The sequence below is a fragment of the Onychostoma macrolepis genome, chromosome 05 (assembly GCF_012432095.1).
Source record: "Onychostoma macrolepis isolate SWU-2019 chromosome 05, ASM1243209v1, whole genome shotgun sequence".
Taxonomy (NCBI): domain Eukaryota; kingdom Metazoa; phylum Chordata; class Actinopteri; order Cypriniformes; family Cyprinidae; genus Onychostoma; species Onychostoma macrolepis.
In genome coordinates this window covers 42,324,655-42,433,789 of record NC_081159.1, presented here as the reverse complement: position 1 = coordinate 42,433,789, position 109,135 = coordinate 42,324,655, and the positions used below count along the sequence as shown (strand labels likewise).

At 36.6% G+C, this 109,135-nt stretch overlaps 2 protein-coding genes across 3 annotated transcripts; both read right to left on the bottom strand.

Annotated features, from left to right (window-relative positions):
• Positions 1-4,304: 4,304 nt before the first annotated feature.
• On the bottom strand, positions 4,305-8,996 carry hspb1 (heat shock protein, alpha-crystallin-related, 1). The gene is made up of 3 exons (XM_058777529.1): positions 8,534-8,996; positions 6,456-6,519; positions 4,305-5,582 (listed from the first exon to the last, which is right to left on the bottom strand). Exons 1-3 carry the CDS (start codon positions 8,934-8,936, stop codon positions 5,417-5,419), a joined length of 633 nt encoding a protein of 210 aa, XP_058633512.1. The 5' UTR covers positions 8,937-8,996; the 3' UTR covers positions 4,305-5,416.
• Positions 8,997-13,090: 4,094 nt separating this feature from the next.
• srrm3 (serine/arginine repetitive matrix 3) lies at positions 13,091-105,964 on the bottom strand. Of its 2 annotated transcripts, none has more exons than XM_058776501.1 (14): positions 105,826-105,964; positions 59,931-60,178; positions 47,075-47,176; positions 44,370-44,498; positions 43,361-43,438; positions 42,814-42,882; positions 40,117-40,152; positions 39,370-39,420; positions 37,534-37,641; positions 35,957-36,137; positions 26,558-26,838; positions 24,653-24,895; positions 23,786-23,908; positions 13,091-16,471 (listed from the first exon to the last, which is right to left on the bottom strand). In XM_058776501.1, exons 2-14 carry the CDS (start codon positions 60,164-60,166, stop codon positions 16,267-16,269), a joined length of 1,842 nt encoding a protein of 613 aa, XP_058632484.1. In that variant the 5' UTR covers positions 60,167-60,178; positions 105,826-105,964; the 3' UTR covers positions 13,091-16,266. The 2 variants fall into 2 exon arrangements, with proteins under 2 accessions (XP_058632484.1, XP_058632485.1); XM_058776502.1 differs by having other exon boundaries at positions 26,558-26,835.
• Between the last annotated feature and the right edge of the window lie 3,171 nt (positions 105,965-109,135).

Sequence of the window (109,135 nt, the reverse complement as noted above, 5' to 3'; positions counted from 1 at the left end):
CTTGCAAAACAGTATGAATTTCTTTCTTTTGCTGAACACAAAAGAGGATATTTTGAAGTTTCTGGTCCCCATTGACTTCCATAGTATGTTTGTTTTTTTCCACACTAGAGAAGTCAATGGTGCCAACAACCATTTGTTTATCTACAATCTTTAAAATATCTTTTGAAAACAATTACAGAATTTTCATTTTTGAATGAAGTATAGCTTAATCTTTTCCAAAGGTATTGATAAGATGGGTATAGAGAGTGAGATAATCACTTTTGTAATATTAATAGGATTGCAAAGGGGCTGAAAGAGTTTTGGAAACTTCCGGAACATTTCCAGAAATATTCAACCCCTTATTAATATTCATTATGCGTGCTAATGACAGCTATGACTCTATCCAAGGAAGCGTTCATACGACGCCATTTTCAACTAGAAACAAAACACTTTTTATGCGTTTTGATCGTTTATTAACAAAACAATGGTGTGTTGGGGGCCCAAAAATGCAAACTATTGAAAAAGTGCACATTGTTGGAAACAACATCATTAGCAACTGTGTGTAAATTATAAAAATGTGAATTAGTGAAAACAGTGATGTTACACGCATGCGTATTTCGTGTTCAGTGTATAGGCATGCGCTAATTTATTTACAACGTGACATCGCCAGCTACTGGCCTGGCATGCATAATACAGGGTTTTTAGTAGTATTTGAGGATCTGTAGGAACTGGGATCGTGTCATCTGTACTCAAAACTTTTCAAAAAACGCAAAGGAAAAACATTACGTAGTACGATTTGTAGTACATTGTTGTCATGTAACCTTACCCTTAGCTCTATAACTATAACAAGGTCTTCTGTACTGATGAGACTTACCTACTTTATAAAAAGCATCAATATGGATGGTACACCAATTAAATGCTTTCTTTTTTAAACTGTGACATTTAATCAATGCATTTGCGAGAACATCACTGAAAGGCAAAAATCACCAGTATTTACGTAAATACATAACGCATTATACTGCAACAAAGTACCAGTGTTTCATAGACAAATACTAATGAAACGGTGCCCTTGTGCTCCTGGAGAGCTGTATACACCACCAACTCCAGTCCAAAGTCAAGTAGGCAATCTGCCTGAGTAAGATGGAGCCAGTAGGGCAGGCGTAAGCACGTTGAACTAAATCCTACAACACAAGCAAATATTGATTCGGTGAGGGGTTGATGAGTTTGTGTGAACATTATACCATCAGGCAAAGACAGAGAATGGGAAATCAATGATTACGAACAAAAGAAGCAAGGCCAGCGAGTCCTGCCAGTAGCATGAGGATGCTGATCGCTTTCTTCCAAACCCCATTACAAATGATAATATGATCTTTTTGCATAGACCATTCACTTACAAAACAATTCCTTGCACACTTTATTCAAGGTAATTAGTGACTGAGGAATAAAATCATTACTAAATAACAAAAAGTTGCAGCTAATGATCAATTACTACTGTCCCTGCTTGCGCCTGAAAACAATTTCACCATTTTCTTTATGCAATTATTTATTTCTTTTCTTTTGATTTTGTGAGATTCGACTATTTCTGAAATGAGGATATTGGAGGGTATCTCTGTTTCAATCCATAATAATTTTATCTAAATTCCTAATCATTTTTTGTATGTTACAGAAGTACTAGTACTATCAATACCGATAGTGTAAAATAGTGTAAATCACCTTTAAATTCATTAAAAACTTTAAATTTATGAAGGATTTATTCAAAACTGATTCTTTCAAAAACGACGAGTCATTGAATCATTCATTCAACCGAATTATTCAAATGCTTCACTCTAATTAAGCATTATTTGTATTTAAAAACTTTGACACATCAGTCATTCTCCAAGTGGCATGTAATGTCCGATTTATAAGTAGGTCGGGGAAGCTAACTTAAAATCTTACAAATCATACAATAAATATTTTATGTAATACAGTTCTTCTTTATAAAACGAGTGACTTGCACACTAGTTCATCTAATAGTTCATAATATTTGTTTAATTTATTTATGCTGTCGAATCTTTAATGGAGATCCTAAAGCGGAAAAACGGCGCTGTATCCAGTCGTGTTAAACGTCTCATCACAGAGGCTTCGGGAAATCACAGAGGCTTAAACCCAATGAATCCCACCTGACGAACTCAGTGTTTTATAACTTATCATCGATTTCAGAGTGCTGTATCCCCAAAGAACACATTCAAAACGACCTCAGGGACAGGGAATGAATTAATGATGCGACCTACATCAAGAATATGGAATTTTATATTTCTGAGAAATCTCATACCCACAGCCATAGACATAATACATATTTATTTAAATATTTTATATGTCTATGCCCACAGCTCTAGACACAATTTGAAGGACCAATCAAAATGGCGCAGAGGCGAACGCGCCATCCAATAGGATCATAGTTGCCACGCGGTTGGGGAAAAAAAAACAATGTTTTTGTGTAATGCAAATGTTTTGTGGATGTACAGTATATAATGTATTCGCGGTTAACCTTTTTTTTTTTTTTTTTTAAGAAAAAAAAAGACTTTTACATTTTGCACTAGGCTACTATATAAATGATACATCTCATGTACCTTGAACGCAAAATTTGAAGTTGCTACGTTTAGGCTAAGTTTTTTTATAGGCTACATGGCAGAAACATCCATTGCAAATAGATTCAGCAATTTATGCCAAAATACAGTCTCATGGGCAATAGCTTCTCTTCTGTCTCTTGTGCGATTAAAAAAAAATTCTGAGTTTGTTGTAGAATAAAATGACATAATGTGAAAGAATTAAATTCTTTCAACCATTTTTTTTAAACCAAGAAAATCCTAAACATATGCTGGAGAATTCATACTTTTCATGTAATTATTAGAACTTTAGACAAATCTTGAAACATGTTCTGAAGTCAAGTCCTGTATTTGCTAATCTACACAGAACCAACTTGATGTACCATGTTGAAATAGGCCTATTGTTTCTAGGTTCCTTAGTGCGTCGTTTCCATAAAGCATCTCTCAAATGGGCAAATGCTGAAATATTGCCAGTTGTTAATCCATAAGGGTTAGAGTTTAATCAGATCTTGCACTCAGTCCTTTTAAATGTTCTGTTTTGGCCAGTTCACGGTGCTCTCTCTGTATTTAATATAATAGATCAATTGCACCCTATATTGCTTTTATAACAATTTGGCAGTCATATCAATATTATTGAAATGAGAGTTAGTGAGACAGAGTCTTAGGAGAGCTGGCCTACTTCTGCGCTTCTGACGGTGTGCATGCGCATGGATCTGTGGTTCCTCCAATCAAACCCTCGGCTCACTTCACTACACAAGGCTCAGAAAAGGACAGCTGGCAAAATAAGGAATGAATGGATGCAATAGATGGGAAAGAGGTAAAGCTTTTCAGAAGAACAGTGCAGTCAAACAGAGCAAATAATGACTTTGGTTTTGGTTTCTTGGACACTTCACCCATCTGGAGTTAGTTGGACAAACAATTTCCTTCAATCTCATGTCAGGCCACTAGGAATATTTTTACATTACACAAAGAATAGGTCACAGTTGCTTCTGCATATAAAGCTAGAATATAAGTATTTTAACATCAACTTACATTCCTAAAATTAATTAAGATACACCAATTTTTATGTATACTGTACATTTTTGTTTTGTGTGTCATCATTTTAATATACAAAATGAACATGAAATGCATGACAGTTGGTAAATCTAAAATTACATAATGATAACAGCACATTGCACTTTCAGTGGTCTGTTGGCTCATGTACTTAGGCAATCTTTGTTCAGAGCTGTCAGAATCAATACAGTTCATCAGTGCAGTTTCCTTTAGATCTGCATTATCTCCTAAAGCACCGTACAGGGTTAAAAATGTCTGTAATTTGTTCACCACAGAAGTGCAAGGGTAATATTAACACGAGGATTTTCCTGACAATGATGAAAACTGTGTGCAGTGAACATGAAAGATGCTACTTCAGTAGATGAAGCTTATGCATGCATGAAATGCATTATGCATAAAACATTTCAAACAATGTGCATTACTTATTAAAGGGGTTTCTACCAGTTTCTGTCCCATCACTGCTATTTTAAGGCACCTCTTACAGTTACAGTCAATAACCATATTGATTTCATGTTTAAATTCATGAAAGATGTGACTAAATAGTTCCCTGTTGTGTGAGAGAGATGACTTAGCAAGTACAGTCAGGATTTGTGTAATTCTTTAAACTGATTTAAATATGGTAAAAATGTAGCAACATATAATAATAAATAATTGTGATCAAAGAGATAAACATCAGATAATCCAGACTGCCTGAAGATGTTTATTCCCAACTCCACCATGAGGATATTCAGAAATAAAGCCTTTATTACAGTCATTTAAAACATTATGCAATGCCTCACAAAACCCAAAGAGACCAATCTGAAGACACTCCCTGCCGAGACGACTGATGTGAGGAAACTGTGTTGTTGCAGTTAAACAGCATGGCGATGTCTGGTGGAATCTATTTGTATGATCTTTTCATTTCAAAAGGAAACAGGCTATCCTTCATTTTCAGTTTCTTCAGCTTCATATGAGAAAAGAGTTAGATTGGATTTAAAAAAGCTACAATGTTGTAGCCTAAAACAGATGACTAAAAAGCCACAGTATTTACTTGTCAACATTAACTAATAGCTAACATGGACAAGGTGATATAGCAGGAAAAAAAAAGTTTCAGGCAGAGAAACGTATACATTTTGATGAATACATATTATAAAAACCAACATTTTGCCAGCATATGGTAAAACTGCAGTTTTGTGAAGCTCCTGAAGAAATGTCATGGACATAATTCACCATAATTCAAAAAAAGTTTTTTTCTTAAATACAATCCATATTTTAGGACCATTTGCATTGTAAATTTTTTTTTAAATTCTTACATTACTGTAGTGCAAAATCATCTCATTCACATAGAATAAAATCAATCCCTCCAGACAATATAAAAAAAAAAAATGTATATAAACAAATGCTACCAGGATCTATATGCACAATAATATTTTATTATGTTATTTAATATGCAAATAATACATATTTCAATAATGGGGTAAAATGTTTCATTGCAACATATAATTTGATATCAATCTTTTTGATTTAGGGGTAAAATATGAGCATGTTTTTTTAGAGATTGGTGCGTACACAGTCGTTATGATTTACTACAAGTAGAAGAGAGGACGATGATAAAAAGAAGAGACAATGAGGGAAAAAAGTGATGTACAAAATGAGATGGGAATGCAATATGACAATTCCTCCTCTCCTACCTGCAGTTTGCAAAGAATAGAAGTATCAAGACATTAATATGGAACATTTGCGTTCATGCTGAAGAAAACAAACTCAAGGTACCACAGTGATCTGCCTGTGTGTGTGTGTGTGTGTGTGTGTTGTAGTGCTCAGGGTTTCTTTGTACTGCTGGCAGTCACTGCGCTGCCTGTGTTGACAGGGATGTTGATTTCAGTGCCCTGGATGGCAGGTTTGGGCAGCAGAGCTTCAATGGTCAGGATGCCCTCAGGAGACAGAGAGGAGGTGATCTTCTCAGAGTCGACACCAGAGGGCAGACTGCAACACAAGACAATCACCTGACATTCAGGAAATCACAGCTCCAGAAAAAAGGCATCACATCAAGTTTTAAATGTATTTGACTCATCTAGACTTGAGGATATTTTATATTATATGTGTACTATATATTTCTTTAGGTCAAAAACTACTACACTAAAATGAAACAAAAACTATTGGAGTATGTTTTAAAAGAAAATACTATTCCAGTTTTTCCACTTTAAAATGTCACATTTAATAATATGTTTTACTTGCTGTTCTGCTGTAATTGCAAAATTTACTAGCAATTTCTGAGTGAAATTTGTTTCTAAACCTAATTTTGTCATTAAAGTATCTGTCATCTCTTGTAATGAATGCATACCTGGATATATTATTTCAGTTTTATTTAGGTTATATATAATTGAATTGTGATCAAAGAGATAAACATCAGATAATCCAGACTGCCTGAAGATGTTTATTCCCAACTCCACCATGAGGATATTCAGAAATAAAGCCTTTATTACAGTCATTTAACCTGTTAACCCGCATTTACCATTTCCTTACTTGTGACATTTACCAGCAATTGCTGAGTGAAAATTGTCTCTATACCAATTTTAGTGCACTTTTTTCATAGAAGTATCTGCCACACACACACACAAATTTTGCAGTTAATGTGAATTTTTTCTTTTTAAAGCATTGAAACTCGAGAGAAATTAACACAAAATATGAGCACATGTCCACAGAGAGTTTCAGCTCTTTCAAAAACAGATGTGAAATATTATGCAATGTGATGCATGAATCACTGTCATGAGCCATTCTCTCAAACATGTCCCACCCTCTTAGTATTCTCGGGACACTGTGACTCTTGATCCTCTCTATCAAGTGTGTAGTACTTACGTGTATTTCCTGGTGAAACATCTGGACACAAAGCCATGTTCATCCTTCCGCTCCTCATGTTTGCCTGCACGCAGATCATAGACACATGAAATATCTTCACAACAGCAAAGACTGGAGAGCAAATGAACATTTCTCATCAGCATCTCCCGGGTTCAAATGATCTAAGCTGCTGTCCACATACTCTTGCTGTATATCAGCTGTTTCAGTTGTGTCTATTTTTATTTATAAGAAACCACTATAAGATCTCATTAGCAACTGGATAGCAACAACTTGGCAACCAATCACCATTCACATTATTCAGAAAATGTACAAATCTGATTATATTTGTAGATCTGTGTTACGTTTCTGATGTAGTGTTGACTGTAGTTGATTGAGACAATTAGGAACCACATGCTGACTGAGCTTTGCCTCTAATGTGTCATGTTTAAGTTTCCTCAGTTTGGCGACGAGTATCTGCTCCTTCTCTTGAAAGCGTAACACAACATTGTGCGTTTGACCTCGCGACTGTTCCTCAAAGCCCTAAACTCTGGCTGACACCCGGCCGCGTAACCCAGCACCAGCTCTGTTTGTTTAGACAACACGACCCTCGCCATCTGACAGACGGTCACGGTGACGGATGAGATATGAGAGGATTCCAGTGTGTATTACTTCACAAGCTCAACATGAAACGCTCCCCATTTCACTTCTGAAATCTGATGCATTTCCAAATGAAATAAAAGTAAAAATGTAAGACTGCAAAAAAAGATGATGTTACATTGAAAAAGGTTTGTACTTGGATGACACAAGGATGAGAACTTGAGTCTGCAAGCTCTGGCCTCTGCATTCTGCACATGCTGTTTAACTGCATTGTGCTCTGCTTATGTAATATCTCAGGAATTTCCCAGGAAAATCAGCTCCCACCCTACAGAAGATAAAAGTTCTCCCAGCAATGCATGTTATTCAGCAGCCTTTTGTTTTCTTCACATTCGACCACCTCTCTTCCTCAGGGAAGCCCATTTCTTCCACAAAAAGAAAAAAAAGAAAAAAACACATGCTTTGGTACATCATAATGATGAGATAAAAAGTCACAATTATGACAAAATGTCAAAATTATGAGACGGCAAGTAAATTCTAAAAAAATTAAAGTCAAAATGACCACAGGCCAAAATTAGGAGGCAAAAAGTTGAGATTATGACCTACTAAGTCATAATTATGAGGTAAAACTCATTTATGACAAAAAAGTTTAAATTATAGAAATTATATTTTCTAAGTAAAGTCATAATTGACAAAAAAGTCAAAAGTCATAATTTTGTGATACAAACTCAATTATGACAAAATGATATGAGATACAAAGTCATAATTTTGAAAGTTGATTGATCAACATTATGAGATATTAAATCATGACAAAAAATATTACATAAAAACTTCTGACATGACATACTAAGTCGTAAGTATGACATAAAAGGTTTGTCATAATTATGAGTTTTATCTTGTAACTTTGACTTCGTTTGTCATTGATTTTATCATAATAATTTAGATTATTCATATCAAGTTTTATGTCAGAATTATGATTTATCAAAAGAGTTTTGTTTTTCTTATGTAGCAGAAAGGGGCTTCTATACTTCCTGGACATTTCCCTTGCAAAACAACTAAACAAATCAACTCTGCTTTCCTTCCTGAAAGTGAAATATGAACTTTTATAGTAGTTTTTATATGCTATAGCATCTGGACACACAAAACTTTGGACTACTATTCATTGTATCAAGAAGATCTTTTCCCTTCACTAAGTTCACTTTTCTGCATCATGTTTAAAGACTCATTGTGTTTGAATCAGCTGGTGTTTTGGTGATTTTTAGTGGATGTTCAATATGAAGTGTAAAGAATCACATTAACTAAATAATCAACACAATACCGGCATCTGTTGTTTTAGCACGTCACACGGAGAAGCCTATTTCTTTACAATAAACAACATTTGCTTTTATGCTCTGGAATCTAATGCAATGACATTCAGACATTTTTAAGAGCGACTTTAGTGTCCAAATACTTTATGAGACGCTCTACTTGGGCTAAAGGATGAAATTATGAAGCAAAGTGCTCACCGGTGATCTCCACCACCCCATCCTTGGTCTTCACCGTCAGCTCCTCCGGGGCGAAGTGATTGACATCCAGGCTGATCTTCCAGGCGTCTGGCGTCTGCTTTATCTCAGACATTCCCGAGCTCATCTGTCGGGACAGGGCCCGGCTGAAGTTTGGGGGCATCATGGTGGCGGAGGGCGACATGGGCATCTGAGCCACTGGGCTCTGCATTAAAGAGGCCATTTCCGGAAATCCAAAGGGCCGAATGTATCCGGGCCAGTGTGTGCTGGGAAAGGTGGGCATCTCCTCGGAGAAGTGTGGCATCCCGAAGGTCTGATCGAAGAGCCGGCTGCCCTGGTACCAGTCACGGAAAGGGTCCCAGGATGGGCCGTGCATGAAGGTGAAGGGAATGCGTCTCTCGGCCATGGCTGAAGTTTGTTCTTGCTCTGAAAGTTTTCTGGCAAGTGCTGTGTCCTGTTTGGGAGTGCTGAGATTTATAAGAACGTTCTTAACCGACACTCCCCTTTCCACACTAATGCAACACCCCCTCCCATCCAGATATTTATAGAAGTGACTAGAATGTCTATTCACGGACGGCCTCGCATGAGAGTGGAATCCAAGGCAAAGGCCTTCCCAAAGCCGGCTCCGTTCCTTTCCTGGATGGCTGAACCTCTCTCACAAACACATTCTCTTGCCCTGACACAGGAGCGGAGGAATCTGGAGGTCAGAGCGAGTCAGCAGAAACCGAGCCTTCTGATAACCCAACGATACAACAGGTGACCAAACACACATGCGCTAATTCACAGGAGGAATTCAGTGAAGCTGCAAACACACGGAACACAAAATACAGACAAACAGGGTCACACTGGAAAACAGTTAGCGTAGGATTTACTGAGAATTATCTAGTAAACTTCACAAATCATTACTAAGAAACATTAATGAACGCACTGAATTACAGGCACAATTTAAAGTAGAAAGACTGAAATAATAATAGTAAGAATAATAATAATAATGTTCATTAATATTAATAAATAAAATTATACATAACCCTTTAAAACATAAAAAAGCTAGAAATGATAAAAACCTACAAAAAATTATTAAAACTTTAATTAAAATTAAAATATAAAAATAAAAACTAAATTAAAATATTAATGAAAACTATAATGGTATAAAATAAAATAACACTGAAGACAAACAGGGAAACATAGACTGTAAAAATCAAACAAATGTAGAAAAGCTAGAAAAATTACTTCTTTTATGAGTCATTTCTACTTCTGAGGAAGTCTCGGAAGCTTGGCTATTATTGTTAATTAAAACATAAAACCATAAACATTTGTTTCTTGAAACAAAATAAATGTTAACTGAAATAAAAAAAGCTTAAAGTTATTTTATTTCAGCTAGTTGCCAAATGAAATTAGTAAAACTAAAAAATAAATAAAACTTGATCAATAGAAATTAAATTTTAAAAAACTATATAGACTTAAAAAAAAAAGTGACAAAACCACAAAATTACTAAAAGTGAAAACCAAAATATTAACAACAACTATAAAGGTATATCAATTATACTAAAATAACACTGATTCACTAATTCATATAAATATCTTATACGTGACCCTGGACAACAAAACCAGTCTTAAGTGTCAATTTTTTGAAATTCAGATTTGTACATCATCTAAAATCTGAATAAATAATCTTTCCATTGATGTATGGTTTGTTATGATCGGACAATATTTGGCTGAGATACAACTATTTGAAAATCTGGAATCCGAGGGAGCAAAAAAAATCAAAATATTCAGAAAAACGCCTTTAAATTTGTCCAAATGAAGTTCCTAGCAATGCATATTACTAATCAAAAATTAAGTTTTGATACACTTATGGTAAGAAATTTACTAAATATCTTCATGGAACATGATCTTTACTTAATATCCTAATGATTTTTGGCATAAAAGAAAAATCTATAATTTTGACCCATTCAATGTATTTTTGGCTATTGCTACAAATATACCCCAGCGACTTAAGACTGGTTTTGTGCTCCAGGGTCACATATTACAATGAAATATAGAGTAATGGTGCATGTGTATCTGTAAAGCAGCACTCAGATGTTTAATTAAACCCTCAAATAGTGTGTTAGCAGTTTGACTTCTGCATTAAACTCAAGACTGTAAATCTCCTGACTGCATGAACACATGCTTTAATTCCTGCATCGACGCCACGCAAGAAATGCATTCCTGGAGGTCAAACACGTCAGGGTCACGGGTTCGATTCCCAGCAAATGCATGAACTAGACTATTAAACATAAACCTCTAATGCAATGTAAGTCACTTTGGATGAAAGTGTCTGTCAAATGAATTAATGTAAGTACATCGATTGTACAGATGGTTTCAGACTGAAGTACTATGAAAACATAATGAAGGTGGACTGACTATACAATATCTGCAGCTATTTATAAAGATATCAAGACTAAAGTCCTTACCAGGTCAAGAAAATATGATCATATTACCCCAATTTTACAGTCTCTGCACTGGCTACCTATTAAGTTCCGGATCAATTACAAAATATTATTACTTGCCAATAAGGCACTAAATGGTTTATCTCCTGCGTACCTAACTAGTCTTCTACCACGCTACAATCCATCACACTCCCTAAGGTCGCAAAACTCTGGACTCTTGGTAGTACCTAGGATAGCAAAGTCCACTAAAGGAGGTAGAGCTTTTTCACATTTGGCACCCAAACTCTGGAATAGCCTTCCTGATAACGTTCAGGGTTCAGACACAGTCTCTGTTTAAATCTAGATTAAACACACATCTCTTTAGCCAAGCATTCACATAATGCATCTTATAAACTTGTACTGCATTTATATCTGATCAAATGTACATTATAATTCTTTAGATTGGGTTGAACAAATCATTTTTGCTTGAATAGAACAGCAGCTACGCTAATTACGTCTCTATCTGTTTCTCTGATTCTGCGGTAACTAGGAATTACTGAAGCGTCAGTCTGGATCCAACCCTTAAAAAGATCTGAGATGACCAAACACCTGAGAAGAGATGATGGCAACACCTCAGAGGACCACGGAGGATGCCAACCCTCAGACAACATACATAATTACCAAGTTAAGTCTGTCATAACTTAAATATATTGGGTTTCTTCTGTGTGTATGTGTATATGTGTGTATATATATATATATATGTGCATGTGTGCGTATGTGTATGCATATATATAGTAGAAATTAATTTCCTGTAAAGCTGCTTTGCAACGATTGTATCGTAAAAAGCGCTATACAAATAAACTTGAATTGAAAAATTGAATTGAACTAAAAAATAGTTACTAGTATAAAAAGAACGCAAATTTGCACTAAAATGAATTCATTTACACACTTTCATCCAAACTTACAAACTGATAAAAAAAAAAAAGTTAAAAAAAAGCTTTTTAGCTTTTATGGAGTTTGAAATGTTCAGTAAATAAAATTCTGGAAGAAACTAATGGAAGGCAGTAGAAATGGCTAGACAAGTCATTTGAGCTGCTGGTTTTGCTGTGCGCCACCGGACTAAAAATACAACTGCTCCGTTTTCTCAGGTGATCGGCTGGAGTTTGTGAAGGAGCAGGAAACTTCCAGACGCAAATCCAGACGACATGAGCATCTTCTACAGCATCAGTAACGCCATCTAGTGCTGAAGACACTCCAAAAAGCATACTGCCATATTATGACTGCAAATTCTGCAGCATGCCCTATAAAAATCAACACTGTACAATATGCCATGTGCTAGTACTCCATTCTAAGCTCTAGAAACGTGTTATTTATACATTATTATTTTTTAGTTTTTTGCTTTTGTCATTTTTATTGTTTTTTTTGTTTCTCTCTTTCTTTAAATATATTACTATTTAAGATTAATTTAGTTTTATTTCAGTTTTAGTTTTACTGATTGACTGATAATCTATTATAGTTTTGAATAATGTTTTGAATTAGCTTTTATTTTTATATTTTCCATTTTTGTTTTATTTGTTGCTTTTTGTTCTTTTTAAAATATTAATATTTAAGATTAATTTAGTTTTATTTCAATTCTATTTATTTATACATTATTATAGTTTTTATTAATATTTTTAATTCACGTTTATTTGTTTATCATCAGTTTTCATTTCAAGCTTTTTTTTTGTCATTTTGTTATGAGCTTTTATCAGTTTTATTCTTTTTAATATTACTATTTTGGATTAATTTATTTCATTTTTTTATTCACTATTAAAGCTTTCATTAATGTTTTGAATTAGCTTTTATTTTTATATTTTCAGTTTTCATTTTAAGATGATTTCTTAAGTCATTTTGTTTTGAGCTTTTGCCATTTTATTTATTTATTATTTTCAATATTACTAATTAGGATTCATTTATTTTTAATTTTAGTTTTTATTTCCAGTTAGTAATTTTAGTGCTTCAAGTTAGATAGTTGGCAAGGCAACATATTAAATTTCAAGTTTTTCATCTATTTTATTTCAACAAAAATATTTTAATAGTTGTAGTTTATGATAATAACCCTGACAAGAAACAAAGGGAAATTCAAAATCAAGAACAGCACATGAAAAGATGGTCCATTTGTAGATACTTTTATTATGTGTTTAATTAGGACTGGTCACTAAATCTACTGACTTTATACAGCTGGGAAGTGAGAGCCATGTCAACTCACATGAGTGTCTGTAAAATCATATAACACTGAAAAAGGAAGACTGAGGCCGATTCCTGCATCACGAGGTTAAAGTTCACTGTCATCCGGCTCCTTTATTAGCTCTTTCCAGAACTCACAGAAAGATTGAGAAAGAAAAAGAAATCACTGATAAAGGCCAGTTCAGTCTCCATGATGAGAGAATAAATAGTACAATAAATCATAATAAATATTTGCAAAATGCAAACTCATAAAACAACAATCTGTCTTCTGCTGGAAAAAAATCATTTCACAACAATTCATTTTGGTTCTGCATTTAAGGTCAACATGAAGCTCATTTTATTCTCAAAACACAACATACTTCAGACTGCACCAACTTTTTGAATTATAGAAAAATGCAAGATAGAAAATGCATCAGGAATTAATTGGACGATGAAGTTGGCAGATGCTTGAGAGGTAAAATGTATTTTTGAAGTTGTTTCAGAGATGAAAAATAATAAAGACCATTTTTTCATGAATCATATACGACCAGAGGCATTAAGAAAGTAAATTGAATCAATTCTGATTTCATGTTGACTTTAAAGAACGCAGAAGCTTGTCATTGCAAATGATCCAAAATGTGTTTCCAAAGTACTTTGCGAACAGAAAAGTCCTTATAAAAACAGTTTCTCAGAGCCAAAAATTCATAAATAACAAAAAAATATACAACAAATAATAAATAAATAGCATCACATGAATAAGTCACTGAATAAATAGAATAAATATGCTGAAAAAGACGTGTGCGTGTATATTTTTGCAGCCTGGTTTCAGGAAAGTGCACCTACACTAGAGACGCGAGTTTAAAAACAGCAGAGATCAGAACTGTACATGGTGTCTATATAACACAAAGCTCTATTTATATGCACTAAACACAGCCAAAATAGAAGTGGAATACTGTATATAATAAGAAATATCACATCTCCAAAATGGAATGGCATTATAGGTGCATCAGATATGGATTTTCCAAAGAGATCGGAGAGTAAAGGACTGACACCCAGAAACGCAGCCTCTCCTCTGCATCATGCCAAGCTTTTCCACATACAAAGCCTTTATATAATCCGCTATAGAACTTGGAATATACAGTGCATAGTTTACAGCCAAAACTTGCAGCGTAAATATTCAAACTGAAACATCCTGAAATACAATCATTATAATACAACTTCTTGAAAAAACATGAGTTTTTTTAAAATACTAATTGGGTGAATCTCACAAAAACTGTCAGTCAAAAAAAAAAAAAAAAAAAAAAATTGCATAAAAAAGATTTTTGTTTTTTATTTGTATTATTATATACATTTAAACCATCCAATCATCAATAAATAAATAAATTATTTAAAAATAGGAAAAAAGACAAATTCAATTTGCATAATAAAAGTAAACAAAGCATGTATTTTTAAAATCTTTTTAAACATAATTCAATAATAAATAATTAAAGATTATCAAACCACCAAACTGTCAGTAGCCTAAATAAAACATTGTATAAGTACTATTAATGTGTGTGTGTGTGTGTGTGTATTTCTTTACGATGTGGACATTTCTTTATGAGATTCACCCAAATCATAAGCTACAGTAAAACCGAATCATTTGTTCTTGCTTTCATTCATCAAGTTGAGTCTGAATCTTCACTGTAGGAATAAAGTCTCTTGATTTGGAGAACGTTTTAGACTCCATCACATTAGTCTCTCATTGTTAACCCAGTTTTTTGGTTATTTTTGCAGCGTGGAAGAATTTCAGGAAAAAGTGCTCATCTCATCTTTGTTCTTCAGGCCTTTTAGTCTTTAAATAGAGACACTGGATCTATTTGTAACATTGAATGCTGACAGCATCATAAGTGTGTGTGTGTGTGTCAGCATCTTACAGTATTTGACGTTAGTCAGCAACTCTTGGTGAGTAAAATGAGCGGCTGATTTTAATCTGTACAGACTGCCCGTGTTTTATTGTGTAACGTCAAATATATTGTTTGCAGTTATTTCCCAATTAACTTACTAAAATGCTTTTGTTCACACTGAACACTCAAATCCACTCTTCAAGTCTGCATGTCATTTCTCATCAGACGTGTTTGATCAGACAGTGTAGTTTATGCATTATATCTGGTGTATCTACATAATTTACCATACTGATATAACGTCTTTTTAAAAATTATTTTAAAAGTCACTGTGGAAGGAAAGTTCCTTCCTTTGTGGAAGGAAAGGATGGAAAAATCTGATATTACGCTTTTTTTTAAATGTTGTTTAAAGTATAAAAAATTGGACAGAGTGGATTTGAGTCAGATACACCAATAAATAAATAAATAAATTAAGAAATAAAAATAAAATTAATAATGATTTTTGCTTTCTGACTGAACAAAGCCTATGTTAAAGGTGAAGGGTGTGATTTCTGCATCATGAGGTCATAAAATAAGCATGTTTTGTCTTAAATATAATATTAAATATATTAAATATAATAAATATAGCCAAGTTTGAGTCAGACATACCAAAAAAATAAATAAATAAATAAAATAAACAAATAAACAGCAAAAAATGATTTTCTTAATCAGTATTTTTGTCTTATTTTTCAGTATAAATGTGTAAATATTTTTAAATTAAATGGATTTAATTTTAGCAAATTTAATTTTAAGAAGCAAAATGAAGTAAGATATAAGTCTTGTTTTCTTAGTTTTTTTTCAGACCCTAATGGCAGATATGTTTTCTGGTTTTTAACAATTTGACAATCTTTTTCATAAAACATTTTGCATTTTGTTCATTTTACCCTCAAGTAATTGTATTTTGATTTAATAATGTTTGTACTGGATATACATTTGTACTGTAATACAAGACAGAAATACTAAGTAAAAAAATCATTTTTTGCAGTGCAATTACCCACTTCACCTTTAACATATCTTATCATTTCTATTCAGTTTTTGCATGCTAACATGTATGTATGGAGCGTCCTGTCAGGTAACCCTCCGGAAACCCTGATACCCGCTGCACTACATCTGCACGTTATATAGTGTTTCCTCCAACACAGATCCTGCGGCATCCTGCGTGGCTGCGATGTTTGTTTCGTCTCCTCCGTACCTTCACTGGGTCTCAGAATCCGGGGCTGTCGTAGCTGCTTTGGCTGTAGTAACTGTGCGCGGGGCTCGGGCTGCGACTGTGGCTGTAGCTGCTGTAACTGCTGTAGCTGTAGTAGCTGCGGCTGCGGCTGCGACTGCGACTGGAGCTGCTGTAGCTGCTGGCCGAGCTGGAAGAGGACGGGCTCGGCCGATAGTACGGGATGGGACGCTTCCGTGCGCTGCGGAAAAGATGGCAGAGAGAGATCATATAATACAGACATGTAATAGAATAAAAAAAATTATAATTTATAAGCACTTTAATACCACTTTGACCACTCGATAACATAAAATATGTGCTGTGCCATCACTTTGTATAAAAACGACCATAGTTAATATTTCATTACAAAGAAGATATGAAACAAAACGTGTTTTTTTGAGTGTCGTTACAGGTATTTTGGTAGTAACTATGGTCACTTTAGTAAATTTACTCAAATTTTCTTACATGTTAGCTTGTTTCTTGATGGTCCAAGGTGGTCTAATACCGCTAACTAGCCTGACCAAGATGATTTAGCAATCAATTTATATATATACAATCTTATATAAAGAACCAACTTATACTGTGAAAAATTAAAACTATATATATGTCTAAAATGTTATTTGGAAAATATTTAGTTCCCTTTCAGTCTGTCACTCTTGACGTCCCGTTGATGAACGACGAATTGGGGATCTCGCTAGAAAGACCAATCTACTGTGTAAACGAAACAAGCCAATGCACATTGGCATGCGATGATTGCATCCAGCTGCTGCTGATCGCAGCGCGAGTATAAATAGGCAGCAGGGGCAACGCATACTCAGCTTTTCGCTTTTGAACCAAGCGGTGTCAATTGTTCTGCTCTTACCAAGCTTCGGTTGTGAACGAGACGAGTTCAGCACGCTCTAAGGGAGCTTCTTCCTGTTGGTGGAACGGCGCTACAGTGGTGGTCGTTTCCCGTGTTGAGTGGGTTTCACACATCAGGCTGCAATACCCCCTGTTTGTGTTGCAGGCGGTCATCTCCCCTGTGCGCTTCAGCACGCTAAAAGAGCCTTTTTCCCTAAAAGAGCATTCACGCGTGGCACGTCTTTTTAAAACGATGTGTCTGTAACAACTTGACGTTGCGTCTTTGTAAAGACGATGTTGCGTCTTGGTATAGATGTCGTTCCACCCATGCGTTTCTGGATGCAGTCGTTACCTGGTGCTTGGTGATAGTCACGATCGCTGCCTCGTGTGTCTGGGCATTAAGCACACTGAGGTGGCGTTTGTGGATGAGTCATGTTCTCATAGCGGGAATATGACCATCTCGGAGTTGCGGGCCAAGCTCCATTACCTCAAAAGAGGCAGAGTTCTGTTGCCTCTACCTTGATCTAGTTCTCATCCTTGCGGCAGTCAGGTGGGGGATACTTCAGGCAGTAGCATGGGCGGTGTGAGGGTAACAGTAATGGCAAACCCTCCAGGGAACCAAGCCTCAGGGAACCAACATTCCTCTTGCACTCCGTAACCAGTTGAGCTGCCAAAAGAACATGCTGGGCCCTCTACAAGGGGTATACCAGCAGTATCCTACGGTGCTCCTCCTGACAATCGGATGTCCTGCCCCGCCCTGGAGCCATTCTTCCCGGAGGTGCATGAAGAGCTTACCAGATTGTGGACGGCACCTTTTACTGCCAGAAACCAACCTGCCAGCTCCTCCTCCTTCACCACCCTCGATGTGGTGCAGCTAGGGTGTGTACTGGGGTCCCCCGGTGGAGCGGTTGGTAGCAATGCAGTTGTGTCCTAATACTGCCTCTACCTGGCAGGGAAAACCATGCCTACGGCATTACTGCAAGTCCATCAGGGTTAGGACTAACCCTAACCCTAATAACGGAGCACCCTGTGGCACCCCCGCAGCCAGACCTCTGTAAACTCCATGTGTGGTCCCTGGATGGGACGCGGAGATTCTAGGTGACCTACCCCAAGAGGTAGTGGAAACCATCACTTGGGCGTGAGCACCGTCTACGAGACACGCTTACGCCTTGAAGTGGAACCTGTTCGTCGAGTGGTGTTCTTCTCACCGGGAAGACCCCCGGAGATGCCCGATCAGAGTCGTGCTTTCCTTTCTGTAGCAAGGGCTGGAATGATGGCTGTCTCCCTCCACCCTTAAGTTTATGTCGCTGAAATTTCTGCTTATCACGACCCCGCGGAGGGGAAGTTGGTAGGGAAGCATGACCTGGTCATCAGGTTTCTTAGGGGGTGAGAAGGTTGAATCCTCCTCGTATACCCTCTTGGGACATGACTCTGGTGCTCAGAGCACTACAGCAGGGCCCATTTAAGCCTTTGCATTCAGTCAAGCTAAAGTTTTTTCAATAAAAACTCTTCTCCTGGTAGCACTGGCCTCCATCAAGAGTGTAGGGGACCTGCACACATTTTCGGTCGACGAATTGTGCCTAGAGTTTGGGCCAGCTGAATCCCAGGTAACCCTGAGGACCCGGCCCGGCTATGTGCCCAAGGTTCCTACTACTCCTTCAGGGATCAAGTAATGAACCAACCTGCAAGCGCTGCCCCCGGAGGACGCAGTCCCTGCCCTAGCTTTGCTCTGCCCCGTCCGCGCCTTAAGATGGTATGTGGTCCGGACACAAAGCTTCAGGACCTCAGATCAGATCTTTGTTTGTTTCAGAGGCTGTGGGCTGGGCGATCCCCAACATGTTCGCTAGATTCTATAGCCTTCGTGTTGAGCCGGTATCCTCCTGTGTTCTCACCTCAAACGGGTAGAAGCACTGAGAGGCCCTGGTTTAGTGCCAGCTTGCTAAACTACTCCAGAGTGCCTGTACTGTAGGCCCTGTCGAGCTCCTCCATCCCCTCGGCAGCAAGACATGGCGGAGCATCTGATGCCAGGCCCTCACTCGAGAACCGGTGAGAACCGGTAGAGGGCTGGGTGCCATATGTAGTGACCTGAGTGGATCCCATATGTGTATTTTCCACTGTATAGCTTCAAGCCTGAGTTTCCCCGACAGACTTCTCTGCCATTTCCCAAAAGGGTTAAAACCATCTCTAAATCTTCCATATGCACCTAAACAGTTGTCCATATGTGTGGTCCTTCGGGAAGGATGGGGCTTCCGCAGCGTTCCTGTTTCAAGTGGAACGGTTACGATTTCCCAGTGTTATCCAAACTTACTGAGTGGGTAGTGCTACAACAACAGTGACTGGTCTTCTGGTTGCAAGCCACGGCCTACACCAAAAAGGGGTGTAGGAGGCTCGCACAGGACACTTTTTTATTTAATTTTTTAAATCTGATATTTAAATATTTTAATCTGAATTTTATTATTTATTTATTTTTACATTTTGTACACTGTTTTTCAGTATATTTATTTATTTATTCTTTTATTTACTCATTTTAAACACATTTTTATTTATTTCAATCAAACATTTTTTTTTTCTAATTTATATACTTATTCAAATTTTCTATTTTAATTTTTTAATTTAATCAAATTCAAAATATATTTTTTTAACGTAAATTGTATTTTATAATATATTTATTTTTACATTTTGTACACTGTTTTTAAGTAAAATTTATTTATTAACTTGTTTATTTACTTACATTATTTAAAGAAATTGTTATTTATTTGAATGATTTTTATTTATTTTTAATTTTATTTTAATTCCATATTTATTTTTACATTATAATAATTTTTAATTATTTACATGTCTATTTTGTATTTATTTATTTTAATCTGATTTTTTTAAATTAAATTTTTATAATTTCTTTATTTTTAAATTTTTTTTCATTATACTTCCCGAGACGTCTCCCAGGCCCCAGTGTGACAACCCCTGATCTAGACCAGCTTATTGGACCAGCTAGAAACCATTCAGAACCATTGACCATCAACAGCAGGTTTCAGCCTTAACATATATCAACAAAACACTGTTGTGGTCAAAGCGGTGGAAGTGCCAGTATGCTGCAATGATGATTAGTTTCTGTAAGAGAAAATGTCTGGAAAAGGCTGAGCTTTGGTTAGTGAGTGTTAACCGCATCATCATCATGTAAACAGACTGTAAATACACACATGGGCTCTGTCTTCAAAGAGAAACATCAGTTCTTATAGTACGTTAGACACACATTCACACTCCAGTAGCGTTCAGTGTTTGCAGTGAGCGGCTGTTAGTTTGTGAGCACCGAGAGAGATCTGACTCTGATCTGTGCCGTACCCCACTACTGTAGTTAGCAGTGTTCTAAGGCTTCATAGATCACTCCAGGTTATTAAGACACTTAAGAACACTTTTACATCATGTTGTTTTAATAATCTTCAGTCAAAGAAGCTTTATAGAAGTACACTTATTTTGATGTGTTGACTAAGATACTAAAACACGTGTAAAGTACTTGATTATAATTTTAACTGTAGTGTGTTATTTGACATAACATTTGAAGTTAATATATTTTACATGTACTAAATTGCAAGTTTATCATTACAACTGTGTAATTTATAAATATATTTAAATACAAGTTTCAATAGAAATGTTATTAAAGTATATTTCAGTTCACCAAAAATTCTTGTCTAAAATATTTAGTTTCTATTAAGTTACATAATATTGTTTTTCTACTCATTACTGTAATGTAGTGTTATATTTATTGGTTATTTGTTTACTTACTTATTTTGATCAAATTTGTATTTATTTTATTCAGATTTGTACTCATTTTTAATATCTTATTTTTATAATAATATAAATATATATATATATATATATATATATATATATATTTATATATGAAATAATATATTAATTATAATAATGTTTTTAGAAAAGAAAGTTGATTTTATGATTTTTTAAATTAAATTAAATTTGTATAATATTGAAGTTATAATATAATTTCTTTTAATTAATCTTAATCTACACAGCAGTAAACTTTAACCATATTTATTTTATTTTATTTTTTATCTTATTTTTATAATATAATACATATATATTTTTATAATATTAGAGTTCATTTGTATCACTTTTATAATTAAAGTTAATTTTATAATATAAAGTTATAATATAATAATTTCTATATTAATCTTGTCAGTTCATTCGGCAGTACTATTTAACCATATTTTAAAGACAATAGAAGTAATTATGAAATTACATATAAAGATGTACTCAAGTCCTACTTAAATGGCTCAAAAACAATATTAAGCTCAACTTATTGCTTTTAATATAAATTGAAACTCTAATATATTTTAATTCAATTGTAAATAACACATAATTAAGTATCCAAAAAATTACACTCAGTTCATACTCAAGTATATTATTTTCATAATAATAATAATAATAATCATTTTTAAAGTATGCTGAAGTGTTCTTCTTTTTCACAACAGCCAGAACGCACTTCTAAAAGCTCAGGGGGAAAAAGCTGATTATAAATATTATTCTAAGTAAACATTGATAAAGTAGTTCAATCTAAGAATAAGATACATAGTTAGACTGAAATCGTGCTTATTTGAGTCAAAATCTGTAAATCAACAGTGAATCTATTCCCCTGTATGCTTCAAGTGAGTATCACTGTTTCTCAGTGTTATTCAGTAAACAGTGAAGTATATTTTCAGTCAACATTTATCTCTGAAAGCCGCATTGGATGGATGTTTTCACTGAGCTCATCGCAGTGCATTCTGGCTCTCAGTATCTCTGTGTCAGTGAACTGTGTGGGATCGTTAGTGTTAATCTGTGAAGAGAACTCATTTAGTGGTGAGAACGACAAAAGCAGAGAGAAAGGGAGTGAGACAGAAGCTAAAGAGACACAGATATAGTTGTACTCTTGAGACGCCGAGAGCTGCTTCAGGAGGAAACCAGGGGGTCCTGATGCATGGCAACAGTTACCATGGTAACCATGCCTGCAGTTTAGCATCATTCCGGTGTGAGGTCGTCGAGGAAACCTTGACATAGGACAGAATAAGTTCAAATCCTGACCAATCAGAGCAGAGGGAAATCATTTGAAGATGTTTCATAATTTGCACGAGTACAGAAAAATAATTTTATAATGCTTATGAACGTTCATTCCAGTACACAGTCCATACTGAAAACCTAAAAATTGTGATTAAAGCAAAGTGAGGACATGCCTTTTCACTCCAATTCTTATGCTGATAATATATGAAAAGAGTTTTGTGTTAGGAAAATCAAAATCAGACTTTTGCACTATAAGTCAAAGCCAGCTGTTTTTTGCTCTAGTGCTAAAATGAGTAGCTATTGGTGAAAACACTTGAAGAATGAGTGCAGAAATCATGCAGTACACAGACTGGCCTGTAGGTGTCAGTGTTTCTTTAATTTGCCTGTTAATGGAAATAAAATAGAAAACATCTTTTAACTTTTTCAGTAATTGAAATAAAGCTGATATTAATGAAAAGAAAATAGTGAAAACGTAAATTAGAAATGTTGCACTAAAATAAACTAATGTGGCAACTAAAATAAGTTAAAGTACTAAAATGACTAAAACCGAAATATAAATATTTTTAAGAAACAAATACAAATTTAAAAAGCACATAACAAAATGACTAAAACTTAAACTAAAATATAAAAACAAACATACATTCAAAATATAAATAAAAAATATGCAAAACTGATCTGATGTAACATTTATTTGCTATGGATTACACACACACACACTAAAGAGAAAATTTCCATATTTCTTAACCCCTATTCGAGTTGATATAGATTATACGGGTTATACCTATACAAATGCTTTCATTATAATAAACTGCATAATATTATTAATTAAAACTAAAACTAAAACCATATATTTTTTATTTGAAATAAAATGAATGTTAACTAAAATAAAAAAACTTAAATAACTAAAACTAAATAAACTAATAAATAAAAATTAATAAAAACTATAAAGATGAATTACTCCAAGGCACTCGTAGTAACAATAAAAAGCCTTTAATTATAATTAATTTCGGCTTTAAAGCCTTCTTCAAGATAAAATAAAATAAAATAATAAACACTACAGACATATATAAAAATCTAATAAAAATGACAAAAACACAAAATTAATCAAACTTTAACTGAAATTAACGTGAAAACAGAAAATATCAAAATATAATCTAATTCAAAATATTAACAAAAACTCTAATAGTATTAATGACACTAAAATAGCACTGATTCAGGTGTAAATGATTTATTGGGACTGAAAGAGTTCTGATCAAGGCGTCTATTCATTTTCACCAATCACCAAAGCAGTAAATGTCATGTGACTAATTACTGGAGAAAAACCCAACAACAACACTGACTGGCCTTCAAAAAAAAAAACAGACAGGGAAAATATAAATCCATTTCATGCTAGGAACTTTTGATCTACTGTAGTAAAATGTAATATTTGCTTGAAATATGCTTGAAACATTTGCCTCTAGATGGTGCAGTTATGACATCTACCAGCAGAGGCAACCTGCAGTCAGACCTGAAAACAGCCTGGAAATGAAGAAATGACCATGCATTCCCACACAAAACCATTACTGCACTTTACACAGAAGGAGAAACGCCCACAGACTCCTGAGGCAGCGTGAGATGTCTTTACCTGGTGATCCTGCGAGCCTCCATAAAGCTGGGCGAGTCTCTCCGTCTCTTGCGGATGGGAGAATAGCTACGCGAGCGGCGGCGAGCTCGTTCTGCATCCGAGTGATGAGGACTGTCTCTCTCCCTGCAGACAGACAGACACAAAGCATGCTGGGACTGAGAGGATTTGAGAACGGTCTGCTCAGATGACTGGATTTATTTGCCAGAGACTGCAGGAAGATCGCTTGAGGTGCATCTGGCTTTCACTTATTTTAGGGGCTTTTCAGGGATTGTTTTGTTCTTGTTTTAAGCATAAAATGTATTGAGGTTTATGAGTGTGTCACTTGGCTCATTGGCACATTTTCTTTCTTATTTCTGACAAAAACTCATTTACTTTTCAACATTTTTGTCTTCAAATTTTTTGGTTTGTTTGTTTTTTTGTGTAAAACAAGAGATCAGAAAAAAATAAAATAAATTAAAAGAGAAAACAATAATTTTTCTGATCTCTTTGGCAGATATTGTTTCTTATTTTAGACAAAAACATAATTTTTTAACATTTTTCTTTTCTAAAAAAAATCATTAAAATTAAACAATTTTATGTGTAAAATGAGAAAAAAATCCGCCATTGGGGTCTTAATTCAAAGGGAAAACAAGATTACTTTTCTGATCCTACTGACTAAAATCTTTCTAGTTTTAAGCATTTTTCTCGTGTCTGATATATATATATATATTATATATATATGTATCTTGATTTGAGAATGTTTAGATATTTGTACTGGAAAACAAGACAAAAATACTAATTTGCAAAATCACACTTCCTCCATGAATATTAATGAGTTTGTTTTATAAAAATCTATTTTTCTAAACAATATTAACCCTTTGTGTGTACCTGGAGTTGTTCTGACGGACGTGTGGTGATTTGTTCTTGCTGGATCCGCGTTCTCTAGAATGGGCTCGTGACGACGACCTCCCGCTGCTCCAGGAGCTGCTCCTCTGCCGGGCCGTCCCGTGACTCTTGCTCTTCTTCTTTTTGGACGTGTGTTTGTGCCGACCCGGCGACACAGAGGAACTCCGGTGGCGATTCTGACCGCGTCCGCGATGGTGCCGCTTAGACGAATGAGATCCTTTCGTTCTGTGTGAGAATACAGTGATAGGCTTGAGAAATGGTGCTCGATATGCTTGCTTTTCATCATCAAGAGACTTAAAAGAGATCTCAGTTTTGGTTTATTTAGGGATCTACTGTAGATGTTTTTCTTAAACTTACTCAAATTGACATACAGTAAGAGTACAGAGTTATGAAATGAATTTGAAGCATGAAAAATGTTTGAGTTCGTATTGAGATCTCTGACTTTTGATAGCAGATTTTGTTTGTTAAATATTTTGGCAAATCTTTGAACAGCTACATTCAAGCTGAAGCTGAATGTGATCCCGGATGTGGAAAATCACATTTAATCAGACATTTTTCATTATGATCTGGGAAACTTTCTGATATGGAAATATATGTATCTGATTTCTCTGACTTCAGTGTCAACTTAGCATTTGTCACTGCTTGCTTAATTTGCCCTTGGCATACATAATAAAATAATTATTAATTGCATTTTAAAATTGTGAAATATTATTAGTAGTTAAAAAAAAATCTATTATAATATATATTTTAAAATGTAATTTATTCCTGTGATGAAAAGCTGAATTTTCAGCATCATTACTCCTTCAGAAATAATTCTAATATACTGATTTGCTGCTCAGCTATTATCAATTATTATTGGTGATCAATTATTAATAATGGTTCTTATTATTCTCAATTTTGAAAACATTAAGTATTACGTTTTTGCTTAATATTTTAGTGGAAACTGTGACACGTTTTTAGGATTCTTTGATGAATAGAAAGTTAAAAAGGATCAGCATTTATTTGAAATATAAATATGAACATCTTTACTGTCACTTTTGATCAATTTAATCTATCCTTTTCAATAAAACTATTAATTTCTTTAAAAAAAAATACTCACCTCAAACTTTTGAATGATGGTCTATATAAGTTTCTCAATATCAAATCAGCATATTAGAATGATTTCTGAAGGATTATGAGACGCTGAAGACTGGAGCAATGATGCTGAAAATTCAGCTTTGATCACAGAAATAAATTACATTTTAAAATACAGTATATTCGCATTAAAAAAAACTGTTAATGCAAAGGGTTATAATAAAATGTGCCTCACACGGCTCCGGGAGGTGAATAAAGGCCTCCTGTAGCGAATTCATATCCATATTTCAAACCAAATAAACACTTTTCTCTCACTTCTGCTGACTGTCGTACACATGACCGGCATTTTGTTTTGTTCTCTCTCCGCGTTCATCAATAATCACGCAACGCCGACGTCCTGCGTCATCCACCAGAAGGGCTTACGCGTACCACAGTCAGCAGAAGTGATAGAAAAGTGTTTATTACATTTTAAATATGGATATTTTTCTTACAAAAGCGTATGGAATCTCTACAGAGGCTTTTATTATCATGTGAATAAAGGCCTCCTTTATTCACACGTGTGAGGCACATTTTATTATGGATGCACGAAGAAAGTCACACACCTAGGATGGCTTAAGTGTGAGTAAATAACAGGCTAATTTTCATTTTTGGGTGAACTAACCGTTTAAATTTTTATAATATTTCACAATTTTTAATGTATTTTAGATCAAAACCCTTAGGATTAGCCTTGGTGAGAAGAAGAGAAGTCTTCCTGTATAACTTCTGACCAGTAATGCATACATCTGAATAAATGATAAATGTTAATGTTCTTACTTCTTCTGATTCTTGGTTTTGGTGTGTGGCTCAGTGTCACTGCTGTGTGCCGGCGAGTGCGACGTCTTCTCTCGAACCCTCGGCCTACCGCCGCGTCTCCCCGATGACTCTGAGAGCGGTTTGCCCATCGCTGGCCTGTCGTCTGCGCAGCCGTCCTCTCCCGTCTGCACCGCTGGTCCTCCGGGGCTCTTGAGACGGTCGGCGTGGTGTTTAGCACCTCTTAGATGAGGCGACGCATGCGTCTGCGTGCTCGAGGGAGATGGAGCCAGAGATCGAAGCTTCTGTAGATGAATTATAACCAACAAACCAAAGGGAAAAAAGAAATAAATGTGAAAAAAAAACAAACAGAAAGAGAACAGTGAAATTAGAGTCTTTTTCCTCCTGGGTGGAAGAGCGTTATCGTGTACTTGGCAAAAAAATATCTAAAAGAAAGTGCTAGGATTGTTCTCTGGCTTATAGACAGTCCTCTATTGTGCAGCGCATGCAATACTCGGCATGCAAAACCATAATGATTTGAAAAGAATAGTCCCGAAAGAAAATCGAAACAAAAAAGGGATAGAGGGAAAATATGCGAAACTCTGAAAGAAAAAAGTTTAGAGAGAATATAAAGAGCGACAGAGACTGGAGAATATACAGTAGAAGAGAAAGAGGACTTTTTCAATTTCAGAAAGAGCTACAAACAAAAAAGGTGAAAAATAAAACTAGAAAATAAAAAAAAGACAACTTGACGGAACATCACAGAAATGGAAGGAACGAAATAAAGAGTCACAAGAATAGATTCAATCGAATTAGAAAACAATTGGTCTTCTACTCAATAGAACTTGCTTGTAGATTTGTTTTGTCCTGCAGACAATTGCTGAGATGTGAACAGCGACCCATTTCCTGTTTTAATAGCTTTTTTAAAAGGTTATTCTGTTTTTCAACTCCCTTTTGGTTAACATCCACTTACCAATAAAGTGGTATTCCCTCCTTTAGTAGGTAAGGTATGAAGAGAAGGGAAAAGTGGGGCAACATAAGTGCATCATTAGATTCACAAAATGCAAGAGAAAAAGACACAACACCCTTCCCTGGATAGTGAGTATGAAACAATGCATGAAAATCAAACCAAAGAGAGAAAAAGACACACAAAAGAAATCAAATTCAAACGGATCTCACAGTGTGTGGGCTGGAACGCGAACAGTTTGAGTGCATTTTAACAGCGGTTCACTCTTCTGTGCGGTTTTAAAGCTTCAAGAGTGACTGTAATGTGTTACGAATGGATGCTCTCATTTCAACAGTTTCTGAGTAATAACCTTTAACTGAACGTCCATTATGGGTTATCCATCAGTTGAATTAAAGACCCCATGAAATGGCTCAACAAGCGGTTGTTTTTTGTTCATGCATTTCTTGTTGAAACAGAAAGTTGCAGTAGCACACACAATACTGGGGATATTTTAATAGCCAAAACCTATCAAGGACATGTTTGTGTCATAATGCACCCCATAACCAAAGGAAAAAGAAAAGAAATCATATTTTGCATAAAGCCAATGAAGCCTATTTAAGTCAATATCTTATTTTCTTTAATGCAAAAAAAAAAAAAAAATCACATTTCACATACAATATTTTCATTTAGAAAATAAGCATACTGTACCTCAAACTTCCTTTACTGTAATGCAATACGGATAGATAAATAAATAAAATATTACATATGCATAATAGTAGTAATCAATTATTATTATATAATTGAATATTATTATTATTTATAATATTTATTAATCATTATTTTACAATTTATATTTACATACAAAATAGTGGTACACGTATACAGTACATATAGCTCTGGCTCTGGAACCAAACTCCTAGATAGGGGTTGGACTCTCTCCTTCTCCGGAGTCGCTCAGGGTGAGAGGTACTCACTCAGAAGTCCCAGACTCTGCGTCACTGTGTCGAGTTTTGCCCGATAGACGAGAGCGTTGCCTCACTGCAACTTCATGATGTGGGGTAGGGGGGAAGGCTCTGACTGTGTTCTGTGTTTATGCGCTGAACTACAGTTCAGAGTCTCTGGCCTTCTTAGAGGTCTTGGGTGGAGCCCTGGAAGGGGTACTTTTATGCTCATGGAGGGGGTGATTGGGAGGAACAGCCTGCCTGATCTGAACCCATGTGGTGTTTTGCTATTGGACTTCTGTGCTCAGCATGGACCAAAACCATGTTCGAACATAAGGTGGTTCAAAAGTATACTTGGTAATAGACCACCTTGGGCCAAAGGTTTTGATCGATTACGTTAGTTGTATCATCAAACCTGTGTCCTTATGTTCTGGACACTTGGGTAAAGAGAGTGGCAGGGCTGTCAACTGATCACCACCTGGTGGTGAGTTGGATAAGATAGCAGGGGAGGCCGCCGGACAGACCAGGGAAACCCAAACAAATGGTGAGGGTTAACTGGAAACATCTGACGGAGGATCCTGTCTGGAACATTTTCTACTCCCCATGTTCAGAGAAGCTTTTCCTTGCTCCCAGGGACAGCTGGAGATATGGACTCGGAGTGGGACCTGTTCAAAGCCTCTAATGCGGAAATGGCTGCTGTTGATGCCTGTTGTGGCGACAAACCCAAGAACACGCTGGTGGACATCAGCGGTGAGAGAGGTCGTCAGGCAGAAGAAGGAGGCCTTTTGGGTCTGGTTGACTTGTGGGTCTCCCGATTCTGCCGACAGGTACTGGCAGGCTAGAAGAACTGCAGCCACAGTGGTCAGGTAAGCAAAGACTCAGGGTGTGGGAGGAGAAGTGGCAAGGTGCCAGGGGTGGACGAGTTTCGCCCTGAGAGGCTGAAGGCCCTAGATGAAGTTGGGCTTTTGTGGTTGACACACTTGTCCAACGTCGCGTGGGAATCTGGGACAGTGCCTGGTGATTGGCAGACAGATGTGGTGGTTCCCATTTTTTTAAAAAGGGGACCGGAGGGTGTGTTCCAATTATAGAGGAATCACACTTCTCAGCCTGCCTGGGAAATCCTATGCCAGAGTACCGGAAAGGAGAATCTGACCAATTGTCGAACCTCATTTGGAGGAACAATGCGGATTCCGTCCCGGATGTGGAACATTGGACCAGCTTTTTACCCTGGCAGGAGTCCTGGAAGGGGCATGGGAGTTTGTTTATCCAGTCTACATGTGTTTTGTATATTTGAAGAATGCTTATGACCATGTTCCCCGGGATTGCTTATACTGTAGGGGGGTGGTCCGGGAGTATGGGGTTCTGGGTTCATCCAGGTTCATGCATGCTCTATACTACCAAGCAACATGTCTCATAAAAAGCTGCCCGGCAAAATTGCTCAAAATGTTGCCCCGTGTATCATCATCCTTAGGGCGGCATCACTGGTTTTCACAGATGATGTCATGCTGATGGCTTCATCAGGCTGTGACCTTCAGTGCTTACTTGGGAGGTTTCAAGCGGCTGGAATGAGGGTCAGCACCTCCAAATCTGAGGCCATGGTTTTCAGCCAGAAAATGGTGGATTGCCCACTCCGGGTAGGGAGTGAGTTGCTTCCCCAAGTTCAAGTTCGAGGACGAGTTCAAGTACCCCGGGGTCTTGTTCACGAGTGAGGGTAAGTTGGAGCATGACAGGAGTAGCAGTAATGCAGTTGTTGTACCAGCCCGTCGTGGTGAAAGGAGAGCTAAGCCTAAAGGCGAAGCTCTCGATTTACCCGTCGATCTATGTTCCAACCCTCACCTGTGGTCATGAGCTTTGGGTTATGACCAAAAGAATGAGTTTTACGGGTACAAGAGGCTGAAATGAATGAAGGTGGCCTGGGCTAACCCTGAGGGACAGGGTGTGAAGCTTGAACATCCGGGAGAAACTTGGAATAGTGCCACTACTCCTCCGCGTTGAAAGGAGCCAGTTGAGGTGGTTCGGGCATCTGGTAAAGATGTCTACTGGACACCTTCTGGTGGAGGTGTTCCTGCATGTCCATCTGGGAAGAGACCCCGGGGCAGACCCAGGGATTATATCTCTAGGCTGGCCTGGAAACACCTCATGATTCCCCAGGATGAGCTAGAGGAAGTGGCCAGGGAAAAGGACGTATGGGTGTCCTTACTCAGCCTGCTGCCACTGCGACCCAGTCCCAGATAATGATGAATAGATGGGTGGATGTACTATAAAATTTTCAAAAAGTGTTGAAAATACATCACATATATAAAATATATAATTTATATATATACATACATACATACATACATATTTATTTATTTTTCTTTTTGATTTTGAGGTGCAATATGATCTAATCAAAATTTCACATTCAATTTAATATGTTACCTGATGGTTGTGTAATTTACTAGCAATATCCGAGTGAAAATTGTTTCTACACCAAATTTTCAGTGTATGGATCAGGTGAAATTCACACACGTAAACCAAAAAGCACAAAACTTTAATTTGGATTTCATGGGGTCCTTAAAAAAAGACTTCACAGCTGAGACAGCAGAATTGAAAATTGAGGCTAAAATATTACACTAAGCAAAGCACTGTCTATGTGTTACACTATTCATCCATCTGTTTCTTTTTTATTACCATCGGAAGGCAAGGATTTCTGATCGACCTCAAACACTAACTTAACCAAAATAAATAAATAAATAATAATAATAATATCATATAAAAAAAATAAATAAAATTAACACAGATGAACGTAAACTCCAGATACTTCAGAAACAGCCCTTGTGTATCCAAAAAATAAAAAGGAGGGAAAGTGACCAAATCATATGACACGTACCATTTCACCAAAGACAAAAGGAATGCGGCACAGACAGGAAATGCATTCTACCGAAAAATAATAAGAAAAATCAAATAAAACGCAGACAAGAGATGGACCTGTGGGGAGGGCAGTGTACTGAAGACTGAAGCATGAAAGCAAAGGTAGATTTCAGATTGAAACAAAAAAAAGAATGAAAATAGAGCAAACAGTTCTAAAAGGAAAACAATGAAAAACAACCCGCCAACCTTTGGTTTTCCTCAGATAAACAAAGAGAAAAAGAGAGAGAGACACTGATGTCAAGCTAGGGTGCTTGTCACATTCTCCACGTGCGTAGGCAGAGCGTTACCTACCTTCCGCTTCAATCAGTGACACGTATGCAATATCAACAAAACAAAGGAAGAAAAAGGAAAAACAAAAAGGAGAAAGGAAAATTCTCCGCAGCGAAATGGGAAAAAGACAATGAATTCTTTTAGTATCCAGGCTAAGATAATTGATCCACAGACTAAAGGAGACAATTCCAACAAAACGAAGCAAAACAAAACAAAAAAAGAGTGGACATACAAAAGGAAAAATCAAAAACGACAAAGAACCCAAAACGAAATGAATCAGAAATAAGAAACCCCCAAAGCAATCTACATGAATTGCTGTCTTTTTCGCTTGGACACATGTGCAGCCACATTCTATCGTACGTTAAGGAGCGTTAGGGTGCGACAAAATCTCAACAAATCCAATTTGCTAGAAGGAACGTAAATATCGATGGCCATGCATGCGCAATGTGGTTTAATGGGAAAAGAGAAAGCATGTCGGGACAACGGACAGCACAAATGAACGGGTGAAGGGAGAGGGGTGTTGGGTGGAGGGTGGTCACTTCTAGGATGGACGACTAACATCTCAAAGGGACCCCAGTCACGTTCGTTAAGCCGTATCGTTATCGATCGGTCTGCGCAATGAGAATTTAGTGCTCGTTTGTTGGCACTTGCTAAAACTAAAAGTAGATTTTTGCTCTCAGCAATTGTCAAAAGTCTTTCACAAAGGATGCAAAGATGCCACATTCGCTTAGGAAGAGAATCCAAATGGCTTGGGTCCCTTTTAGTGTAACAACTTTACTAAATGACCCTAGTTAGTGTAGTTTGCTGTCGGCTAATGTTTACAGAGCGTCAGTTTGTCCCTGTCAAACATCTAGACGTACATTACACCACTCAAATGTTGACAGGAAGGAAACAAACACCTAGTTACACTATAAGAATGTATATTTATACATAGCAAGTGCTAGTGAAAAGTGAGCATTAGAAACCATGTCAATGAAAACCATCTGAAATCACCAATGGCACTGAACCGGCCCTTGTCAGTGGAGATTTGTCAGCCTTTACCCAAGAGAGAATTCATGAATCTGTAGGCTGTTGTGACCACAGATATTGATGCCGCATTAACAGGCCCAAACGCCATTTTTTGCATTTTCTATGTTGGTTTTGGACGAAAATTTGGGGGAATGATTTCAGCAGAATTACTCTCATATTGGTATTTACAAGCATAATCGAATCGGCAACCATTCTTATTACCACAATACATCAGCATGTCCACCATACTGGAAAGGTCAATATAAGAATTATATTCTGCTTGTTGCAGATGTAACAAAATGAGTACTGATAAAACACTCTGCACAGTTATTATAGAGCTCTGACTGCTTAAAGTTTCTAATTAAAGCTATAAGGCCATAAATAAATAAAATGAACAAACATAGGTTTTTAGATATAGTAACAAACATAGCCATACAAAATCGTAATGTCCAAACTGGCATTTCTTCAATTACCCAACAATGTCAGTTTTTTTTTTTTTTTTTAGTGGCAGAAAAGTTGTTAAGAACATTAAGAACAAAAATAAGAAAAAAAAATTGTTGGTCAACAATTTATCATCATAGAGCTCTGACTGTTTGAAGTTTAAAATTAAAGCTATGAGGCCATGAACAATGAACAAAAATATGATGTTTTATGGATATAATAACAACAACAATAATTATTATTATTACTATGATTATTATATCAATTTAAAAATAATAATATATTTTTTTAATTGTTAACCATAATATTAATAATAATAATACATTTTATTGTAATTGTACATTCCTAATCTGAAACACACTCCATGAATTGAAGAACACTATTTATAAAGGACTATACAATGTTTCAATCCATTGACCTTTCCAAGATGGCGGTGCTAATGACAAATCCAGATCAGCCAAATGCAGCATCCACATATTTTCTATCCGTGATTGTAACATTCAGACTCATTCATCCTCTCAGCAGAACCAGGAATGACAGCTGATTGGCTAAAAGCGTCTGAGGTATTGGTCAATGAAAACCATCTCTTGATTAACAGTTCTTCACCTTACATTACAGAAAATGATCAATAATAAGGGACGATCTGATTGCAGGTCACAGATCATCGGCTCTTTGAACACCTGATACACATCTGGAAAAGGGTGCTACGGTAAAACTGAGCAGAAAATGAGAGTTTCAACTGTATTGACAAGAAAAACTAGTAGACATACCCATTTAATCTACTCGGTCCAGTTCCAAATCATATGAGTGCTTTTTACACAAACAAGACAGAAAAGTTTGGGCATTTATTTGTGGGAAGAGATCATGTGAATTCATAGAGGTCAAGAAATCAACAAAACAGAGGGATGAATTCAGCAAATGAAAGGAGAGAGAAAGAGAGCATGAGAACTTCTGAAAAACTGCATGCAAAGTAAGTATGACCAGATATCTGCTATCTCTCCAAACACAGGTCAAAGATTAGCTGAATAATTGACGTCTTGTGGCCGTATTAGACACTGTGTGACTGTATGAATACATACAAAATATGTCATGCATATTTAAATTACATTGTTGTCATTCTTTTCAGCACAAATGCAATTAATGTGGTGTTATTACTATATAAAACAATTAATTCCTCCTCACTGTCTTTGAATATACTGCGCTGACATTTTCTGGTATACAATAAAATGTACAAGATAAGAAAAACATACAAAACAAAACGTGTTTGTATATGATTTATATGTGAAATTTAGACTGATATTCAAAATAGCGGTAACACTTACAAGGTCTCATTTGTTAACACAAGTTAATGCATTTGTTGCATTCCATCAGTTGCTCAGCAATGGATGCTCTGCAGTGAATGGGTGCCGTCAGAATGAGAGTCCAAACAGCTGATAAAAACATCACAATAATCTACAAGTAATCTACACCACTCCAGTCCATCAATTAACATCTTGTGAAGCCGAAGCTGTGTTTTTGTAAACAAAAGCTGACGTTTTAACTTCAAACCATTGTTTCCGGCTAATATACAAGTCCTCTATCCATAGTATTGCTTTCGGTTACACTTTATTTTGATAGTTCACTTTAGACATTCTACTAACTATAAGTAACTTTGCAACTACATGTCAACTAATTCTCATTCATTTGCAACTACATGTCTACTAACTCTCAGAATAGACTTTTAGTTTAGGTTTAGGGTTAGTAGAATAAGTTGACAATGACATATACTTGCAAAGTTTCTCATAGTCAGTATGTTGTGGACCCATCAAAATGAAGTGATAGAAGATATTAAGCAGACAGTCTACTAATGCTCTAATGAATGCTAGTTGATGCAAAGTTACTTACTGTTAGTACAATGTCTAAAGTGGACTATCGAAAGAAAGTGTTACCTTGCTTTCTCCACTGAAAAGTCATCTAATCTGAATCAGGAGAGAAATCTGCACAGATCAAGCACTGTTTACAAGTAAAAACAGTCCAAAACAGTTCTAAACAAATATATGGGTGGTTGTGAGAGAAAACAGGAGATGGACTTTTTCACTGGAGGAAGCGCTATTATGGATTTGTATTTTAGTCGGTTTGAATTCAAAACGTCCATAACAATGGATTTGTTTCTTACAAAAACACAGCTTTTGGCTTCTAGAGATGTTAATTGATGGACTGGAGTTGTGTGGATTACTACTGTGATGTTTTTATCAGCTGTTTGGACTCTCATTCTGACGGCACCCATTTACTTTGTTCATTGTTAGTTCATGTTAACTAATTTAGTTAACTAATGTTAACAAATGAAGCTAAATTGTTACCAAAATATCTATAATTAATCTGGTTGAGGCATCAAATGTCTCTTTCATGGGATGTTATCCAACACCAGCTATTAAATTATTAGCAATAATAGATGCTTTATGTAAAAAAATTGTTGCAAGATGCCACAACCGTCAGTTCGGGATGCCTTCGGGATGGAGCTGGTGTCTCCATGTTTAACAATTGGTTGTATTTTAGTTTCCACTGTAAGAAAAAAACTTTTAAATGGATCCTCAATATTTCCATTCATTCTCTTTCTAGAAATGAAAAAGTCAACATGACTTGTGCGTGAAATAAAGCATGACATTATTACAGAAAGAAAAATGATGGACATCTGTCTCGACAAAACAAAAACCCTTCCCAACAAACACATAAATGGCTTGAGAACAGAAAAACTCACAAAATGGAGCCAAAGAGGGAAAAGAGATTTAGAGTCAACTCACACAGATATGACTGAATCAGTTGGCGTGTGTGTGTGTGTGTGTGTGTGTGTGAGAGAGTGTTTGTAGGATTATTAGGATTATAACGGCAGAGGAAACAGATGAAGGTAAAGTAGAGGAGACTACATACATCGTTCCCTTTATTCCCCTCCGTGTGATTGGCTCCTGAATCTTTGCCATTGCGTACACGGACGCTGTGGTTCCCATTCTGCCACGTGATTGGCTGGTCAGTGCTGGGGGACGGCAGTGGGCTGTGGCTGGGGTGACTTCCTTCCTGTTTGTGCCTGTCGTTCCTGCACTTTGCACTTGATCTGGTTTGAGAGGTCAGATTGGAAAGGATTGAGTTTAGTGCTTCACTCACAAGTACAATGGCAGTGCACTGCTGAAAATCATTTTCTTATTCAGTATTTTTCAGTAAAATATCTACACATTCTTAAATGAAGACATTTATTTGAGAAGCAAAATGACAAGATATAAAGTATTATTTTCTGAAAGATTTATTAAAAATAAGTGGCTTTAAATAGTAACAAATGTCTACCAATGGAGTAAGAAAAATAAAACTTGTTTTCCCTTTGAATGAAGTAGATTTTTCTGACCCCACTGGGCAATATTTTTCTTGTTTTAAGTATAAACTCACTTGACTTTGATAATTTCAGAAAACAAGATCAGACTATAAACCTTATATAATTTTGCTACTGAAGTATGTTAAGAATGCTTAGATAGTTGTACTGATAAAAATACTGTGAAAGAAAATATTTTTTGCAGTGTATTTGTTGTGTACCACGTATAATAAACTATAGTCCAGGGATTGGCAACTGTTTTGACATGAAATGCTATTTTTAATTTTGTTGCTTATCATACTGCAGGTTGTTTAAAAGTTTAAAATTTGATCAATTGGGATTTTAAAACTGAATTAACAAAAATTGCAGATGCTTTAAAACAACAACAAAAAAATACTTGCAGGAGGGAAAAAAAATATTCTGAAAATCACATTTCTGATATTTCCATTTTTTAAGAAGAAATTAATACTTTTATTCAGCAAGCACAAATTGATAACGAATACATTTATGTTACAAAATATATCTATTTTAAAAAATGCTGTTTTTCTGAGATTTCTATTCATCAAAGAATCCTGAAAAATAAAACGAATCATGGTTTCAACAAAAATATGAAGCAGCAATCTTTTCAACACTGATAATAATCAGTAATGTTTCTTGAGCAGCAAATCAGCATATTAGAATGATTTCTGAAGGATCATGTGACACTGAAGACTGGAGTAATGATGCTGAAAATTCAGATTTGATCATTGGAATAAATTACATTTTAAAATATATTCACATAGAAAACAGTTATTTTAAACTGTAATATTATTTCACAATATTATTGTATTTTTTTATCAAATAAATGCAGCCTTGTGCTTTGAAATGTTCAAATGTAGTGTAGGTCCTTACACAGTTAGTGCAGTAAAGTCATAATAAATGACTATGGCTCTCCTTCAAAGAGTGTAAGAAGCTTTTCTGTCTTTCTGTCATAGTGATTCATTCCCTTTCTGTGATGACAGTGCTGACTAACACCACATTACCACAGTCTTATTGTAGTAACCATGGTATTTTGGCAGAAACTATGTTCACCACAGTAAATGTTTGTTAGAGGAGGTTTGTCGGAGGGCCTGTGAAATGGAGATAAGAGGCCGAATATAAGCCGCACCTGCTGGGTGATTTGGAGACGCTGGCGGTGGAGGAGACGGATCCGCTGCGGGAACTACAGCAGCTGCCTCTGTGCTGAGAACTCCTGCTGGGAGACTCCACTGAACACCTGCGGGACACACACACACAAACACACGTCACACCACACACACTCACACACTCCGCTCACACCGCTTCATCATACACCTCACAGTCTGCGTCATCAATCCTTTCATAAACAATCCATGCATACGGCCTACACTGACATGAGTATGAGTGTTGGGTGTAGTGGGTGGTTGCTAGGATGTTGCTATGTGTTTGCTAAAATGTTCTGAGTGGTTTTCAGTGCATTGCTACTGTAGGTGGTTTCTAGGGTGTTCTGGGTGGTGGCCAGCATGTTGCTATGCATTTGCTAAAATGTTTCAGCTGGTTTACAGTGAATTACTTAATGATTACTCTGGTGCTTTAGACGGTCACTGTGGTGTTGTAGGTTGTTTGAAAGGGTGTTGCTACGCAGTTGCTAAAAAGTTCTGAGTGGTTGTCAATGCATTGCTAGGTGCTTACTAGGGTGTTTTAGTCTGTTTTTTGTGGGTGGTTGCCAGGGTGTTGCTACGTGTTTGCTAAAATGTTCTGAGTTTTGTCAAGGCATTGCTAGGGAGTTTTAAATGGTTATTAGAGTGTTGGGGGCAGTTGCCAGGGTGTTGCTATGCAGTTTTCAGTGCATTGCAAGGTGGTTACTAGGGTGCTGTTGGCAGTTACTGGGGTGTTGCTATGCAGTCGCTAAATAGTTCTGAGTGGTTGTCAAGATATTGCTAGGTGGTTACTAGGGTGTTTTAGGCGGTTTCTTGTGGGTGGTTGCCAAGGTGTTGCTATGCAGTTGGTAAAATGTTCTGAGTGTTGCCAAGTGGTTGTCAGTACATTGCTAGATGGTTACTATGGTGCATTAAATTGTCACTGGGGTGTTGTGGGTGGTTGCCAGTGTGTTGCTATGCAGTTGCTAAAAGGTTCTGAGTGGTTGTCAAGGCATTGATATGTGGTTACTAGGGTGTTTTAGACCGTTTTTTTGTGGGTGGTTGCCAGGGTGTTGCAATTGTTAGGGAGTTTTAAATGGTTACTAGGGTGTTGTAATGCATTAGTAGCATTACTAGGTGAATACTAGGGTGTTGTGGGCGGTTGCTGGGGTGTTGCTATGCATTTGCTAAAATGTTCTGAGTGACTCTCAGTGCAATGCTAGATAATTACTATGGCATTTTAGATGGTTACTAGGGTGTTGTGGGTGATTGCCGGTGTTGCTATGTGGTTGCTCAAAAATTCAGTTGACAGCATTGCTAGGTGGTTTCCAGGGTGTTCTAGATGGTTACTAGGGTGTTGTGGGTGGTTGCCAGGGTGTTGCTATTTAGTTACAAAAAATTGTCTGATTCTGTTTGTTCTGGATGTCAGTGCATTGCTGAAGTGTTCTAGGTGATTTCTAGGGTGTTGTGGGTGGTTGCCTGGGTGTTTCTATGTGGTTGTTAAAATGTTCTATGTAGTTGAATGGCTTAGTGGTTATTGTGGCATTCTAGATGGTTGCCAGGGCGTTGCTATGTAGTTTTTAAAATGTTAAAAAGTGGTTGTCAGTGATAGGTAATTGCTAAGTTTTTCTAGATGGTTGCTGCCTGCTTGCTTACTATCCCAAGTGAAAAATCACAACTCTGATTGCTTAGAACAATAATATAATTAAATCAATAATATCATTAAATCATTAAACTCTGTAATCAGTGCAACGGGTTTTCTTTGTCAAGCATTATGATGCATGAAAGCATAATTCTGAACACTGAGCATTTTTAGAAAAGCAAACAGCAGAATAAATGTCCCTCACCTCTTCTTCTGTTTGCTCTTGTCTTTGTGTTTGTTTTTGGGGCTCCCAGATCTGAAAGGAGAAAACAAACACATATAACTAAATAAGAATTGAATTTAGAGCTTATGTGTGGAGCATTAAAATCTTAAAATCAAAACAGAATTATCTTAAATTATGTCACTGCTTCAGTGACCACTTCTGATACTCTCAGAAATCTCAGAAAAAAAGGTACAAAGGTTGTCATAGTACCTTTCCAAAAGGTACTATAAAGCACCATTTATGTACTAATATGTACAGTTCAGGTACTAACATGTACTTTTAAGGTACTAATATGCACTCTTTTGGGGTAAATAGAGTGCAAAGGTGTACCTTTTTCAAAGATGACAGCTTTTGTACCTTTTTTCTTAGAGTATAGACGTCTATAAGCAGAACTGCATATTCTGCCTTGTTTTCTGAGTGATGTCTGTGAAATGATCAATACTTATTACGTTTATGCTATTTTCTTCAGTTTTGTTTGTACAACTATTCAAAGAGACTGCTATTGAACGAGTGTTTTCTAGGTCAGTCTACTACTGCAGTATCATCGGTTTTTGATTTATCCACCCCTAAACAGCACATACAAGCAAAATGAATTGTGACAGGTCACTTTACATGTCAATGGATGGCTCTTGAAAAAAACTGTAAAGTGGATGTTGGCTCTGCAAAACTAATCCAGCACAGTTCCCAAACCATAAAATCTAAAGGATCTTAGGGTAGCTCAGTGTTTACCTGTGTCTCCTCTTCCTCCTTGAGCCAGATGTGGACCTGACACAAAGGAAATGTTGGGTTAGATATCAGATTATGACTACCAGAAAACTGCTGCTGTTTATATGAGTAGATTTGGTAGTTTTAGGCTTCAGCATTCAGTATTTGGACACTGAAGTCAGACTTAAATGTCTGGATGTCATGCATTAGATACTGGAATATAAAAGCCATTTATTGTTAACTCTTTCCCCGCCATTGATGGAAGTTTCTGACTTTCTGTGTTTTCATTGTTATATGGTAGTAGTTGCTATTACACATCTTCTGAAAGAGTACCGAATCTCTGGATCAAAGCACATGTGAAGAAGAAGCAGAAACAAATTATTGTAAAATGATGCAATCATCAAACATTAAACAGCATATAAATCAAAACTGCCTAACATTACCAAGCGAAATGTCGATCCAGGAACCGGATGCACTAGTTAAGAAAGACGCACGGTCATGCTTTTCAAACAAAATACTTGACAAAAATAAGTTTGTTTGGTTTGAAATGATAAAACAATGTATCTTGTGTTGTTGCCCATTAATAAATCAAGAATAACTGACTTCAGACATCCACTACAAATCAAACAAATACCAGCTGATTAAAAGACACTGAGCAAAAATAATGAAGAAAAGTGGCATTAGTGAAAAGAAAAGATGATGTGGCATTTAAATGATATTATATATCTAATGCAGTGACATTCATTTTTAAATGTGGTTTCAATATCCATATATTTTTATGTTGTGTTAAAAACAATGGTTAAAATACATCTGTCTTACCGACTTTTGCCTTAGTTGGAAGATTTTGAGTCTTTTGCAGATTTTTTGAGTGATTTAACACAGAATACATATACCACATTTTCACCTCTTTGCTCAATTTATACTGAAAAGAGAAATACTTGACTGTCTATGCTCAATTTCTAACTCTCTTTCACACTTTTTCCCCTCACACACAGTCTGATAGTATCGAAGCTGCTGTGATAAGACATCTACACAAGGATCCACGTTTCCGCAGTGTGTTCGCTATTATATACATCTGACACAAACATATACACAAGCACCCAAGCATCTGTCAGTCCTGTCATGTTTTCTTGAAATAGGAAAAAAGGCAGGAGAGAAGAAAGCTGTAATAAAGCCGTCAGGGTAACGTGAGACGAATAAAAATGATCTGTCCTGTACAGAGAAGACTGCATTGAATTGGAGGAATATGCAGCATGTTGGTATCTACACCAAGTGTGTTAATCATATTATAAATATTATTTATATATTATATTTATATAAAAATGATTAAAATATAAATAACTTTTATTGCACACACACACACACACACACATATATATATATATATATATATATATATATATACATATACAAATACAATCAATATTTTATAAATAAATTATATAAATAAATCGATAAATAAATCACACTACAGGCACAAGCCAAAATGCATAAAAACTGAATATACACTTAAGAGGCTATATGAAACTCTATCAGCCCGTGAGCCGGAAATTACATTACATACAAGCTTTATGTTTTATCAGCATGTGTTCCCTGGAAATTGAATACATGACCTTGGTATTGCTAGTGCATTGCTAACTCTATGTCAAGACCACTATACAGAGAATCATATAGCATGTTCAAAACAGACTGCTGTGCGAAAAACCACCTTATGAATTTTAATAGAGTGGAGGTCATGAAAAGAGGAAACTCAGAAGAAACCTGTATAGTGATACACACAGATATACACACTAAGTATAATAATAGAAAGACAGACAGAAACCGAGGCATCTAAATTGCTGACACGTCCGGTTATCAATATTTAGACAAGGAAGTTTTTTAAGGTTGCAAAGGCACAAAATACAGAAGATATCTCTGACATAACAAATTCATGAATATTTGATGAATGCAGAAAGGTCTTTGTGTAAAGCAGGCTTTTCTTGTTCATGTCTGGTGCTATTTTTGGACACTGAGTTGAGTTTGCTCTTGTCTTTGATGCTTCTGGTCAAAATACAAATGCTGATAATAAAATATGAACAAGAACAGTTTAAATCTGCCCGAGCTACTCTTCAGAGAGCCATTTTCTATTTTGTCAAAGATTCAAATTAGACTCTGAGACTATATGTTCAGAATACAAAAGTGCCACGTAAAGTGTACTGTTTAATACCTACCATATGAAGAATGGAATGCAATGTGCACGACTGCAACATTGTCGTCACATGATGCATCTATGCTGCATGTTCAATTTAATCTAAAATGCAACCGTTATTTTGCATTTTTAAACCAATTTTGTGTATAAACAAAACTGATCTAAGGCAATCTAAGCAAATAACAGGTCAATAAGATATAATAAAGTGATAAAACATATTTAAAATAGTGGTTAATAATATTATAATATTATTAATATTATAATTAAATCAGTTTATTTATGTTATTAGAAATGGAAATTTAGATTTAGTGCATTGCATTGTAGTATCTCATGTAGTGTGTTTTGTGTATAATGCACACTTTGACTAATGTGGTACGTCATATTGGTATTAGTGTGGTATGAATACTGAAAGTTTGCATACTGCAGTATACAGTATAATCTAATGAATATTGTCAGGGAGATCAGTGTTAACTGATCGGTGAATGATGTACACCTGTGTGAATGAATAACCACACACACACACACACACACACCTGTCTCTTTTGTGTTTCTTTCCGCTTTTCTTCCTCTTGTCTCTGCGGGTTGGAGATGGGCTGTCAGCTCTGTGGGTCACACAAACACAACAACAATACTGCTGGATGAAATATCACACAAGCACATACCATCATTTTCTTCCATTTTTTCACTGAATTATATTGAAATGTTCCTTGACCCTTTTCACTCTCAAAAAAAACCCTTTTGTTTCTTAATAAAGTATGTCAAGCATAACTAGTACTGTTTATACTTAGAATTTGTTTCATCTGAACAAACCTCTAAACATTCAATTTAAATTTTTGGCTCAAAAACTCAACGTGAGAGATCACACTGGCGATTAAAGGTTAACTTTTAGCTCACTGCATTGTTGGACACAGTGTTTCTGTTGTATATTGCTCGTTTGGCCGGTGTCTTAGGTTATTTAAGTATTCTATGCATTGCATACAGAACATTTGCAAACTATGCACAGTATACACTGGCTGCCGGGTGAACTGACTTTTCAGTACATGATGCTGCATTGCATTAAATCACAGAAAGCACACTGACCGACTGTGCCTTCTTGCCTTCTTCTTTTTCCTCTTTTTTGGCCGAGGGGAAGGTGAACTGCTGGATTTCCTCTTGGTTCTAGAGTAGAAGACAAGAAATGGAGTAAAACAAATGCAGTGTTGGATATACGTACATATATATAGTTGGAGTAAGTTATTAACATTTTACATTATGTTATACTTAATAAGTGACCCTGGACCACAAAACCAGTCTTAAGTCACTGGGGTATATTTGTAGCAATAGTCAAAAATACATTGTATGGTCAAAATTATCCATTTTAATTTTATGCCAAAAATCATTAGGTTATTAAGTAAAGATCATGTTCCATGAAGATATTTTGGAAATTTCTTACCATAAATGTATCAAAACTTAATTTTTGATTAGTAATATGCATTGCTAAGAACTTCATTTGGACAACTTTAAAGGCAATTTTCTCAATATTTAGATTTTTTAGCACCCTCAGATTCCAGATTTTCAAATAGTTGTATATCGGCCAAATATTGTCCGATCCTAACAAACCATACATCAATGGAAAGCTCATTTATTCAGCTTTCAGATGGTGTATAAATTTCAGAAAATTGACACTTAAGACTGGTTTTGTGGTCCAGGGTCACATATAAGTAATCCATTCTGTTACATTGTTAATTCTTTTTGGAAAGTAAAGTTATTTACATTTTAGCTTTGCATTATTTTTCTCATCATCAGCTAGCGTTTTGTTGTTGTTGTTTTTCAGAATGAAAGCACCTGGCCTTGTTTTCCTGTGTCCTGTGTTTCCTGTATGTTTGCATACAGCGCCAATCACTGGATTGAGCTTCAGTGATTATAATGTGAGAAGTGTAGTTATTTTGAATTAAGCTGCATGAAAGAGATGTTTTCAATAGTATTTATTAAGTAAAGTTATGGAAATTTAAATCATTTTCTTAATTGTATTTATTTTATTCATTCATTTATTTTCAGTTTCTCTCAGCGTGTAGGTGTTGAGCTCAGAGCTTCTTTCTCAGCTTTTTACCTGCAGTCATCGTAGGCAGCTGAATCTCGCTCGTAATATTCTCCATCCCAATCACAGTCTTCCTCATAGCCCTTGATGTACGCAGCATTTTCCACGTGATCTTCATCCCCGTGAGGAAGCAGCCTAACCCTGTGCATGCAGGAGGTAAAAGTCAAAGGTCATGACCTGCGCTGGTCTAAAATGCAGTAATGAGCTATTCTGACAATGTCTCAAACTGTGCTCAGATTTGAAAGTCTTCATTTTACTCTATACTTTAATGTTTGTCACCTCTTGGCTCATTTGTATTTTTTCTAAGGGATTTACAAAAAAACAAACAAACAAACAAAAAAACATCTGAGACAAAGTTGATCTATGAAAGAGCAACCTGTGAGCAAAAACATTTTTCTCTGGGCTAAGTCAACATCTATTTATTTTCCCATACCAATAACTTCTAAATCAAAAAAAGAAACAATTATTTCTTTGAAACAGAATAAAGGTGATTATACGATGTGATAATGAGAGCTGATAATGAGAAACTTCACAGAATTCCTACCAAGGTATTAACAGATCTAATTTTCTGTCACACTCACTTTTTATCAAGCCTTTATACTTATCCTCATTATCCTTCCTAACATGTGTCTTGATTAAATAAATTAGCATTCCACGACTAAAGGCGATCTTATCTAAAGCTGTAATGATCAGCTTCTTCATCACAGTGGTAAATGTCACCATCCTGCTTCTGCTTTTTATTAACAGCCTAACACTTTTATGATTTAAAAGAAGGGTTAAAAGACAACATAAGTGTTCAGTGACAGAACAGAAGGGTTAAATGACAACAAACTGTAAGGGTCCTATGACAGAACGGAAGGGTTAAATAACAACATAAGGGTCCCGTGATGAAACAGAAGGATTAAATGACAATATAAGGGTTCTGTGGCAGAACGAAAGGGTTAAATAACAACATAAGGGTCCCGTGATGAAACAGAAGGGTTAAATGACAATATAAGGGTTATATGACAGAACGGAAGGGTTAAATGACAAAACACTGTAAAGCCCCATTTACACCAAGAACGATAACTCTAAAGATAACGATATTAGCGTCCACACCAGTGAACGATATTGTCTGTTTATGCTAAGAGCATGCATGTCTGCCGCTTTAAATGCTTGAGCTCCTTATAGCAGGATGGATTCTGATTGGATGTCAATGTTTTTATCGTTCATCAGCTGGAAAAAAATCGTTCTGAAAATGTTTCAGACAACAATATTGTTTCTCTGTGCCTTTATCGTTATAGTTGTGGTGTGGACTCTGCTATTCTTTAATATTGAGAATGATTTTTAGAACTATATCTTTATTGTTATCGTCCTTGATGTGAACGGGCCTTAAGGGTTCTATGATGGGAAAAGGGTTAAATGACAACATAAGGATTCTGTTATGGAACAGAAGGGTTAAATGACAATATAAGGGCTCTGTGACAGAACAAAAAGGTTAAATGACAAAATACTGTAAGGGTCCTATGATGAAATAAGGGTTAAATGACAACACAAGGATTCAGTGACAGAACAGGAGGGTTAAAAGACAACAGACTGTAAGGGTCCTATGAAGGAACAGAAGGGTTAAATCAAGACATAAGGGTCCTGTGATAAAACAGAAGGGTTAAATGACAATACAAGGGTTTTGTGACAGAACGGAAAGATTAAATGACAACATAATAGTCCTATGATGGAACAGAAGGGTTAAATGACACCATAAGGGTCCTCTGCTAGAACAGAAGATTTGTAAGATATAGCAGAAATGTTGTGTTGCTGGAGCTATAATGGTTCTTGTGGGCAGAATGACTAGAACAGGAGGTTAGGTTTAAGATGAAAAGGCTTTTTTATTAGATTGGTCTCTGGGTGAAGGAGGTGATGTACGGTCCCTGAGGATTCCTCTGGGCTGTGCTACGGCATTAACACAGGGTCATTTATGATCTGTAGAGAATATTAAATCATCTCCTTCTTCTGCACCTGATAAAGGACCTGCACCCACAAGCTACAGGTATAAGAAAGTTTGTATGTGTACCTGCTGAAACAAACACATTCAGCCTATATGCGGCAAAACACAACATCTTATTTATGAACCTATTTCAACATGACTTCATGTAAGCCAACGTTATGACTTGTCTTTAGGCAACAAAGCTACATTTCCCATTATCCTCCATGACAACATTAGATTATAAAATACACTAGCTAAAGCCTTTAATGTTCATCAATTGCGCTTCATTTGGATGTTTCTGTTCATCGGTAGCTAAAAAAGAGAGAATGCACTTCCCAAAGATTCATTTTAGTGAGTTTGTTCAGACAGTTCATGTAAATGAACCAGAAAGAGAAATGATTCATTTCAATCGCTGGGAAGCATTTTTGCATTGCATTATTTAGCTAAATGGTTTTCCAGCGAGTTACATAAATTAAAGTGTTTCTAGTTTTAGTTATTGTATTTAATGTACACTTATCTATTAAACATGCAGCATCTATTCACTGGCACTGAGATCTGTGTTATGGATGGTTTCTATCAGTGCTGGTCAGCATTATCATTAATCACAGGAATACAATGTCACACACAAACGCTATCCGATACTGTCTCTACAGGAAACACACACTATATTCAATTACGTGTGGAAAATAAGATCAGAGCGGATCAATGGTTTGCTCGTTTACTGTCTGACAAACATCATATGTGATTGACTCACGGTGGACGTGGGTGCAAGCCTTCTCGAGTTATCACACCCTCCTTCTCCATCAGCATCTGCCGAAACGTTCCAACCTTCTGCCGGATTTCTTCTTCGGAATATCTGCAAACAAAAATGAAAGCTGTCAACCGACAACAATCTCCTCAATAAAACACGGTTTAAAGAATCTTTCAGGTCTGGAGTGATTTTCACTCACTGGATGATAAAACAGGTGAAAAAATCCCAGCAAACATTGACGGAGGGAGCCAAGCAACCATAATTAACCCTGCCAGCAACCACCCAGAAAAAACTTTTGCACTGGTCACCACTTACAATTTCTTCAGAAAGTGTGAAAGTCTTGCCTCTTTTAGAGATGTGCTACAAATGTGTGAATAATTGCAGCATAGAAACATTCGGCTGCGCTAAAGGTTTGGATATTAAAACGTTTTCCATTCTCGTTTTCTCCAGAGCGCATCCATCAGGAAACAAGATTAGTGTAGTGTGTGTGTGTGTGTGTGTGTGTGTGTGTGTGTGTGTGTGTGTGACTGTCATGCCACGCAGTTTGGCTGTAATGTAATTTCAGAAGCGCACAGCTGCCTGCAGGGGGCGCCGGACCAGAGAAACACTCTTTATATTCACTCAATGTCACCCTGCAGAAATCTATGGGTGGCAAAGGTGACTTGACAGTCAGCACACAGACAACAGTTTGCGCTTGATAACATTTGAACCCATACTGTGCAAAAAGAGATGGAACTGAAATCCTGTTCCAAACCGGTTGCCTATGCACACAACATGTCGAGGCATCACAGAAGTGCTCCCTTCTTTCATCAAATTCTGAAAAAAAATAAAATAAAAAATCTATCAAATATGTGAAGTGAAATATGTGAGAAATGTCATTTATTTGAATGAATCATTCTATAAATAACAAAAAGCATTGTAATAGTTACATTACAAGTCAAAATTTGGAATAATTAAGTCATAAAACATACCGTAAAAACGGCAATATTGTGAAATTATTACAATTTCTAATACTTACTTACTTACTACCCATTATGCCCTTGGCATGTAGGGCAGCAACATAAGCCTTCCACTCCTGTCTGTTTTGAGCCAGCCGATTTCTAATAATTGTTTTCTAATTAAATATATTTTAAAATGTAATTTATTTCTGTGACGCAAAGCTGTATTTTCAGCATCATTACTGCAGTCTTCAGTGTCACTTGATCCTTCAGAAATCATTCTAATACGCTGATTTGCTGCTTAGTTATTATCAGTTATTGTTGGTGCTTAATTATTAATAATGTTTCTTAGAGTTTTCAATGTTGAGAACAGTTTATGCTGCATAATATTTTTGACATTCTTTTTTCAGGATCCTTTGATGAATAGAGTTCAAAAGAACAGCATTTACTGAAACAGAAATCTTTTGTAACATTATAAATGTCTTTACTGTCATTTTCTATCAAGTTAATGTATCCTTGCTGAATTTTTTATTTATTTTTTATCCTAAACTTTTAAATGTTAATGTATCATGGTTTCCACAAAAGCACAACTGTTTTCAACATTGATAATAATCAGAAATGTTTCTTGAGCAGCAAATCAGTATATTCGAATGATTTCTGAAGGATCATGTGACACTGAAGACTGGAGTAATGATGCTGAAAATTCAGCTGCGCATCACAGAAATAAATTACATTTTAAAATATATTCAAATAGAAAAACAGTTCATTTAAATTGTAATAATTATTTCACAATTTTTACTGTATTTTTGATCAAATAAATGCAGCCTTGGTGAACAGAAGAGATTAAATTACTTTTAAAATGATTTGACCGGTAGTGAAAATGTAGTTTAAATAATGACTATTTTCCCCAATATTTGTGTGTGCTGTGCATTTTTATGCATTACAGCAGCTTACCAACACGCTACCACTAAAGTCAACTGCGGGTCAAATCTTGTGCATTTCACAATGATGTACACTGCTCCATTTCAGTCAGCATGCTCACTATGCAGGCAGCAGACAGCAGGGCTGATCACTAGGTTTTGGAGCAGAGCAGGGGTCGAAGCAGCACATGACATGTATGTCGAGGTGTGTTGATGTAAGTCACGTGAAAGGGTCTTAACACAGCGGCACATGAAACCTGCACCTGCTGTCTGGTTAAAGTAGACTGGTGTAACCAGGGGCAACCATTGTGCATTCAGTTCAGCTGGTAATGTATGGCATCACAATAGCATGTTTTATCAGCCTCTGCCCAGAGCAGCTGCACACAGTGGCGTATGAGGAAGATGATGTGCATGTTTGTGAAGAAGCCAAACTTTCCTGCTATAAAAGCTTGTGCTGGAGGGGCTGGAGATAATGCTGCTTTATCAAATCCATTCCGACATATGCGCGCACACACAAACACAAGATAAAAATGAATTTCTGTGCTTTTTTTGTGCAATATGAACAGAGGACAGCGGGTAGAACAAACAGAAGCACACACATTTTTCCATTTTTCCTTTCTAATGTCTTTCTTATGAGTTCATGATCATTGATGATTTTAACATTTTTAGAATTCACTTAAAACTTTATTTTGTACATTTTCCATTTCTGGTGCATTCACGTCCTCCTGGGAAGTTTGTGTATATGAGTTTGGAAGCCGTCATTATGACCTCAGGTGTGTTCAAATCAGGTTGGAGTAAGACAGAGATGCAAAATTTCTCTCTACATCTACACAATGATGAATAACGAATATACATCGGGTGTATTTTTGCTTTTTTTTTTTTCTATTCAACTTGTGAAGGTGCTGTAAATTGAATCATCATATATTCTGTTTTATTCGTACAATAATATGGTATTTTGTCCATGCAATTTAGTTTTATCAATAATTCGAACAAATTTACCATTAATACAGATGCTGTATCCATTGCATCTGACATGTTTTCCCAATGACACGCTCAACACCCAAATCAACTATAATTTTGAATATCTCGTTTGTGACCAATTATTTTATTAGGCTTCCAAATGTTACAGTATTGTATAATAAATAAAATAAGCATGCATAAACTACCATTCAAAAATGTATCAATGTTGAAAACAGTTGTGCTGCATGTGTTTGTTCAAACTGTGATATTTTATTTTTCAGGATCTTTGATGAATAGAAAGTTCAAAAGAACAGCATTTGTTTGAAACAGAAATCTTTTGTAACATTAGAAATGTCTTTGCTGTTACTTTTGATCAATTAAACGTGTCTTTGATGAATAAAACTAATAATTTATTTTTAATAAAGTCTTTCTGAAAACAAACTGTATATTTGAGTGTATAAGTGTATATTTGAGATGACAACTGATGCCAATCAGTGAATTAAATATGCAGCATAGAGCTGTTCAGTATTGCACATTACTTGCTATTTCACTTTCTATTTATAAAAATAAGTGGAAGGCAGTACATGGACTCCTATGTCAACATGATCTGCAGGGGGCTCTAGCCATGTTTGGAAATAGCAACTGTAACACACACACACACACACACACACACACACTCACACACGCCTACATTCTGGCCACAATGGATAAGGCCTTAATAAGCCAATTAGATAATAATGACAAGAGCAAAGTCACCATCATTAGCAGAAGACTCCTGGGACATTAATGCACCTTCTGTCTGTTTTGTTTAACAGTGAATCGATGGCGCTGATTAACCTCGATTAATAGCACATACTCCCCTGTGCACCTAATGAAGCCAGTTCAATGCAGAGCACACAGAGATGGATTATAGAGCACAGTGCGACAAACCAGAAATGCATCTTATTGATCAATAATATCAATACTGATGGTGCAGACTGTACTGACAAACTATCAACTCGTGCAGAATTTATTTCAGTGAAAGAAACTGATTTTATTGTGCATGATTTTATTGTGAACAAGATCAATTTAGGTGTTTAACGTTCTTGAAAGGCTCTCTCAATGTTACGAACAAGCGTTCTTTTAGTAATGTTAGTAGAACGTTTGTTCGGCTATCTGGTCTTTAATAACATTCTCAAAACATTAGCACAAACATTATTTATTATTTCTGAAAAATTTTACTTGGACATTTATCTTTTTTTTTTTTTTTTAAATGTTACTTGAATTTTCAGAAAACATTCAAAAGTAACATTCTCATAATGATTGCAAAATTACAAAATGGAATGTTTCCTTAATGTTCAGAGAACGTTCTTAATGAGAACTTAATGAGAACGTTCTTAGAAAATATTTTTGTTAACTGCTGAAAGTTGAATGAATGATGTGAATCATTAAATGCAATCATTAAATGTAATCTGTGAATTTGTGGTTCATTAAAAAAATACTGGCTCAAAAGATTTGAAACGAACATTGCTAACTAACGACTGCATATGGAGAATAAATGTTGAAATGAAGTGTTATTTTCTTTTCTTTCTAAAGAGAAAGACCTGTTAGTGTTTAAAACATTTAAAAGAGTAATGCATCAAGAAACAGCATGTTTTCCTTAAAATGAAGTGGAGTAAAAAGTTAGATATTATGCTTTGGAATATAGTGAAGGAAAAGTAAGCTTCATAAATATAAATTTATTACCTATTCAGTTCTCATACAACCGCACACAACATATGGCTATGAAACACCAATAACAACTTAACTATAAGTGTGTCTTACTCTTGCCGTATTGTTGAAATTAACACAATACTAAAACTTTTTACATTTCCCTTCTCTTAATATGGTGATATGATGTAATCATCAGTTCATAAATCATTTGATTCAGAATGAATTCCTCTACCCAAAACCCTGACCATGCATGTTTCAAAAATGCCTTTTTTATCAAAACAACACGCTCCACCTCTAGAACAAGTCTAAAAGTACTTTCAAAACCAAGATCGGCATTGGATTTGACTTGAAATAAGTGTTTATTTAACGTGGCATGAGTTGATCTGATTGGTTGGTGGTTTACAGTAAGGTTAAATGCTAAAGTCCAATAAAAAGGTTCACGTGGAGCCCTCATGCATATTAATGAGCCTCAGACTCGTCTGGGAATCCAGTTACATAATGAACTACATCTTTCCTTACTGGAGTCGATCTATCTATCTGTCCATCCACTGAGTCTCAGCACGCTTCTCCAGGGAGCGTGTCAATAATACATGAAGCCTCATCCTCGTCTCCATCTGTCCTTCCCGTCTCTCTGGCCTCGAACGGGTCTGATCCCAGAGGTGGGGGCAGATGGAGGCCTTGGGCCGCTGGCGTAGCCGGTGGCGGTGGAGCGATTAACCGGAGCGCCGCTCCAACAGTAACACTCCACTAATTGGTTCCTGCTGGGGTGAAAATGCCAGACGACCAACTACTGCTGGATTTCTTCACCTGTTTTATCATCCGACAGGTGCAAAACCGCATGCCAAGTCGCTTAGAATAGAACAGCACACCTCTGCTCAACAAGACGCGTGAAGCACAAACAGGCCGTATTTAGTTTACACTCCAGGCATTTCTAAAAAGAAATTCAGTGGACCTACTGTATTGCCACAATTTAAATAAATGCATGCGCTGAAAAAAGGCAGCCTAAAAATAGTAACATCAAAATGAACTGATATATAAAAAATAAAATAAAATAAACTTATACTCGTTTTGTTTTGGCTAGATGCCAAGCCAACATTTCTCATTCATTTAGTTTAACTTTAAGTACTAAAATAACTCAAATGAAATAAACTAAAACGAATACATAAAAATTCATATATATATATATATATATATATATATATAATGACTAAAACACCCAAGAATTACTAAAACTTTAATGAAAATTAATAAAAATATACAAAAACATATCTAAAAATAAAATCTAATAACAGCACACCTCTGTTTGATGAGACACATGGAAGCACAAACGCTGCAAACATTGAAGTTTAATATTGCATGTTTGTACAAATCATCAAACACTAATAATGATGAGTCTTATGCATAGATATGCGTATGTGCTTCATCCATCTGCCTATGTAATCAAGCTAAAACAAGCTGGGCGAGTAAGAAACTGTGTGTGTGTTGTGTTGGGGCAGGCTGTATAGAAGAGGTTACGGGGTTAAAGACTTAACGGGGGGAGTGTCGCATCGGTTTATATCCACAGCATCAGAGAAGAGCCTCCAGTCGCCATTATAACATTTAATTCCCCGCCGCTCTCTGTGAAACACCCCTGCAATTATTCTGCATCTCACTGATATCTGATTCATAGAGACAAGCCCTTCGTTTAAAGGAACGGTTCACCTAGAAATCATTTATTCTTCCTCATGTCATTCCAAGCCCATGACTGTCTTTCTTGTGTCGATTGAGAGAATTTAACAATTTAAAACTGGCATTTAAATGTATTTGGAAACTATACTGTATCTAAAAGTAAAAACTTTTACAAAATACAAACTATGCAGTTGTTTAAAATGTTTTTCTGATTTCTTTTTTCTTTTTCTATCCATATACCCCTAACATATTTGGTTATATTTATTCTTGTTTGTACACTATTCTTGGTTCTACAAGCTCTCAAATCTCATTACGCTTATTCAAACTTGATCAAGAGATGCACATTAATTCAAACCTGAGGCGATGCATCTTCATGAGTCATGTTTGAATATGCATAAATGCAAATGAGATTAAAGAGCAACAATGAAGAGTAAGTTTTTCAGCAAAAAAAAAAACAAAACTATCATACAATTTGTTATACAGCGCAAGAGTCATGCTGGCTACGGTTATGCTGCTTTTTAGTTCTTGTATGTAAAACAGCTTGAAGGATTCTTCAAAATCTCATTTGCATTGCAAGAATGAAGTCATGCGGGTTTGGATCAACATGAGGGTGAGTAAATGATGACAGAATGTTATTTTTGGCTGAACTGTCCATTTAAAAAGCCTCAAGGATGACATGTGGAAGTCTCTTGTACAAACAGAGATAAGCAGAGGACACGCGGCCGCTGAAGCATGTTTAACACAAGAAAACCAGATCTTCCGCAAACGCTACACGGAGCTCGTCTGACTTTCACAGAGCTGCACGCCGTCTGCCGCTACTCACACTGGGACGAACATATGGAGAGCCAACATCTCCCAAAGCAGAGCACAATTAGTCATCATGCAGTGTGTGTGTGTGTGTGTGTGTGTGTGTGTGTGTGCGTGTGTGTGTGCGCTGCCAGATGGTTGATCCACCACCCTCCTCCATCTCCAATATCCTGCTCCACAACATCGTCATCAATCTAATAACTATTACTCAGAGCTCCTAACAAGCAACCATTTCCACTAATAAGAGGATGCAGAACATGAAAATAAAATGAGATGGTCTTCATACTGTACGTGTGACTTCATACAGACAGACATGCAGTGTTTGGGAAACCTGTTTGAAAACAGTCGTTATTTTCATAATTCCACTGGTTGGCGCTAGAGGTGCAGAAATTACACAGTTCGCTTTTAAAGGGGCCATGTTCTACTAGGTTTTGATAAGCATTGGTTCTATTCTATTCTATTCTATTCTATTTCACCCAAATAGAAATTCTGTCATCATTTACTTTCACTTATGTCATTCCGTATTGTTATTGTCAACTAGAACAAAAACTATTAAAAATAATTGTCTTTATTGAAATAATGCTGAAATAAAATGAAATAAAATATTGGTTCCAAAACTTGAAATAAAACAGTCCAATAAAAATCAAATCAAATAAAATAAAAAATGAAGTACAAAATGGCTAAAACTAAAACTGAAATAAAATAAAGCTAAACAGAAATATAAATATGATAAAAGCACATAACAAATAGACTCAAACTAAAATTTAAATGAAAACTGAAAATATAGCTAATTCAAGAGCTATGTCTTATTGAAGCTAATTCAAAATATTAATAAATACTATAATAGAATATAAATAATACTAAAATAACACTGGACCTCATTGACATTCATTGTATTGACTTTCAGATGATTTATCTTTTGTATAACAGTTTTTATTGTTGTTTGTTATGGTTAAATTGTATTGTATATTTATTTTTTATTTTTTTTGTCATTTTTTGTATATAATGCTTTTGCAATATTGTATAAACACAATCATGCCAATAAAATACTTTTTAAAAAAAACCTAAAGGTTAATTTTTAGGTGCTGAACTATCCCTTATAATAAGGACAAACATTTTCATTCAAACTTATTTTCTTTGTCAAGATTGGTGTCATTCTTCCACTTGTAATCTAGTGTTGTCATGTAAACTAATGTTTATAGTCTCTCTATGGCAGCTGTGCAGTGATATACACTAGATCCCCACTGGATCACTGGATTGACCAATCAGATGACAGGACTGAAACTATCTGTTCTACACATGCAATCCAAGACTAAACTGCTGATAAACCAAACATGCTTTCCTCTGTTTCTTGATGAATGGAAGCAGAAATTCAGGCCCACTCAGCACCTCATTCACTAAGCATTTAAGCACGTTAGCAGATTTCTAATCCTGAACTGAAGTAAATCTTTCATCAGCTTTTGTGCGCTGAGCCGGTTCCCCTGCGGCGGTGTTTTTGTGCTTTATCACCATCATTCATTCTGCCTCAAGGTCACACAGCTGCTGTTTAATTAGAGACACTCAGAGCTGCCTCAGAAGGCCGTCAGGCGCGGGCCGAGCGCAGACGTCTGCAGGATTAGAGCAGATGTCAGTCAGGCCACAAATCCTCCACCACATCACAAATACAGCAGCATTACAGGCCATTTGCTTTACTGCTTCCTGCAGCGCTGTGGAGCGGTCAGAACTGGACTGAGAAGGACTTCTACAGAAGGAGAATTCAAATGAACTGAAATTCACAGAAATTCACAAATTTGTCATTTTTTAACTACAAAAAAAAGGCTGTATTTAGTTAAAAGCACTCAAAAAGTTTGGGGTCAGTAATATTTTATAATGTTACTCAAAGAAGTCTCTTATGATCACCAAGTTAAAGGGCAAAAAAATTACTTGAAGTATATTGCAAAATATTCAAATATATGCAAATTCTTATCACATTATAATGTAGAGAGAATGACTGCATTACATAATTTGCAACTTAAAGTTTTCATCTAATATTTATATAGCTGAAAATATTATATATATATTATATGAATATAATATATATATATATATATATATATATATATATATATATATATACAGTCATGGCCAAACATATCGGCACCCTAGGTAAATATGATCAAAGAAGGCTGTGAAAATTAATCAATTTTGATCTTTTATTTAAATAATTCACAAAAGTTTAACCTTTCATTGGATAATAAGAATTTAAAATGGGGGGAAATATCATTATGAAATAAATGTTTTTTCTAATACACATTGGCCACAATTATTGGCACCCCTAGAAATTATTATGAGTAAAATATCTCTGAAGTATATTCCCATTCATATTCACAGTTTTGAGCACACCAGCGTGATTATGAACATGAAATTATCCAGCCATGGCTTCCTGTTTCACAGAAATATAAATAGGAGGGAAAACAAAGCCCAAATTCCCTTAATCATCCATCACAATGAGAAAAACCTTCTTCTCTTCTCTGATCATATTTACCAAGGGGGCCGATATTTTTGGTCATGACTGTATATATATATATATATATATATATATATATATATATATATATATATATTAATATATTGCAAAATGTAATTTACTCCTGTGATCAAAGCTGTATTTTCAGCATCATTACTCCAGTCTTCAGTGTCACATGATCGTTCAGAAATCATTCTAATATGCTGATTTGCTCAAGAAATATTTAATATTATTATCAATGTTGAAAATAGCTTCATATTTTGAGGAAACGTGATACGTTTCAGGATCCTTTTATGAATTAAAGTAATTTCTTCACTGACCCCAAACGTCTGAATGGGAATGTATATATTTCGTCATATTTAATAAATTAACTTTTATGGATCAGAGTGGAAGACCAATTATTTTCCCAGAACGCTGAATTTCTTTTCATTTGAATTCAGTAAATTCCATTTCCTGTCATTCTGATTCAAATTACAATCCAACTTCCTGTGCAGTCGATTCAATTCAAATTCACAATCAGTACTCAAAGGAACGATACACTTTCCTTCAATAGTTTGTGCAAGATATGTTAGTCAGATAACTAGTTAGCTTAATATGTCAGCACTTTAACAAACTCACCCTGCAGGATTCTCTTTGAATTGTTGCACTGCCAAGACAATAGCAGAAATCCACAGAAGAGGACTTTGTGGCAATATTGAGAATGCAATTGTGAATTATGAATTGTGCTCTGACACATTTCAGAATGCAACAATCCATAAAATCAAGTGTTTCTGTTCTGGTGCTTGCTTAGTTTAGACCTCAGTGCATGAAGAAATACCAGCGTTGCATTTCTGCATCAGAAATAATGCAAGAACTACTGTAAATAAAACAACAGCGCAGGCAACTGTGCACTGTGATTTCATATTCTCCTTCATGTCTTTGCTGTTCATGTGACGTCTCACGCATGAAAAAAAATCACGTTTCCTTTGTAAAGCGCAAATATTGTAGTCATATCGAAGTATGCTTTTTTGAAGTTGTAAATAAAAAAAAGATTATTGGAGTATGTTTTATAAGAAAATACTATTTCAGTATTTCTACTTCAAAATTCCATGTTTTATTCAATGTACTTGCCATTTCTTTGTAATTATTTGTGAAATTTACAAGCAATTTCTTAGAGAAAATTCTTTTTCCAGTGCAGTGAAGACAAGTGAATGGAATCAATGTAAATGTCAATTATAAAAAATTATAAACATTTTGACTTTAAGTTGATTATAAGCACAAAATATAATTTATTTGAAGCATATTGCAAAATATTCATTTATATGCAAATTCAGACAATGTTTAGAATGTAGAGGGACTGACTTTATTACATCATTTGCAACTTAAACACATTATTTCAACCATAGTCCAAGGCAAGATTTTGAATTACGTTTAAATTTGACTTTAAACTCTTTATTTATGTAGAATGTAGAATATAAAGAGACTTATAGTATTATGTCACAATATTATTTAAGTAAGTTTTTAAGTGTATAAAATATTTTAAATCAGCTTTATTTCAATTAATGATTTCAGAATTTTTTATAGTTTTAGTTTTATCTCACAATACCAGCACTGGTGAGTCACTTATGAGGCTCCTGTCCATTTAGGATGCTGCTTTAGATATACACGTGCATCTCAATAAATTATAATGTCGTGGAAAAGTTCATTTATTTCAGTAATTTAACTCAAATTGTGAAACTCGTGTATAAAATAAATTCAATGCACACAGACTGAAGTAGTTTAAGTCTTTGGTTCTTTTAATTGTGATGATTTTGGCTCACATTTAGCAAAAACCCACCAATTCACTATCTCAACAAATTAGAACACTTCATAAGACCAATAAAAAAAACATTTTTAGTGAATTGTTGGCCTTCTGGAAAGTATGTTCATTTACTGTATATGTACTCAATACTTGGTAGGGGCTCCTTTTGCTTTAACTCTCTGGGGTCTGAGGGTGTTTTGGGGCCCTGGAGAAGTTTTGACATGCCCTGACATTTGTGCTTTTTTCCGTTGCTTATAAACATATGAGGTGATCAGTTTGTAGCACTGCTGAGGTGGTATGGAAGCCCAGGTCATTTTCCTCTTGACAATACCCCATAGATTCTAGTCTATGGGGTTCAGGTCTGGTGAGTTCTTGGTAAACGGGTGCAGTGACTTTGGTTTTAAAAAAACACAATGGACCAACACCAGCAGATGACATTGCACCCCAAATCATCACAGACTGTGGAAACTTAACACTGGACTTCAAGCAACTTGGGCTATGAGCTTCTCCACCCTTCCTCCAGACTCTAGGACCTTGGTTTCCAAATGAAATACAAAACTTGCTCTCATCTGAAAATGGGACTTTGGACCACTGGGCAACAGTCCAGTTCTTCTTCTCCTCAGCCCAGGTAAGACACCTCTGACGTTGTCTGTGGTTCAGGAGTGGCTTAACAAGAGGAATACGACAACTGTAGCCAACTTCCTCGACACGTCTGTATGTGGTGGCTCTTAATGCCTTGACCCCAGCCTCAGTCCATTCCTTGTGAAGTTCACCCAAATTCTCGCCCAAAATCGATTTTGCTTGACAATCCTCATAAGGCTGCGGTTCTCTCGGTTGGTTGTGCATCTTTTTCTTCCACACTTTTTCATTCCACTCAACTTTCTGTTAACATGCTTGGATACAGCACTCTGTGAACAGCCAGCTTCTTTGGCAATGAATGTTTGTGGCTTACCCTCCTTGTGAAGGGTGTCAATGATTGTCTTCTGGACAACTGTCAGATCAGCAGTCTTCCCCATGATTGTGTAGCCTAGTGAACCAAACTGAGAGACCATTTTGAAGGCTCAGGAAACCTTTGCAGGTGTTTTGAGTTGATCAGCTGATTGGCATGTCACCATATTCTAATTTGTTGAGATAGTGAATTGGTGGGTTTTTGTTAAATGTGAGCCAAAATCATCACAATTAAAAAAACCAAAGACTTAAACTACTTCAGTCTGTGTGCATTGAATTTATTTAAAACACGAGTTTCACAATTTGAGTTGAATTACTGAAATGAATGAACTTTTTCCAAGACATTCTAATTTATTGAGATACACCTGTAGTAGACCTGTAGTGCTATTGCCCTACACCAACCCTACACCTAAACCTACCCCTTACAGGAGACTTTCTGCATTTTTAGATTTTTAAAAAACTTAATTCTGTGTGATTTATTAGCTTGTTTGCCCGTGGGGACCTCAATTTAGGTCCCCACCGTGACACAAGTCCCCATGAGTCTGTGTGTATTCAGGTCTAAGTCCCCACCTGAATAGAAAAACAAGTACACAGACACACACACACACACACTGAATGGTCCTTTCAGTGACTCACTCACCCCTGTTCCTCCATCATCTCCTGAAGCTCCATGCATTTCAGCTCCACCCTCCTCTTCCTCTCATGGTCCAGAATCTCACGGTGAGCCTTCTTCACCAGGACAGGCTCAGGTGGGACTCCCTCTTCCTCCTCCGGCTGCTCGTCGGCTTTGGGATGTGTGGCCGCGGGTGTCTCGGGCTGCAGGGGGACCCCGTTAGCGGTGTCCTCAGGGGAGGGAACCCTCGCCCCATCGTACATGGCCACGGCACTCTGACAGACACAAACACAGAGACATGAGATCTGAAATTCCAGAGGGATTCAGGAAGTGTATCACAGACCAGAGTTATTATATAACTACGACTGAAACTAAAGGCATTCACAAAAAAACATTTTCATTAATCGCAATAAAATAAATGTTAACTGGAATAAAGTAAAAAAAAATATATATATATTTTATAAAAATACTAACATAACAAATACACCCAACAAAATTATTAAAAATATAATTATTATTTAATTATTAAAACTTTAAAGTGAAAAATAAAAATATAAAAAATACATTAAAAAATAAATAAATAAATGAATAAAAACTACACAGACAGTATTTAGAAAGAAAAACTAGTAAAAATAATAAAAACGTAATTATTAAAACTTTAACTGAACTGAAAATTATAATGGAAAACATAAAAATAAAAACTTATAAAAAATACAAATTTTCTAAAAAACGAAAATAGTATCTTTTTAGTATTCATATCTTTAAGAAATTAATACTTTTATTCATTCAAGGATGCATTAAAAATTAACTAAAATTTACAGTAAAAAATAATATTCAAAAGATTTCTTTTTTAAATAAATGCTGTTCTTTTGAACTTTCCATTCATTAAAGAATCCTGAAAAATAAAATGTATCATGGTTTCCGGAAAAATATGAAGCAGCACAATTGTTTTCTACATTGATATTAATCAGAAATTTTTATGGAGCAGCAAATCAGCATATTAGAATGATTTCTGAAGGATCATATGACACTCAAGACTGGAGTAATGATACTGAAAATTCAGCTTTGATCACAGGAATAAATTACATTTTGAAATATTCACACAGAAAAAATACTTTTGCAAAATCTTAATAATATTTCACAATATTACTGTTTTTCCTGTATTTTTGATCAAATGAATGCAGCCATGGTGAGCAGAAAAGTCTTCTTCCAAAAACATTAAAAAATCTTAATAGCCATTGTTGCCTTTTGAACAGTAGTGAATAATTAATGCAAAAAATGCCATCAAATCAACCGCACCACCACATTCAGACCTCACTGGCATTAAGAGGAAGAAATAAGACACGACTGTTTTCTGCCCTGATAACAACAACACAAGCAGCAATAAAGACATGCAAGCTTTTATTTTCACCCATATCTTCAGTACAGGACACAGACTGCAATTGCATGCATATATAAATTAGGAGCAAATGTCTCTTTTATAGTTTGCATTCACAAATATAAGCTCTATTTTATGTTACAGGAACTATGAACTCACAGGAATCTCGATGTTGAGCATGTATAATGACTGACTGAATAACACAGTCCATTGTCACATTAACATCCAGCCAGTAATTCCCATCCACAAAGAAGATATTCTCACCTAAATGAATTGGTATAATAAATGGCAGTATTTTTGCTCGAATCATATTGGCTGCTGGCAATATACCACTAAAATGAGAACGGGAGAGAAGCGTCTGGATGAGATCCCAGAACCTGCGACTAATGGTCTCGTATTTCAAAATAGAGACTGAGTTCATCACTGTCACCGCAAACTCTCACATGATCTTTCCCTGCGTGAGGTCTTTGCTGCAGGCTCACATTTCCATAAAGGTTTTGCTGTTTATTTGGATGTCATATGTATGTCTGAAATATTTGTTTTATGTGCATAACAATAATTAAAAAAAAAAAAACATTTAACCTATTTTGAAAATTTTTAGATAGATTTTCATTGTTTATTCCATTGATACATTTTTTATTTATTTCTACATATCTTATTAAAGGGGATGCTATTCAACATCCACAACCAGCAAACTGTATGAAATATATGTAACAATATTATATTTTAAGAAAATGGAATTCAATGAACATTTATTTTCATAATTAATAAATTTTTGATGTCTTCAATTTATTACAGCAGATAAAAATTCCAAAACAATTTCTCTATTTTATTAAGGAACATTATTCAACATTCAAAACCCAAAAATATCACACACATTGTTTTCAATATAACAATATAATGTAAAAATGTCAGAACTTCAACAAACATTTATTGTAAAAAAAAATTTTATTTCTTCAATTAATTACAGCAGATAGAACAACCTTTATATATATATATATATATATATATCTGCAATATTGTTAAGAATATATAATATTGTTATGAATATATGCAATATATAAATGTGAATTACCTGGACAAACTACCTGGAGAGATTTGGCCTCATCGATCTTTTTTTATTAAAAATATTCATATAATTGTTTAGATTCAGTAGAAGAGACAACAGGAGTGCATAGACAGTAGAGTGTAAAATATTCTCTTTTCTCTTTAATCACGCAGTCAGAGCTGGGTGCTAAAAGGTTTCGATTACAGATGCTTGTTTTATAGCATGGACTGATGATGGAGGGTGGCATTCTTTGTGTTGTTTAGCACGCCGTGGATTGTGGGTAAAGTCACGAAGCAGCGTAGAGCTGAACAGGTGGCGGAACAGCAGGCGGAATCATCACTGAATTCATTACACGCTAAATCTTTGCCTCAGATATCTGCGACTTGAATACTTATTCTCCCCATAAGTCTCTGAATGATTTCCCTTTACATTCATTGTGTCTTCTGACATGTGACCTTTGATGGCTATAAAAGCAAATACACAGGACATGAAGCAGCATACTGTACTGATTTATTCACTTCTCACATACTAAATGATATTTAAGTGCCCATCTCTATTAAAGTGAGTACAAACGAGCTGTGAATTACATAGAACCTGACCTTCATCATCATTAAAATAAGTCATTTCTTTGATAAACTACACATAAAATGTTCATACTACCTGACAGATATCGCTGAGGTGGTTTTTATGTAATACTATATATACTACCATTAAAATGTTTGGGGTCTGTAAGATTTTTTTAAAGAAATGAATACTTATATTCGTCAAGGATGCATTAAATTGATCAAAAGTGGCAGTAAAGACATAATGTTACGAATGTTTGATATCTTTTTCAAATAAATGCTGTTCTTCTGAACTTTCTATTCATCAAAGAATCCTAAAAAAAAGAAAAGCATCACAGTTTCAGAAATAATTCGAAATTGAATAAATAAGCTGCAATAAAGTTGAATAAATAAGCTTTCTGTTGATGTATGGTTTGTTAGGATCGGACAATATTTGGCTGAGATACAACTATTTGAAAATCTGGAATCTGAGGGTGCAAAAAAATCGAAATATTCAGAAAATCACCTTTAAAGTTGTCCAAATGAAGTTCTTAGCAATGCATATTACTAATCAAAAATTATGTTTTGATACATTTACGGTAAGAAATTTACAAAATATGTTCATGGAACATGATCTTTACGTAATATCCTAATGATTTTTGGCATAAAAGAAAAATGGATCATTTTGACCCATACAATGTATTTTTGGCTATTGCTACAAATATACCCCAGTGACTTAAGACTGGTTTTGTGGTCCAGGGTCACATATAGAATTATTTCTGAAGGATCAAGACTGGAGTAATGATGCTGAAAATTCTGCTTTGATCACATATATAAATTACATTTTACAATATATTCAAATAGACAACAGTTATTTTAAATTGTAATAATATTTGACAATATTACTGTTTTTACTGTATTTTTGATCAAATAAATGCAGCCTTGGTGAGCAGAAGAGACTCCTTTTAAAAACATATAGACCCCAAACTTTTAAATAGTGGTACACTATATGCATATGTATTTGCATATACATATAAATCTTAATTTTTGGATTATTAGAGGAAAAACGTAGCACAGATGTCTTCCTGAATAAGCAATGTATACAGTTAACTCTCTCTCTCCAGAGTATAATTAAAAACCGCTGGATATGGTCTTGTTTTGTTCCCACAGTCTCTACTTCATTGTAATTTGTGCTGACACTTTTTACTCAGTTCAACAAAACAAAAAATACTGCTTACTTTTGAGTCAAAACTGGGCAATTAAGCTCTTTAATGCAGCGACTGTCAAATTACCGCTGGTAAAAACTTTAAACAGCACAGGCTACTTCACGAGTATCAGCATTTTCCTGTGATACCTGGAGACTTGCAGTGCAATTGAACTTTTACAGAGACTGATATCAGTCAGAAATAAGCTGAGCATGAAGGCACTCTGCACTAGCATTTTCAACAAAATTAACTAGATCCATACATTTGCTAAAGGAAAATACAAAAGTCACCACTATGATGCTAAGCCGGTGTTTTTAGAAGTCTAAATTTATTTGATCAAAAATACAGTAAAAACAGTAATATTGTAAAATAACTGCTCTCTATTTGAATATATTGTCAAATGTAATTTATTTCTGTGATGCAACGCTGAATTTTCATGTAGTGTCACATGATCAGAAATCAGGCAAAAAATGTAATCGGTTATAAAAGCAATTTGAGAAAAAAAAGAAGAAACATTTGGAATATTACTTCATAAATTGTCAGTTTTTCATGTTACAGGCTGAAACGTGTGCTATTAATAGGATGGATACTGTGGTAAAGCTGCATCTCCTATTAACATCCAGCCCTCCAGCAACCTGCCGACCTCCAGGGACTGAATCAGTGTCAATGTGAACGTCCCTGCAACGCTCAGTATGCACCACATAGTGGGCGGCTGGTCAGCAAAGATGAAGACTACAACACAAGTCACTTTCTAAACCCAGTGGGTGTTGATAAACTCACAGAGATCGCTAGTGACCTGTAATGGTCAATCTTATTCTGCTTTGTGTATGCCTACAGTTTGTTTCCAGGCTAAACGAATACTAAATACTCTGCTTTATATAACGCACATGACTAAGAATGATCCCAGTTTCCTTTGAAAAAGCTTTGCAATTGCAGTAGTTCATTTAGCAGAGTTATTCAATTAGCCAATTAATTAGATAATTTCAAATTAAATGCACATAAATATAAATAATATGAAATCCCTCGCTCCAGCTCTCATCAATGCAATCTTGCGACATTCTTCAAGGCCTCCTTAAGAGCTCTGAAGGTCTTTCTAATCTCAATCTACACAGGCTATTTTTCACTCACTGCACTAATTCTGCCTTTGCAACCAGCAGCTAGGATCCTAACTAGCGACAACGAGCGCACGCCGTCCAGCCCAGTGTGGATAAAACGGCTGAAAGTGGTGCATTTATTTCGGTGAGCCCGATGAGAGCGAGTTAGAATAGCATTACTCCAGAGACCGTCACAACGCTCGCCGCTTGTCAGACTAGACTGGCCTGGAATAAATCTGCAAAATGCAGAAACAGCAAAGAGACAGAAGGGTGCTAGTGTGTGCATATGTTTTTAAGACACAGTCTGTGCAGACATTCACTCCCGTTAAAAGAGCTTCAACTCTTCCTTCCACCAGTAGCAATTCTGTTAATAACAGCATACAGGTTTAACCCAAAATTAAAGGGTCAGTTCATCGAAAAATTTAAATTCTGTTGCAATTTATTGTGGTTTTCTTCTTGGTTAAGCGAACATTGGAGGAACATTCCATTCTGTCATTTTGAAAACATTATAAGAACTCTACATTTGAATGTTTCCGCAATGTTTAAATCACCCAGTTTTTTAATAAAATAACTTGTTTCTAGGTTTTGTGACTGTTAGGCTACGTTTACACTAGTGCGTTTTCATTTTAAAACGCATAACTTTTGCGCCTGTTGTTTACGCTACTCCGGCGTTTTCGAGGAGACTTTTGAAAACGCTGCAGACCCCGTTTTAGTTTGAAAACTCAGGGGTTGCGTTTCAGTGTAAATGGAGCAAAAAGGTTCACACATTCACTCTGTGTATCCTTGACGACCGTGTAAACAATAACAGCATGCTCATTGTTGTACCCATAGATATGTAAAGGTAGATTCAACCATCCGACCGCTCCAAGCACGCAGACACGTCCGCCATCTAAATAATAGGGAATCAATCGATACATGTCTACGGTTGCGCCTGCATGAATGGTCATGTGACATGCGTTTTAGGTTGTGTAGTGTAGACGGAGATCGTTACTGAAACGTGGTGAAAAAGAGGATTGTTTTCATTTTTTTGGTTTCATTTTTTTCTGTTATGAAAACATTATTTCTGAAAATTTATTAAGAATGTTTCTTCTTGGTTCTGTGAAAGTTAAAGGAACATTCCAATCTAGCCTTTTGAAAATATTATGAGAATGCTACATTTAAAATGTTCTCTCAACATTTTGATATATTAAGGCCAATTCACACCGCAGAGACATACACCAACAAACACCAACAAACTAGTCTGTTGGCGTTTGTTGGCGTTGGTTGGAGTTTGTTTTCACCTGACTGAACATGCTTAATCGGCGTTTGTTGGGTCATGGAATGTCTGAGCAGTGTGAAAGGGTTTTCCAACAAACTACAACAAACTCTGACGTGCCACGAACTGTTTCCATGACGATGCGCATATTTAACTTAAAGCGTGCTCCACCCACGGCTTCTTTCCTTTTTATTCGCCATCTTTTCAGGTGAAGAATGACACGCAAAGACATTAATAACAATACAATTTTGATTCTGGTTACAGGATCATCAGTTTGGTCCCCAATCAGACTTACACCATCAACACCAGACGCGAGTGGCACGTTGCAACGCGACAAAATACAATAGAGGCAGTAATAAATGACAGTTATTTTTAATAAAATTCTAAATCCAACAGCCAACTTGAGCCAACTTGTTTGTGTGAATTGGCCTTTAGAGAATAAGAATGTAAACAAAAATTGGGTGTCATCATAAGAATGTTTTCTATCAACATGATGACATATATCTATATGATAACATATATCAAATATTACTAATGTCATAAGAATGTTCCATGTTTTGTCCTAACATAACCTATAAAAAATGCCACGGGAACATTCCTTGTTGACTGGGATATAGGTTTAAAATGACATGAAGGTACTATAATAGTTCAACTGAAAGCATGATTATTTTACTAAAAAAAAGTCACAGTTATTATCATTTTGGAAAGTCATTTTTAGATTTCATCAGAATTATTGTATGTAAGCACAAATGAAGAGAATGCCATCTTGCATGGCTTATTTTACCTCGTGTAATTTTTGATGCATTATATTTGCTATATAAATAAACACTTACTTTTAAACAACAGAATCAGAAGCTTCTCTCAAACGCGTTTATGCCACGAGACCAGGTAGGCTAAATCAGTGACATTCCTAACATCAACTCCAATAATTCCAAATTATGTTAATATTTTTCTATCAAAACAACTGCATAAGAGCATTTGTTCAGCAACCACACAGATTCATGTTCAGATTTACAACAGTTTATATTTACTTGAAGATTTAGTCACTGCATGGTTGACAGATTAGGTAAAACTGAGTAGAAAACGTATACATTTAAAGGAAAGGTTTGCATGAATGCTTGTGGAGACTTCATTGCAAATTCAAATGAAAAGTGAAAAAAAAAAAAAATCGAATAAATAACCAGTGTGCAAATATTGCAGGGAATTATGCTTAATTTAACAACAGAAGCATGAATCACAATTGCGATTTAAAATAAGATTTATTATGCAGCCCTACATGAATGTAAATGTAATTTAAGCATATTATACATTTTACACCCCAGACTAAAGGTGAAAAATGACTGTTCTGTCGCTGCATCAGAAAGGGTGTTGATGAAGACCACAGAAGCCCTGGAGAACTGAACTAACTCTGCTTCACACAAACATAAGAGAAAGGAAGAAAGAAGGAGTAGAGCAGAATCTGGTAGACTGAAACGATGGACAGGAGAAGACAATCACCTGCGCACCTGAGAGCTAACAACACCCTCCACACACGCCGTTTCCCCAGAGATCCTCAAGAGATCTTAAACCACTTCTGCTTTTCTCTGAGGCTCAGTGGATTTCCTCTCGCTGTCACTCTTCTGGCATTATTTTAATTATCTATTATTAACTAATGTTTTCCCCAGGCAAATGTCAGGAACAAACACTTTCTGTTTTAGGGTTGATTTCATTAAAAGCATCATTGCGTCTTCCACAGAAAAAAAATAGCTCTGCTCCCAAACTGCAGTGAGCTAACATGCTGCATACATGACAGCAGCCTATTAAGACAGAATCCTAATTAAAATGGAGCCTCATGTAACTGAAGCATGTAATTTGATAGAACTATATTTCATACGTCTAGGGCCAGTATAATGTTTTTATAAAGTCTCTTCTGCTCACCAAGGCCGCATTTTGTTTTTGATCAAAAGTACAGTAAAAGCAGTAATATTATGAAACATTATTACAATTTAAAATAACAGCTTTCTATTAAAATCTAATTTATTCCTGAGATCTTCAGTGTCACATAATCCTAATATGCTCTAATATGCTGATTTGCTGCTCAATAAACTTTTCTGATTATTATCAATATTGAACAGCTTCAACTTTATTTAATTTTTTTGAAATTATGATACATTTTTTTCAAGACTCTTTGATGAAGTTCAAAAAACAGCATTTATTGAAAACCTAAATCTTTTACAGCATAAAAATGTCTTTAACTTCACTTTTGACCAATTTAATGCATCCTTGCTGAATAAAAGTAAATAATCTTACTGATTCCAAACTTTTGAACAGTATCAGTATTAAATTAAAATTCTTTATAAAATAAAGATTAGGTTAAAAAAATAACTAAAAATTACAGCTAACTAACACAATAAAATCAATAAAAACATGATTTTTTTAAAATTGGAGTTATCTGTTTTTGCAAATAAACTCTTCGTTTGTTATTACCTTATCCCATATGCAAATGTAGTACATTAAATGTTATTGTCATATGAAGTAAAAAAGTAAAAACATATATGAAACATTAGAAATTGGAACATACAACATGTATGTTTATATACTGTATGTGTAATACATTTTTGGACATATATCCATCCTAAAACCTGTCAATACATGTTATTATATAAGTTAATATAAAAGATAGACATATATTTTAATATATATATATATATATATATATATATATATTGCAAAAACATACAAACATACAGATTTTTGTATAGGCTATGTGTTTTTTAATAAAGATGCATAAATAAATAAAAATGCACTGTTGACATGCAGTATATGGTTGCTGCATGTAATATCATATAAAAACAATCACCATATAGATATTATTAACATATTTTAAATATGCTATAAACTATCTACCCAGAGAATGTATGTATGTGAATGTATAATATTGTCATACAATTGGTCTTAAATAAGTTATATTATAGGAAGCATAATGTCTGTGTCGGGAGCGTTCCTTATGCCTCAAAATGCCGTCTCAGTAGGCAGCTCACTAGGTTATGAAACACTGCTATTGTTTAGGCTGGTGAAAACAGTCTGTAAATAAATAATGAAGATAAAAAGTGCCCAGGAGAGCATCAAATTGATCTTTGTGAGACAAACCCCCATTCAAAACGCTACAGATGAATATCTCGACTGATCTTCGGCCCTCAGGAGTTTATAACTGTATAAGAGTCCACATAACTACACGAGACCCTCAATACTTCCAGTTAACTGCAGCATCTCTCCTCACAGACTGCGTTACGCTGTCAATAGTTTCGTCTCAGACACAAGACTTCTGAGCGTGAGAAGCTCAGTCGGACGAAACCGAATCAGCTTGATTTCAGTGGCGTGGCCTTTAAAGACGGGTCGATCTCACAGAATGAAGTGAATGAAAGACCCCGAGATTGAGCGCCTTTCCCAGAGGGCAGCTGTCCTCCTCCAAATGATTTTAAGCTTTATTGCCTCTCTTAAAGAGAGCGCAGACACTGCGAACGCACCGCCATTTTCTCATTTTCTTCTTAAGGGCTCTCTTTAGCTTTGAGGATTCAAAATGAACAGAGACATAAAACTGGTTCTAGAAGTTTTCCATTCACAGAAAACCTGAAATAACCTTCTGTGCCATTATCTGAGGACGGAAGAAAGTTGCTCTTGAAGCAGAATAATCCTCCATCCCATTCTCCACGGCAGATGGAGTTATGGAGGAAGAAACTGTTCACTTTTTCCCCTCAGGGCTGTTTTTTCCTACGGCTCAGGCGAGACAAAAATTGGGTGTCAGCATCGCCTCATGCATTTAAAAGACCAAAAAAAAAAAAACGCTCTACAAAACGAATCATAAAGTTCAGAAGAAATGTGCTTCTATAAATATTGCAGAGCAAGAGTCTAGAGAGTCTAAGATTCAAACCTTGTGAGCAAACTTAATCAGGTCAGCGTTCATTCACAGGAATATACAGTAAGATTTCAGCCATCAAGCATTTCACTATTATAGCTGTGCACCACATGTCGAGGCATGTGACCAACTAAAGACAAAAAAGAAGGAAAACTGCTTTCCCCCATTCAATATGACTCAATCATAATAATAACAATATACTATAATAATACCATTAAATAATTTAAAACTTTAAAATAATTAAAGACATATCACTATTGCAATACAATAATGAAATATAATAAAAGTATTATTTATTATGTAATTGTATTATTATTATTATTCATATTATTTTGACTATAAAAATAAATAATTATTGCACTAATACTAAGTCAAATATAAATAAATCAAGTATTTAATAATAATAATAATAATTGTTATTATTATTTTACAGAATAAAAGTAAGATTATAATACTAAAATTTATAGATGTAATTTTAATTTCTTTGCCTTCAAATGCTAAACTTCATTCACGTCTCAAGTTGGAAAACATGTAAATCTGTGCAAATTTGGAAAAATATCCCTGATGCCTGAATATATGCACAGTTACAGTGTTTATTTGCTCATCATTTGATGCACTAGAAAATATGCAAACATGCTTGTGAAATCAAACAGCACAGCACTGCAGCAGGCAAACAGTGCTGACATTTGTAGAATCGGATTCTAATGCACCACATTTACAATGAAAGGAGACGTGTTCGCTGAACTAATAACACTGACCTGGTTACGTCGCACTGTGGGTTTGGTGCTGAAGTTGTGCTGCTGTTTCATGAACTTCAGTTTAACCCTAACAATTTTTCAAGCTCAAGCTGTGAGAAACCTTACTAAAAAGAGCATCAAACACTGCCTTCGGTCCATGCTAAAACAGATTATTCTGCTAAAAGTTACACACACGCACACACACACGTTTGTTTTTGTGAAAAGTGGGGACATCCCATAGGCGTAATGGTTTTTATACTGTACAAATTGTATGTGCTATTGTCCTACACCAACCCTACACCTAACACTACCCCTTACAGGAGACTGTCTGCTATTTCAGATTTTCAATACACTCCATTCTGTGTGATTTATAAGCGTTTTGAAATGTGGGGACATGGGGTAATGTCCTGAAACGTCACCTTCTCCTTGTAATACCTATACCCTTGTCATTATACACATTTATGTCCTCATTTGTCACAAAAACGTGCGCGCGCACACACACACACACACACACGCAGCAGGCAGGGCGAGTGAAAGGGCATCCTGTTGACTTTCTAGTGTGTAAATTTGCCCTGTGTGTATTTTTCAGAGATAGCGGGGTAATTGTTTCAGCTTCAGGTCCAGAGAGTCTGAGCTCTGCAAACAAACATTCATCATATCGCCTTCGCCAGGCACAACACATTGACCCAGTACATCAATTTACTGAAACACACACACACACACACACAGAATATGTGAATATATCAGCGGTTTTGTTGGTACAAAATCTTGTTAGTGTCTGCTGGACTAGATGACGTACACAAAAATGAACAGAAATTCACTGCTAATGTACACTGTGTTTACAGCAGTGAATTAAAGCAATGCCTAATAGACCTAAAGACTATAATAAATGCATGGCCAGTTGGCCACAAACACACACTGTAATTAATGTATCGCTTTTCACGTTATACAGCACAAAGCAGCATGCAACATGCATAAAATCACTGCCAAAACATAAAATGACCATTTATCAACACCAAATACTTTGCCGGTACGATATTCAAGGTAATATGAGGGTTTCTAGATTTCCTTTTTAAGTTAAGTTAAGTTAAGTCGTGACCCATACTCGAAATTGTGCTCTGCATTTAACCCATCCAAGTGCACACACACAGCAGTGAGTAGTGAACAAGTGCGCACACACACACAGTGAACACACACCCGGTGCAGTGGAGCCTTGCTCCAGGGAGCAATTAGGGGTTCGGTGCCTTGCTCAAGGGCACCTTAGTCATGGTATCGAAGGTGGAGAAGGTGGAGAGAGTGCTGTTCATTCACAATCCCCATCTTCAATTCCTGCCAGAGTGAGAATCGAACCAGCAACCTTCAGGTTACAAGCCCAACTCCCTAACCATTAGGCCACGACTACCCCCTTTTGCTGCTACTTTCAGTCTCACAGGGTTGAAGGAGATGATAATCAATAAGAAACTGCTTTGTTGTTGTAAAAAGAGCCAATAAAATTAGCAGTGTTAAAGAAACTCCCATAGTGTCAAAGAAACTAATTTTAGCTCTGCAGGATTGAAGCGAAGGGCGTATTTGTTATTTTAACACTTGCCTTAATGTGTGTGAGCAGGGTAAAGATCCTGAGATCTTGAGAAAAACCTGGAACGACACTTTCCCTTCACAAGATAATCGCATTTACTTCAGGAAGATGGTAATCACATAATACATTTTGGTGATAATGAATATACTTACACTATCATTCGACACTTTAGGGTTGGTAAAATCTCTTAATGTTTTTAAAATCCGTCTCTTCTGTTCACCAATGTTGCATTTATCAGAAATACAGTAAAAACAGTAATCTTGTGAAATATATTTACAATTTAAAATAGCTGTTTTCTATGTGAATATATAGTAAAATGTAATTTATTCCTGTGTTTAAATCTGAATTTTCAGCATCATTACTCCAGTCTTCAGTGTCACATGATCCTTCAGAAATCATTCTAATATGCTGATTTGCCGCTCAAGAAAGATTTCTGGGTAACACTTTACAATAAGGTGCTATTTATTAACAATTAGTTAATGCATTTGCTAAAATGGACTAACAATGAACAATACTAATACAGCATTTATTAATGTTAGTTCATGTTATTTTTTAGCATTTACTAATACATTATTAAAATCAAACGTTGTCATTGTTAACATTAGTTAAAGCATGAATAACTGCACTGACATGAACTAACATTAACAAGATTTAATAAACGCTGAAAAACTAAATTGTTAATTGTTAGCTAATGCATTTACTACTGTTAACAAAAAGCACCTTATTATAAAGTGTATGGAAACCATGATACCTTTTTCAGGATTCTTTAATAAATAAAAAGTTCAAAATAACAGCATTGATTTTAAACAGAAATCTATTGTAACATTAAAAATGTCTTCACTGTCACTTTTGACCAATTTATTTCTTTTAAAAAATTAATCTTTTGAACAGCAGTCTCAACATTTCAGTCAGTACAAAAAAGAGTACTTCTAAAATAATTCCATCAATTCAAAATTCAAGCCTCTTCAAAGTCAACATCCTAAGGCTCTCTGCACAAAAACTGCACATGTGTCTGCGCGGCTCTGAGTTAACTCCTTTTGTGGACGCGTTCTTCACGCAACAACGTGCAGAAACACGGCAACTAAACTCTAAAAATTCACAGCGTTTTATTATAATATGTATATGACAGTCCCAGACATAGTTATTAATATTCTGCATTGTTGATTGTCCTTCTCACGCTGCGCGCTGAAGAGATAATCACTGTATAGTACTACAATGAAGTGTTTTACTGCAGCGCAACTCAACCAAGTGCATCTTATATGAGATCAATAATATATAAACGATATATATAAACCGGCTGAAATGTTTTGAAATCACTTGTACCTGATCGAAAAAATCCAGTCTTTCACTCTGCCTGTGTCAGTTTGAGTCTGAAAGATTTAAATCCCTGCCGCCAAGATGCTTCTCTGTCGGTCACAGATTATGGAAAGTGAAACTTACAACTTTTTGTTTGAATTTGATGTTTTTTCTTTGAAATAACTAGGTTTTTTTCTTATCAGTTATGTTTCAACTCATGTTGTTAAATTAATGTTTATTGCATATTTCAGTTTAATGAGTCTCACCATGATGGTGTTTAGTGCTTGTGTGAATGACACTGTGCACCTTCTATACATGTTATTATTTAAAAGCTGCTTGTGATGGGCTTTGGTTCATCATGTGACTTTCTCATCACCACCTGCATTTGGTGGTTATCAGTGTGATACAAAGGTACAAAACAGATTTCAGTACTTTAATAGGTTGGTATATTAACATTAATATTGGTTAATGAAATTACGGTATTTAACTGTAAATTTAAGTTAAAAACCTAAAATGTTGTTACCGTATTTTTTACCAGCTGCCGTTTTTTTACCGTATATTTTACGGAATTTTTTTTACAGTGTATAGGGGTGGTTGGATTTATCTACGCATGTTAAAATATTTATTTAAAGCTTCTTTCTTTTCAGATTCTTATTTACAGCATTATCTTAATAGGCTGTATATTAACTTATTGGGAGAAAACCAGTAGTTCTATGTAAAATCAGACATTGAGCACAAGACTACTGCGCATTAGTGCTCCAAATCAGTCACTTACAAGCTTCATTTGACTTAGTAGCCAAGGCAGCTCACTAGATTTTTGAAGAGCTTTATTTGTGCAAGTCATATGGGATATAAAGCATCTGCTGTAACTCACATAACTATGACTGATCTAAAGACACACACACACACACACACACACACACACATAATTGAGTAATTTTTCAGAGAAAATGCAGAAAGTGATTTCTCTGGAGTGTGAGGGTTATGGCTTCACCAACATAATGAGTCCAACCACACTCATCCTCACAGGCCAGATGTCCCTCCCATCACACACACATACACAAATCTGGGTCACATCGTCCATTAGCATACTTTGAAGAACAAAGTTTGTAAACAAGAGCTGTGAAGGGAGCGAAAGAGAGGGATAGCAATGAATAAACCCAAAAAGCAGAAGCGAAGAGAGTCTTTTGATTCCCACTGGTTTATTTAGACATGCATCTTCACTGCAAGAAGATCTGATTCAAACACACCAGACTATTGCATTGGAAGGGTCTGCAAATGAACAGCACTTCACGGCTCCGTTCCAAAACCCTAGAGAGAAGTTGGCGTTTGTATTGTGTATGCAATAGTATCACTATTTTGGGCAATTTAGCTTGTTGCATTGCATTCTAAGATGATCATATTTGTGAAAGGTTGCATGCGATGTTGCCCTAGAATTTAGCATCAAAAGGCAGAATAATTTTACCACCCACTGTTTAAAACAGCCTTCATATCTTGTCCCAAAATGCCGTCTAGGTAGGCAGCTCTCTTTGTTTGGAACGGAGCCCGTGGACGTGTTGCGCAGGCCTGCTGATAATTGAAAATTACGCTTGATTGACTCCATGTTCAGGGTCATAAAATGCATGCCGGTATCCATTTCCAACTTTAAAATTCGAACGTGTAAAATCAAGTGATAAAAACAGCTAAACACACAAATCTCAGACGGATTAGACAGATGAATAGAGAGAGAAGATGGAGGCGGAAATCAATGATCAGGAGAAAGCGGTGGCGGCAGGAGCAGAAGCAATCTGAAAGAAAATAGAGGAAATGAGTCGTCTTTCTGCTTCTACTCCCACAGCTGTGTTTTTATACTGTAGGTTTAATGGAATATTGAACTGTTTTACGATGTATGTGGGTGAGAGATGCAAGAGAATGAGCAGAGAGAGACTGCAGATTAGCACATTGCATACTATTTCAAACAAATAGAGCATGTGAAAGTGTTATTGTTAACTGCATCTAGTAAAAATTATCGGTAATTAAAATATTTAAAAAGAATTTAGATTAAATTAAATATTAGATGAAAAATGTTGCCTTGGTAACTAACACAAAAGAAAGAAAGAAAGAAAAATAAGTTGAAGTACTTAAATTACCAAAACTAAAACTGAAATAAAATAAAATAAATATGAAATATATTAAACATATGTGTACATGTGAAAATTAGTAAAACAAATTAAAATTAAAATTAAAACTGACATTTAAATTTCCAGTGCTTTATCTTTTTCATTCTTTTTCATAAACATTAGCTGAAATTAAATAAGATGAAGTACTAAAATTCCTAAAACTGAAATTAAATTAATTAAAAATATAAATGTAAATATTTTACTTGATGTATTAAAACAACTAAAACTAAAATAAAATTAACAAAATATAGAGATATTTTTTTAAATGCACATAAACAAATGCACATAAAATAGTAAATTTAAGCTAAAATTAAAATGAAAAAATTTGCTGAAAAATAAAATAAAATAAAACTTATTTAGTTGCTTAACATTTAGTTTAGTTTAAGTTGAAGTAATAACTAAAACTAAAAATTAAAACTTGATTTACTAAACTACATAGACATACTACAAAAAAATCTAATCAAATAAAAATGACTTAAATTAAAATGAAAACACAAAATTTAAAAATAAAAATCTAAAACACAAACAAAAACTATATTAGTATCTCCATGATACCAAAATAACGTTGATGCCCACTATCTCAGAAATAACCCATCGAGAGAGAGGAAGACGAGAGGACAACAGAAATGGGGCAAGAGCAAGACGGATGTTCAGAAAAAGAGCAGCCAGACACACTGGGACTTTACAAAGACAAAAAATGATGAAGACCAAAGTAGAACAGCAACAATGTGCTCATTATAGCAGCTCATTTAGAGTCTCCACTAATGAAACATTCATGAATTCACATGTTCATATCATCAGGAATAAGCGCGGAGGAACATGATCATCACGTTTGGCGGTGGGAGCTCATGCATGACGCTCTGCTGTGATTGGTCAGATTATATGTACAGTCTCCGCCCACGCCACTGATTAGATCTCGATTTAGAACAGAAACCCAGTAATTATCTTCATGAGCACTTCACAGACTCTTCAGGATGGATTTCACATCAGGTGGGAAGATAATTAGTGCTGTTTGCCAAGTCAACCATCACTAGTACTACTGCTCATATTTGGGGTTAGTGATCTGAACAACGCCAGGCATCAAATTCTCTGCTACTAAAAATAAATTATTTCTGCATCTTAGCTGCATAATTATCACCTGGTGGACAATAAAATAAGTAAAAAAAAAAACATTAAGAAACCATCTGGAATGTTTTTTTTTAAAAGTCTCTTCTGCTCACCAAGGCTGCATTTATTTGATCAAAAATACAGTAAAAACACAACATTTTTGGAATATTATTATAACATTTTGTGTTCCATATGAATATATTGTAAAATATAATTTATTCTTGTTATCAAAGCTGGATTTTCAGCATCATTACTCCAGTCTTCAGGGTCACATGATCCTTCAGAAATCATTTGCTGATTTGCTGCTGAAAATAGTTGTGCTGCTTTATATTTTTTTGTGAAAACCGATACATTTTATTTTTCAGGATTCTTTGATTAATTTAATGTTCAAAAGAACATTTTACACTTTTGTAACATTACAAATGTCTTTCCTGACACTTTTGATCAATTTAATGCATCACTGCTGAATAAAAGCTATAACTGTCAAAGCCACCCAACATAAGAATGTGACAAGCGCACAGTTTTACATTCATTCATGCTCAACGCAGATCTCTTGCTATAGAGCAAAGTAGTAAAAATCAATAAGAAAAATCCCATTTATCTTCTCTATAGTGAAATTGATTTTCAGCAAAACCACCATATTGAAGATTTTTTGTAAATGCACACACATGAGTGGAATGACATGAGTAATGGAGGGATTGAGGGTTGGATTGCAGGTGGGGTGTCGGTGTCTAATAGTGAACTGCAGGTGCAGACGGCCTTCTATGTGTATCCACGGCAACAGCAGGATTCTTTTCTAGCGTTTGGAGAGAGTCTGTGACAGGAAGTTCAAGGACAACAGCGCTGCATCTGACAAAAGCAGAACACGATGAAGGTGTTGGGACTGCTGACCACTGAGAGAAAAACACAACAGCTCACATACGAGGAAATCCATTTTTCCAGGAATACTTCTGATTAAACCTATTAAAACTACAACAAGCAAGAAGCCATGCTTATACTGTCATAATTTTGAGCCAACTAGATTTGGAATGCATCTTTGAATGCAAAAAAAAAACAATCCTTGGCACACAACAGGACAATTTTTGGAAAGAAATTAATATTTTACAATGGCAAGTCTGCATTAAATTGATCAAAAGTGTGCACTTTGTGTTCATTTTTATGCAGTACAATGCATCTAGTAAAATAGATCTGTGTACTGTTATATTTGAAGAAATATTCATTTAAAATGAAAAATTATAAATCAATTATATTTTGTATGAACTGAGGTACTAATGTGAATCAATTTTTATCACAAATGGAAAAATAATTCAAATTCATAAAAAATAAACACTGAAACTGAGACATGTGAAATGTAAATATTATCTTGAATATATATTTTAATTTCTATATTTAATTTATTAATTCTATTTCAAATAAATCCTGTCCTTTCGAATTTTCTGTTCATCAAAGAATCCTGAAAATAAAATTTATAACAGTTTCCACAAAAATATGAAATTCAACATTGATAATAATCAGAAATGTTTCTTGAGCAGCAAATCAGCATATTAGAATGATTTCTGAAGGATCATGTGACGCTGAAGACTGCAGTAATGATGCTGAAAATTCAGATTTGATCACAGCATGGAATTACATTTTATAATATATTCATATAGAAAATGGGTGTTTTAAATTGCAATAGCATTTCACAATATTACTGTTTTCACTGTATTTTTATCAAATGAATGCAGGCTTGGTGAGCAGAAGACGTGAAAATAAATGAACACAACAAAAGTTCGCAAGAATCAAACCAACCGGTTGCAGGATTTTTGATCCTATCTTACTTGGACCAGATCAGACATGCAAAGACACATGAAATGTGCGCATTCAATTAGAGCGAGGCTGAAGATAGGATGGATTATCCATTAGATGTTACTTTCCTTTCCTACTGTAAAATTCTGCTGACAGAGAAGCTGATGAGCTGAAAACAGAATTTTCTGTCTCTTTAAATGTATGATTATGACATAATCCAACACTATGTGAGCACATGTTCCATCCCAGCTAATTGTCTTTAGTAAGCAAGTGCTTGTAGAAATATTCAGTCCGCATATGAAGAGAAAAGGACAGTGATAATAAAAGATGATGAAGAGAGACAGATGGAGGCGAGCCAAAGGGAGAATGAGAGAGCATTGTCATGTGAAATGAGCAGAGAGAGAGAAACTGATAGAGAGATCAATCAGCGGACAGGTGAAAGCTGTTGACAGCTTATTTCAGGCTCTATCCGCTCTGACCCTCAGCATCTGTGATGCGGAAAACAGCAATACAGCATCTCTCTCTCATACAACATCCTCCAAAGGAGAAATAAGTGAGTGAAGCAGAATGAACGAGAAAAGAGACTATTAAATATGTGATGGGTGAAGGCTTTTCCATCTCAACAAAAAACAGTATTTGCAACCAATTCTGTAAAACAAGACACTGAACAAGATAAAAAGCTAGGATGGCTTTTTAGGAAACTTTAGATTAAAAAAAAAAAAAAGAAATGTTTCTGTTCACCAAGGCTGCATTTATTACAGTAAAAATATACAGTAATAAAAACAGTAATACTGTGAAATATTACAATTTAAAATAAGTGTTTTCCACGTGAATATATAGTAAAATGTAATTTATTTCTGTGATCAAAGCTGAATTTTCAGCATCATGATTCTTCAGAAATCACTCTAATGAAGAAATCAGAAACATTTCTGAAAACAGCTGTGATGCATCATATTTTCAAGAAACATTTTATTTTTTCAGTACTCTTTGATGAATAGAAAGTTCAAAAGAACAGCATTTATGTGAAATAGAACTCTTTAGTAAATGCATTTACTGTCACTTTTGATCAACCTAATGCATCCTTGCTCAAAAAACGTATTCATTTCCTTAAAAACATAAACCTTTTGAACAACAGGGTCGATTTTGATTTCATTTTAATGCATGTTGAATATGAATGCATTGCGTCCACCCAGTGAATCAAATAAACTCTCATATGCTTTCCCTGTCTCCACGTCTGAATGAGTGATGACTTGTTCTCGGCTCTGTTTCATAATCCCAGCGCTGTTGTGTTGTGATGCTGATGAGATTATATCTGTGCACTCGACAACGGGGCGTCACGTCTTAACTAGCGTGTGGTTTATGCCCATCTGTATCAGAATATCTAGAATGCACAGAATGAGAAGGAAGATGAAACATCTTGATGAAACATCAGATGAAAAAAAAATGTTGTAGGAATTAGGCTAATTTGACTATTTTTATTTAGAAAATGCTAGTAAATTTAATAAAGAAATACCATTAAACTAAATGTGAAAGATTTAAATAGAATTTTCTTGTAAAACAACTTTGAAAAATTATTTTTTACAGTACAGAAAGGAACATGTGCTCGCATGATTAGACCTACAAATGTTATATAATTAGGATCCACATAAATATAAGGATTAGGGATTTAAAGGAAGTTGAAAGGTACTTTTTATGAAAGATGACGATGAACACGGAGCTGTGGATAAACGGAATAGGCTTTAATTCAATCTAACACACAGGGTAAATCCACACATGGAACGAAGAATGGCACACAAACATAACTGGTAGACCCGAAGAACACAAACTGAACAGACTAGGGCTTATAAAGACAGGGAAATCAGGGGAAAACAAGACACACCTGGAGCAAACTAACACAATCAGACTGGGGAGAAACTGGGTCACAGGGAACACATGGGGAGCCAAGACACAACAAAACAGTCCAGGGGCGTGACAATATCATTATTTAAACATTTTTTTGTAACATTTTTTTTTTACATTTAGTTTAACATTTAAACATTTATTTTAACGTTCTTATTTCTAAGGTCTAGTTTTTATTTTGTGATTAGAACATTATTTCAAGGTTACAAAGAAAGTTTTTTGGAATGTTTATCAAGTACAAATAACATCATAAGGACATTTATAGAATGTTGTTCTTAGAACGTTTTTCAAATATGAAATATTTATGAATGAATGAGGCATTTATATAGCGCTTTATTGTGTATTGCAATACACCCAAAGTGCTTTACAATCATATGAGGGGTCTCTCCTCAACCACCACCAGTGTGCAGCATCCACAGGACAAACGGGACAAAGGTGCGCTCACCACACACCAGCTACAGGTGGAGAGGAGAGAGTGTCATAGAGCCAATCAAGTGGATGGGGATTATTAGGAGGCCATGATTGATAAGGGCCAGTGGAGGGAATTTGGCCAGGACACCGGGGTTACACCCCTACTCTTTTTACGATGAGTGTCATGGGATTTTTAATGACCACAGAGAGTCAGGACCTCGGTTTAACGTCTCACCCGAAAGACAGTGTTTTTTTGGGGGTTTTTTACAGTATAGTGTCCCCGTCACTATACTGGGGCGTTAGGACCCACGCAGACTGCAGGGTGAGCGCCCCCTGCTGGCCTCACTAACACCTCTTCCAACAGCAACCTAGTTTTCCCAGGAGGTCTCCCATCCAGGTACTGACCAGGCTCAGCCCTGCTTAGCTTCCATGGGCAATCGGTCTTGGGCTGCAGGGTGATATGGCTGTGGAATGGCTGTGATATTTAGAATTTATATCAAATATTAATAAAGTTACAAGAACAGTCCATTTTCATTACTTTAAGAATGTTTTGTCCATTTATACAACTTGATGGAAAGAGGATATTTTGACTGTTTTGGTTCATAAATGATGACATAAGTTTAATTTGGTTGAACTGTCCCTTTAAGTCACTCACCAGCTCTTTTTAAATGGCTCTGACGATCTAAACCAGTCTGAAGCAGAATGGAAAATCATACCAGTCTGAGCTGGTCTTTTAAGCAGGGAAGTCAGATCCTTGATTAAGAAGCTTTGTGAGGACATAAATCAGAAATAATCTCCAGCGTAAGAAGCAAATCTATGTCAGATCTATGAAAAGCCTTTTTTTCTAGATATTACTGGGCTGCTGAAGGCAGTCGTAAACTTGTTTCTGCACCCGGGAGGATCGTATGCGCTTTAACTGTTGACATGAATCATGAACAACTAACTAGAGCTCACTGCGGACTGTATTACAGACACTCACAGCACCTCTAACCTTTAGATTGATACAGAAACACCTTCACTCCTCCTAATGAAAGACGCCACAGGACCAGTTCAGATAAATAAAGCATCTCTAGCTGCCAGTGAATCAGCGGTAATACAGTCGTACAGAGTGACAGACAAAATACAAGGAGCATAAGATTCGTGAGACACAATGTAGCCAGAGATTAATCAATATAATCACCTTAGCAACCACTTAACTCCCTAGCAACCACTCAGTATATCTAGCAAGTGCATAGCAACTCCCTAGCAATTGACAAGAACACCCTAGCAACTGCTCAGAAAACCTTAGCAACCACCCAGTACAGCAAGCAACTGCATAGCAACTGCCCAGAATAGCCTAGCAACTGCACTGCAACTCCCTATCAACTGCCCAGGACACCCCAGTAACTGCGTTTCCCTAGCAACTTCCCAGAACAACCTAGCAACTGTTCATAACACCCTAGTAACTGCATAGGAACTGTCCAGAATACCCTAGCATCTACCCAGAACACCCTAGCAACTGCATTTCATTAGCAACTTCCCAGAACACCCTAGCAACTGCATTTCCCTAGCAACTTCTTAGCAACCCCCCAACAACTTCCCAGATCACCCTAGAAATTGCATAACAACTCCCTAGCAACTGTTCAGAACACCCTAGTAACTGCATAGCAACTGCCCAGAAACTTCCCAGAACACCGAACAACTGTATTTCCCTAGTGATTTCCCAGAACATCCTAGTAACTGCACAGAAACTTTCTAGAACAACATAATAACTGCATAGCAACACCATAGCAACAACATAATTATTTAACAAGTGCCCAGAATACGCTAGTAACAGCATAGCAACACCTTAGCAAACACCCTTAATCACCTAGGCAACCTCATAGCAATATCCTTGCAGCCAATCCCTGACCTAAACATGCTTTCACTCCACTGTGTTCTGGAGAAATGATGTCTGTGACATTTGAGTGTTATAAATTATTGATCAAGATGAAACAGTACACCATTATGAATGTGTGTTCACGTTTACGACAGATCCTGACACACACAAACAAGAGCTCGCTATGCTCACATGCTAACATACGGCATACTACCTACTACACAATATATACTATACATTTAGTTTTTAAAGAAAACTAATTAATTAATTTTTTTTTTTTGTAAACGTAGTGTGCAAAAGTGGTATGGTAGTATTTTAATAGTTGCCAAGGCAATACTTTTTAAGCGTTTCATATAATATTTATATTTTTTTTTTTCAGCTTTATTCAACTAATAAAAATGATTTAGTTTTAGTTTATAATAACAACACTGGCTAGTGTGCTGTCACATATTGCTAGAGTCTCTACCAGTCTAATTCACAGTTTGGTTTCCTGGGAGACAATCCGAGAGACGTCTGTTTGAATCACTTCCTGCCCGGCATCCTTTGGGAATTCTGTCCTCTGCTGATCTGGATCACAGGGAAAAGGAAAGTCAAACTGTGCTACTGGGACACAGCTGCTCGCCTTCCCATTGAGCTTGAAGCAGCGAGGGCTTTCCTCCATTAATATCCACCAGACCGACCTACATACTTCAGGAGGAACCACAAAACTGACCACAAATCAGTACAAACACCAGCCACACGATTCTGTGCTGCCCACAGAAACACAACACGCTAGCAACTGCCCAGAAAACCTCAGCATCTGCATAGCAACTGTCCAGAAAGCATTTGCAACTGTTTAACACCTCTGTAACTACCACCCGGAAAACCTTAGCAACCGCATAAATCCCTATCAACCAGACACAACATATCAGCAACTGCATAGCAACTCCCTAGCAACTGACCAGAAAACATTAGCAACCACATAACTCTGTAACAACCACCCAGAGCACCTTAGCAACCGCATAACTCCCTTTTAACCACCCACAACACATCAGCAACTGCCTAGCAACTGTCTAGAAAACCTTAACAACCACAGAACTCTGTAGCAACCATCCTGGAAACCTTAGCAACCACATAACTCCCAATCAACCACCCACAACACTCCAGTAACCCTATTAGCAACTGTCCAGAAATCCTTAGCAACCACATAGCCTAACTCTGTAGCAACAACCCGGAACACCTTAGCAACCGCATGACTCCCTATCAGCCACCCAAAACACACCAGCAATTGCATATCAACTCCCTAGCAACCACCCAGAAAACATTTGTAACCACAGAACTGCCTAGAAACCACCCAACACCTTAGCAACCACATAAATTCCTAGCAACCGCCAAGAACATCCTAGCTACTGCATTGAAACTCCCTAGCAACTGTCCAGAAAACCACAGCAACTTCATACTTCTTCATATTTTTATGGAAACGGTGATATATTTTCAGGATTTTTTGATGAACAGAAAGTTCAAAAGAACAGCTTTTTTTTTTAAATTTAATTTTCTTGTTACATTAAAAATGTCTTTACAGTCACATTTGATCAATTTAATGCATCCTTGATGAATAAAAGTATAAATCTTACTGACCCCAAACCTTTGAACAGTAGTGTTCTTATATAAAAGTCATTGTCCTAATATTACTAAGTGTTTAAAAGGCTTTTGAAACAAAAACATTTTGACCACAAAGTCTATATTGTTCTCTAACCTCACTAAAGGTGCAGTATGTAATATTTTCTCCTTTCACAGACTCTCAGGCTGGTTTCCAGGCTGGCTGTTTAAGGTCTCCGGGGGGGAACACACAGCAATAGTAGGCAGTTTTACCCTGACGGAAAGAGCAGCAGGCATGAAATTTCCCTTGATATTCTACTACTGGATCTCAGCCGTTCTTTCTCTCACACATGTTTTGTGCCGTTTAATTGGTGCAGGTGGCGGCAGGCTCGCGGAATACAAATGAACGGCGGGTGAAGTTTTGGCCTGCAGTGCTGGAGAGTAACTAACAGCAGTGACGCTACTAACTTTAATACATCTTTCAGCAGTGTGACGGGTGTCTTCAGTGATGCTTTTTTTAAAGGGCAATTTTCCAACATGTAGCAGTGTACCGTGACAAACACTAAATCACTTTTTTTGTCACATTATATTGCATTTTACAGCCAAGCGAGCTGAATAATCAAATACACTTTCCTAACACACGACACTGAGTTTGTCTATAAAATGAAGCAACATTGTGAATATTACACTGATTTAAGGTGGTTTTCTAGTCTCATACACTGTAAAAAACAAAACAAAAAAAAGTTGAGCAAACTTTAAAAAATTTTTTTACCAGCTTCAGCAGATTTTTACTTATTTTTGTGGGAGATTCTCAAATTTTTTGTTGTATAAACTTAAAACGACAAGTTGAGAAAACTCAAAAATCTGCTGAAGCTGGTTGCCTTAAAATTTTAAGTTGGGTCAACTTTTTTTTTTTTTACAGTGTAATAACACAAGTATGAAATCATGAAATTATAATTGGCATTATAATTGGTTTAATTAATTTCTGTGAAACAGTTCAAACTGTCCATTTCAATGAATCATTTCTGCTTTCAGATTTATAGCTCAGCATATACAAAAATATCAAAAATGTTCCAAATGAATAATTATTCAGTCCCTGATTGGTATTTTAGACGCTTGAAATGGTTTAGATAAAATATGCACCAATGTTCAAAAGTTTAAGTGAAGATTTTTTTTTTTTTATGTTTTGGAACAAATTTGGAACAAATATGTATTTTTTTTTTTTTGCTTACCAAGGTTGCATTTATTTGATCAAAAATACAGTAAAATGTTTCATGTTGTGAAATATTATTGCAAATCGAAATAACTGTTTTCTATGTGAATATATTTTAACATTTATTTCTGTGATCAAAGCAGAATTTTCAGCATCATTACTTCAGTCTTCAGTGTCACATGATCCTTCAGAAATTTATATTCTGATTTGCTGATTATTTTAATCAAATATTAAAAACTGCGCAATATTTTTGTGATACAATTTTTTTCAGTATTTTATTCATTTGAAATAGAAATCTTTACTACCACTTTTAACCAATTTAATGCATCCTTGCTAAATAAATCTATTAATTTCTTACGAAAATCTTTATTAGATTTTATTGTATTTTTCTTTAGATTGTATTTTTTATTTTATTTTTATTTTTTGCATGTTTCTTCTTGCATTTTGAATCTACTGGGCTAAAATGGCTGTTCTATTTGATTTCTATTATTGGAAAAAAAATCCTTTAAGCCATTTCAGAGCAAATGCACAAACAAAGATTAAGGCAAAAAACTACTGAAATCTTCAACAGTGATTGCCTGCTTCGCTCTTCTCGCTTATCTGTGGAAAACAACAACATCCATCACATACAAATGATTTAACACTCCCACAAAGCGCTATACATGCGGGTGTGCGCATGCATAATTGCGCATGTATGCGTGTTTTCTGCATGTCAGCTGTGAGTGTATTATGACAGATATCAGAGACTGTGAGAGCGAGACAGCGAGGTTATGTTATTCACCAGCGCGGGCTCAGCTCACATGAAGTCATCTCCATTTGCTGCAAAAGGTCAGACAGCCCTTCTCTCCACCCTAAGGCATATGGATGCAGAATTCGTTCTCTGCGTCCATTTCCGCCAGCTGTTGACCTCTCTTTCTGTCTCTCTACATGGTTGGACAATCATCACAAAGTCAGTATTCTAGCAGGTTCCTCTCAGATAATCATATCATCACAACCTTCACAGCTCCTGCTCGACTGCCTCTGCTTTCTACAATACAGAAGATTTCATTGGGGGAAGCTTAAAGCTGCAAACCATTTTACATACTGTACACAATATGACATATTTCCAAATGAAATAGAATACTGAATGGAAAAATTTTAGGTTTTTACTCATACTGTATGTCTGTTAGCTTTGGGGAAATTAATATTCTAGTTTATTAAATAACTTTTTAAAATGCATACACTACCATTCAAAAGCTTTTGATATTTATACTATTATTCAGAAAGGACGCATTAGATTGATCAAAAGTGACAGCAAAAACTTTTACTTTGTTGCAAACAATTCTACTTCTACTTCATAAACGCTGTTCTTCTGAACTTTTTATTCATCAAAGAATCAAAGAAAAAATAAATGTTTTCAACTTTACTACTAATCAGAAATGTTTCTTGAGCAGAAAATGATTTCTGAAGGATCATGTGACACTGCAGACTGGAGTATTTTTGATCAAATAAATGCAGACTTGGTGAGCAAAAGAGACTTCAAAAACATTACAAATCTTGCAGACCAAAACAATTTAAATGGTGCTGTTTATCTCCTTAACTTTTTTTGAACTTCCCTTTTAAATGGGAAATATGCCAGCGATAATGGTGCACATCAAACTATTTAAACAAAGTGCACTGAAATCCATATAGCCAGTCCATAAACACGAAAACCAGCAGCGCTGTGGTATAATGGCTTTCTGTGTCTGTGAACGGCATCTGCTGCTGCCTATATAAGTGATGTAAGCCATGACTGCAACTTTACACACAATCATACACCGCACTGCACTTCAAGACATGTGGCGACTTCCTGCTGCGTCTGCTGATTCAAGAGGGAGGAGAACACCTGACCTTACGGTCCTGCAGCGGGAAGCGTTTGACCTTCAGCCGTTTCTTTCAGGAAAATAAAGGAGCTGAACAAAACACGAGATGATGTCTACTGTAATGACTGCAAGAAACCCAGCATGAGAACAAAAATAAAACAAACAGACAGAAATACGAGATCAAATAGTATGTAAAGCACTTTAAAGTAAAGTTCAATATTAAACACGCCTTGAGACATTAGACGAACACATTGCTGAATTCAGCTCACAGTCCAGCTGTTTCTGAACACAAAAATGTGTCTCATGTTAAACAACCCATAGCAACACTCACAGAGACAATGCATCTCTGAATTAAAGCTCTTTAAAACACTGCTGTTTTAATAAAATATTGCTAATAACAAAGAAAACATCTGCACTAGTCCAAATGGATCAGTGCGAATAGTCTAACATCATGAGCCGTTTAAATATATGTACTCATACAAACCCTGTTATGAACTAAATAAATTGACAAAAACATGCTGGTGAAACATCTCAGTATTTCTGCATTGATTATTGATAAAATGAGGTATGATCTTTGTCTATTTCACAATTATAGACAGACACAATCTGACTTAAACAGTTGCACTTTTCATTGACACTGTAGGACACTGTTGCAAAATGTTTTAAATTGCAACAATATTCTCAATATTATTGTTTTTACTGTATTTATATGATCAGCCTCGAAGACCATAAGAGACATTAAAAACAAAACAAAAAAACCTTATTGACCTCAAGCTTTTGAATTGTAGTACAGGTGCTGGTCATATAATTAGAATATCATCAAAAAGTTGATTTATTTCACTAATTCCATTCAAAAAGTGAAACTTGTATATTATATTCATTCATTACACACAGACTGATATATTTCAAATGTTTATTTCTTTTAATTTTGATGATTAGAGCTTACAGCTCATGAAAGATCAGTATCTCAAAATATTAAAATATTAGAATATTACTTAAGACCAATACAAAGAAAGGATTTTTAGAAATCTTGGCCAACTGAAAAGTATGAAAATGAAAAGCATGAGCATGTACAGCACTCAATACTTAGTTGGGGCTCCTTTTGCCTGAATTACTGCAGCAATGCGGCGTGGCATGGAGTCGATCAGTCTGTGGCACTGCTCAGGTGTTATGAGAGCCCATGTTGCTCTGATAGTGGCCTTCAGCTCATCTGCATTGTTGGGTCTGGTGTCTCTCATCTTCCCCTTGACAATACCCCATAGATGGGGTTCAGGTCAGGCGAGTTTGCTGGCCAATCAAGCACAGTAACACTATGGTCATTGAACCAGCTTTTGGTACCTTTGGCAGTGTGGGCAGGTGCCAAGTCCTGCTGGAAAATGAAATCAGCATCTCCATAAAGCTTGTCAACAGAAGGAAGCATGAAGTGCTCTAAAATTTCCTGGTAGATGGCTGCGTTGACTGTGGACTTCAGAAAACACAGTGGACCAACACCAGCAGATGACATGGCAGCCCAAATCATCACTGACTGTGGAAACTTCACACTGGACTTCAAGCAACATGGATTCTGTGCCTCTCCACTCTTCCTTCAGACTCTGGGACCTTGATTTCCAAATGAAATGTAAAATTTACTTACATCTGAAAAGAGGACTTTGGACCACTGAGCAACAGTCCAGTTCTTTTTCTCCACAGCCCAGTTAAGATGCTTCTGGCGTTGTCTCTGGTTCAGAAGTGGCTTGCAGCCCTTTTCCTGAAGACGCCTGAGCGTGGTGACTCTTGATGCACTGACTCCAGCTTCAGTTCTCTCCTTGTGAAGCTCTCCCAAGTGTTTGAATCGGCTTTGCTTGACTGTATTCTCAAGCTTGCGGTCATCCCTGTTGCTTGTGCACCTTTTCCTACCCAAATTCTTCCTTCCAGTCAACTTTGCATTTAATATGCTTTGATACAGCACTCTGTAAACAGCCACACCTTTCAGTAATGACCTTCTGTGACTTACCCTCTTTGTGGAGGGTGTCAATGTTCGTCTTCTGGATCATTGCCAAGTCAGCAGTCTTCCCCATTATTGTGGTTTCAAAGAACAAGAGATACCCAGAATTTATACTGTAGGGATGGTCATTTATTCAAACTCAAATGTAAATATTCTAATATTTTGAGATACTGATTTTTGACTTTCATGAGCTGTAAGCTCTAATCATCAAAATTAAAAGAAATAAACATTTGAAATATATCAGTCTGTGTGTAATGAATGAATATAATATACAAGTTTCACTTTTTGAATGGAATTAGTGAAATAAATCAACTTTTTGATGATATTCTAATTATATGACCAGCACCTGTATATATATCTGCTTTGTTTTAATATTTAGGTAAATAGGGAATATTGGACCAAATATATTGATGGTTGTGAGTCTTTATACACAAACACAATCTGACCTAACTAATAATATACAAACAGTTGTACTTTTCAAAAAGTTACTGAAGACACTGAGTGATCATTGACATGGCAGGCTGGAAAAAGTAAGTGAACCTCTGAATTGGAGCCAGTTATGCACGAATAGCCAATTGAGGTGCTGTGGCATAACCTAAAGCAGGTTGTGTTATTCAGAAAACCAAGAACAATTGCTAAACTGAAACAGATTTGTGGGTAGGGATGGTTCAAAATTGGTCAGAAGCCTTATAAAAATCTACAGAAAGCATATGGTGGAGGTTTTGCTCCTAAAGGAGCATCTACAAGTTCAATTCAAGGGGTCACTTATTTTCTCCATCCTGCATTGGGAATGAATAGTCAGTGAAAATGTGAAAAGTACAACCGTGTGTGTTATTAATTAAAGGTAGGGAGAGAGAGGCAGGCTAGCTTTGAAAGCATAAGATCCCTTTTATGGTCCTACGCCTTCCACAGACAATATAAATACATTTAGACCACTTAACTCAGGGATGTGAAGAGACTTTCAACCAGCAGAACAAAAAATGCTTTTGAACCAAATCACCAACCTTGCCTTTAAATCAGATTGTGTCTATAACTGACGAAGATCAGACTACATTTTTAGAGAAATGAAAGCAAAAATATTTTCAAAGGGTTCACAAACTTATTCCAATGTGTGCCAAACCAACTTCCTCCCGATCTGATGGGATCATGTGTTTGTTATCGAGCTCTAAGAGCAGAACACTAGTTAAGTGCCCTCATCTCTGCCTTCATCTGATACTCAGAAATGCCACACCAAAGCCATTTCTGTTGAAGAGAGCTCATTTACTCTATACATCAAGATTCTGATAAAAATGAAGCGCCTCTTTTGTCCTTTAATGTGTGCTGATTCTGTTTCCAAACATAGTAATAATTCTAAGATCCATTCTATGAAGGGCACTTGGATTTCTCTGAATGTTGTCATTAACTTCCATTATGGAACATGAGTAATACGCCGTCTGACAGCACACACACGATAACTTTCAAAATATGTAATTTCCCATCTTTATACGTGAGATCGGACTGTGCTGATATCACTGGGGCTGTGCTAGAAATTAGACTTGATCAATTAAAGCAGCAGCTATTTATAATGAGTTTTAAAAAGGTACAAGCTGATAGACAGCGAGCATAAATAGCAACAAAGAGCATCTGGTTTACAGTAAGCACAAATAGTGACAGATAATATTAATGCAAAGTGTAAATTGACATAATATATACCAAATCTGAGCAATGGTGGGCGGAGTTACTGAAAACAGACTTTGCCAACAAGACTGACTATTTAACTTCAGTCTAAACAGACACTGCCATAAAATAAACGTGTAGGAGCGAGAATGAAGAGTGTGTATTTATCTGTCTGTCTGTGCTGTTTGTTCATTTTATTGTCTTCTCTCTATAACTATTCAGCAACAGAATAAATTATAAATGGCGCCGTTCTATTATAGCCAGAGATAATGAGCAGGTCATGTGATCTGAGCGTCTAATTAGAAGCAGGACTGGCGTATACAGGGATACTAGTTGCATTACAGATGGTTTCTGTTGAGTACCATCTGTGATGTAAATGCAGCACCTTTGAGTGTGTGTGTGTGTGTGTGTGTGTGTGTGTGCGTGTGTATGTGTGTGTGAGTGAATACCTTATGAGAAAGCAGAAATGTCTCCAGAGAGAGGGGAGAAAAGTTCAGTGTCGCTGTAAGAGCTGTCTAGAGCTGTCTAGAGCTGTCAGTCAAAGCATCTCTCACACACACACACACACACACACAGTATGCATTCGGTCACAGTGCGAGAAAAAAAACAAAAAACTGCACTGCAGCTGCTCACGTACTTTAAGAACAAGCAGTAGGTTCAATACAAGTTAAGCTCAATTGTCAGCATTTGTGGCATAATGTTGATTAGCACAAAAAGAGGTTATGGAGAGAGACTGACAATGAAAGATTTTTTTGCTTTTTTTCCCTGATGATTTAAATGAAGATTATAATTTTATGCGTTTGATTGTTTGTTTATAATTTAGCACCAAGTCAACAACCACTGCTATATTCATGGTGAAAAACAAGTGAAAAATAGAAAAAGTAAATATGTCAATAAACAACAAAACAAAATTTATAACAGCAAAATGTATAAATAAAGTTTAAAAAAAAAGTTTATCTTTGATAAAAAAATAAACAAAATCTGGTCTGTCTTAGTTTGCAAAATTACAGTTTTATGAGAATCGACCAAAAAGTCCTAGAAGAGTTAAAAAACACAATCCATCAAAATATGCTTTAGAGATACTGGATTCTGTCATAAGGGGGATAAAGGAGCATCTTCACCCTTTAATAAAAATGTGTGTGTGTGTTAGTATGGAGTCTTATTTTATAAAAGTACTGTTAAACCCTGTCTGTTATTTACGATGTGAAGTTGTTTAAATCATCATTTTTACAGCAACTTTTTAGGTGAGGTGTCAGTCATACCAGAAAATAATCTTGTTTTCCCTTTTTTCCTATACCCCACTGACAGATTTTTTCTTGTTTTAAGTGTAAACTCGCTTGTTTTTGATACATTTTTCAGAAAACAAGAATGAATAGCTTAATTTATATTGAACGCAGACAAGACAGAGATCCGTCTTAGCCGGTGCGCAGCACATGCTGCGGTGATGTTTGAGGCTTCTACGCCTCTTATTGTATCTGGAAACCCGATTCGCTCCACCTGATCTGTCTGTGTGTGTGTGTGTGTGTGTGTGTGTGTGCACTCTCCTGAGCTCCTGAGACAGACATGCTCCTCCATTATTCAGAGGAAGACAGTGCAGATGTACAGATCTCTGAACACACACACAGGATGGAGAAAATCACAAATGCGATGGCTTCAGTCTCTCAACTGTTTCTCCTAGAGAGCAATGGAGGGCAAACTGAATTTTGCTGGTAAAAAAAATCCCAGTAATCTCTCATGCATCTCCTCTAGAGTTTCAGAAGAGATCTCAACATTGTCTCAAACTGTGCTTAGATTTGCAGAAATACCAACATTGCAAAATGACATTACATAAGTCTGATTTTCTGAAAAAACTGATCAAAATGAAGAAAAAAATATCTGCTAATGAGGTCAGAAAAATAATCTTGTTTTCCCTTTAAATTAAATTTATTTTCATGACCCCAATGGCAGATATTTGTTCTAGTTTTAAGCATGAACTCAGATTTTTCAGCAACACTTAATATCTCAAGTCATTTTGCTACTCAAGTAAATGTATCTGGATTTAGAAATGTTATTATTTGTACTGGAAAACAAGACAAAAACACAGAGAAAGAAAAAAAATTAATCAAATGTCATTATTTAAAAGATGTTAGGCTGCATTACAAAAACTGCGTAATGGTTGTTTGGATACTTTTTTCTTTGCAATAACAATAAGACTGGAAACATGCAAATAGGGTCTACTTTGATGTTACATTGACTTTAATGTCTCAGGCACTTTAAAGAGAGACATTAAAGCAAACGTGAAGCCAAAAGAAGCAGAAGAAAGGAAGGTTAGGAAGGAAGAGCATAAGAAATGCTCCAAACACACAGAAATGTCTATGACAGGCGTCCTCTGTAGACAAATACATGAGCAGCAAAGCTTCAAACAGACGGCCTCCACCTTCCCTCATCTCTTCAATAATGCCCTTTCATCTGCTCTCTACATCCAGGCCAGAGCAATCCAGCACAGAGACACAGCGAAAACACAGACTAACAGTGATGAACAGATCATTATTTTGACTCTTCTGCTTCACAAAAACCAGTCTGAGAGATTCATTCACAAATCAGACTGAAGCGATTGTCTGGATATGGTTATGTTTGGTTAACTAAGTTTAGTTACAGTAGCAAAAACAGCCTGTTTAATTCTAAGGGTCAGAGAAGGTGGGAAATGGTTGTAGTCAAAACTATTGACAAACATTAGAAAAAAAGAAAACCTTTAGATCCACACTGTTAGACATTTCAAAGGGTTTTTACAGTAACTTATGCCAGTAAGTTACTGTAATTAAGATTTACAGTAGCAAACTGTATTTGATTTATCAGTATACTACTGTAATTCATTCATTTTAATATAGATTTCATTAGATTTTATAATTTTTATATAGAATTCATTTTATTGCTTACTATACATAGGTACTACTGGCATTCAATTAAAACAGACACAATAATTATAAAATATCAAATTCTTTATTTAAATACATTGCATGTATAACACTTAAAAATACAGACTTCCAGTGCTGGAACAGTGCATCTTCACCATTTCTCCTGTCTTAGGATGTTTTGCAGTGCATTATGTTGTGTCCTCTGGATTCATCCTCACAAACAATCTTTAGGCAACAGAAACATAATGGGGAAAAAGACAAACAGCCAAAGAATACATAGCCATCTGCAAAACCCAGGTGCTGCTCCAAAACGTGGCCACCACCTTTGCTCACCATCCACTTTGACAGAAATTTCTTCTCTGAAAAACAAGATGTAGAAATAGCACACTTTTAAAAGGCAAACCTCATACAGAGTGCACAAATCTCTCAAAACCATAGTTGTTCTCTTACCATGAATAACAGTCTCAGGTTGACTGGCCTGCTCATGTCTTTCTTGATGCTTCACTGCAGTTGCCAGGGCTCTCAAGTCTCACGCAATCGGAGTGAGACTCACGCATTTCAACCAGTTCACACGCTCTCACGCCACACCTTGTATTTCTCACGCTGAGAAGGGATAACTTGTCCCGCTACAATTACTATACAATTAATATACCATTAATAGATGAGGGAATACTGAGGTAAGTTTTCTGCCGAGTTCATAGCTCTCTCGACTCTGTAGCTATAGAGTTAAATGCCACCTACCAGCCAATCAGAAATTAGGATGTTGTTGTTTCCGTTTAAATTACGCGATTCTGCAGCAAGCGGGTTCGTTACTAAGCAACATGGATGCGCGCGCACATGGGGTGTAAATTGGAAGTGAAAGATCTGATGAATGCTGTAGGTAACCCCTTCATTTATTTTTTCGATTTTAAGATTCCTCTACGAAATCACTTGCCTGTGAAAAGATAGTGAGAGCTGATGTTGGGGAATATAGCCAAATTCGCGCTAAAGTATTATTGATGCAGACAAAAAAAAAAAAAAAAAACTCTCCAACTGCTTTGCAACCAGAAGCTTTAACTTAGCTTTGGCTTCCTGAAAGGAAAGTACTAGAGATGTTATAACAGTTGGTGAATCTGATAAAAGACAGACAAATTCATCCAAATAAAATAAATAGTTTTACATATTTAAAAAAGGATCGAAAATACAAAGAAATTTGGCCCCAAACATGCCAACTGAACAGCAGTGCTCAGTGTACATACTGTACACACACAGTAGCATTACAGAACTTGTCCTGAACATGTATGTCAAGCTCTCTCTCTGTGTGTGAGAGAGAGAGAGAGAGAGCGAGAACACATTTCAGCTTATGATTTTATTTTTTTTCTGTTGTGTTTGTTGCACATCTTGATGACAGGGGTAGGGGGCTCCCATATAAAGCACTGAGGCTTCCCCAAATTCAAATTCAGATGCAGTGTGTTTTCCACATGGTGGGTTTGAACAAAACCAAAACTAGAAGCAGTTTGGCTCTGGATGGAACGCTATTATCATGACAGTGCTTTATGTGGGAGTCCTCTACCCCTGTCATCAGGCATCAAAATGTGCAACAAACATTTACAACAGAAAAAAAGAAACATAAGCTGAAATGTGTTCTCTCTCTCTCTTTCTCTCTCACACACACACACACACAGTTTAACATACATGCTCAGGGTAAGTACTGTAATGTATGTGTGTACAGTATGTACACTGAGTACTGCTGTTCAGTTGGCTCGTTTGAGGCAAAATTGATTTTTATTTTTGATACATTTGTATTTTTAAATACATAAATCTTTTTATTTTATTAGAATGAATTTCTTTCATCAGATTTACCAAATGTTATAACTTCTATTTGTGCTGGTCAATTATGAACAATAGGTCAAATTGAACTGCTAGCAAAAATTGGGTGCTGCAAATATTTGAGTTGCTCCTCCCCTTTGACTTGAGAGCCCTGAGTTGCCTTTAAAACACAAATACAAAAAATACAGTAAATCTTAAATTCCATTAAAAAATATAACAAACTAATTCTAAAACTAGAAAGGCAGCTAGCCATAAAACTTGTTTAACCTAGCTAACATACTCTTTTATTTTCTCAGGCTACTGGCCAACATTAACTACTAACACCTGAACTAAATTTCACATTAGTTAACCTAATGTTAATATAAGATAAGCGTTGCTCGTTGAAAACAATTTTAAATCGGTAACTTATCAACAAGCTGACAAAAGTCGTTTGAAACGACAGCGCAGTTTACCATGGTAACGTTCTGTAACCGCCATGTTGACGAGTAAATGTTACTAATGTTAGGTAAACTGGTATGCAAAAATCTGACACAAACACACAGACAAACGTACATATATTTTTACCTTGCTTGCTGGTCTTATTCTCTCGTAAAGTGCATCGACACACAGCGTAGTTGTTCACTCTCGCGGGTTCATCCCCGGCGCTGCCCCGCTGCTTCCGTGTCTTCCTCGGACGCGAGTGGTGCGGCGAGGCGCGACTCGATAAAAAAGCAATATAAAACCCATTATATATACTATCTACAATGGATGCGGACAGTAATGTGATGCCCCGGTATATTTCTGATGTACAGATGTACTCCAAACGCTCGCGCTGTTTCTGACACGAAGTACAAACGGATTTTCCAATCATTAGAAGCGATGTAACAGGTCCAGTAGTCAGTCTCTAGCTGCTGCGGCGTTGTAGACACGGTGCAGGGCAAATTGTATCAATCCAAATGTCAGAAATGAGGAAAATAAAACGATCTCAGTATAATGGCGCCAATGAGACCGTTACAGTAGTATACAGCAATTTTAAAAAATACAGTAAGTCTCTGTATGTGGGGTCTGACGTCACAGAAAATTCCCATGATGCAAAGGGTATTACAGTTATTTACTGTAAAGGGAATTTGCAGTATTACACTGGGTGATATACAGTAAATAACTGTGGAAATTACAGAAATGTCTAACAGTGCAAATAATCAAGCTTCATTTTTTATAACAGTATTAATGATAATAAATAGTAATTATTATTTATTAATGTAACATAACATATTAATACTGTTAAAAATGTAAATGTATTTTTGAATGAATGAATGAATTCAAAATATCTTGCGTTGCACAGAGGAAATAAATGCAATTTATGAAAGTGAATAAACATCTCATGATGCCAGACCGCATGCTGTCAGAAGAGATCGAATGATGCTGTTTTACAAATTAACTTTGTCTTTGATGTGACTCAAATGATTCCATTTATATCCTGATTTCAATTGGATTTTGCATATTCTGTCTGATACGTCCTTTGAACTCAGATGAGTGTAGAAATGAGCTGTCTAGATTGCCCAGAATACACGGAGCAGCCGACAGCACGACTGGGCCGACCGCACACTCCTGCTTAAAGGGAAATCATTTCCTCGTGTCCTTCTATTTTTTTGTGGTTATTTCTTGTGCTACTCGCCATATAACACAAAAACAAAAATGAGGATTAGGGCTGTCAAGCTTCTAAAATGACCAAAAGGTGTCTTATACATTCCAAATTTTACAAACTCATATGACAGAAATTATGATTTTTCCCTAAAATCACTGTAATACATGTCAGTGATGTCAAACAACCAAACGTCTGGCATGAAGAGTCATTCAGTGAATAATGACTTATAATGAATAATGAAAGCATTGTGTGACTTCAGAAGACTTGAGTCATATGGACAAATTTTATTATGCTTTAATGGTGCTTTCTTTTTGAAGCCCCAGGTACCATTATACAAAACAGGTCAAATTCTGCAAAATATATTTTTTTGTGTTTCATGGAAGGAAGAAAGAAAGTCATACAGTTTGGAACTTGATGTGATGATTTGAATTTTGAATTTCATTTTTGGGTGAACTATTCCTATTGAATGAGAGTCCAAACAGCTCATTTGCTCATTAAGATGTTCTAACTTCAAACCATTGCTTCCGGCTAAAATATGAGTCCATAGCCCAAAATAATGCTTCTTGAAGTGAAAAAGTCTGAAAAAAATCTGCACAGAAGCACCATTTTCAAGCCAAAACAGCTCTAAACAAACTCACCTACATCTTGGGTGGCCTGAGGCTGAGTACATTTTCAGCAAATTTTCAATTTTGGAGTGAACTGTTCCTTTAAGTTAGCACCATCAAATCTTTTAAACAAGATGAAGCATGTACACCTATATATTTAGCCTTTTTGAATTGAATTATGTCTGTGAAATAATCTGTATTTCTACCTTTTTGACAGACAGAAATTGCAAAAAAGGTCTACATGCATTTCTGCTAATTTTTCTGCCATTCTAAGAGCGACGCTGCTGTGAAATTCTAAAAATAAATAGACAGGAACAGACTGGAAAAAAGAGACAGAAGCATGCTGAGAGTCAACATTCCCATTTAGCATTAAACACACTCCAGTGTGTGGGTATAGAGGACAGACATATGCTGGAAAACACACACACTGACGCTAACCAGCCCCCTGAGGATCTGTGTGCCCTTCAGGGGAACGGCGGATAGGAGAATTAGGATGGCAGGAGGAGACACTTTTGATAAAATGGAGGCTGAGAGAAAAGAGGAAAATGGGGTGAGAGAGAAACGAGTCGTCTTCCCGGATTTAAACGCAGCACCCTACTAGGGCGACCGCATTTGTTCTCACTGGTGCATTCATACATTAAAAGTGCACATTTTTGTACTTCATCTTACTGGCAGTTTTAAGAAACCATTCGAAAAAGATTGGAATTGGTGAAATATCAACATCGTAAACAATTGAAGTTGCAAATAATACATATAACATATGTTTTGCATTCTTTCTGCTTCAAAATTTCACCTTTAATTCAATGTGTTACTTGCCATTTCCTTGTAATTACTTGTGAAATGTACTAGCAATTTCTGAATAAAATTTTCAATGTTGAAAATTTTCAAAAGTTTCAATGTTGTGAAAATATAATCAATGTAATGAAAAAAAATATGAATACAACGTATAAACAGTTACTTTTAATTTTGCCTGCAGAATGTGTCAGGATCCTGCCCTCACTGTTTTGTCTGTCTTGTCTTTGTTTCATGTTTCTGTTTGTTTCTGTGTTTGAGCACATGGCTCTGTCTTTGTTGTTGTCTGCCTGTCCTGCCTCCTTGTTACCTGTTACCATGCCCCCTTGTTTAGTCCTTGTGGAGTCCTCGTTTGTCTGAGTGTTGTCACCTGCCCCTCATGTCTCTGATCTCGTTTGTCTTAATGTTCTCACCTGGTCCTTGTGTTCTCCTCTCCTTTATATGGTTCTCCCTTTCCCTCTTGCTTTGTCAATTCGTTGATTCTTTCATGCTGTACATATGTGTCCATTTGCTAGCTCATCTACTCTTTTGTCTTACTGAATATTCCCTGCTTTGTTGTTAGTTGAATTTTGTCTCTAGTCTAGTCTAGACTAGCCTGCTGAGCTCCTGGTCTGCCCCCTCCATCTGCCACACAGCTAGTCCCGTGCAGTGCCTGTGAGATTGCTGGTTTGGAGTGGCTGCACCACATGTTCCTGTCAGGCCACTGCTGTCTTCCTCCGGTCATCACCTGCACAGTCCCTTCTCCTCTCTGGCCTACAGCCATCCACTCCGCTGGACCCTACGGCCTCTCTCTCAGCCTGCCTGACTTCTAGTCATATTCCCTGCCTATTGTTTGGACAGTATTCACTCTCCCCATCACCTTCTCTCGTCTTGTCTGCAAGCTTGTTCAATAAAACTGTTTGCACTCATTCTGTATTTGAGTCCTCCCTCCAGATCTGTGACAATGAATTGACCAGCGCTGGACTCAGCAGAATGAGTATCAAGATCCTGCCACCTGCTAATGCCCGGGAGAGATTGGCTTGCCAACAAGGCTGGGATATAGGTGCTTTTACCCAGTTTTTCTGGACGATGTAAAGGGGGCTTGATTATGATGGGACCCTCAAAGACATTTTCAATGCCTGCTTGGATGATCCTGTGCTTAAGTGGGAGTTGGAGAACCTCAAGATTTTGAATTTCTGGAACTTCTCAAGGTATCTGGGTCATCGCATCCTGTGGGGAATGCCTCCTCCACCTAAGCCACCATGCAGCAACCACTCCGCCCCACTTCCCTTGGCAAATCAAAGCCAAGATCCTCTTCTGACTCAAAAGCGAAGCGCAAGAATGAAGAGGGCTCTTCAGTCGGCTGCATCCATTCATGACTCCTAACACCTTCCCAGTCACCCCTGAGTCTGCTGGGATCGCTCATGTTTCCCTTGTACCAGTCTGGGAGATGACATCAGTAGACTTGACATCATCTCCCAGACATTTAAGTCAGTTCCAGTTATTTCGGAGTCTGTTGAATCAACTTTCCCAGAGATAGTCAAGAGCGCTGCTGACATCTCTATTCCAGTCACCCCCGTTCCAGTCACGCCCTCTCTAGTCACTCCAGAGCCTGTCAACCCTGCCCCAGTTATTTCCAAGATGGCCGAGTTGGCAGCTATCCAGTCAATTCTATGCCAGAGTTGACTTCTGTCATCCCTGAATCAGTCACTTTCAATACCGTTATCCAGGAACAAGTTGTCAACCTCAGTCAATGAAGTTTGCACCAGACACCTCTGAGTCTATCAAGTCAACCTCTGTCTTCCCAGAGTCAACAGTGCACTCCTGTTACTCAAGAATCAGTCAAGTGTTGTCCCTCAGTCTATTAGGTCTGTCCCCGACTTGTCTGCTGGGCCTATTCCTGTCTCCGCTGAGACGACCAGGATCACCGCCTCTCCGCCTGTGTTGGCCGAGTTAGCTACAGATACTACAGAGGTGGTCAAGTATGCCGTTTCTATCCGTCAGAAGAGGAGGAAGACGGCCTGTGCTGTGCAGTCTAATGCCCTTCCTGTTAGATCCACTGAAGCCATGTTTTTGAATCCTGTCTTGTCCACCGAATGTGTTCCTGCCAGTTATGTCAAGACTAAGAACGTTCCTGTCAGTCATGTCCACAGAGGCTCTTCCTAAGCTGGCTGCTTCTCCTGTCTTGACTACAGAGATCGATGCAGAGGCTTTCATTTTGCCTGTTCCAGCCACAGAGGCCAGTTCCAAGCTGCCTGCATTCCCAGTTGCATCCACGGATGCCATCCCAGTCATGTGAAAGAATATTCCGGTCAGTCAAGTCTTGTCCACAGAGGTCATTCCAGTACAGCCCACTCTCACTGTGTTGGCCACAAAGGCTATTCCTGAGGCTCTTATTCAGCCCGTTATGGTCAAGGACGCCATCTGAGTTTCCTGTTATGCCCCCAGAGGCTGTCCCTGAGCGGCCTGCTCTTGACGTTTTGGCCATTTGGCCATTCCAGAGGCTCTCATTCAAACTGTTATGGCCACAGAGGCCATCTCCAAGCACACCACTCTCCCAGTCACAGCCATGGAGGCCAGTTCCAAGCAGCCTGTTTTCCCAGTTGCGTCCACGGATGCCATTCACGCTAGTCATGTCAAGTCTCAAGATGGTCCTGCTTTGTGAAGTCAACAGGTGTTCCTGTTAGTCAAGTTGTGTCCACAGAGGCCCTTCCTGAACAGCCCACTCTCACTGTGTTGGCCACGAAGGCCATTCCAGCGGTTCACATTCAGCCCATCATGGCCACGGAGGCCATCTATGAGCACCCCGCTCTCCCCATCACAGCCATGGAGGTGTTTCCTAAGCAGCTGGTTGTCGTGGCCGCTGAGGCCTTCTCTGAATCTCTTGCCAACCTGATCAGGTCCACTAGGCAGATTCTCACCACCCTTGCTGTGGCCACTAAGTATGGAATTCCCGAGGAGGAGCCCCCTGAATCAGCTATGGAGGAGGTTGGTTCGAAATCCGTTCAAGGGACAGCAGTCCCTGCACCTGCTCCTGAGGGAGCAGTTTCTGAGTCCGCTCCTGAGAGGGCAGTCCCAGAGCCCACTCCAGAGAAAGCAGTCCCCGAACCCGCTCCAGCCCCCGAGTTCGCAGTCTCAGCGCCGGCTCCACAAAAGCACTTTGCTGTGCCTGCTCCACGTTAGCGCATCCCAGTTCCCGAATCTAGCCCAGAGAGTGCTCCGGTTCCCGAATCCAGCCCAGAGAGGGCTCCAGATCCCGAGTTCAGCCCAGTGTGAGTCCCTGCACCTAGAGGCACCTCCAGTTGGGCTCCCTTCCCACCCTCTGTCATTCCCGGTAGTAGTTCCCACCCACCCCTTCCCTTCCCTCTGTTTCCTGGCTGCCCTAGTATGCCTAGTTTTCTGATCTCGTTTGTCTTTAGATGTTCTCACCTGGTCCTTGTGTTCTCCTCTCTTATATCGTTCTCCCTTTCCCTCTTGCTTTGTCAGTTCGTTGATTCTTTCCTGTTGTACGTACATGTCCATTTGCTAGCTCGTCTACCCTTTTGTCTTACTGAATATTCCCTGCTTAGTCGTTAGTTGAATTTTGTCTAGTCTTGTCCTGTCCTGCCTGCCGAGCTCCTGGTCTGCCCCCTCCATCTGCCACACAGCTAGTCCTGTGCTGTGCCTGTGAGATTGCTGGTGTGGAGTGGCTGCACCGCATGTTCCTGTCAGGCCACCGCTGCCTTCCTCAGGACATCACCTGCACAGTCCCTTCTCCTCTCTGGCCTACAGCCATCCGGGGCTGGACCTTACGGCCTCTCTCTCAGCCTGCCTGACTTCGAGTCGTATTCCCTGCCTATTGTTTGGACAGTCTTCACTCCCCACTTCACCTTCTCTCATCTTGTAGCTGTCAATATGTTGACATTTTGTTTGTGTAAAAAAAGACGTATGAATATTAATGAGATCACGTGGTCCCAAAGGGGGGCAAACAGACTGTTTCAAGTCGGTCATTTGCTTTGTTGCAAAAAAAAATTGTAGCCTCTATCTGAAACAGACAAGCACATTTGCCTGTGATCTGTGATTTAGGCACTTAAATATTTTGTTGTCAATCAGGACATTCACAGCCAATCAGAAATCTCTCTGCTCTGGGTTCAATTACAAGTATTTCTATGAAGCGCAAGATGATTGATGTTTAGACTATAAAAGAACGCTGAAAAAACAGACTTGGGTGATTTTCATGACCAACACATGGACCGGCAGTCTATTGATTTTGATAATTGTAAATCATTGCTACTAGAAGTTTTAAGTTTGTTAAAATCATTAACTTAAACATCAGCTATTAACGTCTGTAATCCGTCAAAATCAAATCATCAGATTGTGTCAAAAGAGAGCTGTGCTGTTACTTCAGTAAGAGATTAGACTTACAATTTTTACCTGCACTTTCAAAAAAAAGAAAAAATGGTACAAAAGCTGTCACTGGGATGGCACTCTCTCAGAAGCTACTTCTTTGTACCTTTTTTACAACTAAAGGATGCATTTTGTTACCTTGAAGGTACATATTTGTACCTAAAGTGTGAATATTAGTATCTAAAAGATACATATTTATAACTTTTGAAAGGGTACTGCCCCAGTGACAACTTTTGTACCTTTTTCTGAGAGTGCCGTTAAATAAAATTGCTGAAAAACATCCCAAAGACGCACACTGAAGGATGCACTTTTTACTTGGACCAATAAGAAACCATCTAGCAACCACCCAGAACACCCTAGCAACCCCCTGCCAACCAGGATACTCTCACAACCACTTGACAAAAACCTAAAACACAGGCGTTTTGCACAGGAAGGAAAAATTAAAAAAGCCTCTTAATGTTTACACACTCACACACACAAAACTGATCTGAAATTTTCTGTCTCACAGCTGCAGCCAAAAATCAACCCAGCAAACATTATACATCGTTAAAGATCTTCATATTTGAATTTCTTAAATTTCTCAGGCAAAACAGCAATGTTTTATACAGTTTAAAATTTTCACTCACACACTGTGGATCATTAATTCATAAAACACAATTCCTGCATACATTAAGAAAGGTTTGGCATCTTAACAGTGTTTACTAAGTCCAGATACAATGCTTTAATGAGCTTCAAAGAGCTAAAAGCATGAAACAGCAGCTCTGCAGCATGCATGTCAGTTCTACGGGCTCAGAATGAAACTAAACACCTAGTGAGAAGCATTTGCCTTTATACCTCTTTACCTTGACACGTCTATTTACTAAATCATCTCAAACCAGCCTACATGCTGAAATAAATCTACATTACTAGGTATATGCAGACTAAAACGGCACCCTGGGAAATCACTGACAACCAGCCGTGGATAACTAACTCCCCTCCATTAAGTGAGCGCATTTGTCTCTTTCTGAACAACCAGCAGCCAGTGACCCCAGAATAAAGAGGGTGTTGAGAGCTTCATGTAAGGGTGAGCGGAGCACAGAGACCCTCACACACCTCACAGAGGTGTTAATATCTATCTCTACAGTTTTACCATTCAAAAATAAAAGCATAGTATATATAGTAACATGTCTATGTCACACATTCATTTAGCAACAGGAATAAAAAGAGTAATGCATAAATATAAGAAGCTGTGCAAGGTAATTATGCGTTTAGAATGATACACATAGTTTATTACTATTTATTTTGTGCAAACTTATGCTCATACAAGCATACATACTGCAAACTTACTAAACATGCATCAGCATAATAACCCAGCCAGCTAACAGGGACCGTTCTCACAACTTTCTCTAACGCTTTTATATATATATATATATATATATATATATATATATATATATATATTAATGTTAGGACAAAACGTTCTCAAAGTAATGTGCATAGAACGTTCTCATAACTTTACTAATATGTTCTCATAACGTTGAGAGAAAACGTTTTTAGAACATTCTCTGAACATCCTTATGATGCAATTTGTACTTGAACGTTCTAAGAAACGTTTTTGTAACCTTTAAATATCGTTCTGATACTTAAAGAAACTTTTACATTTTAACGTTATCAGAATATTATAAATAAACGTTCAAATAACGTTATATTTTGGGGTGAAAATAAAGTTAGTAGAACGTCAGAATTTTGCAACCTTTAAATAACGTTATGATTACGTTTCTATAACCTAGTTTTGTTACCCTCCTACAAATATGATCTGTGCACGTTCTTGATGTATTTTATGAGATTCGCCCTTTTGGTATAAACATAATTGAAATATTTCCGTCATAATTTCTTATGCTGCTTCACTATGGCTCGGATCAGATTTCTAATAATGATTACCGTCACGGGACCGTTATTTGACCAAAATCTCGAGCAATTATGTCATTTAAATCAATAAATCCAACAAAATGCATACAGTTCCACATTTATTCTGAGAGTCAGCTATAGAGCTCACCGTTAATTCCTAACATGTCTTATTATTATCGAAAACAGCGATTTGATAAACACGGAAAATATTCAAATCAAACGTCATTTGTGTGTATTTTCCTTACACAGGCACATAAACACAGTGTAAAGAACAAAAGAATGCGCGTTGAAAATAATCGCGTTTAATCACATTAAGAGCTTGTAGCGCCGCTGTTGTTGTGCGTGTTTGATGCTCACACACACATTTTCGTGTTACTTCAGCGCTGCTATCGCGTGTATTTGATGGGAAGCGGTGAATAATCTTACCGGTTGGTCGTGTGGATGTAGACGAGGCTGGCTGAAGCGCTTCTGCGGCGGTCTGCGGTGTTTTTGTCGGAGGGTCGGGAGCTGTCCTCCGCTCGCGGTGCTGAACGCTCTCAGTGCTGGACAGCGCAGCGGCAGCAGCGCGAGAGCCGAGAACGGAACGACTCGAGCCGCACCGCATCAGACGCAGCGCCCTCCAGCGCTCAGGAGGAGCAACCGCGGCGTGCCGCAATACTGACTCACATCATAACAACTCATCACATTAAAAAAACAGCCAAATTAAGAAATAATAATTACAATAATTCATAAAACAGAAATTTAAAAGATGTTTATAACATGTGATGGAAAGACAAGTATAAAAGCGTGAATTCACTTTTTCTGTATGTTAAATAAACATTTTGAAAATAAATTAATTAAATTATAATATATAAATTGGTTCTTTTATCAATGTTGAAACAAGTTTGCTGCTTAACATTTTGTTAATATTTGCCTTATATTTATCATTTGCTAGGTTGATAAATATAAAGTTCATATACAGTGCCCTCCAAAAGTATTGGAACGGTAAAGACAAAATTGCTCTGTTGGCTGTGGAGTCAAGACATTTACAAATATGATTAAAAGATGAATATGAGACAAAACTACAGAATGTCACATTTTATTATTGGGTGATTCAACACATAGATGCTTTACCAGCTAAGAAGTTCAGCTCTTTTAGAGTTTCATCCCTCTATCTGATGTGAGCATAAGTATTGGGACAGTTGTCTCGCAGGTCTTTCTAAGTGATCAGCTGTGTCCTGTTGCATTAATTCTTCAGATATTAAAAGCAGGGAATGTGTCGTATCAGTTATATCCATTACTTCTGAATTCTGAATCTTGCATTCGATGATGACACACACAAACCAGGATGAAGACGAGGGAGCTGACTTTGAGAGAAAAGCAAGCAATTTGGATGCTAAAAGAAAAGAGGAAGTCAGATAGAGCTCTAGCAAAAACAAAGGGCATGGAGAAATCAAGAGTTTGGAAACCACCAGCAACCAACAACTACCTGATCGGCTGAGAAAACAACAGTAGTTGATGACAGACAAATCATAAAAGCTGTGAAAATTAACCTTAAAAGACGTGTCTGTAAAATCACCAACAACTTCCAGAAAGCTGGGGTGATGCTCTGACAATCTACTGTCCTCAGGAGACTTTGACACAGAATTACAGATGCTACACAGCAAGATACAAACCTCTGACCAGCTCCAGAAATAGAAAGGCAAGATTAGAGTTGAGGTGAGCCAGAAGAGTGTTTATGGACCGACGAGACAAAGATGAACCTTCATCTAAGTGATGGGAAAGCAAAAATGTGGAGAAAAAAAGGGAACTGCAATGATCCCGAGCATACAGCCTCATCTGTAAAGCGTGGTGGAGGTGGTGTCATGGCATGGGCATGCATGGCTGTCTCTCCACTTTACTGATGACTTAATGTATGATGACAGTAGCAGAATGAATTTGGATGGGTACAAAACCATCTTATCTACCAATATTCAAGAAAATGCCACCAGATTCATTGGGAAGTGCTTCATATTGCATCAGGACAGTGACCCAAAACACCTGCCGGTTCAGTCGAGGAGTTTATCAGGGCAAAGAAATGGAAAGTCTTAGATTGCCCAAATCAATCAATATTCGGGAGAAGCCGAATATTCACCAGAAGAGACGGACAGCAGCTCGTAAGTGTTGCGATACTTAGTCATAGATCTGTTGTTTAAATTATTTACCTGCTGTTGGGAAGGAATACTTTCGTTTCCCTTCTATTTCTATTCTGCATTTTCGTTGAGGTTTCGTTGTTTGATTGCACTTTCTGTTAATTATAATAATTTGCACCTCGGCTAAGAAGGAACCTGGATCATTTTCAGTGCTCCTTGCTAGCGAAGTGTTAGTTTCGTCTTGAGTTATTTGCACAAGGCTATTGGCTGGGCCAATCAGAAGCCGGCCACAGCGACTGTAAAAGTATTTAAACTGCCTGTTCGCTATTACAAGTCGGGAGAAGCCGAATATTCACCAGAAGAGACGGACAGCAGCTCGTAAGTGTTGCGATACTTAGTCATAGATCTGTTGTTTAAATTATTTACCTGCTGTTGGGAAGGAATACTTTCGTTTCCCTTCTATTTCTATTCTGCATTTTCGTTGAGGTTTCGTTGTTTGATTGCACTTTCTGTTAATTATAATAATTTGCACCTCGGCTAAGAAGGAACCTGGATCATTTTCAGTGCTCCTTGCTAGCGAAGTGTTAGTTTCGTCTTGAGTTATTTGCACAAGGCTATTGGCTGGGCCAATCAGAAGCCGGCCACAGCGACTGTAAAAGTATTTAAACTGCCTGTTCGCTATTACAAGTCGGGAGAAGCCGAATATTCACCAGAAGAGACGGACAGCAGCTCGTAAGTGTTGCGATACTTAGTCATAGATCTGTTGTTTAAATTATTTACTTGCTGTTGGGAAGGAATACTTTCGTTTCCCTTCTATTTCTATTCTGCATTTTCGTTGAGGTTTCGTTGTTTGATTGCACTTTCTGTTAATTATAATAATTTGCACCTCGGCTAAGAAGGAACCTGGATCATTTTCAGTGCTCCTTGCTAGCGAAGTGTTAGTTTCGTCTTGAGTTATTTGCACAAGGCTATTGGCTGGGCCAATCAGAAGCCGGCCACAGCTGTTTTCACGGTAGTGTGTTAGGCTGTATTTATCAGAGGTCCGAGCGCTGACGCGGAAGTATCAGCGGAAGCGTTCAGCCTCCTCGTGTGAAGACAGACGAGGGTAAAGACCATCGACTTTTCCTGCGCGACTTTAACCGAGCAACGACTCCGAGCGACACACTTAAGTATCTTTTCTTTTTTCCCCCTTCCCTTACACACTCTCCGTTTCCATCCTCTTTCCTGCCACCTCTATCATGTGTTTCCAAACTATTCCGGTTCTCTCTCAACCACGCTCTAACGTCCCACGCAGACGGCAACGTAATCCTGCTAACCTGCGCCTTATCTCTACCTCCTTCACTACACCTCTTTCCTTCTCTGTGGGTCTCTGGAATTGTCAGTCAGCTGTCAACAAAGCTGACTTCATTTCTGCTTTTTCTTTAAAATCCACGCTCAGCATCTTGGGCTTGACTGAGACCTGGATTCGTCCAGAAGACTCAGCAACCCCAGCTGCTCTCTCTACTAATCTCTCTTTCTCTCACACCCCCCGGCAAGTTGGCCGGGGTGGAGGCACTGGTCTGCTCATTTCTAACAATTGGAAATACTCAACCCGCTCTTCCCTATGCAATTACAACTCATTTGAA

Excerpts from the sequence above, each read along its gene's own strand:
- srrm3 (XM_058776501.1), bottom strand. The coding sequence starts at position 60,166 with ATGTACGATGGGGCGAGGGTTCCCTCCCCTGAGGACACCGCTAACGGG. Across the intron at positions 42,883-43,360 it reads AAGGCAAGAAGGCACAGTCG|AGCTGACAGCCCATCTCCAA; the intron begins GTCAGTGTGCTT and ends TGTGACCCACAG. Across the intron at positions 24,896-26,557 it reads AAAACCAAGAATCAGAAGAA|AACGAAAGGATCTCATTCGT; the intron begins GTAAGAACATTA and ends ATTCTCACACAG.
- hspb1 (XM_058777529.1), bottom strand. The coding sequence starts at position 8,936 with ATGGCCGAGAGACGCATTCCCTTCACCTTCATGCACGGCCCATCCTGG. Across the intron at positions 6,520-8,533 it reads TGGGGTGGTGGAGATCACCG|GCAAACATGAGGAGCGGAAG; the intron begins GTGAGCACTTTG and ends ATCTGCGTGCAG. Across the intron at positions 5,583-6,455 it reads TGTTTCACCAGGAAATACAC|TCTGCCCTCTGGTGTCGACT; the intron begins GTAAGTACTACA and ends CTTGTGTTGCAG.